The sequence below is a fragment of the Mirounga angustirostris genome, unplaced genomic scaffold (genome assembly GCF_029215605.1).
Source record: "Mirounga angustirostris isolate CCGP_5_RB_7025 unplaced genomic scaffold, mMirAng1.0.hap1 SCAF_7, whole genome shotgun sequence".
NCBI classification, from domain to species: Eukaryota; Metazoa; Chordata; class Mammalia; order Carnivora; family Phocidae; genus Mirounga; species Mirounga angustirostris.
The window spans coordinates 121302932-121424827 of record NW_026991715.1 but is presented as its reverse complement, the minus strand read 5'-3'; the positions used below and the strand labels follow the sequence as shown (position 1 = coordinate 121424827).

At 36.1% G+C, this 121896-nt stretch overlaps 2 protein-coding genes across 4 annotated transcripts; one reads left to right on the top strand and one right to left on the bottom strand.

The window, feature by feature from the left end:
* The first annotated feature begins 2139 nt into the window (after positions 1 to 2139).
* FBXO4 (F-box protein 4) lies at positions 2140 to 93337 on the top strand. Of its 3 annotated transcripts, XR_010413295.1 has the most exons (8): positions 2154 to 2474; positions 3703 to 3938; positions 6312 to 6532; positions 9984 to 10059; positions 10167 to 10342; positions 13677 to 13852; positions 14810 to 15002; positions 24417 to 25651. XR_010413295.1 is itself a non-coding variant. In XM_045904058.3 (7 exons), exons 1-7 carry the CDS (start codon positions 2286 to 2288, stop codon positions 93305 to 93307), a joined length of 1110 nt encoding a protein of 369 aa, XP_045760014.1. In that variant the 5' UTR covers positions 2140 to 2285; the 3' UTR covers positions 93308 to 93337. The 3 variants fall into 3 exon arrangements, 2 of the variants coding, with proteins under 2 accessions (XP_045760014.1, XP_045760006.1); XM_045904058.3 differs by lacking the exons at positions 13677 to 13852; positions 14810 to 15002; positions 24417 to 25651 and adding exons at positions 47704 to 47859; positions 93252 to 93337 and having other exon boundaries at positions 2140 to 2474; XM_045904050.3 differs by lacking the exon at positions 24417 to 25651 and having other exon boundaries at positions 2155 to 2474; positions 14810 to 15178.
* LOC123863971 (thymosin beta-4, Y-chromosomal-like) lies at positions 46752 to 46910 on the bottom strand. The gene has a single exon (XM_045904105.2). It carries the CDS (start codon positions 46884 to 46886, stop codon positions 46752 to 46754), a length of 135 nt encoding a protein of 44 aa, XP_045760061.1. The 5' UTR covers positions 46887 to 46910.
* Positions 93338 to 121896: the final 28559 nt, after the last annotated feature.

Here is a 121896-nt window from a genome sequence, read left to right as displayed (position 1 = left end):
GTGAGATGTGTATGTATATTATGTTAAATATAATTATGTATTTATATGCATACACACAACTTACATATATGTTCCCTGTAGCCTATCATGATCCTTATAGACAGTAATAGCTTTATGAAGCTTTATGAAGTTGCTGATCCTTTAGTCTTGAAGACTAAAAATGGGGGATTAATTTTTCAACAGGTGATTTGGGTTATCTGTGAGAGACTGTTTTGACTAAGAGAGTCAACTAAACTAAAGAGGGACTAAATGAGATAATAAAACTATGGACAGAGGTTGAGTGTGAAATTTAGAATTTCCATACTTAATATCTTCACAAAAAGAAAGGATAATTGCAGGTTCTGGATATTGTAAGCAACTACTGGTTGACAATGAGTTTAAACCAGATTATGTAGAGATCTATTATGTCCATTCTCAAGAATGGAATTTTAAAGCCACTGGATTATTTTGAATGTATTTTTCTTGTTGCATGGTATAACCAATAATGCTGTCTTGCTCTTTATTGAATAATCCTAGAGACTTAAAATTTTATAATCTTAGAATGAAATATTCCTTTAAGGAACAAAGCTCTAGTTTTTGAGCAGAGTATTCTTTGGATTATATTGAGGTAATCTATTTGAAAATGAATGACACATAGTACTAAATAAGTATTTGTGTCCGTCTTACCAGTAGAGACTATACCCAGTTCAAAATAATAGGTTACCTTTGTTGAAAAGAAAACTACAGGCCCCAAATGGAATCACTTATTTTAAGGGCCTCACTTCAACAAACCTAAGACTTCATACCTAACCTAACTGCAGTTTCAGCCCTCTCAGGAAAGTAACTTTTTTTTTTTTTTTAAAGTAGGCTCCATGCCCAGCATGGAGCCCAACCCCAAGACCTTGAGATCAAGACCTGAGCTGAAATCAAGTCCCAGGCTTAGTCAACCTACCCACCCAGGCACCCCAAGAAAGTACCCTTCAACATGGAATTCCTGGTTAGGCACAAGGAAATTTACTGATAGACCTCTCCCATTCCCCTTAGGAGGATGACTTTGTTTACAATAGTGTACTTTTTGCCAGTAATTTCCTTTTTCCCCATCCCTTTCTGCCTTTAAAGATTTAATTTTTTAAAAGAAATATCTACACCCAATGTGGGGCTGAACTTAAAACCCTGAGATCAAAAGTCTCATGCTCCACCAACTGAATCAGCCAAGTGCCCCCATTTTCTGCCTTTAGTTTCAATTTTTAAAAAAGATTTATTTATTTGGGGGAGGGTGTGCGGCAGGGGGAGAAGGAGAAAGAAACCCAAGCGGACTCTACTCTCACACTGATCCTGAGTTCAGGACCCTGTGATCACAACCTCCGCCCAAGGCAGGAATAGGAACCTTAACCCATTGCGCTACCCAGGTGACCCTCTACCTTTAAAAATCTTTCTTGTCCTGCAGCTCAATGGAGCTCCTTTTCATTTGCGAGACGGATGCTTCCAGATTTATGAATTGCTTAATAAAGCCAATTTGATCTTTTACATTACTCAATTTTTTGTTTTTAAATATCTTTTAATGTGGGCTATAGCATAGTTTCTTAAAGCCTTTCAAAATAAGGCTGGACAAAGTGAGTAAAATGGATAACTGTTCCGACAGATTAATAAACTAGCAGGATTTCAGCAGTACCATATCTGGTTTCTCCTCTTATTCTAGCCCTATTTTGCTGCCCTTTTATGGGATGCCTGCGTTCGGGAATTTTTAAATGTACCTAAAATTATAGAGAGAATATAGACTCCTGACCTTGGCATGAGGTCCTTCGTGATTGGGCCCCTGGCCACCTCCCTGGTCCATTTTTGCTAATTCCCAAGAAAACAAACAGTAAATCGGAGACTAAAAACAATCAAAAAACTGCACACCCAGCACAGCGGTGCTGAGAAAGGAAGCAACTGGCTATTAAGCCTAAGGTAGCGGAAGAGGGCCAGCTACCGAATAAGTAGGGGCCACCCGGGCCCAGACGAAGTGGAAATGGGTCCCAGACAGAACGACTTTGGAGACGTAACGAAATTTTATAAAGGGGCGAGAGATTTCACGTGAGCGGGTGAGGTTCGCGGGGTCGAGGCCTGAAGTGAACGGGGCAGTTTCTTGGCGGGAGCTTCAAGCTCGGTTGCAGACAACACACGTGATTGGGCCACCTCTCCGCTCCCTTCCCGGTCCCGAGGCTGTGCGCGGGGAGACGTGGAAGGAGAGAGGCGCGGGGCGGGAGGCGCAGAGCGGGGAGCGCGCGTGACGCTGCGGCGCGTCACGTGAGGCGCCGGCGGCCATGGCGGGAAGCGAGCCCCTCAGCCGAGGCAGCTCCCCTCAGGCGCACCACAGCGACTGGAGCCGGCTAGAGGCCGCCATCCTCAGCGGCTGGAGGAACTTCTGGCAGTCGGTGGGCAAAGAGAGGGCAGCGCCGAGGGCCTCTCAAGAGGAGGCGGAGGAGGAGGCTAGTACCCTGACGCGGCTGCCGGTGAGTGGCGGCCACCGGCTGCGGAGGACCGAGGGGCCGCGCTGGGAGGGGCACCCCGCACCGGCGGCCTCTGAGGGTCTCAGCGCGCCCAGTCTGTGTCTGCCGCAGTCCTGCGGCCATTCCGGGCAGTGTCGTCACCTGGGAACACAGCTGACCAGAAACGCCGAGGCGTTGACCTTTAGTGCTCGCAGACGGACCGAAAGTCGCAGCGAGACGCACCGTCAGGGGCGCCCTGGTAACCGGCCAGGTCACCCTCAGGTCTTCTACCCGCCCCAAAACAAGTTTTGGCCCTAGAACACCCCGAACGTCAGGTTAAGGAAATGAGACCGTTGCAGACTTTCTGGTTAGGCCGGGAAAGCCTTCAGCGACCGTGTGCTCAGCGCCTTTCATCTCAGGTTCGATGTACCAGGACACTGCGAGGAAATCATGGCTATTCTCTGAGTGCGTATTTCAAGTCACAAAACTCACACTTAACTGACAATGACTAAGAAGTGCCTCAAGTTACAACAGGCCACAAGAATTGTGCACATCATTTATTGTTAAACTTTTCAGGCAGATGGGAAAATGGGAGAGAGGAGAAATTCTTAGAAATTATACAGATTCTGTATCGCCGCTGGACTGTTGACACCTCCCTCTGACGTCCATCAGAAATTAAAAACTGCAGGCTTAGAATGTTCTTCCAAGGTTCTTCCTTTTGGAGAAGTTCTTTGAAATACAGATTTTATGGAGAAACTCAGATGGCAGATTTACTCTTTGATTAGAACTAATGACAAAATCAGAAATGATTTGATAAAGGTTTTATTTTGAAGACTAGATTGTTTCCTTAAGTGATTTGTTAAGATATATGTTGTGGCAAAATACATGAGGAGAAATTAAAGGACCTGGTTGTTTGGCTTGAAAAATACCAGAACAATGACTGGTCTTTCATGACTGTTTCAGTGTGTCAACAAATTAAATGTTCAGATATGTTTCTCTTCTGATGGCGGGAAAATAACTTAAGAATTATAGATTCAATTATTAAAAATACTGTTACATTGACCTTTGGTTATCTATAATAATTCTTTATTAATTTTGTAATTCCTCATGGTACAATTATTAAAAAGATGGACTGTCCAGTTGACCTTTGGATTCCTAGTATAATAAAATATTCGTTTGTAATTTATTATCAGAAAACAATTTTTAAGATAAGTTTTTCATCCCTTTTACCTATTTGTTGTTTCTATTTCAGATTGACGTACAGCTATATATTTTGTCATTTCTTTCACCTCATGATCTGTGTCAGTTGGGAAGTACAAGCCATTATTGGAATGAAACTGTACGAGATCCAATTTTGTGGAGATATTTTCTGCTGCGGGATCTTCCTTCTTGGTCTTCTGTTGACTGGAAGTCTCTTCCAGATCTAGAAATCTTAAAAAAACCTATATCTGAGGTTACTGATGGTGCATTTTTTGACTACATGGCAGTGTAAGTATCTAGTTTTATGAATTAAAAAGAAGATACTAAATTTGACTGTATTACAAGTCAATAGTTTGAATTAGTCTTGGCTCCGCCACTAATTCATTTCTTGGAATTTGGTTGTGTTTGTAAAAGCTGGGGATTAACTTAAATTCCTTCATACGACCCTTTCAGTTTTCACATTTTGTTATTTACTTGTGGTGCCTGACTCTAGAGTATGTGAATAATTGTAGATAGTTCATATGCCAAGAAGTAAAACATTTCTTAAAACTTTCATCATCTTTAGAACACTTGTCATTTTGTTAAATAGCGAATACTTTTCCATATCCCAAAAAGGAATGATCAGTGATCAGAGACCAGTTCTTTAGCAGGGAGGAAAACCATTTTCAAGGTTCTGGGAAATGAGATTTTGTTACCACCCAAAAGCATTGACACTTTTAAATATCATGTAGCTGAGAGAATTAATGTTGTTGAGCAACTGTAGTGTATTGGATTCTATGAGGGATGCTTTATGTATGTTTACTTATTTAGCCATCACTGAATAAGAAAGTATTATTCTTGTGTTCTAGATGTGGAATTGAGGTTCAGAATGGTTATGGATTTGCCTAAAGTCATATAGCTTATAAGGGACTGTTCAGATTGGAACCCTGTCATGCCACCTTAAAAATATATAATGCCATTGGATCTGGATATAACCTACTTTATTGAGGGCCCCAAATTTAAGGCATTGTAAATAAAATTTAAAAAATATTTACATTTTAGGTAAGAATTGTTTTACTCTGTTAGATTTAGTATCTAGATACAGGATTTTTTTTCATATTTTATTTGAGTTATTCAGATCTTTCCTTATTCTAATCTAAATGTCAAGTCTTGTGAGACTGCTTGATTAAAATGTGTGTGATATGTTATATATAATTTCAGTAAGTGCTGTTGTACTCTCACTTGCTGGTTGTTACTTCTACATTGTCCCACAAACAACCATAGCATCAAGTATATCATGCTGTGGAACCAACTTTTCCCCAGGAATAGAAGTAATCATAGTAACTACCATTTGTGATCATGTAAAGTATTTTTTTATTGAAGTATAATTAACATACAGTGTTCTATTAGTTTCAGATATACAGTATAATGATTGAACAATTCTATGCATTTCTCAATGCTAATCACGATAAGTGTAATCCCCTTTTATTTCACCCACTCCCCTACTAACCTCCCCTCTGCCAACCACCAGTTTTTTTTTTTGTCTTTTTTTTCTTTGTTCATTGTTTTGTTTCTTAAATCATATAAATTAATTTCGGATCCTTCAACCCTGGGTTAATTGTTACTGCTCAAATAATGCAGATGAAAAAACTTAAGTTAATACTATAAGTGGCTCATATAAACAAAGTGGCCAGATCTACCTAGCCTCAAAGTTGATTTTTTTTTTCTTCTTGAATTATAAGTTTCGTAAATAAAGATCATTGTCTTGTTAGGTTAGTAATTGTCTTAACCACCTTGATTTAGTCAAAGGGCTTTAGGTTTTATTTTGATTTGGGTACTGTGTTTTAACTTTTGATAACGTGTAGAATTGGTAATTTAGAAATTTATAGCTATTGAAAGAAACTGTGTTTTTTTTTTCCACATGATTCTTAGTTTGCTAGGTTATCTATAAGGAACATTAGAGCCTCCCTGTATGTTTAACACTTATTAAACTGTTACACTGGAGGCTGTTAATAGGAGTACTTAAGAAATTTGGTTATATTGGTGGCCTTACTAATTTCTATCCTTTTTTTTTTTTTTTTTTTTATCTCTAGAGACATTTATGCTAACTATCCATATAGGTTAGTGCAATCTTGACACTATTAACATTTTAGACCAAGTGTTTAGACCCAACTGTCCTGCGCACTGTAGGATGTTTAGCAGCATTCTTAACCTCTGTCCACTAGATGCCAGTAGCACACCACGCACTGACCCCCAGTCATAATGACAAAAATGTCTGCAGACATTGCCAAATAAATGCTCCCTTGGGATGGGGAGGCAAAAATCTCCCCAGACTGAGAATCACTGTGCTATGTAGTGAGTTTTTATGACTGAACCAAGTGTTAGACCAAGTGTTCCATGAGAAAATCTAAATGAAAGATTAGAAAGTATGTAACTACTTCCTGGGGAGGACTTCCTTAACATTTGGACCACTTCTACTCCCAGAGTGCCTTTGGTTTTTCATGTCATGGCATCCAGCGTACATATTATAATGTGTCTGTTCTCCACTTCCCTCCATGAGGATTGGAACTATTATTGTATCTCTTGTGTCTAGCAGGTTCTCAATAAACTATATATTGTTGAATGAATAACTGGCTACGTTTTTTTCTGTGTTAATTTTCTAATTGTGACAATTTTATACAGCTATAAAATGTGCTGTCCATATACAAGAAGATCCTTGAAATCTAGCCGTCCTATGTATGGAGCTGTCACATCATTTTTACACTCATTGATCATTCAGAATGAACCACGATTTGCTATGTTTGGACCAGGTTTGGAAGAACTGAATACATCTTTGGTGTTGAGCTTGATGTCTTCTGAGGAACTTTGCCCAACAGCTGGTTTGCCTCAGAGGCAGATTGATGGTAATTTTCATGTTAGTGTGTAGTATATAATAGTTAAAACACTTTGAGCTTGACACTAATGTTAAATCTTAAGAAATTAATTTTTAATTAACTCTTTGATGTAATGAAATAGAGTAATTTTGTGAATAGGTGCCCCTCCTCCCCAGGTCCCAATGGACTGAAAGAGTTGATTTACTTTTTATGAGAAGTGAGCTTCCTCTTATTTCCTCAAATTTGTGTAATCCAGAATATAAGATTATGTGCAAGTAAATTATACATTATCAAGATGTTTGTACAGTACTTACCATATTTTAAAAGAATGTTAACAGCAAAAACCATTCAGCATCTACTATGTGCAAAGTACTTTGATATATTTTGGAATTTTTAAAAAGAGCTAAATTAACACCTTCCTCCTCTTTCTATGAAAACAATAATCATGTAGTTAGTTGGCAAGCAGAAGATATAATAAGTAACAATATAATCTAGCTTATGCTTTGCTTATTCATTTATTGAGAGCACCTATTAGATGCTAGAGGTGTAGCTATTTAAAACAAACATCAAAAATTTTTGTCTGCCCTGAAGATACTTGGTCTTGGTAAGGACAAAGATAAATATATAGGTGATTAGAATATGGAGTAATTAGCTCCCGGATAGAAAGATAAGGATCAAAGAAGGCTCTTCGTTGAACATGATGCCTTATTTGAGTCATTAGGATGAGTTAAAATAGACCATTAAAAAAAGGGACAGAAGTATTGTGAGCAGTGAGAACTACATTTCTAAAAGCACAAAGCTCTGGATACATATGACACATTTGAAGTAGTTCTATGTGTCTAGAGTGGGGCTAGGTGAGAAGACACGTGTATGCCATGCTTAAGCATTTGGGAGCTGTTGAAAGATATTAAACAGAGGAATGAGATGATCAAGATTGCATTTGAGAAAGATCTGGCTCCTGAGTGGAAAATTGATTAGAAGAGGCTATAAAATATGGAGACCCGTTAAGAAACCACTGTAATATTGTGAAAACATGAAGGATAGTGTTGACTGAATATGTATGAGCATTATTTCTGATGTGGTTTTCATATTGGATGATAGTGCCATTCGCTAGGATAAGGAGGAGGAAGAGAAAGTTTTTTGAGGGATCTTTATAGGGAGGAGGACAGCTACTCTTTAGAATATGCTGACTTTGATAACTCTGGGAGATATAAGCAGAGATGCCTGCTGTAAGCAATCCACTTGAATGGAAGCTCCATTAGGGCAGGAGTCTTACCAGCTTTGTTCATAGCTGTGTTTGATGTCAGGCATGGAGTAGGCACTCAATATAGATTTGATGAATAAATGAACAAATGACTCAAGAGCAAGATCTGGGTTAGAAATCAAGATTTGGGAATCATATGGTGTCCACATGGACTTGGAAGTTTCTGAGGATGGAGAGGAATATTGTGAACCTTCCACATGAGGTGCTGAAATCTTCAGTGAATGTTTGGAGGAAGGGGTTATCAAAAGGAGATTCATAAATGATGAGGTTGAGGAAGGGGAGATGGTACTACATCTGAATGGTGTATCTCAAAGAGATGGAGTTTTGAAGAGGGTTGGTGAGTAACAGGACATGGCAGTGAGGAGTAAAGAGAACATTGACCCCACGTCTTTACCCTGAGATGTGAGAGAAGAAGCAGTTTTGTTACTTGAGGGTGTAGAGGAAGAGAAGTAGCCCCTAAGGGTAGGCCAGTTCAGGTAAGGCCATGAGGTGGAACACCTAAAGAAGAGGTTGGGGATATGGGGAAATTTGCTGATCATGAAATGTCAGTTTTATTCTCCAGACAGCAGCAGAAATGATTGTTTACAAATGCCAATCTAATTATGCATCAAACCCTGCAAGATCAGGGAAGAATGGGGGGATGGGTTGTTGGCAATGTGGTACAGAATAGTATAGAGATCGTACTGGGTTGAGGTTAGATGTGTTGAGAAGGTAATCTCTGGAAATTAAACCGATGAAAACAAAGATCAGAAATAACAGTAGAATTTGTTTCTATGATCTCTTTGGGGAGTTTGTGCACCAAATCTGGTGGCCAGGGAACTAGGGTCATGCTTGCAGTCCCAGCCACCAAGATTTCTGTATATGTGTTACCTGGAATGGTGACATAAGATGGCAAGACAGGTTAATTTAAACAACTGGATTGGTTATGATACAGGAATTAAAGATACGAAAAGTGGAGTTGTCCTAAAGTAGAGGTAAGATTATATTAAGTTGTTTTTGAAGAGCAATGGTTTTGAAGGAAAGAGAAATAATGCAATAGGCATTTTTAAGCCATCTCTCCAGTTGCTGTCAGAAGAATGGACAGTGGGGGTCAAAAATGGATGTAGGAGACTGGTTAGATGTGATTGCAAAAGTCCAGATGAGGGTATGATAATTTAGACTAAAAGGAGGGATTGAGGATGGAGAGAAGTGGACAGATCTAAAAGGGCATATATATATAGCAAAAAGAAGTGTAGCCATGAGAGAAAGAAGGATCTTTTCATGAGGCAAGAGGAGAATCAGCCTGAGTGTTAACACAGCCAAAGAAGGGAAGAGGTTAAGAAAGAAGGACAAGTAACAATATTGAATAATTCAGATAAAAGTAGTAAGAAGCTAGTATTTAGTACCTGTTATTTACCACTCTACTAGGAATTTTACATATGTAATCTCATTTAATGCTTACAACATCTCTAAGAAGTATGTATTATTTCTCTATATATTTTTAAAGATTTATTTATTTGAAAGCAAGAGAGAGCATGTAGAGGGAGGGGCATCGGAGGAGGGAGAGGGAGATAATCTCCAGCAGACTCCCCACCAAGTGTGGAGCCCAATGGGGGGCTCATTCTCACGACCCTGAGATCATGATCCGAGCTGATCAAGAATTGGACGCTTAACTGACTGAGCCACCAGGCACCCAGTATTATTTCTGTATTTTGATGTCAAAGCTGAGGCTCACAAAAAATGGCTATGTGGCAAATTCAAGATTATAACCTGTTTAATTTTCAAATTTCAGTATCTAAATATTTCTTCAATTTTCTACAGTGCCATTGGTGACTCCCCATCAATTTAAAAACATTTTCAGAGGGAGAAAAAGCCATTTCACTGAATGTATACATGGAGTATATGACTAATGAGAAACAAAAAAGTTGGAAAATGAGTCTTAGTCTTGATAAGTATTAGTTGCTGTTAATGATGCAGCTGCTAACATGATGATACAGAAAGGAATGCTATAAGCCTATTAGTTCATTCTTTGTCCATATTTTTATTACCATGTAAATGGAAATTGCATACAGCACCTTTTCTTCAACATAAACATTTCATTTTATTCCAAAGCTATATATAATTTGTCATGGACTTTTTGGTTGCTCTTTTTTTCTTGCACTGGATAATTTTTTTCAATGTGATCGTTTTCTATATTTATTAATGACTTGTTTTGATAACTGTAATTTTCTTCTCTAGGTATTGGATCTGGAGTCAGTTTTCAGTTGAGCAACCAACATAAATTCAACATCCTGATATTATATTCAACTACCAGGTAAGGCTGCCTACTTGGTGGCCTACCTGGGGCATCAGGACTTGGATACTTTGGGGGGGGTGGAGTCTGCTTAGTATTTATGTTTTATATTTACATTTTTCTTGTAGAAAGGAAAGAGATAGAGCAAGAGAAGAGCATACAAGTGCAGTTAACAAGATGTTCAGTGTACAGAATGAAGGAGATGATCAACAAGGAAGCCGGTATAGTGTAATTCCACAAATTCAGAAGGTGTGTGAAGTTGTTGATGGATTCATCTATGTTGCAAATGCTGAAGCTCATAAAAGTAAGCATTATTTTCTTTTTAAGAGAAGTTTTTTGCACAGCAAATAAAATACATTTTAGGCTTTACTGTGGCTTCTTAAGAACATGATGGTTAATTTAATAAATGTGATTCTATGACCATTACTGTTAATAGTGAGTTCTCAAACCTTGATGTGCATTAGGATCACCTGGGGAGCTTATTAAAAACAGCTGCCTGATTCCTATTCTGATGGCTTATAATTCATAGATTTGGGTTGTTTCTTGGGCATCTGTTTTTTTTTTTAGTAAGCACCTACAGAATTCTGATGCATATCAAAGTTTGATACTATAACTACATAGTATTTCTTTGTTGTATGCTTCTGCACTTATTATTGATGTTTTGTCTGCTTCTAGCTCTATTCAAATAATTTATGCAGATAACTGGAAAATTTTACCTTAGTTTTAATTACCCAGATAGTAGAGAGATGTGTGTGGTGGAGTGTTAATTAAGTAGATTAGTTAAGAACACTTTCTACATATTCTGAATAATTGCCCTTCACAATGCTATTTAGGCATAAAATCAGAATATTATTGGGCCACAAACCAGTATTGTAATTTTTTTCCCAAATCTTTTGTGAATAAGTTAGGGCTTATATTCATCTCACTCAGAACAAGGTAGCAACATTGCTGAAAGAAAGTTTGTGGTGCACTGAAGTTAACCAGAGCAACAAAAACTAAGTCCAGGTCAACTACTACTGACTAGTTGGAATCAACCCACTGCATTAGTGGTCTAATGGAAGAAGCATGCCCATTTCTGGGAATAGATTCTCTTACCTCATTCTCTATTGTTCTTTTACATAAAACATTTAACATTAAATTAAAAGTTATAAGACACAAAAAAGTCAAAATGAAATGACCCATTTCAGGAGATAAAGCAATCAGTGGAACCATACCCAGAGATGACTCAGATGTTGGCACTCTCAGAAAGGGACATTAAAATAACTATGATTAATATGTTAAAGGATCTAGTGGAAAAGATGCAAAATATGTGTGAACAGATAGGGATTTTCAACAGAGAGAAGAAAGCTGTGAAAAAGTATGGGAATGCTAAATATGAAAATATAGGAGGTGAACACTTTCCTTAGTGGATTTATCAGCAAAAGAAACCTTTGGTGAACCTGAAGATAAATTGAAATTATCCAGAGTAAAACACAGAAAAAAGAGGAGGAGTGAGGAACAGAGCATCCAAGAACTGGGGGAACCCATCAAGGGAAACAACTCAGGGGTCAGTGGACTTCTTCTTAAGGGGCCACATAGTAAATATTTTAGGTGTATAAGCTATATGATCTCTCACAGTTACTCAAGTCTGATGTTAGAGTGCAAAAGTAGCCATAGACAATTTATAAATGAATGGGCATGGATGTTTTTAAAAAATTATTTATAAAAATAGATCCATAGACCGTAGTATGCCAATACCTGGTCTAACTCGTGTGTAACTGGAGTCCCAAAACATGAAGAAAGAGAACAAGGAAAAAAATTTTTGAACAGATAATGACCAAAATTATTTCAAAATTACTGAAAGACAACACACCACATATTCAAGATGCTCAGAGAACTCCAAATAAATTTTAAAAAATAATAATACATAAAAATAAATATAGGTACATTATAGCCGAACTGATGAAAACCAAAGATAAAGAGATTATCTTGAAGACTGCAAAGCAGAAGGAAGAATACATATAGAGGGCCAAAGATAAGGACAGAATTCCTGAAAGAATTGCTGAAGGCAATGAAGGGAAATCTTTACAGTGTTGCAAAGTGGGGAAAATCTTGTATCCAAAGATACCTTTCAAAATGAAGGCAAAATAAAGACTTTTGGACAAAACCTGAGAAAGTTCATTATCAGCAGATTTGCATTACAAGAAATATTAAAGAAAGCTCTTCAGGCAGAAGAATATGATACCAGATAGAAAAATGGATCTTCATTAAAAAATTAAGAGCCCTGGGATGGAAGCAATGTAGTATATATAAGATTTTTTTCCTAATTTAAATTTTTTTATAATATGTAAAGGAAAAATGGTAAGAATGTATTGTGAGTATATGATTCTTTTAAGTAAGATATATGATACCAATACAGACAAATGGAACTACATTGTTATAAGGTTCTCCTATATGTGAAGTTGTGTAATACTATCTAGAGGTAGACTGTTATAAGTTGAAAATGTACATTGTAAATCCTTGAGTAACCACTAAAAAAGTGTGAGAGAGGTACAATTAAACAAGCCAGTAGTGAAGATAAAACGGAACCATTACAAATCTCAGTCCAAAGAAGGGGGATAAAGGAACAAAGAACAGATGGGACAAGTCAAAATCTAAGAGGTATATGATTAGATTTAAATGCACCCTGTTGATAATGACATTAAACATTTATTCATTTTCTGTCAATATAGAACAAATTTCCTTCAACCTAGTGGCTTAAAACACCTGTTAATTAGCTCATAGTTCTCTGTGTCAGAAGTCAGCACAGCATGACATCAGGTTAGATGGGTTGTGGCACTTTCTGGTGGCTCCTGGGAAGAATCTGCTTTCTAACACACTGAAGTTACTGGCTGAGTTCAGGTTTTGTTTTCTTGCCAACTGTCAGCTGGGAGCTGATGTCATCTTTTAGAAGGTATCTTCATTTCTTGCCTTGTGATTCCCTCTTCTCTTCAAATCCAGCAATGGAGAATCTTTCTCACCAGGAGAACCTCATCTCTTTAAGGGCCTACCTGATTAGGTCAGCCTCACTGAGGATAATCGCTCATTCTTGAAGTCAGCTGTGTCTTATAATGTAGCCTACTCATGAAAATGGTATCACTGATTCTAGATTCCTCCCACTCTCAGAGGGGAAGAGATTATACAAGGGTGTGAGTCATTGGGGGTCCTTTTAGAATCTTGACTACCTCACAATGTCAGTGATTTACACAGTCCAATGAAAGGCAGAGATTGTTAGTTTAAATAAAAGTGCTAGACCCAAGTCTGTGTTTAAATTGTTTAAACTAAGGTCTTTGAAAGAAAGGGTAGTGATAGCTACAAAATTTATGAGAGGAAAATATCTATATCAAAGTATTTTTTCCTTTAAAATATGGAGACATCTGAATGGTACTGTGACTTTTTTTCCTCTAATTTCACTGAAATTCCTATCCTTGAAGGTTACCTAATGTAATTTTGTGACAGATCAGTAAATGAACAGCTGTAAATGAACAGCAGTAGAGGCAGTTTGTTATGTTTGGATCCTGGTAATTTTTTTATTTCCTTGTTTTGTTTTTAAGTTTGTTTTATTATTTTTAAAATCTTTATAAGTAATGCAAATTAAGGGTTTTGACTACATTCTCTAGGACATGAATGGCAAGATGAATTTTCTCATATTATGGCAATGACAGATCCAGCTTTTGGATCTTCAGGAAGACCTATGCTGGTTTTATCTTGTATTTCTCAAGCAAATGTAAAAAGAATGCCCTGTTTTTATTTGGCTCATGAGCTGCGTCTAAATCATCTAAACCACCCATGGATGGTAAGGTCCTATCTTCTCTGGTGAGAAAAATCTTATTTTTCACTGTTCTCTATTTGATTTTATTCTTTCCTACTCATTCTCTTTAGTGAAATAGCATTCAAAAAATAGTTTTAATAGCTTAATCAGTGGGAGATACTTGATTGGTATCAGTAAGTTTCACCTGATCATTTGCTCACTACTTTCCTATCATAGATACAGTGAGATAGCAATTGGGGATTTTTTTTTTTTTTTTTAAATGCCAGTATCATGGTTTTTTTCAGCATTAAAATATTATGTTTTAAGGGTCATCAGAAATACAAATTTCATCTTATTGTTTCTTGCTTTCCAAATTTTATTTTAATCATGGAATCCTTTCTTCAAATGGAACCTTACATGAAAGCCCCTAAGTAAAATAAAGGAAAATAAAAATTGGAAATGCTTATGCTTAATAAGTTAGAGGATTTTCTTCCTTCCTCCCCATATACCTTCCATGGAGTTCTGAAGACTCTGTGGAACACAGTTGGAAAGCTACTGATAAAGGTGTACCTTCCTGAGTGGTGGGAGTTTTAGCTTGCCATTAGGAAGAGTGGCAGTCTTAAAAAATACATTTTTGCAACTGGATATCACGTTTATCAGCTGGCTAGCTGAATTACATTGAAAAATGTTTTAGTTTTCAAAGTGGATCCTTTAGAGGAATTTTTTTCTAATACATACAAGCAAGTCATAGAAATGGTAGTTCTTCCCATTCCCAAAACTAAGTTCCAAGATAAGTAATAAGCCTCATATTGGTAATAATTATAGACAGAAGATCATATTTTTTTTTCTAAGTTCTCTAGAAGACAAAACTTGAATGACTCACCCAAAGTTTACTGGGATTTTTAAAATCCTGTTCTTTTTTTAGTATCTAGAAAAATGTTTCTTTTAATCATAAGATTTTGGACTCAGTTTCTTACAGTGGTCTCTCTTATCTGCTCATAGGTCCAGGATACAGAGGCTGAAACTCTAACTGGTTTTTTGAATGGCATTCAGTGGATTCTTGAAGAAGTAGAATCTAAGCATGCAAGATGATCCTCCTTTTAGATCTGGGGAACTGAAACCACTTTAAACTTGTTACTAAGGTCATGATGTGGATATTTGCTCAGTCAGCCAATTTTGTCCTGCCTTTTTGCAGGTGGGCTTTATATTGGGACAGCTGTAACTGCTGTGTTTTTTACATAATTTTTACTTTTTACCTTAAATCAATTACAAGAAAAAAGTTTCAGTGCTAGCATTTAGCCCCTGAATGAGCCTTTTAAGACTTTTTTTTTGATAACTTTTATATTTTCTTTTTAAAAATATTAAATTCTGGAAAGGACAAGTTTGTACTTCCCTCATTCTTTGTGATTTCTAATTTCAGTTCAAAGGTTGCCCTGGTGGAGAACAGAAAATTTGCTAAGCTTTTATAGGTTCTTTTCAAGGGTCCTTAACTGGTTATCAAAAAGAAGTTTTTTTAATAAATATACTGCTTAAAGACTGGAATATTCATTGGAATTGCACTTATTGTTATGGCCATACAACTTCTGTTTTTTTGTTTTTTTTTTCCTGAAACAGTAGAAATTAACTTTATATCCTATTTAATACTAATTCAGTGAGGGCGCCTGGGTGGCTCAGTCGTTAAGCGTCTGCCTTCGGCTCAGGTCATGATCCCAGGGTCCTGGGACCGAGTCCCACATCGGGCTCCCTGCTCGGCAAGAAGCCTGCTTCTCCCTCTCCCACTCCCCCTGCTTGTGTTCCCTCTCTTGCTGTCTCTCTCTGTCAAATAAATAAATAAATAAAATCTTAAAAAAAAAAAAAAAAGAAATCCCTTATGGGTGGGCCCACACATTCTAAACCCATGTTGTTCAAGGGTCAACTGTATTTTATTCATCACAAACTTTTTTGTATAAACTTTTATTTTTAAAAGTATTGCCTAAAAATATTATTTAATCTCAATTACTGAGTTTTTTGGGCACCCATTTAAATTTTGCCCCTGGTGCACCTGGGTGGCTCAGTCCGTTAGGAGTCTGCCTTGGGGGCACCTGGGTGACTCAGTCGTTCAGCGTCTGCCTGCGGCTCAGGTCATGACCCCAGGGTCCTGGGATCAGCCCCGCGTCGGGCTCCCTGCTCGGCGGGAAGCCTGCTTCTCCCTCTCCCATTCCCCCTGCTTGTGTTACTGCTCTCGCTATCTCTCTCTCTGTCAAATAAATAAATAAAATCTTTAAAAAAAAAAAAATACTAATTCAGTGAAAATAACTTTCCTGGAACTTTTTGCTATTCCACATAACTGAAAGTTCATAAGATTCTAAAGCCAACTTCCCTATTCCAGACTCATAGAGAAAACATTCCATAAGACATGAGCATAAGACCTTCTCACAAATTGCAGAGGAACGGTTACAGCTTTCCTATGTCATTAGAACTGAGGACTTTTAACACTATAATAACAAGAGCACGGTATTTGGGTTAGGATTAGGGTTAGAGTTTTAAAAAAAAAAGCATAGTAGTGCCAAGATATGGCCCAGAATCCCTGAGTGGGTGCTGCTCCAAAAGGGGGGCTTCTACGTCTCGGGTACACTCATTCAGAACTTGGCTTCAGCAACCGGTAGTCGGGGGCAGGATGGGAAATGCGACATCTCCCTCCTGGGACGATATTTCCCTAATTTGGAGAGGTAGTATGGTTCTGCTTCCTTGGCTGCCCCAGTCTAGATTGGAATTTCCATCTTGCTGAGTTGAAGGAGGGATGGGAATGAGTGAGTCTTGGCTCCAATCCTAGACACTTCTGTTCTTACTGAGCTTTAGTAGATTTTTTTAAAAAATATTTCTTCATTTTCTATATGCTTTGGAATCATTTACAGATACTTGAAATGGCTGTTTGTTTTTTTTTTGTTTTTTAAAGATTTTTATTTATTTATTCATGAGAGACAGAGAGAAAGAGAGGCAGAGGGAGAAGCAGTCTCCCAAGGAGCAGAGAGCCCGATGCGGGACTCGATCCCAGGACCCTGGGATCATGACCTGAGCCGAAGGCAGACGCTCAACCATCTGAGCCACCCAGGCGCCCGAAATGGCTGTTTTTTAAAAAATTATTTTCTCCAGTTTCTCTAGGGAGCCATTCCACAGAACCCCTCATGCTATTATGCTGAAAATAGATCTCCCTATTTTCCTTTTAATATTTGTAGTACGTCACCATTCATTCCTGATACTGGTAATTTATGTCTTTTTTCTTCTTGACCAGTCTAGCTAAAGTTTTACTGATTTTATTATTATTCTTAAAAAAACCCCACATTTTTGTTTTACTGATTTATTCTATATTTCATTGATTTATGCTCTAATCTTTTCTGCTTTAAAATTTGTTTTGAGTTTTTATTCCATTTTCTTTTTTCTAGTTTTTTAAAGTAGAAATTTAGATCATTGATTCTATTGTTTTTAAAAAAAGTTATTTTAAGTAGGCTCCATGCCCAGTGTGGAGCCCAACACAGGCTTGAACTCACAACCCTGAGATCAAGACCTGAGCTGAGATCAAGAGTTAGGTGCTTAACTGATTGAGCCACCCAAGTGCCCCATTCCTTTTTTTAAAAATAAACATTTAAAGCTATTGATTGTCACCTGAGCCCTCTTTAGCTTCATGTAAACATTTTGAAATATTATGTATTTATTATTATGCAGTTAAAATATTTTCTAATCCCTTGAGATTAATTTTCAATCCATGGATTATTTAGTATTACTGTTTTAGTGTTGTTTAATCTGTTACCTACATATTTTACTGATTCAATGTCTCTTTTTATCAGAGAACACTTTAAAATTTCAATCTTTAAATTTGTTTAACCTTGCTTTCTGGCCCAGCTTATGGTCTATTCTGGTGAATATACCACATGCACTTGAAAAGAGTTTATATTCTGTAGTTGTTAGGTGGAATATTTTATAGCTATCTATTAGGTCAAAGTAATTGATAATGTTCAGATATTCTATATTGGCTATATTGATTTTTTTAAAGATTTTATTTTTAAATAATCTCTACAGCCAGCGTGGGGCTTGAACCCACAAACCCAAGATCAAGAGTCACTCTGACTGAGCCAGCCAAGTGCCCCATATTGATTTTTATATAGTTGCTTTACCAATTACCAATAGGCATTAAAATCTTTAACTATGTAGAATTGCCTATTTTTCCTTTTTACTGTCAACTTTTGCTTAATGTGTTTTGATGACGTTTTTAGGTACACATACATATATGACTTTTATTTTTCTGATGAATCAACCCTCTTATCATTATTAATAATGTCCTTCTTTTTGTTGATAATAATCGTTGTGAAATCCATTCTCTAATATTAATATAACCCCTTCAGCATTTAAAAGAATACGGATCTCGTGATACATCCATTCAACCTAAATCTGTCTTTATGTTTTAAGTGTATCTCTTGTAGATAGAATATAGCAAATTTTGCTTTTTTCTTTTTCCATTCTGGCAATACTTACATTTTAATCAGAATGTTTAGTTAATTTACATTTAATGTGATTATTGATATGATTGGCTTCAGATCTGCCATTTTATTATTTTTTTATCCCCTCTTCACTATTGTTTTTCTATTCTTTCTATTTTGGATATTTCAGTATTATTTAGAAATTTAAGTTTTTCTATTAGTTTTTTTTTTAGAGGTGGCTGTAGTGATTGCAACATATTTCCTTAGCTTTTGAAAGTTTTCTTATAGTTAACCTTGTACGAATTTCTATAACATGTACGAATGTTGTAACTGTGTGGGTTTCATTATTCTTCTCACCACTCTTTACTATAGCTGTTAAATGTGGTATATCACCATATGTTATAAACCTCAGAGGACAGTGTTACAGTTTTTGCTGAAACCATTCACATATATTACAAAGAAGTTAAAAGAAGAAACATTTTACAAAATAATAAAAGTGGTCTTTTATTTTTTCAAGATACATAAAATCCTGGGTTGACAATTTTATTCTTTTAGCCCTTTCAATATGTTCTTTTGTTTTCTTCTAGCCTCTGTAATTTCTGATAAGAAGTTACTCACTAATTACATTTTGATTCTTTTGTATATAATCGGTCTTTTTTTTTCTGCTTTCAAGTTTACTTTTTATCTTGGTTTTCAACCGTTTAACTACAGTGTGCCTTGGAAGGCCTTGTTTATAATTATCCAGCTTGGGAGTTACTAGTTTATTGAATATTCAAATTCATGTCATTTACCAGGTTTGTGAGATTTTGGGTCATTTCTTCAAATATATTTTCTTCCCCATTCTTTTCTTTCTTCCTCTTTGGGTCTATATTGTGTTAACAACACGTGTTACACCATTCGTTATTATTTAACCTGTCTCTGAGGCTTTCCATATATTTTTCTCTCTGTTCTTCAGTTTGGATAATTTCAATTGATCTTAAGATTTTCAAACTCTTCTTTTTATCTATATTTCGTTAAATCAGTCTTGTGAATTTTTATAATTTATTATTGTATTGGTTCTATAATTTCCTTTTGGTTCTTTTTTTTTTAATTATATTTTTCTTCTCAGATTTACTTTTTTTTTTCATTGAGGGGATACATTTCTGTACATCACTGAGAATGGTTGTAATAGCTGCTTTAATATCCTTGTCTGCTGAGACACCTGGGTGGCTCAGTCGGTTAAGCGTCTGCCTTCTGCTCAGGTCATGATCCCAGGGTCCTGGGATTGAGCCCCGCATAGGGTTCCCTGCTCAGCGGGGAGTCTGCTTCTCCCTCTGCAAACCCCCTCTCCCCCCGCCAGCTCATGCTTTCTCTCTCACCTGCTCTCTCAAATAAATAAGTACAATCTTTAAAAAAATTAAAATAAAATAAAATCCTTGTTTGCTAATTCCAAATCTGCAAGGGTTAGTTTAAGTTTTTTTTTTTTTTTAATTGAAGTAATGAATGTCATTTTCTTTCTTTTTTTTTTTTTTTTTTTGTATCTTGCAGAATTCTGTATTGTATTCTGAAAAATATGAATGTTGAGTTGTGGAGACTCTGGCTTCTGCTATTTTTCTCCAATGAGTGATATTTCTTTCTTTTGTTTAAACAATTAACATGGTTAGACATAAATTGCAAACTCTGTTCCTTGAGCAACAGTTCTACATTCAGTTTGTCTTTGTTATTTAAGTGAGCGCCTTGAGTTGGTTTTTCACACAAAGTTCAGCCAAAGGTATAGACAGAGAATTTAGTGATTCCCTTCCTGACTTTTTCTTTTCTGAAACTCCCTTTTTCCTCTCTAGTGGCTGCAGTTGTCATCAACAAAATCAAGACATTTTTTTGCTTTTCAGATCTGTTCTCTACCTTTTGTCAGAATTCCTGTTGGGGGCTCAACAATTTATTTTCACATTTGGAGTAGTTCTACTTTTTTCACATTTGGAGTTTGCAATCTAGTATAGCAATCATATTGTCATTGAAAACTTCAGTGGTCTTTTTCTTATCCCAGCAAAATCTCTCTTCTTGTGGCAGGTGTAATATTCCACACACAGATACCCAGACTAGGCAATTGGTCCTATAAAAGCAACAGCTCTTTGATCACCAAAAGAGCCTATTTATCCTTGGAATTTATTTATTTTTGAACCTACTGCTCTTTGATGGCCTAAAGTATAATTTTCATTTTATTCTGTGTTTTCTTGTTGCAGCAACAATCTTTTGTGACTTACACTCTATCTGAAAGCAAGCAAAATTCTTAGTGGTTTTTACATTGTCTTTTATACGCCTTATGATTTCCCAGATCAGTGTTCATTTGTCAAAAAATTTCTAGCATTTTATCTATACACAGTAGCTGAACTATATTGATCATTATTTTACACTGTGAAGAGTTCTTATGTCTCATTTTTCCCTTGATTTTCAGTATTATTTCATTTTTACTATATAGTGTGATGACTTTCTACTGTTCTTTTTTTCTCCTATTGGAATTATGTTTGCCTTCATATTCTTTGACCCTTGGAAGAAGTCCTAAGCAACTTTTCATAACATTTGAGGTCTGACCCTTGCTACAGTCTCAACAAATTAAATATCCTATATTTAAAATTTTCCAGTTGCTTATTCTTTCTACACATTTGTATAAGAACGTTAGAAGCAGCATAACTAAGTCATTAAGTGCAAGGATCCTAAAACCAGATTGGTCTGGGTTCACAACTTTATTACTGTGTGATCTTGGGCAAGTTTCTTATCTTCTATGTGACAGAGTTTCTCTAATTGTAAAATGAAGATAAATAATACCTCATAGAGTTCTTAAAAGGCTTAAGTAATAGGCTAATATTTTAAAACACTAAGGACAGTGAGTTGTACCAAAAAGTGCTCTAAAATAGTTTGTTCGATAAATTTTGATGTACAGAACAACACCATTATCAAAATGAGTTTTTCTTTTTAGTCTCATAAGAAAAACCTGGTGTAAAAAGCCCCATTTACTTAAGAAAGCATATAAAAGGCTAACAGTCGATAGATCTGGTGAAATAATTCAGGGGAACAATAGGCTCTTGATTTTTTCCTCAGAAATATAGAAATTTTAGTTAAAAATTTGGCAAAGCAATATTTACTTTTTCTGTTTGCCATGAATAGCACTATCAGTTTTACACCAGAGTACATTGACGGTCATTTTCTATTTTCTACCATGTAAAGTACAGTCTTAGCTTGTTTGTCAAATTGATATTATAACTAACAAAAGACTGTTCTTAAATTCTGAAAAACATGACAGTGCTTTCTAGATTTCCAGAAGGTGGTACTATTGCTACATACATACATAATTTCTTACCAAAAAAATAGCTATTTCAACTTAACTTTTACAATTTTGATTAGATTGGATTTTCAGTAGCATTTCCTAAAGTGTGTTTTGAAGTATAGTAATTTTCTTGATAAATGAATTAGCATAACATTAGTTCTTAGTGGGTTAAATAAAGTTAAGCAGGTTACACAGGACTATTTACTGTGAGGCATTTTTCATTTTACTCTTTTCACAGAATATAGGTAGATATAGATTAGTTACAAATATAGATACATTTATAGAACAAACTTAGAGAAAATGGCCTTATAGGAATTCAAACTCAATAAAATATGATTTAAAAATATTAGGACAATCCACAGAACGGAAGAAGATTTTTTACAGATGGTATATATGATAAGGGAGTTGTCTCTAGAATATATAAAGAACTATTTCAAATCAATAATGGAAGACAAAAGGCAGCAAGGGATTGTTAATTGATAGAATGAATGTATAAGGAAGGTGTGGTATATATACACAATGGAATATTAGCCATAAGAAAAAATGAAATCTTGTCATTTACAACAACATGGATAGACCTAGAAGGTATTATGCTAAGTGAAATAAGTTAGAGAAAGACAAATACCATATGATTTTACTTATAGGTGGAATCTAAAAAACCCCCACAGAAACCAATGGATAAACAATAACAAAAAAGAAACATGCATAGATATAGAGAACAAACTAGTGTTGCCAAAGGGAAGAGGGATGGAGAATAAGCAAAATAGGCTAAGGGGGTTAAGAGGTACAAACTTCCAGTTATAAGTCATGAGGATGAAAAGTACAGCATAGGGATATAGTCAATAATATTATAATGACTCTGTATGGTGACACATGGTAACTACATTTAGCATTTTGTAATGTATATAATCACTCTATTGTGCATCTGAAACTAATATGTCAATTATACTTCCGTTAATAAAAAATCAGCAACGTCTAAAGACGTTTCTTCAAAAAGGATACACAAATGGCCAATATGTACATGAAAAAATACTCAACATCATTAGCCATCAAAGAAATACAAATCAAAATCACAATGAGATACAATTTCACACCCACTTAAATGACTATGATAAAAAAGATAGATAATAAATGTTAAGGAGGTTGTGTAAAAATAGAAAAACACCTTGGTCAGAATGTAATTATTTTGGAAAATGATTTGGCAGTTTCTCAAAATGTTAAAGATAGTGTTACCGTATGACCCACTAATTCCAATCCTAGGTATATATCTAAGAGAAATGAAAACGTGCATACAAAACTTGTATATAAATGTTCATAGCAACATTATTCATAATAGCCCAAAAGTGAAAACAATCCAAAGGTCTATCAACTGATGAATGGATAAATAAAATTCTGTATATCCATACAATGGAATATTATTCAGCAATAAAAAGTGCTGACATGCTATAATAAGGATGAACCTTGAAAACATTTTAAGTGAAAGAAGCCACTCACAAAAGACCACATATTATATGACTCCATATTTATGAAATATTCAGAATAGACACAAAGTAGATTATTGGTTACCAATAGTGAGGGAGAGGGTGATGGAAGCATGGGGGTAGATGGCAATAAAATTTATTTCAAACATCTATCTAGACACTGGATTTTTTCTTGAATAGTTACACTGTATATTGCTGAATTTCATTAGCCAGTTCTGGGTCATGTGTGCTTTTTTTTTTCATGTGAAGACAATCTGTTACAAAGTCAAAAATCTAGGCTAATAATTTCCTAAATAAAATAGAAAGTATAGTAGCTAGCAATAAATTGCTTGATTCATTGTAACTGTATAGACCAGTATTACTTCAGCCTTATTTTTCTAGGTTATTATGAACATTATTATATTCAATAACCATTTAAATATTTTTTCTGTGAGCTTTGTGATCATCCATTTTGCCCATTTTCTATTGGATTTTTTCCCCTCAAATTTTAAAGGACTCTTCAGGTATCAGGGAGACTAGTCTTTATGATGCAAATGTTTTTTCCTCAGTTTATCACTTGTTTTCTGACTTTACTTGTTATATTTGCCAAGCAAAACTTTTTAAAATGTCTAATTTATCAACTTTTTTTGTTGCATCATAGTTAAAAATGCCTTACCCACCCACAGGTTAGAAAGGAATATATCCATATTTCTTCTTGTACTTGTGTGATTTCATTTTTTACATAAAAATCTGAGATCTATTTGGAGTTTATTCAGGTATATTGTGAAGTGTAAATCCAATTTTATCTTTTTTCCAAATTGATATAATTTTTTCATTATAATTTATAAAGTGTTCATATTTCCCCCAGTGTTTTGAAATACCATACTCTTTAAACACTAAATTTCTCTATGTAATTGAGTCTGGCCTTTCTGTTTTCTTTGGTCTGTTTCTCTGTATGCTCTAATGCCATACTATTAAACCTATTAAGGGGTTTTAATGTGTTCTAATATCTGATAGAGCATGGCTTCATCATTCCTCCTTTGAAAGGTTTTCCAAAATATTCTTTACTACTTATTGTTCAATATGACCTTTAATATTAGCTTTGTTAAGAAAACATTTTTATTGGGAATGCTATGTATATATACATATGCATATAAATACATATGTTACATATGTATGTAGTATCTTGGAGAGAAATTATGTTGTCAGGATATTGAGTTCTTTCCTAGAAAATGAATATGTTTCCATTGATTCAAGACAGGTGTGTTTTCAAGTTTTATATACATTTTGCACATTTGCACTTTCCTTATATCCTCTGGTTGATTATTTGTATATATGAAAGTTACCGATTTTGTGTATTAAATTTATATCCTTCTACTTTATGTTTGACTTAGTTTCTTATTAATAATCCCTTGGGAAAATTGGGCAGCTATATACAGAAGAATGAAACTTGACCTCTCTCTAACACCATACACAAAGATAAACTCAAAATGGATGAAAGACATCAACGTGAGACAGGAATCCATCAAAATCCTAGAGGAGAACATAGGCAGTAACCTCTTTGACATCAGCCGTGGCAACTTCTTTCAAGATACCTCTCCAAAGGCAAGTGAAACAAAAGCAAAAATGAACTTTTGGGACTTCATCAAGATAAAAAGCTTCTGCACAGCAAGGGAAACAGTCAACAAAACAAAGAGGCAACCCACAGAATGGAAAAAGATATTTGCAAATGGGACTACGGACAAAGGGCTGATATCCAAGCTCTATAAAGAACTTCTCAAACTCAACACCCAAAAAACAAATAAGTCAAAAAATGGGCAGAAGACATGAACAGACACTTTTCAAAAGAAGACATAAAAATGGCTAACAGATACTTAAAAAAATGTTAGCCATTTTTTGTCATTATCATTAGCCATCAGGGAAATTCACCAAATCAAAACCACACTGAGATACCACCTTACACCAGTTATAATGGCAAAAATTGACAAGGCAAGAAAAATTTGTTGGAAAGGTTGTGGAGAAAGAGGAACCTTCTTACACTGTTGGTGGGAATGCAAGTTGGTACAGCCACTTTGGAGAACAGTGTGGAGGTTCCTCAAAAAATTGAAAATAGAGCTACCCTATGACCCAGCAATTGCACAGATGTAGTGAAAAGAAGGGACATACGCACCCCAATGTTCATGGCAGCAATGTCCACAATAGCCAAACTGTGGAAAGAGCCGAGATGCCCTTCAACAGACACAGATGTAGTGAAAGGAAGGGCCCCAAAGACACAAGATGTGAACTGGGGTATTTACCTCAAAGACACAGATGTAGTGAAAAGAAGGGCCATATGCACCCAATGTTCATAGCAGCAATGTCTGCAATAGCAAAACTGTGGAAAGAACCGAGATGCCCTTCAACAGATGAATGGGTAAAGATGATGTGGTCCATACATACAATGGAATATTACTCAGCCATCAGAAAGGATGAATATCCAACTTTTACATCAACATGGATGGGACTGGAGGAGATTATGCTAAGTGAAATAAGTCAAGCAGAGAAAGTCAATTATCATACGGTTTCACTTATTTGTGGAACATAAGGAATAGCATGGAGGATTTTAGGAGAAGGAAGGGAAAATGAAGGGGGGGAAATCGGAGGGGGAGACAAACCTTGAGAGACTATGGACTCTGAGAAACAGACTGAAGGTTTTGGAGGGGTAGGGAGTGGAGGGATGGGTTAGCCCGGTGATGGGTATTAAGGAGGGCACGTATTGAATGGAGCACTGGGTACTATATGCAAACAATGAATCATGGAACACTACATCAAAAACTAATGATGTACTGTATGGTGACTAACATAACAATTAAAATTAAATAAAATAATTCCTTGGATTTTCCAGGTTTATAGTCATATGATCTGCAAATAGGGAGTTCTACTTTCTTCTTTTACAGTGCTTAATCTTCTATGATTTTGCTTTGCTAATACTGCCAATGTCAAAAAGTACTGAGACAATGGAACTCCTTCCTTGCCTTGTTCCTCATCCTGGTGGGAATGCCTCTTGTCAGAAGTTTCCCATTATGTAAGATATTAGCTTTAGGAGTGATGTTTAGTAATCATGTTAAGGACATATGCATTAAATAGTATTTTATTAAGTATTTTTTAAAAATGAGGGATAGTTGTCAAATTTTGTCAGAGGCCTTTTTAACTTCTATGGTGATAATATGATTCTTCTTAAATTATTAGTAGAGTAAAATATATTAAATTAATATTAAACCATCCTTATAATTTTGGAATAAATCTCTCTTGCTTCATACTGTATTATTTTCATATAGTGTTGATATTTTTTGCTAATATTTGTTTAGGATTATTTTTTGCATCAGTATTTAGAAATGAATTCGTAAGAATTTTAAAAATGTATGATATCTTTATTAAGTTGATGCATCAGTATTATACTTGCTTCATAAAAATAATTATAAGGTTTTTCTCCTTTTTTTGCATTCCCTGAAACAGTTTAGGTAGTATTGGGAACATGTGGTTTTGATACTTTGACAGAGTTATTCTATGAAGACATCTGATTCTGATTCCTTTATTACAGTATAGTTTTTAAAATAAGTTTCTCTACTTATTCCATGGAAATTGGTCTGTTTAATTTGCCTATCTCTATAGGATTCAGTTTTTCCTAAAATTATTTATTTCATCTAGGATTTTCTAGTTTATTTGCATAGATGTTTATAAACTACTGTCTTATGATTTTAAAATCCTGTTTCAAGATAAATTTCTCTTTATTATGTCTTACTTTTTATTTGTATGCTTTCTCCTTTTTCACCTCTTGATTAGTTAAGCTAGTACTTTGTATTATTGCTTATTTTTTAAGAACTAGTATTTTGATTTATTTAGCATTTTGTTTTTCTTTTTTATAACTCAATATCTGCTGTTATTATTGTTCTTTATTATACTTTAAATTTATTTTACTGTACTTTTTCTAACATTCTTTGTTGGGAATTTGATTATTTTTATATTTTCATTTTATTGATATAAGTGTTTAAGGCTATACATTTTCTTCTGACCACCACTTTTATTGTATTCCATAGATTCTTTGATTTTTATTTTTTTATTATCACGATTCTTTAGAAATTTAGAAATTTTGATTTTATTTCTTCATTTCCAAAGAATTGTTTAATAGCAAGTTTAAAATTTTTTTATTGAAGGGCCTTTCACTTAAGGGTCTTTGTTTTCTGTTTTTAATTAATTTCTAGTTATTGTTTTATAGTCAGAGAATGTGGCATTAATTTTACTTTATGAAACAACAGATTTTGGTAACCTCATAGATGGTCAGATTTACTGAATGCTTCATGTACACTTGAGAAAAAAGTATGTTCTTTTTTTGTATGTGTCAATAAGATCTACCTTATTGATTATATTATGTAGGTTATATATATATCTTTACTTAATGTTTTTTCTTTTTTTTTTTTAAGCAAGAGTGAAGTATTAAGCTTCCTTGTAGTTCTGTCTGTTTTTCTGTGTTTTCTGTAATTTATGCTTTGTTAAGGAAGTTACTGGATTATATGGTGAATATGTGTTCATAGCCATTACTTCTTCACTGTGAATTGGATCCTTTAGCATTATGAAATAACCTTTTGTCTAATTTGATATTTCCAAGCCATGGAATATCAAGATTTCTTATTCATTTGCATTTACCTTGTCTAGCTTTTCTGAATCATTTTGTTTTAAGTGGGTCTGTTTATTTAACAGTTGGGTTTTGCTACATGAGGCAATATGAAAATGTTTTTTAATAGGTGAGTTAAATTCGTTTTTATTTATTGATATAATTATATGTTTAATATTTACATATTTACTATGTATTATGTATTTGTTGCATTTCTTTTTCTATGTTGTTTATATATTTTTATGTTCCTTATCTTAATACCTTTAATATATACATACATACATAAAATAGTTATGTATTTATTTATAAATACTTAATAAAATAAATATTTATGTATTTTTAATGTATTTATATATTTATAAATATATTTATATGTTTGCTATAAATATTTATTATTACATATATACATATATAAAATATATATTTTACATGTTCTGTTTGTTTTTGTTCTTATAGTTATCTTTGTGCTAAAACCTTCATTAATGACCATTTCCTTATTTAGATTTTTTTCCCCCATCTTCTCTATTATCTTCTTGCTGATCTTTTTTACCTGTCTATTTTATTTACATTATTTTGTTGTTTTAATTTTTGCTTATGTCCCATATTATATTCTCAGTCTAATGTGTTGTTCCTTGGATGTCTTCCAGTTTTGTGTTTGTTTTGTTGATGATTTTTTCTTTATTTTCAGTTTTGTTCCTGAGTTAGTCAACTCTCATTTTACATCTTCTTGTTTTTATGTTAATTTTTATTTTGAACTTTTAAATATATTCTTTGAGTTTTTTCATATCACCAAATACTTGTTTAAGGATATTTAATTTAGATGGCATATTTTTCTGTGCTTTGTGGTTGTTTTTTGGGGAATAATTTTCATCATCTGAAATGTTTTGCTTTTCACTTTTTGGTTTTCTAATACAATACCTTTAGTATGGATGGTGTCTTCCTTTTTCTGTTAATTTTGGAATATCTTATATTTTCCTATGCCAGCAATAACAATTGTAAGGAGAAAAGGAAGTTCGGTGGCTTTTTAGATTTCTTAGTGCAAGAGTCCCCTCTTCTGTTGGTATGATGAAGTGCAGGTTCTTTAAGTAATGTCTACATTTTTTTGTGGGCAGAGGAGAGAGGATAATGGTGTCTTCTGATGTTTCTATATTCTTTTGTTTTTGTAAAATCTTTTATTTTCTACGACTTATTCCTTCTTTCCCCTTATCCCTCAAATCCATGGGGATTCAAAGCCATTCTTCCTTCCAAGTCTTTCTGCTCTTCCTGAGAAGGGGTACAACTCCCAATATGATTGCATCCACTTTCAAGGCCCTCCCTCTCACTTCCCCATAACCCGAACTCTGAACATCCAGATATCAGATTTATATACTATCAAAAGATAGCAGGACTCTATCTTTTGGAAGATGATTATATCTGCATTGCGCACCCCAAGTGCCACTTCCTGCTCTGTGGGAGATCCAGAGGTGGTTCTTCTGGTTTCTGAATGTTTATCTTAGTCACATGTAAATTTAAGTGTTATTCTGTTTTAGTCATGTTGTAGGCATGAGCTATTGGGCAGTTTTATTCATTGTCTCTGATCTGTATGGTATTCAGAATATATATGGAGATTCTAAATTTGGTGGCCCCATTATCCTGTGGAATTCCAAAGTCAGATTATGTTATTTTTGAACAAATATAATTATTAATGAGGTCTTCCATTTTTGAGCTACAGTTTCTTTCCTTATAATTTCTACATGTCAATCCTGGTTGTATCTTTTGAGACAACATAGAATAAAACAAATTTCTCTCTTATGTTCTAGCAAAAGCTGTTCCCCAGCCCATAAAATCTTTCCTCTGAAATAATCATCTATCAACCCTTCAACCAATACTCAGGTGTTGGAGTTTCAAGTCACCCTCCTGTCATCTGATCACTTTCTTTATCAAAGGTGCAAACTTCTCAGGTTCATAGTTTTCTGTAATATATTTACCAGCATAACTTGAGGACATTATTACCATAGGAAGAAGCTAACAATACCAATTCAAAAGTTCACTCTTAGAACAATTTACTTTTCTTTGTCCAAATACAATGACTTATGTAAAGAAATAAAGGAAAATTGAAAATGGGAACAAAACATGTTTTTATATTTTGCTTTTGACAGTGGACAATTATCAGTTGGCTTATTCACAAACACAGGAAGTATTTGTTCTGACTGGAAGAACATTTAATGTGTCTAAATATTTCTAACCAAATGTAGCAAATAAAATGTAGAATAGCCTGAGTGAATATGAATACTTATGAATCTTAATTAGGAGTCCAGTGCTGCAAAGTGAATGCTAATGAATTAAGAGAGCACTGCTTTGCTTGTTCTCATTTATGTGGCACTGACAGGGTTATGCCTTTTTTATGCAATGATGCAAGTAAATCCGGGGGTTGCTAAAATTTTTCAGTACAGAGCACAGTATTCTTAGAGGGTTCAGACAGAAAGATAGGAGAATGTGGCGAAATGGAGTGGGCCAGTGAAGTTCCTTACATGACTTTACCACCGCCACTTCCATGTGTTCTCATATCTTTATTGAAGAGCAAAGAAATAAAACTGAAGATTTGGGTACAGAAAGAAATATAAACTTAAGCCTAGAGGATAAAGTTTAAGCAAAAAAAAAAAAAAAAAGTCTACTACCCTACTAGTTTGGGACCGTAGGAGCAAAATCACTACTAAATATCAATAAATAACACTACTGCTTACTTCACAAATCAAGGTAATAATATAGAAAATACCTTATATTTGTGCATGATTTTCTAGTGTATCTACCACATTCCTCATATATCTCACTAAGTCTTTAGAGAAACTGAATACACACAAGGCAAGATTCATCACGATTAGGTGATTTGTCCATACACACTCAGATAGTGACAGAGCCAGTACTAACACTCATGTTTTTAATAGTCAATGGACCACGGCATATTGAGAAAGTGTAATGTATTTCATTGTTATCTTCAATACGCAAATACTTCTTAGACTTGTGGTTTTATACTTGTTGAACTAGCTTAATAAAAATTTATGTGCAATACATACATGCTTGCATATACAAGTGCTCACACATACATGTATGTGAATACATATGCAGATATCCATACCCACACACATGTGATGTTTTTCTTAACTACACAGCTTCCACTAAAATGTAAGCTCTAAAGGGTAAGGATTTTAGTTTCTTTTAACCATTGTCCTGTCTCCAACACCCAAAGGAGTCACTAGTACATGATGGGTGATCAATTAACATGTTTTAAATACAAGAATAATCCACTGGTATGTTAATAATTATAGCCATTTTGCAAATCATGTTTATGTATATTTGCTACATTATTTAAGAATAGTCTTTCTTAAATAAAACTAAAGCATGTAACCTGTGGGACAGGTTAGGCATACATAAATTAGGTAGTGCATATGCTGAACAAATATGGGAAGGGATAGAAGGAAGAGATAGGCACTTGACATTCATGAGGCATGAAATATTCAAGACAGTTATACACTTAAATTGGCAACCTATTGACATCCAATCTGGCCACAAGTGTCCTTTGCTGGGGCTGGTCAAGGGGTCAAGCTCCTGACCAGGAATATTTGCTCCTACAACTCTAATTGATCAAATGTGTGCAGGCTCTAGGTACCTGCCATCTGCTGAGTTGCCCTTCTCACCTTTAACTCCGGTCCTTATAACTGCATTGTAAGCAGAGAAGGCTGATGTAACAGAGAATAAGAGGGAAGAACAAGCCAGCAAGTGAGAGGGGAGGGAGGGGGAGAAAGAGAGGTTGGGAGAGGGAGATGAGGGGAGAGAGAGAAAAAAAGAGAACATACGAACATTGTGCAACACAGGATTCAGGCAGCATGGTACCTTTATCTTGCTTGAACCCTATTCTAGGTATATTAACCAACTTCATTTCTTTCCCCTTCCTTATTTTTTAAAAAATTTAATTTTAATTCCTATGTAGTTCTATTAGTTTTGGGTGTTATGATATAGTGATTCAACAGCTCCATATATTAATCACTGCTCATCAATTGTGCTCTTAATCCCCTTTACCTATTTGACCCATCCCTCCACCCATCTGCCTCTGGTAACCATCTGTTTGTTCTCTATAGTTAAGAGTCTGTTTTTTTGGTTTCTCTCTCTCTTTTTTCCCCCCTTTGTTCACCGTTCTGTTTCTTAAATTCCACGTATAAGTGAAATCATATGGTGTTTGTCTTTCTCTGACTGGCTTATTTTGCTTAGCATTATGCTCTCTAGTTCCATCCATATTGTTGCAGATGGCAGGATTCACTATTTTTTATGGTTTAATAATATTCTATTGTATATATGTATACAATATCTTTATCCATTCATCAACTGATGGACACTTGAACTGCTTCCATAGTTTGGCTATTGTAAGTAATGTTGCAATAAACATAGGGGTGCACATATCCTTTCAAATTAGTGTTTTTGTATTCTTTGGGTAAATACCCAGTAGTACAATTACTAGATCATAGGGTAGTTCTATTTTTAATTTTTTGAGGAACCTCCATACTATTTTCCACAGTGGCTGCAATGGTTTATTTTTGTTTATTTATTGTTTATTTTTGGGGTGTTGAGTTTGATAAGTTCTTTATATATTTTGGATACTAATCCTTTAACAGATATGTTCTTTGCAAATATCTTCTCCCATCTGTAGGTTGCCTTTTAGCTTTGTTGATTGTTTCCTTCACTGAGCAGAAGCTTTTTATTTTGATGAAGTGCCAATAGTTTATTTTTGCTTTTGTTTCCTTGCCTTAGCAGATATATCTAGAAAGTAGTTTCTATGACTGGTGTCAAAGAGGTTACTACTGCCTGTGTTCTCTTCTAGGATTTTTATGGTTTCAGGTTTCACAATTACATCTTTAATCCATTTTGAATTTATTTTTGTGTATGGTGTAAGAAAGTGGTCCAGTTTCATTTCTTTGAATGTTGCTGTCCAGTTTTCCCAGCACCATTTCTTGAAGAGACTCTTTTTTTCCATTGGATATTCTTTCCTGCTTTGTCAAAGATTAATTGACTTTATAGTTGTGGGTTCATTTCTGGGTTTTCTATTCTGTTCTATTGATCTATGTGTCTATTTTTGTACCAGTACCATACTGTTTTGATCACTACAGCTTTGAAATATAATTTGAAGTCTGGAATTGTGATGCCTCCAAGCCTTTCATTTTCAAGATTGCTTTGGGTATCTGCGTCTTTTGTGGTTCCATGCAAATTTTAGGACTATTTATTCTAGCTCTGTGAAAAATGCTGTTGGTAGTTTGATAGGGATTACTTTAAATGTGTCCCTTTTACAATTGCATCAGAAACAGTAAGATACTTAGGAATAAACCTAACCAAAGAGGTGAAAGACCTGTAGTCTGAAAACTTTAAAACACTCATTAAAGAAACTGAAGATGACACAAAGAATTGGAAAGACATTCCATGCTCATGGACTGGAAGAACAAATATTTTAAAATGCCAAAGCATCTAGTGTATTTTTAATTTCATTTATTGTGTTCTCCATTTCTCACTGGTTCTTTTTTATGTTTTCTTTTCTTTTTTTCTAAGTTTAAAAACAAAAATTTTTTTAATTTTTTATTAACATATAATGTATTATTTGTTTCAGGGGTACAGGTCTGTGATTCATCAGTCTTACACAATTCACAGCACTCACCATAGTACCTACCCTCTCCAGTGTCTATCACCCAGGCACCCCATCCCACCCCCTACCACTCTAGCAACCCTCAGTTTGTTTCCTGAGATTAAGAGTCTCTTATGGTTTGTCTCCCTCTCCGGTTTTGTCTTATTTCATTTTTCCCTCCCTTCTCCTATGATCCGCTGTCTTGTTTCTCAAAATCCTCATATCAGTGAGATCATATGATACTTATCTTTCTCTGATTGACTTATTTCACTTAGCAAAATATGCTCTAGTTCCATCCATGTCATTGCAAATGGCAAGATTTCCCCTTTTTGATGGCTGCATAATATTCCATTGTGTATATATACCACCTCTTCTTTATCCATAAATCTGTTGATGGACATCTACGCTGTTTCCATAGTTTGGCTATTGTGGACATTGCTGCTATAAACATTGGGGTGTATGTGCCCCTTTTGATCACTACATTTGTATCTTTGGGGTAAATACCTAGTAGTGCAATTGCTGGTTCATAGGGTAGCTCTATTTTCAACTTTTTGAGGAACCTCCATACTGTTTTCCAGAGGGCTGCACAAGCTTGCATTCCCACCAACAGTGTAGGAGGGTTCCCCTTTCTCTGCATCCTCGCCAACAACTGTCATTTCGTGACTTGTTAATTTTAGCCATTCTGACTGGTGTCAGGTGGTATCTCATTGAGGTTTTGATTTGTATTTCCCTGATGCCAAGTGATGTTAAGCACTTTTTCATGTGTCTGTTGGCTATTTGGTTTTGGTAGTTTGATAGGGATTACTTTAAATATGTTCATGTCTGTTCATGTCTTCTGCCCATTTCTTGACTGGATTATTTGTTCTTTGGGTGTTGAGTTTGATAAGTTCTTTATAGATTTTGGATACTAGCCCTTTATCTCATATGTTATTTGCAAATATCTTCTCCCATTCTGTCAGTTGTCTTTTGGTTTTGTTGACTGTTTCCTTTGCTGTGCAAAAGCTTTTTATCTTGATGAAGTCCCGATAGTTCATTTTTGCCCTTGCTTCCCTTGCCTTTGGTGATGTGTCTAGGAAGAAGTTGCTGCAGCTGAAGTCGAGGAGGTTGCTGCCTGTGTTCTCCTCTAGGATTTTGATGGATTCCTGTCTCACGTTTAGGTCTTTCATCCATTTTGAGTCTATTTTTGTGTATGGTATAAGGTAATGGTCCAGTTTCATTCTTCTGCATGTGGTTGTCCAATTTTCCCAACACCATTTGTTGAAGAGGCTGTCTTTTTTCCATTGGATATTCTTTTCTGCTTTGTCGAAGATTAGTTGACGATAGAGTTGAGGATCCATTTCTGGGCTGTCTATTCTGTTCCATTGATCTATGTGTCTGTTTTTGTGCCAGTACCATACTGTCTTGATGATTACAGCTTTGTAATAGAGCTTGAAGTCTGGCATTGTGATGACACCAGCTTTGCTTTTCTTTTTCAACATTCCTCTGGCTATTCGGGGTCTTTTCTGGTTCCATCCAAATTCTAGGATTATTTGTTCCATTTCTTTGAAAAAAGTTGATGGTATTTTCATAGGGATTGCATTAAATGTGTAGATTGCTCTAGGTAACATAGACATTTTCACAATATTTGTTCTTCCAATCCATGAGCATGGAACGTTTTTCCATTTATTTGTGTCTTCCTCAATTTCTTTTATGAGTATTCTATAGTTTTCTGAGTACAGATTCTTTGCCTCTTTGGTTAGATTTATTCCTAGGTACCTTATGGTTTTGGGTACAATTATAAATGGGATCAATTCCTTAATTTCTCTTTCTTCTGTCTTGTTGTTGGTGTATAGAAATGCAATGATTTCTGTGCATTGATTTTATATCCTGCCACTTCACTGAATTCCTGTATGAGTTCTAGCAGTTTTGGGATGGAGTCTTTTGGGTTTTCCACATAAAGTATCATATCATCTGCAAAGAGTGCAAGTTTGATGACTTCTTTGCTGATCCGGTTGGCTTTTATTTCTTTTTGTTGTCTGATTGCTGAGGCTAGGACTTCTAGTACTATGTTGAATAGCAGTGGTGATAGTGGACATCCCTGCCGTATTCCTGACCTTAGGGGAAAAGCTCTCAGGTTTTCCCCATTGCATATATTATTCACTGTGGGTTTTTCATAGATGGCTTTTATGATATTGAGGTATGTACCCTCTATCCCTACACTGTGAAGAGTTTTAATCAAGAAAGGATGCTATACTTTGTCAAATGCTTTTTCTGCATCTACTGAGAGGATCATGTGGTTCTTGTTCTTTCTTTTATTAATGTATTGTATCACATCGATTGATTTGTGGATGTTGAACCAACCTTGCAGCCCAGGAATAAATCCCACTTGGTCATGGTGAATAATCCTTTTAATGTACTGTTGGATCCTATTGGTGAGTATTTTGGTGAGAATTTTTGCATCCATGTTCATCAGGGATATTGGTCTGTAATTCTCCTTTTTGATGGGGTCTTTATCTGGTTTTAGGATCAAGGTAATGCTGACATCATAAAACGAGTTTGGAAGTTTTCCTTCCATTTCTATTTTTTGGAACAGTTTCAGAAGAATAAGTATTAATTCTTCTTTAAATGTTTGGTAGAATTCCCCTGGGAAGCCATCTGGCCCTGGGCTCTTCTTTGTTGGGAGATTTTTGTTTACTGCTTCAATTTCCTTGCTGGTTATGGATCTGTTCAGGTTTTCTATTTCTTCCTGGTTCAGTTTTGGTAGTTTATATGTCTCTAGGAATGCATCCATTTCTTCCAGATTGTCTAATTTGTTGTCATATAGTTGCTCATAATATGTTCTTATAAGTGTTTGTATTTCTTTGGTGTTGGTTGTGATCTCTCCTCTTTCATTCATGATTTTATTTATTTGGGTCCTTTCTCTTCTTTTTGATAAGTCTGGCCAGGGGGTTATCAATATTATTAATTCTTTCAAAGAGCCAGCTCCTAGTTTTGTTGATCTGTTCTACTGTTCTTTTGGTTTCTCTTTCATTGATTTCTGCTTTGATCTTTATTATTTCTCTTCCCCTGCTGAGTTTAGGCTTTATTTGTTGTTATTTCTCCAGCTCCTTTATGTGTAGGTTTAGGTTGTGTATTTGAGACCTTTCTTGTTTCTTAAGAAAGGCTTGTATTGCTATATACTTTCCTCTTAGGACCACCTTTGTTGTATCCCAAAGATTTTGAACAGTTGTATTTTATTTTCATGAATTTTTAAAATTCTTCTTTAATTTCTTGGTTGACCCATTCATTCTTTAGTAGGATGCTCTTTAGCCTCCTTGTATTTGAGTTCTTTCCAACTTTCATCTTGTGATTGAGTTGTAGTTTCAAAGCACTGTGGTCCGAAAATAGGCAGGGAATTATCCTAATCTTCTGATACTGGTTGAGACCTGATTTGTGACCCAGGACGTGATCTATTCTGGAGAATGTTCCATGTGCACTTGAGAAGACTGTGTATTCTGTTGCTTTGGGTTGGAAAGTTCTGAATATATCTGTGAAGTCCATCTGGTCCAGTGTGTCATTTAAAGCCTTTATTTCCTTTTTGATCTTTTGCTTATATGATCTGTCTATTTCAGCGAGGGGAGTGTTAAAGTCCCCTACTATTATTGTATTATTGTCAGTGTGTTTCTTTGATTTTGTTATTAATTGGCTTATATAACTGGCTGCTCCCATGTTAGGGGCATAAATATTTATAATTGTTAGATCTTCTTGTTGGATAGACCCTTTAAGTATGATGTAGTGTCCTTCCTCATCTCTTATTATAGTCTTTGGTTTAAAATCTAATTTGTCTGATAGAAGGATTGCCACCCCAGCTTTCTTTTGGTGTCCATTAGCATGGTAAATGGTTTTCCACCCCCTCACTTTAAATCAGGAGGTGTCTTTGGGTCTAAAATGAGTCTCTTGCAGACAGCATATCGATGGGTCTTGTTTTTTTATCCAATCTGATAGCCTGTGTCTTTTGATTGGGGCATTTAGCCCATTTTCATTCAGGATAACTATTGAAAGATACGAATTTAGTGCCATTGTATTGCCTGTAAGGTGACTGTTACTGTATATTGTCTCTGTTCCTTTCTGGTCTATATTACTTTTAGGCTCTTTCTTTGCTCAGAGGACCCCTTTCAATGTTTCTTGTAGGGCTGGTTTGGTGTTCGCAAATTCTTTTACTTTTTGTTTGTCCTGGAAATTTTTTATCCTTCTATTTTCAGTGACAGCCTACCTGGATATAGTATTCTTGGCTGCATATTTTTCTCATTTAGTGCTCTGAATATATCATGCCACTCCTTTCTGGCCTGCCAGGTCTCTGTGGATAGGTCTGTTGCCAATCTAATGTTTCTACCATTGTAGGTTACAGACTTCTTGTCCTGAGCTCCTTTCAGGATTTTCTCTTTGTCTCTGAGAATTGTGAGTTTTACTGTTAGATGTTGGGGTGTTGACCTATTTTTATTGATTTTGAGGAGTGTTCTCTGTGCCTCCTGGATTTTGATGCCTGTTTCCTTCCCCAAATTAGGGAAGTTCTCTGCTATAATTTGCTCCAATATACCTTCTGCTCCTCTCTCTCTTTTTTCTTCTTCTGGGATCCCAATTATTCTAATGTTGTTTCGCTTTATGGTATCAGTTATCTCTCGAATTCTCCCCTAGTGATCCAGTAGTTGTTTATCTCTCTTTTTCTCAATTTCTTTATTCTCCATTATTTGGTCTTCTATATCACTAATTCTGTCTTCTGCCTCATTTATCCAAGCAGTTAGAGCCTCCACTTTATATTACACCTCATTAATAGCCTTTTTGATTTCAACTTGGTTAGATTTTAGTTCTTTTATTTCTCCAGAAGGGATTCTCTAGTATCTTCTTTGCTTTTTTCAAGCCCAGCTAGTATCTTTGTAATCGTCATTCTGAACTCTAGTTCTGACATCTTACTAATGTCTGTATTGATTAGGTTCCTGGAAGTCAGTACTACCTCTTGTTCTTTTTTTTTTTTTTTTTTTTTGAGGTGAGTTTTTCTGTCTTGTCATTTTGTCCAGAGGAGAATAGATGAATGAGAGAACAAAATGCTAACAGGATAACAACGACCCCAGTAAAATATACACTAAACAAATCAGAAGACACCTTCCAGAAAGTGGTTGCTTTTCTGTTCACAGAGTTGCTGCTATTCGTTTCTTCGATCTCCTGTTAAGTTTGTTGGTGTTCTGGATGGTTTGATAACTATCTAGCTGAGTTCCTGGGACCAGATGAAATTTAGATTTCCTACTCCTCCACCATCTTGCTCTCACCCTTCCAAGATCTTGGCAGCTGGGAAGTGAAAGGCAGAGGGAGGGAGCATGGGGCAGGAGCGCTGCCTGGGCATGTGTCCACTGGGATGGCCGCCTGAGGGACCCACGAACCTCGTTTTTATGTTTTCTATCTCTTTGTTAAGTGTCTCACTGATGTCTCCACTTTTTTCTAAAGTCCAGTGAATGTCTTAATGATCATTACTTTAAGTTCTCTATCAGGCATATTACTCATATCTGTTTCGCTTAGCTCTCTTGCTGTCCTTTTCTCCTGTTCTTTCATTTAGGACACAGTCCTATGTCTTCTCATTTTGTCTAACACTCTGTCTCTGTGTGTTAGGGACGTCAGCTACATTTCCTGCTCTTAAAAGTAATTACCTTCTAAAGAAGAGTGCCTTGCATTGCAATTTCCTCTGTTCAGTATAACCTAGCACTTTAGCTAAAACTATATATGTTGCTTGCACCCAGCTGTTGTGTCCTGGCTGCTTTTTTTTTCAGCCCAGTGTCTTTAGAGGCTCTCTTTGCCTATTGTGGGTAGTGTCTGGTCCCCAACCCGGGTGGGGTGCACAATTTTAACAAGGTGCACCTTGGGCTTCCACAGGACCCACCACTGCCACCACCGCCACTGGGATGGAGGCTCTGGAAAACACGTGGGTCAGGAGAGGCGATGATGGCAAGGTTTGCAGCAGTCTTCTGCTGGGCAGTACACACAGAGGCTGGACTGAGGCAAGGGTTACTGGGGGGGGGGAGGGCAGGGCTTGGTGTAAGCCAGCTAGGTAGTGAATGTGGGTGCTGTGCTTGTTCCTGCAGGTGGCCATGTGTTTATGCTGGGGGGTGGAAAGGCAGATGGCACCTGCCAGCTTCTTTGTTCCTGGAGAAGTCCCTCCATGAACATTGCCTCTTTGGGACATGTTCTGAGATGCATTAGATAGCTTCTTTTGTGGTGTGCCCCCAGTATTTTGCAAACTGTTGCTTCTATGCTGTAACTCCACAGGGTGTTTGTTGTGCTGTCTAGGAGCAGGGACTCAGCTGCTTATCGCCCTCTAGGCTCTCCCAGAGCTGAGCCCTCTGATTTTTAAAATTTCAGTCTTTAAGTCACACTGGTTGTTAGAACTCACCAAATTCAGCCTCTCTAGTTTTGTAAGCCAAATGTTATGGGGATTCCTCTTCCTCTGTGGGCTCCTTGGTGTGATGTTTTGTTTCTTACCCTTTTCCACACCTGGAACTCCCTTCCCCCACCTTGTGAATAGCCACAGTTTCACTCCCCACCATGTGTCTGCCCTTCCTACTCTCTTCCATGTGGCCTCTTCCCAACCTTTGGTTGTGGAGTTTGTTATGCCAGTCTTCAGTCATTTTCTGTGTTATTTACACCGATGTGAGTATTATCTAGTTTTATCTGTGGGATGAGGTGAGCTTAGGGTCCTCTTACTCTGCCATCTTGGCCCCTTGATTTTGCTTCGCTAGACTCAAACATAGTTGAGAAACAAAAAAACTGCTTGACTTTAAAAAATATTTCAGGGAATATTTAAAATGTGCTGTTATTTTTCAAAAGTGGGAAATTTAAACATTTTTTGAGTAGTAAACACTTCATAAATGCTGTTAATATATTTTTATTATGAGAAATGGAAGCAATAGAAAAATATTCTATCATAAATGTCATGAAATCCCCTTTTTCTTTCTATTTCATTGGTGTGCAACATGTAATATAAGTTTCAAATTAAGATGTTTATTCATTGGAGCTTTAAAATCATTCTCCTCAAAGCAACAACCCCTGAACATAGCACAGAATCATATAATCATAATGCCTCATCCACATCTGGCCAATCCCTCTATTCTGAATTTTCAGTAAAATGATTTAGTTATTTGAACACCAGCTGGTAGCCTATCCTCTATACTGCAAGTAATAGAAAGATTTATAGGTTACTCGTGTTGCCTTTTTTCACTGTACTTAGGAAGACAGGATGTTACTTTACATTTTAATCACTTCGTAATCATTGATTGTGACAAATATGTTTGTCTGAATTGAAAGAGGAATGTCCAAAAGAGAGACGTCAGAGATTAATTTTAGTTAAAAGTACATTTCCAGCTGAAAGCTAAAATATAGACACTAACTTAGTATGAAATTGATAGATGTGTGTGTGTGTGTGTATGTGTTGCATATGTTTGTGTTTCTTCAGTTGTAGAGAAATTCTAGAGAAAGTAGGCAAGGCTACCTTACCTAGATGAAAGAGAGTTTGCAAATTTAACACAAGTTTGGTATATAAAAGGGCTTTTAGACATTTTATGCTATTCCCTCCCTCCCCAGAGTAGAAAGTAATCACAGGGAATGCAGGAACATCTGGTCCTAAAGGTAAGTCAGGTCAGAGAAGAATTTCAAAATGGAGAAGGAAGTAGGTAAACAGGGGTGACTATCATAGGGTCAATGTCTTTTCATATGCCTTTCTTTTTATGTGTGAGCCCCTACTTATGGGTAGTTTCACTCCCTCCACAGTTCATATTATATTCTAAATTTGACATCATACAGGATTGAAAAGGATTTTTACTTGATTGGGTCTCAAAGGAAAAGAATTTCAGTCATAAAATACAGAATACGTGGATTTAGAACATTTAAAAAAGCATGATACAAAGATTTCTGTTACTAGCCAAGATGGAGGGTAAATTTGGAGAGACAAGATTTACTTTCCTGTCTAAATAACAAAAAACTGAATGAAATATGTGAAAGAACAGTTTTCAAGACACTGAACATTAAGCAATGATGGGTAGTGATTCCCTTCACTATATAAACAAAGGAGATGAGATCTATTATTTCTCCAGCTTATTGGCTGCAGATTTCCCAGACCACAAGGGAGAGAGAACCTAGACAAAGCCTGTGGTTTCCCTGAGTTGAGAAGATAAAGCAGGGAAGTGGGAAGGCCAACCAAGCCAGAGTTCATAGGAAGAGTGTCACAGAGGAATGAGTTATGCAGAAAGAGGGAGAAAAATCACTGGAGATCGGCAGAGTCCTCTATGTGTTTTCAGCTCTGACTGATCAGTTTATGAGGGTGAAGAAACTACTTGAGGCTGGAGAAAGAACCACCAGAAAGGATTAGAGGGAATAAAACCCAGGACTTACAGAAGACATCAGCCAATGTGGGAAACCCATAATTCTGGAATCAGGGTAGAGTTCTCAGAAGTGCTTTTTGTCTCAGTAGTAGCAAAATCAACCCTAAACTAAATGCTGCTCTGGTTCCTTCTAACAACACTCATAAGCAAGACCTTACTGTTTCTAAGTAACTTAACAGCACTCCAGAATAAAGCTCAAGAATATTTACAGAAATGCAAAAATATACAGCATCCAACAAGATAAAATTCATAATGTCTAGCATCCAATAAAAAATTATCAGCATGCAAAGAAGCAAGGTATTATCCATATGAAGGTGAAAAATAATCTATTAAACCAACCCAGATTTGGCACAGAGGACAGAATTAGTAAACCAGGACAGTAAACAATTACTATAATTACACCCCCTATTTCAATAAGCTGGAATAAATATTGTGCATGTTAAGTAAAGACAAAAAAATTGTTAAAAAGCCTAAATTGGACTTCCAGGGATGAAATCTACAGCGTGTGAAATGAAAAATATAATAGGTGGGATTCATGATAGATTAGACATTGCAGAAGTGATTACTGAACTTGAAGACACAGCGATTGAAACTATGCAAATGAAACACAGAAAAATTACTGAAAAAGCCCCATAGAGCATTAGTGTTTAATACTTCTTGCAGTGCAGGTCTATGGGAGGTAAGATGAATCCTTTCAGTATTTGCCTACTTCCAAGTGTGTTTATTTTGACTTCATTTTTATTTTTTATTTACTCGACAGAAAGAGACACACAGAGAGAGGGAACACAAGCAGGGGGAGTGGGAGAGGGAGAAGCAGGCTTCCCGCTAAGCAAGGAGCCCGATGTGGGGCTTGATCCCAGGACCCTGGGATCATGACCTGAGCCGAAGGCAGATGCTTAACGACTGAGTCACCAAGGCGCCCCTTGACTTCATTTTTAAAGAACATTTTTCCTGGACATACAATTCTAGATTAACAGTTTTTCTTTTTTCTCTAAGAACTTTAAGATGCCATTCCATTGCTCACCCCCTTCATTTTTATTTCTATTAAGAGGTCAGCCATCACTCTCATCATTGTTCATTGTATGCAATATTTCCTTTCTTCCTCTGATTTTGGGGTTTATCTTCTTTAGATTTCAGCAGTATGATTATGATAAACCTAGGTGTGGTTTTCTTTGTATTTACTTTTCTTGGGTTTCTCTGAACTTCTCAGGTGCATATGCTGACATCCTCCATCAATTTTGGAAAATTGTCACTCATTACCTCTTCTGATATTACTTCTCTGCTTTTGTTGTTGTTTTGTTGTGGGACTCCAGATACACAAATGTTAGCCTATTTGATATTGTTTCACAGTTATTGGATGTTCTTATCACCCTTCTTTTAAAAATGTTTTCTCTTTGTGTTTTAAATTGGGTAATTTCAATTTCAATTTTCAATCCAAATTCACTGATTCATGCGGTATGGTAATGAGCCCATCTGCCTTCCACAGATCCTGGTTGTCTGCATCTCAGAAGGATGTGTCTCAGCATTCTTGCTTCTACCCCAGCCCAAATCAGTCACTGCATGTACTCACTGAAGACCCCAAGTACCTAAGGAGTTCAGTTCATTTCTCCTTTGCTGCCTCCAAACTGCAATAAACCCCTTACACTTCAGAGGAGAGTCCCTTTCAGCTTTCCTGCCCCTCTCCAAATATAGGTTATTACTGCCTCTTACTCAGTGTTGGGCCGGGAGAACTTATAGAACTTGTCCCAGTTCTCCTTTCCTGCCCTCAGTGTTCATGAGGTCCTATACACTGTACCTCGGAGGAGCAGATCTCTCTCAGCATTCCTGCCCCTCTTCCACTGAAGTTAGGTGCCTGCTGCCTTGTATCACTGTAAAGCCCTAGTGTTTGAAAGTTTCTCTTAATTCTTAGCCTAGCCCCAGTATTTCTCATGACCACTCTGTAGGCCCATGAGAAAATGTTGGTAGGTGGGCATGCTCTATGTCCTGAGGATTCTCAACCAACATGACAGCCCACACTTGGTCCACAAAAGTTTTTTTAGAAGTTCAGCAGTTTTCTTCTTAACTATTTCTCTGACAGCTTTCTCCTTCTCCACTGCTTCACCAAGGATGAAAGAAACTGTTGGGTCTCTTCACTGTAGAGAGGTTTGTAACTTTCTAGATTTTATTCATTAGATATTTTCCCCCCGTATTTAACTCTCTGATGAATTTTTAATAAACTATGATTTCATTGGTTATCTGGCTTGTTATTGTTAAGATAGGAATGGCATTCTTTTGTAATTTTCTACATTCCAAGCAGAAGCTGACACCTGGCATTTACATATACGTGATTATTTTCCCTTCATATATATATATATATATATATATATATATATATATATATATATATATATATAGTTTTGGCAAAAGTTATTGTTATTCCTCTTTCAGAATTTCTTAAAATCATTCATCATAGTCCTTTGAATATGCTCAGTGATAGAAAACCTTTATCTCTAAAAATCATAGCTGCTCTAAACTAAAAATGACATTAAAAATTAAGTTTGGGGGCGCCTGGGTGGCTCAGATGGTTAAGCGCCTGCCTTTGGCTCAGGTCATGATCCCAGGGTCCTGGGATCGAGTCCCACATCGGGCTCCCTGCTCCCTGGGAGCTTGCTTCTCCTTCTGCCTCTCTCTCTCTGTCTCTCATGAATAAATAAATAAAATCCTTAAAAAAAATTAAGTTTGTAAATAATGCTAATAATGAAATTTAGCAATGGTTTAGTAAAAACAATGTAATTATAAAATAATTAGACTGACTTTCTTATGTCTCTTTTAAAAACAACTTTGAAGACAGTTTTATACAAGTAGTTCAAAACTGGTTTTGAGTGATAACAGCATCATTGAAATATGAAAACTGTTTCTAATGATGGCTGCTTAATTATAGAATACTAATTTAAACCAAGAATTGAGGAACATGTAATTTTTAAATTCACTTTTATTGCTCATATATCTAGCCTTGAACCTGTTTTTAAAATTACTTTGAAATATTTCAAACTTTAGTTCTTCTTATACTCTGAATAATGCAATTCAATAGATAACATATAGCTTACAATTTTATGGTTTTCTTTTTAAATACAAAAATAGGTTAATTTTAGGTTTACTTGAAAACATATCAACACATTTTTAGTTTGTTTACAACTAATTTCAATGAAGTGTTTCAAGGGGAAGATAGATACACTTCATTCATGAAAACAAAAGTGGAAATGGGAATACCACAGGAAAGTACTCATTTATGGGATCAGATGTGGCCACAGTTCCCAGCAGAGGGCAGCACTCTACGGGAAATAACAGGTTGCTAGGGGAATGCTTCTGAACTTTTGCCTCAAGTGGCAGAGCCTTGTCAAACTGTTGAGAAACATTTATGGGATTTTATTTGTTGAATTGTAAACAGTTATGAAATTATGAAACACTTACTTTGAGGCTGAATATTCTAAGTGCTTATTTGATTTTTTTTCCTGTCACATACCAAAATTTAAGGACATGTAATAATAATGACTTGTAAATTTACTGACTTCTGTGTAAAATACAGTTTCTTTTAATTGTTGAAAATGACTTCTACAATGAATCATGAAACACTACATCAAAAACTAATGGTGTACTGTATGGTGACTAACATAACATAATAAAATTAAATTAAATTAAAAAAAGGAAAATGACTTCTTTTGAAGTTCATTGGCATCTTCATGTTATGAAAATTGCAGGATTTATTGCACAAAACCATGTTCACAGCATTTTTACATTTTATGATTTTATGAATGCCTATTATGTCCCCGGTAAGGTGTTCACTTTTTTCTTCTTCTACACTGTTTTTCTAAGATTTTTATTCTTATGCAAGATTTTTCATCTATTAGTTTCCAGTCCAAAAAATGTATTATTTTTGAGCATTTTAACTAATTAATTAATTAATTTGAGAGAGAGAGAGAACAAGCAGTGGGGAGTGGGAGCAGGAGAGGAAGAAGCAGGCTTCCTACTGAGCAGGGAGCCTGATGCGGGGCTCGATCCCAGGTCCCCAGGACCATGACCTGGGCCAAAGGCAGATGCTTAAAGACTGAGCCACCCAGGTGCCCCTATTTTTGAGCATTTTCTAATGTAAGCTCCTTTGCAAATGCTTTTGCTCCTGACTTATTTTAGTTATCTTTTTTTCTCCTGTAGTTCAATTATATATGTGTTGACATTTGCTCAGATACAGCAAGAAGAGGTCGGTGCCCTTCAACAGCATCCTGCAGTCATGTCTTCTACATTAATGCCTAACCTAACTTCTTCCTTTCATTTCTTTTCCTTTTTTATTATAAAATATACATTTATTTATAGACGGGTCTATAAAATATATTTGTACTGTTTAATGTACAATAACAAAATAAAACAAATGGTAGTGTAACCCAAGTCAAAAAATAGAACTTTGGCAGCTTCCAAGCACACCCACTTAGTTTTCGGCTTCCTCCCCAATTATAATCCTATCCCTCCACCCTGGAGGTATCTACTGTTCTGGCTTTGTGATAATCATACCTTTCTCTTTATGCTTATACAACCTATGTATACATCCTTAAACAATGGTCTGATTTTGCCTGTTTTGAATTTAATATGAATGGAATCATACTGTTGGAATTTTTTTTCTTATTTTAAACTTTTAATTTGCATATTAAAAATTGTGCATTCCAATAATTAAAATCTTTGAACAAAAAAATGGCACTCTGATTAAACTGCATTTTACAGTTTTCAGGACACCTTGGACCAACTTGGTTTTTACTCTAGATTTCACTGTCGAACCCCCCAGCTTCTTCCTTCACCAACATGCAAGTTCTTTTCCTTCCCTGCCAGCCAGCCAGGCAAATGGGAGGCAGGCTCGGCATTTATTGTTGGTAGTTCTGATTCTTTGATGAGAAAAGGGCAGCAGTCATTTAAACTTGATCCAACCTCTTTTCATCTTAAAAGTTAAACAGCTAAAAGAAGTAGAATAAGTAAAATAAGAAGGCAGTACTTGTGGAATGTACAGTGCATGTTGGTGGTGCACACATCGTTATGATTTGCCTGCTTGCTTCTCCTCTTCAGTCATTTCTTTTGAAGACAGTGGATTTTTCTCTTGCTTTTCTATCTTCTTTAATTTCAACTTATCAAATTTCTCAACCTCAGCCTTTTGGGGTTTGTCAGACATGATTGCAGAGGAAGCAGAGTGAGGTACTCCAGAGAGCGGACTCCAATCTGCACGGTGGCCGCCTCCAAGTGCCCTATTGGAATTATTTTTATCCTTCTTCTTTCGATCAATATTGTGTTTGCAATGCCATCCATACTATAGCATTTGGCTATATCATTTTCTCAGTGATATACTGTTTCATTGTATGAATATTTCACAACTCATTTATGCAACCATAAGTGGACATTCAGGTTGTTTGCAGTTTTTGGTTACTGTAAATAACTCCTGCAAATATTCTTACACACCTATGCTGGTGCATATGTTTACATGTTTTTAGGGTAGGTGCTGGCATACTTTATTATTTCTCCGGTGCAACACGTCTTGTGTTTTGATATTCAAACTTTAGAATATAGGTATCTTTGTAATACACTTGTCAGCTGATGTTTTGCATGAAAATGCAGTACTACAAATGCAGTACTACATTTTCAAGAAAACTCTGTGTGTGTGTTGGGGTTGTGTGTTGTGGGGGAAGTCTTGAATTATAGTTTAAGTAGAATTGTTAAGTGTTAATGTTTTGAAAGGTGCAGTCAGAATCAGCAAAGGGCATTGTGATGGTTAATTTTACATGTCAACTTGGCTGGAGGTGGATGCCCAGATATTTGGTTAAACATTATTTGTGCATCTGTGAGGATATTTCTGGATGACATTAACATTTGAATAGAGTGAATTAAACAGATTGTGCTCTACAATGTGGGTGAGCCTCATCTAACTCACTGCTGGTCTCAATAGGACAAAAGGCTGAGTAAAGGAGTATTTGCTTTTTCTGCCTATCTTCTAGGTGGAACATTGGTCTTCTCCTGTCTTCAGACTTGGGCTTGGACTAGAACTATACCATTGGCTTTCCTGGGTTGTCAGCATATTCCTGGGTCTGGACAGCAGATCTCAGGACTTCTCAGTCTCCATAATCATGTGAGCCAACTTCTTACAATGAATCGTAAGTCATACATATATCCAGTTGATTGTGTTTCTTTAGAGAACCCAGACTAATACAGCATGTTGCTGTATACAAAGCAATTGTTTGAAATGAGCATATTAATCATTTAATGAACATTTCAGTCATTTTACATCTTAACATGACAGCTTGTCACATATGTATAGGTGTTTACTGTGAATTAGTTATGTTTTAGGAAATTGGTTGAGGTTCTGAGTTGACATATAAAATGTTATGTTTTCTTATTTAAAATATTGATAAGTAGACTCTAAATTAGCATTTATTTTTTAAATGTCTAATTTATAAAAACAGATTTCTGATTTTAAGTGGAGAATACCTCAAGTGGGAAATGCTATACCTAAAATGGAAATGCTAGGTCAGAGATTATGTGTATCTTCAACTTGGCTAGATAATGCCAAATTGTATTCCAAAAATATGGTACAAATATTCCCACCAGGTGTCTGGGAATTCTCTTCCTTATATCCTCACAGAGAAGGTAACCAAATATCCCAATTTTTAAGGAAATGGACTGTTTTACAGAAAAATTCCAGTTATAAAAAGAAAGAAAATATATAGAAGAAAATACAGAATTAGGAAAGAATAATTTCACAGACCCGAATGATATTATAGATTAAGGGAAGGATTATTAATTGGTGTCAAAAATCATTAAGTAAGTGGTTAATGGGAAACTTGGTTAATTGCTAAAAGAAAATCTCTATTGTTATTTTTTAATAGCAAGGGGAAAACTTATCTGTTCAGTGGAGGGGAAAACAAAGTAACTTAGTATAAGAATCAATCAATTGTAGCATCACTATTGGTTGTTAATCAAATAATATGTGCCTTTTGATATAATGCCACATGAAGTTACACACCATCACCTATGAATTATTCTAGGCAACAATATTTAAATTGGATTTATTAAGGCTCTAATATGATGTGCAATTTACAAGAAATGTAGAATATAGACAAACAAGTTAAATGAGAGCATAGCAATGAAATTAGACAAATTCAGGGATATTCTGTGGGAGGTAAATGGGCTGGATTCTTTAAAAAGTTACTATTGTGAAAAAGACATTGTGGTTGATTATGAGAAATTAAGGGACATAGAAACCAGAGACAAATGATCCTACATTTGATATTTGAATGGACAAACCACCTGTGTGCAATATTTGGGGACTAAATGGGGAATTTTGAAAATACTCTCAATATCAGAGGAGATAAAATGTACTGAAAGAGAAAGTAGAAATCATTTACTTAAAAAAGTAGGCTGAGGAAAAATATGTACAATATGATTTTATACTGAGGTACTGAAGTGAAACTGCAAAGGGATGTGTGTGAGTGTGTGAGTGTGTGTGTGTGTGTGTGTGTAAAGACCTGGAGATATAAAATTAAGATAATTAGTAGTGGTGGTCTCTGGTGATGAAGGATTGATTTAATTCTGTTTTTCTAATTTTCTACAATGCACATATGCTGCTTTTGTAATAATAATTTTTAAAAGACACAATGTAGATAAGAGAGGGATAGTCCAAGATGATAGAGGAGTAGGAGACGTTAGTTAAGTCTGGTCTCAGGAATTCAACTAGATAGCTATCAGATCATTCTGAACACCTGCAAACTCAACCAGAGATCTAAGAAAAGAATAGTAGCAACTCTACAAATAGAAAAGCAACCACTTTCTGCAAGGTAGGTGGTGTGGAGAAGTGAATCTGAGGTAATATATGGGAAGAAACCATGGGAGGAGGGAGCCTCCGTAAGCTGGCTATCTGCAAGTGATATAGCAATGGAGCACAAACCAGAACTTTTAGAAGTCTGCTCCAGTGAGGGACATCCCTGCGCCTGAGCGGTGCCCAGGTGGTGAAGCAGGGTGGAATCCTAGATGGGACAGTGTGGTCTCAGGATCCTTGGGGCACAGGAAGACTGGGGGTGCCTGAGTGCGGCAGAGGTCCCAGGCATCAGAGTGGGGAAGCCAGCTGCAATCAGTGAGCCCAGGAGTGGGCTCTCAGCTTGGGGTTGCCATATACCGTGAACCATGGTAGGGTAGGTTGACCCTTCCCTAAGCAGGGGCCCAGGAAACTGCAGAACCATGGCCAGACCCCTCTTCCTCCCCTGGGGGGAACAGGGCCAGTGCATGCTGCAGGAGTTTGCAAGGTTTGGAGACACAAAACAGGGTCACGTGCCTGAGATAGAAATGCTCGGTCACAGGCTGGGTGAGCATGGAGTGTGGATGGAGACAGGAGTGATTGACTGCTTTTCCCCGAGAGTGCATTGAGGAGGAGTGGGGCCCCAAGCTTTCAGCTCTGGGGCTGGAGAGTGGGAGGCCACCATTTTCATTCTTATCCTCTAAAGTGGTGCAGAAAGCCTTCAGGGAACAAAAGCCACATATAGCAATCAGGAGCATCTTACTTAGCCTGGCCCCTGGCAAGAGCAATGCAGTTATGCCCAGGGCAAATACACTTGAGAATCAGTGCAACAGGCCCCTTCCGCAGATCAGCAAGAACATCCTGCTAAGACCAAGTTTACTGACCACAGAGAACTGCAAAACTCCAGTGCTATGTGAAAATAATATATAGAATTCATGGCTTTCTCCTCATGATTCTTCAGTTGTTCAATTTTAATTTTTTTCTCTTTCCTTTTTCAACCAATTTCTTATTTTATCTTTTTAAAAATCTTTTTTAATTTTCAATTTTACAGTTACATTCTATCCTTTCATTGTATTTAATTTTAGTTTTGTATATATATATATATATATATACACACACACACACACGTTTTTCTTTCTTTACAATTTTGGGATGCAATTTCTTCTAACAAACAAACCAAAATACACCCACAATCTAGTGTATGGCTCTGTTCTCTTCACCTGTCTGATCATATTCTCTCTCTCTCTTTTTTTTTTTAAAGATTTTATTTATTTATTTGAGAGAGAGAGAATGAGAGAGAACACATGAGAGGGGATAGGGTCAGAGGGCAAAGCAGACTCCCTGCCGAGCAGGGAGCCCGATGCGGGACTTGATCCAGGGACTCCAGGATCATGACCTGAGCCGAAGGCAGTCGCTTAACCAACTGAGCCACCCAGGCGCCCTTTCTTCTTCTTTTTTTAATTAAAGTCTTTAAATTTTCATCTTTACAGTTACATTCTATCCTTTCATTGTCTTTAATTTTATTTTTCTACATGTTTTTCTTTCTTTACAATTTTGAGATGTACTTTCTTCTAACAAACCTACCAGAATACTCAGGGTATAGTGTATTGCTCTGTTCTGTTCACCTGTCTAATTCCTTCTTATTTTCTTTTCGTCTTTTAATTTTCATTTTTCCAGTTACCTCCTATCCTTCCATTGTATTCAATTTTATTTTTGTACATATGTAAGTTTTTCTTCACATTTTTGGGATCTAGTTTCCTAATAAACAGACCAGAATACACACAGGATCCTGTGTATTGCTCTGTTCTGTTCACCTGTCTGATTATATTATATTATATATTTATTTATTGGTTTCAGGTCTCTTCTGATTTGATTTGTGTATATTTCTCTGGGGTCCTTGTTGCCATTTTAGTATTTTGTTCTCTTGTTCATCTATTCTTCTCTGGACAGAATGACAAGATGGAAAAACTCACCTCAAAAAAGAGAACAAGAGGCAGTACTGACTGCCAATGACCTAATCAGTATGGATATAAATAAGATGTCAGAACTAGAGTTCAGAATAAGAATTATAAGATACTAGCTGGGCTTGAAAAAAGCATAGAAGACACTAGAGAATCCCTTTCTGGAGAAATAAAAGAACTAACATCTAATCAAGTAGAATAAAAAAGCCTATTAATGAGCTGCAATAAATAGTGGAGGCTCTAACTGCTAGAATAAATTTAGAGATATAGAAGACAAAATGATGGAGAATAAAGAAGCTGAGAAAAAGAGAGAGAAACAACTACTGGATCACGAGGGGGAAAATTTGAGAGATAAGTGATACCATAAAGCAAAACAATATTGGAATAATTGGGATCCCAGAAGAAGAAGAAAGAGAGAGAGGGGCTGAAGGTATATTGGAGCAAATTATAACTGAGAACGTTCCTAATCTGGGGAAGGAAACAGGCATTCAAACTAGGCACAGAGAACCCCCTTCAAAATCAATAAAATAGGTCAACCCTCAAGTGAAACTTGCAAATCTCAGAGACAAGAGAAAATCCTGAAAGCAGCTTGGGACAAGCTGGGGTTATGGGACATAACCTATAAGGGTAGAAACATCAGACTGGCAGCAGACCTATCCACAAAGACCTGGCAGACCAGAAAGTACGGGTGTTATACATCCAGGTGCTAAGTGAGAAAAATATGCAGCCAAGAATACTTTATCCAGCAAGGATGTCATTTCAAAATAGAAGGAGAGATAAAAAGCTTCCAGGGCAAACAAACTAAAATATTTTGTTATCATTAAACCAGCTCTGCAAGAAATATTAAAGGGGATCCTTTAAGTAAAGAGAAAGCCCAAAAGTAACATAGACCAGAAAGGAACAGAGACAATAAACAGAAACAGTGACTTTACAGGTAATACAATGGTACTAAATTCATATCTTTCAATAGTTACCCTGAATGTAAATGGACTAAATGCCCCAATCAAAAGACACAGGCTATCAGATTGGATAAAAAAACAAGACCCATCAATATGCTGTCTGCAAGAGACTCATTTTAGACCCAAAGACACTTCCAGATTGAAAGTCAGGGGGTGGAGAACAATTTATCATGCTAATGGACCTCAAAAGAAAGCTAGAGTAGCAATCCTTATATCAGAAAAATTAGATTTTAAACCAAAGAGTGTAATAAAAGATGAGGAAGGACACTATATCATAAAGGGTCTATCCAACAAGATCTAACAACTGTAAATATTTATGCCCCTAACATGGGAGCAGCCAATTATGTAAACCAATTAATAACAAAATTAAAGAAACACAATAATAATACAGTAATCACAGGGGACTTTAACAGCCCACTCACTGCAATGGACAGATCTTCTAAGCAGAAGAAGGAAACCAGGGCTTTGAATGACACACTGGACCAGATGGACTTCACAGATATATTCAGAGCATTCCATCCTAAAGCAACAGAATACACATTCTTCTCAAGTGCACGTGGAACATTCTCCAGAGTAGATCACATCCTTGGTCACAAATCAGGTCTCAACAAGTACCAAAAGATTGGGATCATTCCCTGCATATTTTCAGACCACAGTGCTTTGAAACTGGAACTCAATCACAAGAGGAAATTTGGAAAGAACTCAAATACAAGGAGGCTAAAGAGCATCCTACTAAAGAATGAATGGGTCAACCAGGAAATTAAAGAAGAATTTAAAAATTGATGGAAACAAATGAAAATGAAAACACAACTGCTCAAAACCTTTGGGATGCAGCAAAGACAGTCCTAAGAGGGAAGTATAAAGCAATACAAGCAATACAAACCTTTCTCAAGAAACAAGAAAGGCCTCAAATACCTAATTTTACACCTAAAGGAGCTGGGAAAAGAAGAGCAAATAAAGCCTGAACCCAGCAGGAGAAGAGAAATAGTAAAGATTAGAACAGAAATCAATGAAATAGAAACAAACAAACAAACAAAAAACAGAACAGATCAATGAAACTAGGAGCTGGTTCTTTGACAGGATTAATAAGATTAATTATTAATTAATTCGATTAATAACTGGCCAGTCTCCCTGGTCAGACTTATCAAAAAGAAAAAAGAAAGGACCTAAATAAATAAAATCATGAATGAAAGAGGAGAGATCACAACCAACATCAAAGAGATATAATTATGAGAACATATTATGAGCAACTATATGCCAACAAATTAGGCAATCTGGAAGAAATGGATGCATCCCTAGGGAGGTATAAACTACCAAAAGTGAAACAGAAAGAAATACATCCCTAGGGATGTATAAACTACCAAAAGTGAAACAGGAAGAAAAAAACCTGAACAGACCCATAACCAGCAAGGAAATTGAAGCAGTAATCAAAAATCTCCCAACAAATAAAAGCTCAGATCCTGATGGCTTTCTAGGGGAATTCTACCAAACATTTAAAGAAGAATTAATACCTATTCATCTGAAGCTACTTCAAAAAAATATAAATGGAAGGAAAACTTCCCAACTCGTTCTATGAGGCTAGCATTACCTTGATCCCAAAACCAAAGACCCCACCAAAAAGGAGAATTATGGACCAATATCTCTGATGAACTGGATGCAAAAATTCTCACCAAGATACTACCCAATAAGATCCAAAAGTACATTAAAAAGATTATTCACCATAATCAAGTGGGATTTATTCCTGGGCTGCAAGCGTGGTTCAACATTCACAGATCAATCAGTGTAATACAGTACAACCATATGATCCTCTCAATAGATGCAGAAAAAGCATTTGACAAAGTACAGCATTCTTTCTTGATTAAAACTCTTCACAGTGTAGGGATAGAGGGAGCATACCTCAGTATCATAAAAGCCGTATATGAAAAGCCTGTGGCGAATATCATTCTCAGTGGGGAAAAACTGAGAGCTTTTCCCCTAAGGTCAGGAACATAGCAGGGATGTCCACTCTTACCACTGCTTTTCAACATAGTACTAGAAGTTCTAGCCTCAGCAAAAAGAAATAAAAGGCATCTGAATTGGCAAAGAAGTCAAACTCTCACTCTTCGCAGATGACATGATACTCTATGTGGAAAACCCAAAAGACTCCACCCTAAAATTGCTGGAACTCATACAGGAATTCAGCAAAGTGACAGGATATAAAATCAATGCACAGAAGTCAGTACCATTTCTATACACTAACAATGAGACAGAAGAAAGAGAAATTAAGGATTCAATCCCATTTACAATTGCACCCAAAACCATAAGATACCTAGGAATAAACCTAACCAAAGAGGCAAAGAATCTGTACTCAGAAAACTATAGAACACTCATGAAAGAAATTGAGGAAGACACAAAGAAATGGAAAAACATAATGGGCGGAGCATGGTTGCTAGGTTGGTTCCTGTGGAGCTAAGTGGGCTGGGAGAGGCCTGTGAGAGTATTGAGTGTGGGGGAAAAGATGGCGGAGGATTAGGGGACCCTATTCCAACCGGCCCCCAGAACTGAGCTGGATATCTACCAGACCACTCTGAACACCCACAAAATCAGCCTGAGATGTAAGAAGACAGATCTGGATCTCTACAAACAGAATATCGCAGGAGGTTGGTTTCGAGGTACGAAGTGGGGAGATGTGATTCCGCGGGCAGATATTGGAGGATAAACGGAAGGGGGAGGGAGCCGAGCAATGGGGATCCTACACCACCGGTGAGTGATAGCCTCCCGCGCTGGGGACGGGGCACAGACTCATAGACCAGTAACGGCAGGGAAAGGACTTTAGGGCAGCCCCCCGGATGGAAACCCGGAGCGGGGCTGCATGTGCAAACTGGGGACGGCTGGCAGTTTTAGAAGCACAAAGAGCAGAGATGGGCCCGACCTGGAGGTGAGGACTGCAAGCACTGCTGAGGGGCGTACAACCCAGAACACTGCAGTTTATAATAGCACAGACAGAAACAGAGATAGTGTGGCCTGGAGAGCTCACTGAAGAACAGATTTCGATCTCTCTGCTCTGAGGCAGAGGATTGGAAATGATCTCTTCTGCTCTGACTCTCAGAAGAGACGTGGAAAGCCTCCAGGGGAAGCTGCCAGAGAACAAAAGCCCCCAAAAAACATTTTTCGCTGAGCCCATCCCCCGCCACAGGGGGCAGGGCAACTCTGTCCAAACAGGTTTGCCTGACTATCAGTGCAGCAGGCCCCTCCCCCAGGAGACAGGCTGGGAGAACAAGAGGCCAGCAACCCTAAGGTCTCTAGAAAACAGGTGCATCTTGCTTGGGTTGTGGTCAATAATTCGGACTCTATATATTCCCTCAACCACCCCTCAACAGAATGACTAGGAGGAGGAACCCCCAAAATAGGAAGACTCAGATTATGACTTATGCCATAGATTTACAAATGGATTCAGATATAACCAAGATGTTGGAAATGGAATTCAGGCAATTGTTGAAGACAATAGCGAGAATGGAGAAATCAATTAATGGCAACATAGAGTCTCTAAGGGCAGAAATGAAAGCTGAATTAGCAGAACTTAAAAATGCTATCAATGAGATCCAATCTAATCTAGATAATCTAACAGCTAGGGTTAAGCAAGACAGAAGAACGAATTAGTGACCTGAAAGACCATTGAATAGATAAAAAGGGAAAAGAGGCCAGGGAAAAACAACTCAGAATCCATGAAAATAGAATCAGAGAAGTAAGTGACACCATGAAACGTTCCAATGTCAGAATTATTGGAATCCCTGAGGGGGTGGAGAGAGAGGACTAGAAGATATATTTGAGCAAATTGTAGTTGAGAACTTCCCTAATCTGGGGAATGAAACAAGCCTTCGTGTCCTAGAGGCAGAGAGGACCCCTCTCAAATCAAGGAAAACAGGCCAACACCCTGGCATGTAATAGTAAAACTCGCAAATCTTAGAACCAAGGAAACCATCTTAAGGGCAGTTAGGGGGAAGAGATTCCTTACGTACAGAGGGAGGAACATCAGAATAACATCAGACCTATCCACAGAGACCTGGCAAACCAGAAAGGCCTGGCAAGACATATTCAGGGTACTAAATGAGAAGAACATGCAGCCAAGAATACTTTATCTGGCAAGGCTTTCATTTAGAATGGATGGAGAGATGCAGAGCTTCCAAGACTGGCAGAAACTGAAAGAATATGTGACCACTAAGCCGGCCCTGCAAGAAATATTAAGGGGGTTTCTATAAAAACCCCAAGAGTGATACAGAAAAGAAATTTACAGGGACAATCTATAAAAACAAGGTCTTCACAGGGGTGCCTGGGTGGCTCAGTCGTTAAGCGTCTGCCTTCAGCTCAGGTCATGATCCCAGGGTCCTGGGATCGAGCCCCGCATCGGGCTCTCTGCTCAGCGGCAAGCCTACTTCTCCCTCTCCCACTCCCCCTGCTTGTGTTCCCTCTCTCGCTGTGTCTCTCTCTGTCAAGTAAATAAATAAAATCTTTAAAAAAAACAAAAAACAAAAAACAAGGTCTTCACAGGCAACATGATGACAATAAATTCCTATCTTTCAATAATCACTCTCAACATGAATGACCTAAATGCTTCCATAAAACGGCACAGGGTTGCAGATTGGATAAAAAGACAGGACCCATCCATGTGCTGTCTACAAGAGACTCATTTTGAACCTAAAGATACATCCAGACTGAAAGTGAAGGGATGTAGATCCATCTTCCATGCCAGCGGACCTCAAAGGAAAGCTGGGGTAGCAATTCTTATATCAGACAAATTAGATTTTAAACTAAAGTCTGTAATACAGACTTTATACAACCAGGGGCCCCCATATACAATTTGTATCAACTGTACCTGAATCAGTCTAAATAAAAAACAAAACAAGGAAACAAAACAAACAAAACAAAAACAAAACAAAACAAAACTTTGGGGCTTAGAGCAGACTTATTGGGGTGAAAGGATCTGGGAGGGTTAAAGAGCAGCTTTTGCATGTTTTGTTACCAAGAGAATATGACTCATATGATTGATATAGGTTAGCCAGAAAGTCTGTGTTTTAAAGATCTAAAAATAGCTGCCTTGGTGCTCACTCATAACCAGCTACTAACTCTCCCTGTGTGAGTCAAGTGATGATAATCAGCAATATATGAAACTGCTCAGCCTATGACATTCTCACTTGGCTTTGTAATTAAAAATGTGATTTATTCAGTAGACAACCCCCAGTTTCACTGCTGATTTAAATTATATATCAATAGCAAACTTAAAATTTCTTTATATTTTAAAAAATTATATTTCTTCTGTGAGTAATCAGTCCTTTGCTCATTTTTCTATTGGATTGCTAGTATTTTTCATAATAATTTATATTTTTGACAAAAATTAATTCCCTTTCTGTATTATTTATGCTAAACATTATTCTAATTTTCCTATTAATTCTGTTTTTGATATTTCATGTAGTCAAATTTATTGATTTTATAATTATGTATTTCCTTTAAAAAGCATAATACAGTATACAACATACTCTTGTATTGTCTATATAACATGAAATAACTTAAATCAATATGTAATCAATATTCTCAGTAGCTTGGTTTTTGCCTACTAAATTTGCTGGAACTGTATTACAGACTTCTAATACTACCATCAGTTTTTAAAATGTATTTTGGTTTTCATATTTGTTATTATAAGAGAACATTATCCATTACGGAAACATTCTTAATAATAGACATCATCTTGTTTTGAATTGAAATATTTATCAATATAGAATGATCCTTATATAATTTAAGTGTTTACCTGATTTTTCCTTTGTCCAATTTTATTGTCACCACCTTTCTTTGTATTGACTTTTTCTATATATCTTCATTCATCATTTTTCTTTTTAACTTACTTATGCCATTTTTCTAATTTTCTTTACTAAACTAATTTTATGGTGCTGAATTTAAGCTATTTAGATTTACTGTTGTAATAGATATGTCTGTTCTATTGTATTTTCTGATTCTTTTGTTAATTCTTTGACATTTCTCTTTTTCATGCCTTTTTAAATATGTCATATGTTTCTCCAGTATTTGTAATGGTAAATGACCTATTTTAAAATTTTACTAGTATTATATTTAAATTAAAAAAATTAGTTTGTATCTAATTGTCTGGCTCAATAACTAAATATCATTATTTGAGTCCCCATGACTTAAATCCCATAACTTAACTCTCTTTCCTTCTCTCTATCATTGTTAATGTAATTTATTATTTTCATAATATAGCCTAGCAGGAGAGAGATAATAAACAACAAACAATTAGAAAATATTGAGATTGCCATCCATTGTGATTCTCAGTTTTATCCATGGGGTTTGTAATAGATTCTAACAATAAGTTGTCCATCAATTTTGTCTTCAGTGTTGTCACGATATATTTTTGTGTTTTAATAAGCATTTTACTTGAGAAATGGAAGAAACAATTTGAAAATAAAAATCTGATAATGTTATTCAGACACAAAGAGGAACCTTTTAAATTAATTTTTATGCAGGCTAAATAAATCATCTCAACTTCTTTAAATTATCTTTTAGAGGTCAAAGAATAATATTAAATGTGGCAAGAATTTGGGGGGGTAGCTCAGGTAGGGTTGTGGTCATTTGTGGTGGTTGGACGGTGTTTGATCTTTCATTACAAGGACATCAGGGCTCACTCTCCTAAGGCTAACTTACTCTTGGCCTTTGGATCATCTTTTCTGAGGGAGATTTCATGGAGGCTTCCTGTAAGGGAGAAAAAATTAGCCCCATGTTTTTCTTCCTCTGTTTTTACTCTGCTATAGAGCAGAGGTTTCCATTCCTCTTTTGACCAGAGGGATATGAAAATAAGTGAAACCATATTCCTAGGTCGAAGTGCAAGTAGGACGATGACAAGTGGCACTTACTTTCACTTTTATCTTCAGATCTGCTAAATCTCAGTTCATGGTAGGAAAAATTAGCTCTGGGTGATTACACTCACTTTCTCTTTCCTAAAAGCCAGCTTTCTTCCCAAGCATGAAAACCTCAAGTGGTGATATGTTCCTGCCTGTGTTGTGATCCTAGGCTGTATGGAAGGATTTCTGTTCTTGAGATGTATTTTGCGTCTTTCCTCTGTACTATCGATATGTGGCTTCAGTCTGATTATCTCTTCAATAGATTTTCTATCTACCCTACTTTTCAATTCCTGTTACCATTATTTTTTGCCTAGATTAGGCAGCAAAATGCCCTTAACTGATTTCCCTGCATCCAGTTTCACTCTTTTTCAAACTTACACTGTTGTGATTTTTTTTTAATCATCAAATCAGAATATGACACTACCTTACTACATAATCTAAATGTCTCCCATCACCTTCAAGGAGACAGTTTAGCAAGATAGGTAATTCCCTTCACAATCTAATAGAACTCCAATTATTTATTTATTTATTGACTCATCCAACAGGGCCTAGAACATTATATTTGCTAAATGAATGTTTTCAGACAGTAGGAGTAAATCTTTATGGATGTTACCAATAATGATGATTGATGCAACATTGAAAGAAATAGTATAGGGAGAGAAATGCAAGCAAACCTAGTAATAGAAAAGCAGCAACATCAGAAACTATTCTTAAATTTATTTACTAGAATTTTTACAATTACTAAGCAATGATACATATTTAAAATAAAATTTAAAGAGTGACAAGAGAAAAATTTCAGGTTTGATGAATAGTGCAAGGATATAGTATTAATGTTATGGACTATGCAGATGAGAGGTTAAGAGTGCTTTTGAAGAAGTCAACCGGGGTTATAATTCTTTTCTGCTTACTAACCTGGGAGAGTTACCTGACTCCTTTGAGACTTAGCTTCTTTGGCTAAGTGGATAATACTTGTGTATTCTTCATAAGCTCATGGAGAGAACTTAATTGATTCAAGTAAAGAGATCAAATAGTAAGCTTTCAATAAAACTTAGCTATTACTGTTTTTGTTAGTATTAACTTATTTGTCCAAATGGGAAAACAGAGCCTTTTGCTAACTTGGTATAATAAGAGTTAGATGAAATAGGCCATCAGCTGCCCCCTAGTTTACAGGAAAAGTCCAACTGTTAAACTATAAATAAGAAAAGTAGGGGTGCCTGGGTGGCTCAGTCTGTTAAGGGTCTATTTTGGCTCAGGTCATGATCTCAGGGTCTGAGATCAAGCCCCACATCAGCTCCAAGCACAGTGGAGAGTCTGCTTGAGATTCTCTCCCTCTCCCTCTACTGCTCCTTTCTCTCTCTCTCTAAAAATAAATAAATCTTTTTTTAAAAAAAGAAATATGTTGCCACCTGATTCTTAGTTCAAAAGGTGAAACTCTTTTTGTTCCCTATATCCCACACAACTAAATTTCAAATATTCTATTTAAAATTTCTGATTCTTTTTCCTTTAAGAGTAAATTCTGCACAATTGATTCATAACATACATTTCAAACTCAGCAATCAGTTATGGTAGTTACAATTTTTGACACTGAACATTTTTGGAAATTCAGAAAACATTATATAAGGTGGGATGAGAGCAGTCCCTAATCTTTAAGATAGTTTAGAGAGGATTTTAGAGCATATTCATGTTGTTGAAAAGCCCTCATTTAATTTGAGATGATTTTCTTGTCCTATGTCTTGTCCTATATCTATTTCTCTTACCTCTTGGCTCCACTGTTTGGCATAACCCACCCAAAGCAAGTTTACTACATTTTTGACTAAGAGCAAAAAAAAAAAGGCTATTGACTATAAGAATGCTTGCATTTGGGGGGACGTGTGTGGAATGGAGGAGACGGGAAGGAAGATATAAAAACAAGGAAAGACTGAGTCATTTTCATGAAATCTACTTGAGTTACTTAAGGACAAATGTAGTCTCCTATTAATTTTCTTCCATTCTGAAACAAAATTGAGCTTTGATGAGCTTAGGTCCAGGGAACAAAATGTGATGTTACTATTTGTATTCATGTATTAAATTCGTGAGGTGCTGCAATGGAATGATCCCTTTCTCAGAATTGTGTTTGGGATATTTGTGTGAACCTTTTGAACTTTAGTCTTTTACTCAAGTGTTAACTCTAGGCAAGATAGTCCACAGAACCAAAATTATGATGTTATTATTAGCTCCCAGAGGCATAACACCATAAAAAGGCAAACATGTTCTAAGTACAAGGCAGAGGTCTGTGAATTCTTAAATACTTCTGTTGTTGGTTTTCTCATACAAGAAAATAATATAGCTTTGAGTAGAAAAAATAATAAAATTCTAATATTTATGTAAATTTTGATTTATTTCCTATTTTCATTGTTTTTTGCCTTAATATGAATGTTACTGTCTTCCTGCTTTTGATAGAGAACAAAATGTCCTCCAGTTTAAATCCATTTAGGTTTAATCCCTAGTTCAGTTTCATGCAGCTAAATGCTACATTCTCTCTAACTAGAAAAAAGAAACAACACATAGGGGTTTGTTTATGAAATACTGTAATCTAAGAATAAGCAGTGTTTTTATAGAAAAACCAGATCTTTATGATTGCCATCTAAATGGGAGGCAATTAGGCTTGTTTTTATTAGAGATTAGTACATCATGTTAGTTTAGAAAGCCTTTTTTTTAAAAAAAATAAAATGGAAATTATAAATATCAGCTCCATCACTGCTTAAACAAAGCAGCCATAACTGCTTTCAGCCTTATTTCTCAGTTCATAACACATCACAAATTCTTTGAATTATTAATGTTGACCTGACTTGGCCTGACCTGGAGAGTTGAATAATTATTTCAAAGGATTTTATCAAATATCTGTCTATGCATGCTTACATGTATTCAATTTATGTTGGAGGTCCTCAAATTTCTTAGTTCAGTTTAAGCACTGAAATCCTGTAGAAATGAAAAACTATACAGGGGTGTGGATGAGCTTGTGAGGGCTATTATTGTAGAGAAATGACCTTAAACCTCTCTGACATTTATACAAGCTTGAGTGCCATTTCATTATGTTTTTGCAGCATCTGTGGATTCAAAGCTATGGTATATGCTAAGGATATGTCATGTTCAAATAAATTAATGAAATATTTGCTTATGTGCAATTTTGCCCTCTCCATATAATAAAATAAATCACATTTCTCTCAGAGGGTTTTCATGAAACATCGTGTAGCTCCCTTTCACTTCTCCTGGGTCTGATAGAAGACCAGCTTCTTTCATAGGCCACATTGTGGGAAAACACTATGAGAAGGGGAGAAGGGAAATTAGGGAATTTATTTTGTGTTAGCTTATCCTATAGTACAGATAGTATAGTACTATTTCTGCATGTTCATTCACATCAAGTCCTTCAGGGTATGGGGAACAGGGGGCAGGCTAGAGGAAGAGACAATGACAGCAGATGTGCAGAAGGGACATAGGTCATGTGGAGTGACCCTTTCTCCTTTCTTTCTTCTCCATCTCATGTAATTACCACTTATCTTTCCCATTGCTCAGACCAAAAATCTTGGAGAAAACCTTGAATACTCTCTTTATCTCACCTCTACTACTGATTTTCTTAGAAATCAGTTGGCTCAGGGCGCCTGGGTGGCACAGTTAAACATTGATTCTTGGTTTCGGCTCAGGTCATTATCTCAGGGTCCTGGGATTGAGCCCTTCATCCAGCTCCGTGCTCAACATGGAGTCTGCTTGGGATTTTCTCTCCCGTGCTCACTTCAGCAACACATATACTAAAATTGGGATTCTCTCCATCCCCCACTGTCCCTCCTGCTTGTGCTGTCTCTCTCTCAAATAAATAAATAAAATCTTTAAAAAAAATCAGTTGGCTCTAGTTTTAAAATTTATTTATCTGACAGACAAAAAACAAAACAAAACAAAACAGAAGATCTGAACAACAAAATTAATGACTTAACTGAGCTATGTAGAACATTGAACCAACAATGACAGAATTTAACTTCCTTTTAATGCACATGAATGTTTAATAAAATTGACCATATGACAAATCATAAAGCAAGTTGAACAAATTTCAAAGGATTAAAACCTTTCAGTATATTCCACTACTATAGTGGAATTAAGTTAAATGATTTAAGAAAAAGAATTGAAGCTATTATGATACTAACATTAAGCATCATCCCAGTGAATGTAATGAACCTCATTCATGCTGAAGTTTTCAGTTTGCCTTAGCAGGGCTCCTTGTAACTTAATTAGTTATTATCATTGGCTATCCTTAATAAGAAATGCTGATGACAAAGTAGATTCAGATGTCAGCAGTCAAGAAATAGCTCAAGAGGCTGACTGATTTCTGTATAAATAAACACATTAGATATGATTAATATAATTAAACTTGGAGTGGTATTTTAAAGTCAAAATAACTATTAATTCATAACTTAGCTCAGAACTTAGCCATCTAAATTCCCTTAAGACCTTAGCAAGTTGCTGTAGAGACTAATGGAAAGATATTAGGTTGCTAAGTGATTACTGTAATTTTGATAATTTTCTTTAAAACTCTCTTTGCATATATTAAAATATATTTGCTTGGGGTCTTATTGCAACCTGATCCAATTAAACAATTTGAAGATCAGAGTGCACACCCAATTAAAACAAAAACAGGTGCTCTATGTGCCTTGTGTTATTTCTTTATTGTATTTGTTGGATTGCTGTAGTTAGAGATGCCTACTTAGTAATGATTTACTAATCCAAGAAGCATCTCTTCAAAATATTTCCCCATTGCTTCCTGTGTCAGCACCTGCTTATCATTCATCCTAGCTTAGACATTCCACCTTTGATTCAGATCTAAAATTACTATTAAAATGCTCATACCCAGGAAGCATATGTATTAGCTATGTGACTCCTTGGTCTTGCCAATCTAGGCTTTAGCATCAATTTCTCCAAAACCAGGGGAGAGGGAACATGGCAGGTACAAAATGTGACTGCCTGACATGTGCATACTGGCTCCAGAACGACCTAGTAGGTTACAGTAGTTATGTCTAAAGTAGGATTTAAATGTGGGTTAGCATCTTGATTCCTTCCTTTACTTGGTGCAAAAATACCATCATCATAGAAATGCACCAATAATTTTAAGATATTACTAAGTAGTTTTAAATATTACACAGTTAAGTGGCAGATTTCAATGATCCTCCCTTGATCTTACCACTTTTTCTATAATTACATTTTTTAGGTTGTGTATATCCTATATACCAAATCTAATAGTTAAAACCTTGGAGGGGGCACCTGGGTGGCTCAGTCGTTGAACGTCTGCCTTCGGCTCAGGTCATGATCTCAGGGTCCTGGGATCAAGCCCCGCATCGGGCTCCCTGCTCGGCGGGAAGCCTGCTTCTCCCTCTCCCGCTCCCCCTGCTTGTGTTCCCTCTCTTGTTGTGTCTCTCTCTCTGTCAAATAAATAAATAAATAAAAATCTTAAAAAAACAAAAACCAACCTTGGAATAAAACCTAAACTGCTTGGTTTAAGGTCATGATTTAGACATATCATTCATTAAATCACTCAAAAAATATTTCAGTGTGGTGGGCAATCAGACAGATGGTTGGTATATATAGAATAAATAATTTAAAAATCACTGCCTTATGAAACTTACAAGGTAGTACAGGGGATGGTATTCATCAAAGTCAAACAAATGTGAAAAAATAACAATGACAACTACTATGAAGAAGTCTTGGTGGTGAAGTTTTTCTGAGAAAATTGTGTTTGAGCTGAAAAGTAGGAGCAAATCAGGGAACCCCCTCAATATCTGACTAATTCTCCAGGAATAGTACCAGTTCCTTAATACTCTTACGATTACAGTTTTAGTTATCCTTATTTTGAAAAGGTATTGTAGATAGTTTTCTTTTTTTAATGATTATTCTGAGTTGAGAGATAACATCATTTTAATAATATTTTCATTGGACTATGGAAAGAGCAGCACAGGGGGAAAATAAAGAAAATGAATGAATGGTTATTCTTCATTTTCTTAGCTTTTGGACTAATTGATTTTGTTATTACACCAGGAAATTTCTTTAACCTTATGTGATAGGAGTAGGGATCAGCCTATCTCTGCTCCTCACTACCAAGGAACATATTTTATATCCCCACTGAATACCCTTCCCTTTTGGAGTCTACATTTATATTGCCTTTTCTCATCTTTATCATCATGAACTCTATCTCACCACATCTGCAGCACAAAATCCAAATTCTAGATAATTATATAGTTTGCTTAGAATGTAGCTCTCTGTTTCATCACCATCCTGGGTGAGTCAGCATACATGTTAATGTCCCTTCTGATATCTGACCCTTAAAGTTCCTCAGCCTCTACTAAACCACGGACTTTTAGCTCTACGTAAGTTTCCCTGAGTTTCACTATAACTCTTCTCCAGTATAAACTATAGACTTTGTAACTCTGACCACAACCTACTTACTGTCCACCAACTCCCTTATTCCTACAGAAGTGGCAGTTTAGTTACTATCCCTTTAAGTTCTCCTAATTACCTGATTCTCTTCTGTTAAAGCTTGAGTCTACTCTTAGCCTAGGATTAGGTTAATGATATCCTGCACAGACTTCCTAGTCTTTTCCCTGCTTGACAGTCTTCTGGGCTCTCCTTGCAAAAGCTTGGGTCTGATTAACTTCCCAAAATACATTTTTTTACTTGCCCTTCTGGGTTCCTGAATATTGGTTGAGAAATCACTAAACCATGCTGATTGGTCCTCTCGTGATTCCTGCTATTCAAACTCAAATGGGTTTTCATTGTTACTTGACAGTTCCCGTATTCATCCCCTTTGGATTCTGGTATATTTCTAGTTATTCTAAGTCTTTTTGCTCTCTCCTGAATTCCTTAACTTCAACACCAGCCCTGACTTCATACTCTTAGGAGGTGACTTTATTTCCAAATTTATAAAGTTTTTAAGAACATGCATTGTTGGTCTTCCTCAATTTAAAAAAATAGTCTATATACCTTCATTTTCCATATTCTCTTAGGAAGAAATATCCCTTCTCTTAAATAAAACACTGTTTTGTTTAGATTTTCTCTAGTTCTTTATGTACTGTTGGAACATAGTACACAGTTGGTTTATTTAAACTAATATTAGGTTTAGCAGTCAATCCTATCCCTATCTGTGAAATGAAAGTATAAATAGTCTTTGTTTATGTGGCGTTCATCAGTAATGATGGTTTATAAACTTTTAGTGGGTCTTCAAACTTAAGGGCTGAAGTCAAGGTTCTGCTTTTGCTATTAAGACTAATGATGAACCCAGTTTATCTTTTACTTTTACTTTCCATTGTTAAAAGGAAACTTGAAGAGAGCAGAAGAGGCAACAGAGTGTCTCCTACTTAATCCTGTGATCCTGAAGCAAACATTTTTCAGCCCTATTACTATGAAAGGGAAGCATTGGTAGGGCTATTTGGAGCCAGGCTTGGTCTCTGGGAAAACTCTCTTCTTGGTAAGATAGCCAATCAAAAAGTTTACATGAAGAAATTCATTACAGTGGCAGGTTGATTTATTGGGGAAATGTTTTCAGATTTGAACTGAAAGTATTTTAGGGTTGTTTTTTCTTTTTTCTTTGTTTTTAATTGACTGGGACTCTTTTTTTATTTATTTTTATTTATTTTAAAAGATTTTATTTGACAGAGAGAGACACAGCGAGAGAGGGAACACAAGCAGAGGGAGTGGGAGAGGAAGAAGCAGGCTTCCCACTGAGCAGGGAGCCCCATGTGGGGCTCAATCCCAGGATCCTGGGATCATGACCTGAGTCAAAGGCAGACGCTTAACAACTGAGCCACCCAGGTGCCCCTTGACTGGGACTCTTGAAGAGCCTTCATCAAATAAGTGGTTTCTAGAATGGAAAATTTCTCAAGGTACGGTCTTTTCAGCAAGTAGGGTTTCCTATTCTTTCTATTGCCAGATTTGAAGACTTCCATTTATATCATTCTACCAGCTACTAAATGTTTAGTATGTTGATTTTCAAAAAGCAAATGCATTCAACTCTGAATCATGTCTTGTGAACACAATAAAATTGAAAGAAGAAAATCATAATCACACTATCAGCACTATTTTATAACCTGTTTTTTAAATGTAAAAATACATTATGAAAAATTTTTAATGGATTTAGGTATTATTATTATTTTTAAGATTTTGTTTATTTATTTGAGAGAGAGAGAATACAAGCACGGGGAGGGGCAGAAGGAGAGAGAGAGAGAAAATCTCAAGCAGTCTCTCCACTGAGTGCGCAGCCCAAGTGGGGGCTTGATCCCAGGACTCTGGGATCATGACCTGAGCCGAAGGCAGATGCTTAACTGAATGAGCCACCCAGGTAGCCCTTAAGTATTATTTAATAGCATTATTTTTAAGGATGAATGACTGTTTGGTTGTATCCTATATTTTTAGTTTATTAGCTCACACATCAAAACAAGATAGTGGCAAACCCAACCGTGGCCTTAGATAAAGAACAAACTGCTGAAAAAGTAATCTGTGCCAATGACTCTAAACTGATATCATTTGTTTCTGTATCACCAGAAAGTGGTACAAAGCCTGGTATATAGTAGGCATGCAGTAAATCTTGAGTTTAATTTTTGCACACATTATTATTATTATTAAATATTGATTCTATTTTAAGTAAAAGAAACTCTCAGTGTTTATCAAGTCTCATTTTTTTGTTTGCTTTACTTACGGATGATTTATGAATAGAGTTTGATATTGCAGTTCATTACCATGGTAACAATCATAATCTCACAAACTCTAGACTTTTTAGATGACAATAAGTGGCAAAAGGGATGGATATATTTGTTTGAGTGTGACATTTTGATGGCTAGCAGTGATAGAAAAAGAAATAATATAATGATAGAAAAAGAAATAATGTAGGTATTTAGATAAAAATTTGTTATTTTGACTACTCTTGAGCCATGGGAGAGTTTTTGAATTTACTTACATCTTCTTTATCCATTCTTCTATTGATGGACATCTTGGCTCTTTCCATAGTTTGGCTATTGTGGACATTGCTGCTATAAACATCGGGGTGCACGTAGTCCTTTTGATCCCTACATTTGTATCTTTGGGGTAAATACCCAGTAGTGTAATTGCTAGGTCGTATGGTAGCTCTATTTTCAACTTTTTGAGGAACCTCCATACTGTTTTCCAGAGTGGCTGCACCAGCCTGCATTCCCACCAACAGTGTAGGAGGGTTCCCCTCTCTCCGCATCCCCGCCAACATCTGTCATTTCCTGACTTGTTAATTTTAGCCATTCTGACTGGTGTGGGGTGGCTGGGTGATAGACATTGGGGAGGGTATGTGCTATGGTGAGCACTGTGAATTGTGTAAGACTGTTGAATCACAGACCTGTACCTCTGAAACAAATAATACGTTATATATTAAAAAAAAAAAAAAGAAGAAGATAGTAGGAAGGGAGAAATGAAGGGGGGGAATCGGTGGGGGAGACGAACCACGAGAGACTATGGACTCTGAGAAACAAACTGAGGGTTCTAGAGGGGAGGGGGTGGGGGGATGGGTTAGCCTGGTGATGGATATTTAAGAGGGCACGTTCTGCATGGAGCACTGGGTGTTATACACAAACATTGAATCATGGAACACTACATCAGAAACTAATAATGTAATGTATGGTGATTAACATAACATAATAAAATAAAATAAAAAAATAGAAAAAAAGAACTAATGATGTACTATATGTTGGCTAATTGAAATTAATAAAAAAAAATAAACACTTCAAATGAAAACATTTTCCTTAATAATTGCCCAACTCAGATATTTATTCAAGGGTTTTTTCCCCTGATATGATTAATTTCCTTGGAAGGCAGAAACAGCTGTAGTCCTTTAGATATTGTTTACTTTTGTGTATGTGTGATGGGAGAATTGTGTATGTTAAATAACATTTTTTCTTGATACATATGTGTGTGTGTGTATGTGTAATATATATTGGATATATATATATATCCAGTATAGCCTTTGTGTGACCCCAATGAATGCACCTGGCACATAGTGTGTTCAATAAATCCTTGAAAAATAAATGGTTGAATGGGCTCAGATAATATGAGTTTATTCCCAGTTTCAGTGAACTCATGCCCTGATGCTTAATAGCAAACCTGCTATGTTGTTATCACCATCACCTTGTGTTTATATATTGCATTTTGCTTTCCAAAGCACATTTACATCTTATTTTTATATAGCATGATACATGTAAGATATGTATTTTAGGGTTTCAATTATGCATGTCATAATTGCCTATGCTTTTATAATATCCTGCTTAGAAACATTTCATAAGTTGTATTTAACTCATTTCATCTTAGAAGAATTTTATGAGATAAATTGAACAGGTAATATAGTTGTTCTTTCAAAGGAGAAAAAAAATAGCCACAACTTCAAGGAACTTAAATAATAATAGGATTAGAAATATTTTGGAGTTGAGACAAGGATAGACTTAATATTTCATTTTGTTTTGGGTCACAGGCCCATTCTGGTACCAACCTCTGTGGCCTGAATGAGGCGGTGCTTTAATTGGCCAGATTTGGCAAACTACATGGGCTTCAAACTACATGGGCTGAGGTGGCAAAAACAATAGCTGAGCATTTTGCCATCAATCTAGCTTTTACCACAATTGCTTGTGATTTGGCTTTCTATATTTCTACAAATACCTGCTTATGAAATGGTCAGTTGAAGGCTGTTTTATCACCTATTTCTTTACTCTAATGCCCCTACCAGTCTATACCCAGATCATATAAAACATTCTTATAGATTTGCAGCAGTCATGCTTGCTGAAGCCTTTTTGTTTTAATTAAAGAATTTTATTTTAATATCTTTGGCAAATTTAAATTTCACAATCAGTAAACTTATTGTTTTTAAGTAAGAGACAAAAGAAAAAACAAACAAAAAATATGTGTGAGAACAAATGGGTAATTTTTTAGAAGTGAATAGAGTAGAAATACAATGACAAGGATCTTTGAGAAGTAAAGAGAATTCCTTCTTTTTAAGAGAGCTAAAATTTTTATAAAAAGCTGAAAATTTGAAAATAATATGTGTAAAACTGAATCAAATAATCAACAAAAATAGCAAAAATTCTTGAATATATAAGACCATAAAAGTCACACATATATGTTTAAATATTATTAGGACCAGAAAAAAATTATTTGATTTTAGAAAATGGATCACTCATGTAAATTTAAATCTCCATCTGTCTCTGAAATTGTAGGCTGGTTTTTCAGACTCAAATAAGAAGAAATTAAAATGGAATAGAAATAACCATAAGTAGTCAAAAATCTTCATTCCAGTTCAGTATTTTTCTTCTGTTGAAGAAAAAAGAAAGGTTTCTAGGAGTTGGCTCTTGAGTTCCACAATTCTAAGTAGGGCTCTTGAATTTACAGTTGGAAGGGATGTTAACGACCATGTATTCCATCCTCTTCATCTTATAGATATGGACACTGAGGCACAGAGGCATTAATTTATCTAAGTGAGCATAGAGCTGGGTATTTTCAAAACTGGCTACCAAATTGCCAAAAGCAATTGATGAGAATTTGGTGCAAGGGGGGAGAAGGAAATGCTTCTGTCTCACTTCTTCTGCCCTAAATGTTGGACCACTTATGTCTCTTATCACTTCTAGAGAAAAGTGATTAAGGATAAAGAAAGAGGAAGGCACTGTAAGAAGAGACACAGCAGGAGAACATGAGGGATGCTATAGAGGGCCCATCTTCTGATGTAGTATAATAATGATGCTCTTTCCAAGGAAGTAGAACAGAGTCTTGCCTTATTTCTCCTGTTCAAGATTTAAATTATAAACTTTATTTGTCGCCTAAGTATACTTTATGATGGTGCTAGACAGCACCTAAGAGATATTTTGAGCTGCAGTCTCATATAATGCTTTCAACTTGACTTTTCTTGAAAGCTATAAATGCATTTCCAAACTATTTTCAGATTTTTGAAGGTGTTTAAAATGAAGATTTATACTTTTCCTTTCTCCACAAGTTACTGAATCACTGAACTGATTTTCTCTAACAACTAGAGAAGAAATCTGTCCTCTTGGTCTCAGCACTCCATCTGAACTTTTATTGAATATTGACTGTTTTTCAGAGAATAATGCTCTCAACTGTTGGAGAACTTTGCTTGAGGATATTTTTATTATTTCATTCTAAGGAAAAGTATTTCATCCCTGGTTATTCCAGCTGCAGAGGAATTGATCAAATATTCCCTCTGTGCTGTCATCTTTTCCTCATCAGTAGGGGGCACTTGTGGATTTAAACTGACTTTAACCCATTTTGTTCCAAAGAAACCAGATTGGCCAAATTGTTTCTAGTGTTAACCCTCCTCTTCTATCACCCAAAGGTGTTTTTGGATTCCTCATTAAAAAAAAAAAATCAATATATAAAAAATATAAATGAGACCTTCTGTTACCTATCAGTAAATTCTCAACCTCATAGCCTGGAACCCAAAACACTCTGTGATCTAAAATTTTCCTGGTGAAGGCCTGCTTCTCTATGCATATCAAGTGCTACATGTAACTATGTTCCAGATGTTTGGCACTTTTGTATTTTTGCATACCTTAGCCTGAAGCACCGCTCTGAGTTTTCATGAAATCAAGTTTATGAAATCAGATTTCAATTGCTACCCTTCTATCATTTTTCCATTGAGAAATACTGGCATTTGTATTAAATGTCTGGAAACAATTTCTAAAACTCAGAAGCTCTGAATGAAATTGCTAATCAGGAATTTATTTCCCATTATATTAAAGAAGAAAAATTGTAATGTGTTTTATATCATGCCAAAGCCCCCCAAGCAATTTTCTAAAATGTTGCTATAATATAAATAAATGCCTATGTATAAGCAAGAAATTATATTAGGGTATAAACACTTAAACCAAATAGCAGTTACTTTATATGAAATAACATGTGTAACATGCTACAATCTAAACAACTTTTCCATGTTTCTTCTTTATTATATTTCATATTAAAGTGTACATTATGGGGCGCCTGGGTGGCTCAGTTGGTTAAGCGACTGCCTTCGGCTCAGGTCATGATCCTGGAGTCCTGGGATCGAGTCCCGCATCGGGCTCCCGGCTCGGCAGGGAGCCTGCTTCTGCCTCTGACCCTCCCCCCTCTCATGTGCTCTCTCTCTCATTCTCTCTGTCTCAAATAAATAAAAAAAAATCTTAAAAAAAAAAAGTGTACATTATGTATTTAAAAACACTATAAGTTAAGATATATATGTACATATATATATTGTACATTATGGATAATTTAAGAGATTTTCACGGTATTTTTGACTACATTTTTTTTAACTACCTAGGAATTGACTTTAGATTCTAACATCTTGTGACCTATAAAGAGCTTCAACTGGTTTGTATTAAGATTACTTAAAAGTATTATCTAACCCCAAGATTATAAATTTGCAAACTCCTCAGGGGCAGAAATCTGTATTATTTTTTTTTATTTCTTAGATGCGGTATTCAATAGCTATTTACTAACTGAATATAATCCATGGATAAGTGTTATACCTGAGAGAAAATTTTTATATTGCAAACATTCATAGGTCAAGTGAGTCCCTAGTCACTTGCTTTATCTATCAAGCTTTCATAGGTGGGCAATGCAAATAATTTTAATGCAACATTCATTTTCACCTGGAGCTAGTGAAATGATTCTTAGGTGATCTAACTCACTAGGCATTAATACTTAAACATTATTTCAAAACTATATAGTATTTTATCTTTTTACACTTAAATAACAAGTCCCTGGTTGAATGGAATCAACTATTTCTAGAATTGGGTTGTAATAGAAGTCTACTCTATGGTAAGTATTTACACAGGAAGCAAGATCCACACAAGACAGTTTTCCATTTCTAGCCATTTACCTGTATTTGGTACCATGAAAAAGTTAATAATTTGGAGTTGCCATGGGGAAAGGAAAGAGCCAGAAGGAAAGGAAAAGTATGAATAATGGACTTGGGAAGAATCACACGGAGATGATTCTCGCTAGAGAACAATGAGACATTGTGGAATTACTGTTAAATTATTGCTAAGAGATTTAGAATTCCAAGAAGCTGGAATCTATTGGGTACTGTGTGAATAATAAGAAAGAAATTGGTCACATTTGGCTTAGGAGTAATTTCAGTTAATGATGCAACAAAGTTGATAGGTCATGGGAGTTCCATTATCTTGCATTCAGCTGACCTCTTTTAATGAAGAGCAAAGTATTGACATAGGCCTATCAAAGATGCATTACTGACCCTTGTTTGGAGATTTTAGGGTCTAGACATATCAGTTTGGTTTCTTTCTATTTTCCCTCTTGATCCCAGAGGAGTCAAGTCTGTAACTAGAGCTACAAGAGTATATTTGGGCAGATGGTTTGAAAATCTTTTCAGGCGATTTGTTTTGATAATGCAGTGTGGTCAGGGCTGGATCCCTTTCCAGACCTCTGGGCCCCAGTAATTTCTCTTGATTTCTTCCAACCCCCTGATGCTCCTAACTATGACCCCTACTTTGCTGTGTCCTGGGACTTTGTGCTTTATATCTATAGGTGTATCTAACTAAGAGTCTTTTAGGAATCAAGAGTATGGTCCTGATGACATTGCTTTGTTGTAGATGGGTCTCTTTTCGTCTTCCTGTCCAAAAGAGCCCTAGTATGGATTTCATTGTTTAAACATTAGTATTGTTACATTTTTTCTAAAAAATTCTCCACAGAATATCTACTCAAATTTCTAATGTGCGGTACTCAGACTTTTTGCTTTTAACATTTTAAGCTTTCTAATTATGTTATAATGCCTACAAAACTAAACTGATCTCTGTTCCAACATTCTTCCAGGTGGATGGGAGATCTTGAGCTTATTCCACCTATCATGTCCTAGGTCAGGTTTTCTTTCCTTCCCCTTCCTGTATCACTATTGGTTACTCAGAGCTCTACCCTTTCTTTCAGGGAGATACAAGGGTCCTAAGCTATTGAAAGGGAGATTATATAGGGCAGATAGGATGGGGGTTGAGCAAGTTTTGAAAGCACATAGGAATCATTCCTGCTGGAATCCCCTGCTGTCTATCATTAGTGAGAAGGGCAACTAAGGCAGTGCTTCAGAGCAGATGTTGTGCACTTAGTTCTCAGTACATGCAGACTAAAATGTCTCTGAGCACCAAAAACATGATACAGTCACTGATTCTGCTCCCAGTTGCTCCCTGGCTCTCTATGTCCCAGAGAATTGCCCAGGCAAATTGTTTAGTGTCTAAACTCCAATTCCAGTACTCGAGTCATTTCTTTTTTCTCTATCCTCCATCCTTTGGAATCTTTACCTAGTTTGGGAATTTGTGTATGTGTGCTGGGGAGGGGACTTGAGTCTTCTAAATATTTTCTGTCCCTCTTTTTTCTGTGGCTTTGGAACTTGAAAGCCAAGAATTTGTTACCTTTGTTCTCTGATTTTGAACTGCCAGGACTAGGGGTCCAGTGACTGAGTCATAGTGGACAGAATGGAGCTCAACAGTTAACACTTCAAAATGGTAACACCCTCCTCTTTATCTTCTGACTTTAAATAAAAGGGCTACTTGTGGAAACTGTTTAGCATGTAGACTCTGAATTCAGGATGCAGTACAGATGCTGCATATCACTGTCTTAGCTCTCACTGACTGTTATGTAATTGCTTGTTTATCAGTCTTTCTCCCACACCAGACTAAAAGTGGTGTTTTTTTTAAATTAAAATTAAAATTTTAAAATTGTGGCAAAATATACGTAACATTCATATTATAGGGCTACCATCACCTCCACCCTCCACAGAACTCTTCATCTTCCCAAACTGAAGCCCCAGATCCATTAAACAATAACTCCTCACTCCCAACTCCTTCCCCCTCCCATCCCCTGGCAACCACCATTCTTTCTATGTCTATGAATTTGACTACTCTTAGGTACTTCATATAAGTGGGGTCATGCAATATTTGTCCTTTCGTGCCTAGCTTATTTAATTTAGCATAATGCCTTTAAGGTTCATCCATTTTGTTGTATGTCAGAATTTCCTTCCTTTTTAAGGCTGGTTAATATTCCATTGTATATATATATATACCACATTTTGTTTATCCCTTATCTGCTGATGGACACTTGGGTTGCTTCTACCTTTTGGCTATTGTGAATAAGAACATAGGCATATAAATTTCTGTTCAAGTCCCTGTTTCAATTCACTTGGGTATATATCAAGAAGTAGAGTTCCTGGGCCATATGGTAAGTCATTTTTAATTATTTGAGGAACTGGCCATACTGTTTTCCACAGTGGCTGTACCATTATATATCTCTGCAGCAATACAAAAGGGTTCCAATTTTACTACACCCTTGCCAACACTTGTTACTTTTTTCTTAATTTTTGTAATAATAACCATTCTAATTGGCGTGACACAGTGCTTCTTGATGTCTGGAATAATATCTTCATCTTCATACTCCCATCTATTCTAGATGATTCTAGTTGATATTCATTATAATAAACTATATGATTCATGGATTTAGGTTAATTCTAAGGAAGAATTTCCTGATAAGCTGTGCTGGCACACTCTCACCTCTTAAGTTCCATTCCTAGGTAGGATGTATGCAACAAGGGAAGATTTTAAGAATTATTTGTTAATTAAAGAAATGATCATGTCAAATTTGTCAATGGTTTCTTTTACCTGTGGGTGGACCTTTGATTTGGGAAGAATCACTTGAATGTTTTCTTTTATGTATGTATTTTATGTGAATGTGAAACAATTAGCTACTTTTTGTTCTAGGAACAAATATCATCCTTTCTCAAATTACTTAATATGCCAAGCTTAAAATAAATTGAAGGAAATTCAGGAAGGTGAGTAAATTTACATAAGAGACAGGAGGACCTTGGGAGCAAAGATATGGAGACATTAGATTGCTTTTTCCTTGAAGTTCAACATTATTAGAACTCATGGATTTAGACACCCTAACCAAGAGCAAATGCCAGAATTGGACACCAGGTTTCCAAAGAGGTCTGGGCACAACTCCAGGGCCTATGTTGTCCTGGGAGAAGCCTGGAAACCCTGGCAGTATAGATGCCTCTTGAGAATAGGCATGTGGAGTGTGTGTGTGTGTGTGTGTGTGTGTGCATACTGAAAAAATTTATGTTACTAAAGAGCTGTAACATCCAGCTGATACCCAGACTGGATGCAGAGGCATACTCTGAGAAACATGTTTTTCCAGTAGGAGTGGAAAATCTTATCTTCATTGAGTTGGGACTCACATAGGTTCTGGGGCCCTAAATTTCGTGACAATGAATGCCCTAGTCAGTATGAATTTGGGCTGCCAGGACTGTGTTGGGTTTCTACTATTCTGCACTGGGGATCAGGCAAGCCTTAGGTCACCACTGAACTCCCAGCAGGGAACAAGGATTGTGACAGGTTGCTGTATTGCTTGTTCCCAGCAGCATCACCAGGTGCCAGAGCTGTCCATGAGGATAGAGGCAGCAGGGTACAAGGGAAAAGGAAGGACAAGGTCTCTAAATGTAGATAGGTTGTGTGTAACTCCTGGCTCCGGACTTCAGTGTCTTCATAAGCAAAATGGGCATGATGATAGCTCCTTCTCATAGGTTTGTTGTGAAGATTAAATATACAAATACCTGTGAAAGACTCATAATGGTGTTTATTATAAAGCAGCTCTCAGTAATGTTAGGTAGGAGAAGCAAAGAACAGAAACCCTATGGGTTGCCTAGTTTTCCAGTTTTTCTCCATAAGTATCTAGAATCACATGTGAGACTGAGTGGTTTATTATAGGATTCAAGATGGTGGGGGGAGAGAAGACTATGTAGACTTTTATTCAAATATTAAAAGGAGCATGAATGTCATTTTTTACCCTAATTTGGTGATGTTGAACATATTTATTTTCATGTTTCCATGTAGGTGTCCTTATCAGTTTATCTAAAGTACATCTCAAATTGTCTTGTTAGCTGATATTTCTACTGAGTGATAACCATTCTCAAACCACCCAGGCTAAAAAGTCGATCCTGCTTTGAATCCTTTTTTTCCCCCTTGGTGTCCACATCCAGTCATTCACCAAACACTCAATTTTTCCTTCATAATGATCCTTGAATCTGTCCTTTCCTCTCTATTCTCACCTTTATTTGTCCAACTAGTCCAGACAAATTGCCAATAAGCTGCACATACTCAAGTGCCACAGGACAGAAATAGATTTTATGAGCTTGTGTTGAATTGGGAGCAAACAGGGCTGTTTCCTGGCAAAACTTGAAGTAGGTAAAATTTAGCTTTGGCAACTTGCATTTGCCAGCTTTTCCCCAGAGATGAAAAAAGCTGACATGGCTTCTGGCCAGGGCTGCACATCAGCAAGGAAATTCTCTGTGAGTTCCATACTTGCTAATGACATTCCACTCAGCTGCAGAAAGAAGGTAAGAATCTGAGTTTGGTCTATAAGCTTTCCTACATGTAAGACCATTTGCTCCATGAAGATAGGGTATGTAACTGTCTTTTTACTCCTGTAGTCTAACCATATTATAGGATAACCAGATGGAATTACAAGAAAGACAAAAATATCAAGACTGTCAGTGTCTTTAGAAGGATAAAAATTTTACTTGGCTGAGGCAAGTGTGGTTTCAATCCTCAGGAAAAACATTTAGTGAAGAATGTTCTCCACATTACTCTCACTCTGCTTCTGTGTCCTCACTTCTTCATGCTCAGGCCTGTAACTTTTGATATATTCACTGTGATTTTTAAAATTCTGGAAAGACTCAAACTTATATCCCTCTCCAGCTTCTGATTCTACATATGTTGACATTTCCCTTATCTATGAATGTAACAGGTGAGAATGATATCCAGAAATTTGTCCTATAAAATATAATTATGAAATGTGAATATAAAATAATTTATAATGTTCAATATGCTTTTAAAAATTCCACCCTTTCACTCTACATATTCTGACATACATCTCTAATTGAGAACAATTTCTTTAAAGCAATAGGCATTTTAGATTAAGTATGTGTCCTCATGAACCAGATAGGTCTGAATTTAAATCTCAGCTCCACCATTCGCTAACTCTAGAGTTCCCTCAGCATGTTATCTAACCTCTCTGCATCTTAGTTTCCTCCCCTACTTTACTAAGTTTTTTAGTTTTTGTTTTTAAATAAATAACATATGTAAAATGCTTACCTCAATGGCTGACCCATAGAGAGCACCCAAAGAGAAAGTTCAATTTTTTAGCTAAAAGAGATCATAGGAATCAGTTCACCCAAGCCTGCTCTGTTTCAGATCAGGAACAGGAGGTTTGGGACTAGAATCTATGACCCCTTATAAGCTAGTTGGTATCCATTAGAGAGCATGAGTTTTGGAACCTGATGGATCTGACTTATTCTGGATTTTTCTAATTACTTCACAAACTTTATTTAACTTTTCTTATTCTTAATTTTTTTCATCCATAAGTCAGGGAATATCTGCCTGTGATATATATAAAACACTGAGACAATTCTTGGCACAATGTGAACATACAAATGTCTTTGTTTCCCCTAGTGGCATACAAAAGATGGGGTAGTAGTCATGATCAGCTCCAGGTACAGGCAATGGGCAGAGAGAGGGGAGCATTATCTGTAGAAAATTTAGAAATAGGAATAAAACTGACTAAAAATTGCCTTATTTTTATTATCACCATGCACAGTAACAATAAACAATGTCATAAAGTCAGTAATAAATTTCCTTTCTGAAAAAGTCTTTTGTTGGCCTAAGTTCTAAGTAATTGTTGAGAATACCGTTGAGATTAATTGTGTGTGTTTATGGAGGGGGCTTCAAACTGTCATATTTTTATCATTTTTCCTTTAAAATATTGTATTCTACATGGAAATTAATCCTGAGAAGAGTTGGCCTTTGGCACATACAGATCATGTTAGAGTTGTTCATTTGAGAGTGATTTTGTGGTGGAGTCACCTTTGCCTTTTTCTCTATACTCAAATCAACCCATGCCTTCAGGCTGGTGACAATTTATCAGATACACCCATATTTGTCTAAATCCAAGCTTAGTTTCCAAATGAATCTCTTTCATCTAAGCATGAATGTCGTAATATGGCACTCTCCTGATGTCAATTCTACTATAGTCAGAGGCTGAAAAGAAGATTCAGACCTCGAGTCTTTCTACTCTGGCAGGTGAATGGTATGAGGGAATTTGATTAATATGATATTGCCAGGGGAAAACGTATGCCATGGAAACATGAGCACTAAAGTGTGTTTTTGAAATAAGGAGAATGGAGAGTCTGATCTCATGAGATTGTGTTTTAAAGCAAGTGACTGCAAATATCTCAAGTGTGATAAACTATTTGGAATGTGGTGACCACCTAGTGTCTATATTAGAAACAGAGACTGATAAATAAAAATAAAAATTAAAAAAAAAAAGAGAGAGAAACAGAGGCTGAGACTTGCCCTCAAAGAGATGGCACAAAAGAAAGCCAAGCAAGTTAAAAGGGACTGCCTGGGATACACTCAATGAATCAAGAAAAACATTAAAAGTATGTTTGGATAGAAATACTAAGTCCTGTGAAGGGAGAACTGATATGAACTTGGATAAGCATAAGGGAAAAATAGAAAAAAAAAAAACAACTTTAATTAATTAAAAGAAAAATAGAACAGTGAGCAGGTAGTGTTTAACTATTAGCCATTCCCAATCCCTTCCCACTAAATCCCCCTTTTTATGCCCACATGCAGCTAGAGCCTGCAAAAGAGATAATCACTTTCTTAAAGTCTCTTGCAGCCAGAGGAAGCATATAACCCAGTTCTGAGCAATGAGATACAAAGAGAAATCTATTGGGAATTCTGCAGAAGATGATCCCTTCTGATAAAAAGAGAGAGATCTAGGAAGAAAGCTCTATTTCCCTCCATCTTTATCTTTTCTTCTGAGGATGCTGTTACAGAATTGCAGGATGCTTGAAACTTTAACAGTCATATTGCAACAGTGAGAAGAGACAGAGCTGTAGCACAAGGATAGCAGAGTAGAAAACTAAAAAGGCCTGGGTCCTTCTTGGCATAAACAAACCACAAACCAACCTTTCAATCACCTGTATAGGGACTTCTTTTTTATAATTTTAGATTAATAATTTTTAAATTTTCTTTTATTAGTGAAACAGAAACACTGTGTTCTTACTAATATATTAAACTGTTATTAATGCATAATATTTTAAGAAATAAAAATTGAGCATGCGGGCGCCTGGGTGGCTCAGTTGGTTAAGCGACTGCCTTCGGCTCAGGTCATGGTCCCGGAGTCCTGGGATCGAGTCCCACATCGGGCTCCCTGCTCGGCGGGGAGCCTGCTTCTCCCTCTGACCCTTTCCCCTCTCATGCTGTTTCTCTCTCTCTCTCAAATTAAAAAAAAAAAAAATTGAGCATGCAACTTTTTAAAAAGTTCTTTTTAAAACATTTTATGATACAAAATATTAATGATCTGGTTGTAAAGTCAGATTATTTTAGTATTTTGTTGTAATGGCTGTTATATTTGAAAAAAGATAACAAGGGAAGAAATGTATGTTTCATTCTAGTACTAAATCATGACACTCCTTTTTCAATTCTATCTACCAATGGTGCAAACTTTTTCTTTCTTTTTTTTTTTATCAGATCCTCTTTGTTGAAATAAAGGTCTTTATATTTCTGTAGTGGTAGTCAGGAAATCTGTTATATTTGCAGCCCAAAGCATTGAACTGCTAAAGAGAGTGATATGAAATTAAAGCAGAAAATTGATTAAGCAGCATTATTTAGACAGTATTTCAAATGATACTACTCATTTTCTCTACACTTCAGGCAATAGAAAGAACAAAAGAAAATGTGCCTTTTATTTCTAGTTCACATTGGGAGACAGGAAGAAAGTGATTTAGGATCTTCCCATTCACCAAGTAAAGAACCAGTTTATTCTGATTTATTTATATCCACTAGAAACTAAGAGTAGCTATGCCATATATGTCTGAGGGAAATTGAAGCAATTGCCTGAGAAGAACACTGTTTGTCATCATCGCTTCCATCTGACATGGGGCCTCACATTATGCAATTCTTAAAACTATGCAAATGGCTTCAGGGCAGGCACTGGATACTAGAAATCAGGCATGGAAAAATAAAAATACAAATAAGTACAAAAGTAGTGATAAAATATTAAGAAATTAAACTCAACAGTGCATTAAGGGAATAACATGAAAGCATAGAAATAAAGTATTAGTAAATCTCTAGATGCAATTACTTGAACAGTTAAAAGGAGGAAAATTATCTCAAAGGATCTCCAAATTGTCTATTATTTCCAGTTTCTGTCCTAAAGAAATTTACCAAGCAAAAGGAGTACAGAATTCTATATTTTTAGTGTTTTCCCAAACATTTACAGTCATCTTGCCAACTTCAAAATCAATAGATTTTTATTAAGAAAATGTTCCTTTATTAAGTTTTTCCAAGGCAAGGAATTCATTTTTCATTAGTGTTTTGTAATGTTGATCAAATTGCACAATTACAATAACAAAAACAAAGAGATGAACCATATTTCATAACAATGCAACTTCATCTTTGTAAATATAAAACTCAACTGGTAGGAAAATGCTGTTGTTAGCGCTACCAAAGGGTAGCTTCCTAGCTGTAAATATTCAGCTTTTTGTTAATCAGTTTGGTGAACAGAGAGAATAGAAAGCTTTGGTTAATCTGGTTAATTTACATTTGTGCTAATACTAAAGCCATTAACTACACTTGGCTATTAAGTGCTCGAAATGAGATTAGTGTAACAGAACTGAATTTCTTACTTAACTAAATATAAATTAAAGTTAAATTTAAAAACTAATACTCAGTTCATGGAAAACTTTTAAGTATATTTAGAGCAATTTGGTTATGTAAATCTATTTACAACTATATATTTGTGAAATTTAAATATAAATCAAATATCTAACAAAATTTAGCATTTGAACTCAGATGTACTGCAAGTGTAAAATAGGTACTAGATTTTGAAGACTTAGTATGATAAAAAGAATGTAAAATATCTCATTGATAATTTATCTTGGTTACATGCTGAAATTATATTTCAGGCATAGTGGATTAAATTAAATATATGTTGAAAATTAATTTTATCTTTTTCCTTTTCCTCTTTATGGTTACTAGAAAATTTAAAGTTACATATTTAGATTACATTATATTTTATTGGACAGCAGTGGTCCAGAAGTTTTACTGGGTAAGTTTCTATTATATCTATTAAAATATATAATGCACCTATCTTTTGATAAAGAAATGTATCCTACAGAAACACTTACATAGGTACCTTTACAAATACAACATACTGGGTGTTCATTTTACTGATGTGACAGCAACTGCTAGGAAACATTTTCAATGATCTTCCAATAGCGGTAAAAAACTTGTTTCAAACATACATATGGAATGCTAAACATTGATTAAAGAAAATATAATATATATATACCCAGAGAGATAGAAAGATAGCCATATACTCCAAAAAAAAAAAAAAAAGATAATGGAACTATAAATATATATATATATATATATATATATAAATCCCACTTCTACTGAATAATTAAAACCCTATTAAAAAGTATGTGTACTTTCACTATTTTCTATAGTCTTCTATATTTTTTGCAGTTTTCAAAAAGCATGTATTATAATTTAAAAATAAGGCTAGTGACATGGGACAATGTTTCTACATGTTGATCTATGTAATTCTGTTCTAGAATGAAAATAACTATAAAAATAATTTTCTAAACTGCTGATTTGTAGAATCAACCCATAGGCAAAATATGGATGACTTAATTTTAGGTATAGAAAAGATTATGAATAAGTTAAATCCTGCCAATGTAAAAGTCATGGAATTTGGAGATAGTGGGAGAATGCAGCATTGCTGATTTCTTCATCTCAGATAATAGAAAGTCAATATAGTGCCTAAAAAGTTGTGATTTAAAAACTATTTACGTCCAAAAGTTTACTACTACAAGGAATTAAATGTAATATCACAAAATTATTTGAGGATTGATAAGCTAAATTTTCACCCTTCATAACAAAGAGTGAAAAGAAATTGTCAATAAAGTAAGTTATTGAGATTTATTTAACATTCGTTCAGCTTTTATTTGTTGACTGGGATAAATATATAATAAGCTAGTAAAATTAGTAAACAAACTAATTCTGATCCAGATAAATGTTATAAAGTATAAGATAAATGTTACCAAGTAAATAAAGGGGGTAACATGATAGAAAGCAACCAATGTGGCTGTTGTATCACTAAGGATTATGTTTATCTGTGATGACTAGAAAACTTAATTAACAGTGGCTTAAACAATAAAGAAGTTATTTGTCTCATGAAATATGAAGTGTGGTTTTTCAGTTCATGATTGATATGGTGCCAGGATCTGATGCCATTAAGGAACAAGTTTCTTCCTTTCTTCCTGTTTTGTCATTCTTAGCACGAATTTGCTGCACAGCTAACTTTCTGTCTGCATTCCAGGGAAAAAGGATGAAATAGAAGAGACAACAGACTGGTTTAAACTAATGTCTCATTGGCCAGGACTGTGTGGTGTGGCCTCCCCTAGCTACAAGGGGGCTGAGAAATGAAGTCTTTATCTTTCCAATACCTGCATGAGAAAGCAAGAGGAACGGAGGTTGGATGGGTTCAGCAAGGATTGCTTCTTTAAACTAAGACCTCAAGGATGAGAAGGAAGCCACACAAAAACCAGAAGAGTAGCATTCCAGGAAAATCCCTGTTGGTGCCTCAAAGACAGAATAGAGGCCAGTGCAACTGAAGCATAGGATGCAAATAGGAGTTCTAAAAGATGAGGTTAGAGAGACAGGCAATAATCAGATCATGCAGGGACCTGTAGGTCACAATTAGGCATTTTGATTTTATTCTTAGTAGAAGGGCTTTAAAAGGAAGAGTAATAGAATCTGACTTCACAATTTAAAGACTTATCTGGCTGCTATACAATTTACCCTTGAACAACATGGGTTTGAACTATTGTGAGTCCATTTATATGAGATTTTTTTCAATAGATATAGTACTGTATTTTCGCTTCCTTGTGATTTTCTTTTTTTTTAAATTTCTTAAATTTCTTATTTATTAGAGAGAGAGAGAGACAGCGAGAGAGGGAACACAAGCAGGGGGAGTGGGAGAGGGAGAAGCAGGCTTCCTGCTGAGCAAGGAGCTGGATGTGGGGCTTGATCCCAGGACCCTGGGATCATGACCTGAGCCGAAGGCAGATGCTTAACGACTGAGCCACCAAGGTGCCCCATTCCTTGTGATTTTCTTAATAACATTTTCTTTTCTCTACATTACTTCATTTTAAGAATATAGTACATAATATATATAACATACAAAATATGTGTTAGTTTTATAATTTATATTATTGGTAAGGCTTCTGGTCAATAGTGGTCTATTAGTAAGTAAGTTTTGGGGGAGTCAAAAGTTATATGAGGAAGAAAAAAGTTTTATGTAGATTTTGGACTGGGGGGGGGAAATTGGTGCCCCTAATGCCTGCATTGTTCAAGGGTGAACTATATAGGAATTGGATTGAAATGGGGCAAGGGTTGAAACAAGGAGACCAGTTAATACCTGGTTTAACAATTCAGTTAGGAAACAATGGTGGCTTGGAGTAAGAGGAGCAGGGATGTTGTATACAAATGGAAAGATTCAAGATGTATTTTGGTCAGAGAGCATTTTTATGACTTGCTTATTGATTAAATAGGGAGGTAGGAGGAAAAAGAAAAAATCAGGGATGACTCCTAGGTTTTCAATATGAGCACTCAAGTAGATCATGGTGCCATTTACAGAAATGGGAAAGACTATGATATGACTTAGTTTGGGTTAAGAAGTAGAGTGGAATCTACAATTCTATTTTAGAAGGGTGAAGTGTTTGTAGGGCTTATTACGCATGCAAGGGGGCAGCTGGTCTATGAGACCAGAGCTCAGTCAAGAAGTCATTATTAGAGTTAAAAATTTTGGAGTCATTAACATAAAGGCAGTTTTCCAAGCCATGGATTAAGCATATCATTTAGAATTGTGGTGATAACCACCAGAAGATCAAAAGCAGAATTAGTTAAAAGTTATTTTTCTCCAGGGAAAGTGATTGGGGTTTGTGGGATTGGATGGGAAACTTTAACTTTAAATTTGGTACTCTGCAATTTTTTAAAGTGTGTATTTTAATCATATACTTAATATCATATATCTATCTATCATCTATCTACATACATATCTCAAAAGAAACAGAATGTGAACAAGTAGAAAAAGAATAAAACAGGATGCAAAAACCAGTTAAAACTGTATGCTTTGGTATATCCATTTTACACTTTTAAAATACTGATCTAATTATTCATGATGATGGTGGGAGCCAGTTATTTCATAAGGACAAACTAGAATATTTGGCTTTAAGAAAAGCTAAAGAAAACTCATGGGTATTTTAGTGTTCAGTACCCTACAATTAGCAATTTGGTTTCTTTCAGGGTCTGGGTTAATTTTGGAAACACTTTGGCTACATCTTTCTGAACAAAGAATTTTTGTTTAGTTTTTAGATGATCTTAGTGACACAAAGTGTTAAATGAATTCCTTGGGACCCAAGGTCCACTCTGTTCTTCAGACTATTTCAATTCATTCTTCTGACATGCCCTTCCTTTACTTTCTTAGGGTGACTCCTGAACCCACTGAAACTTTTAAGTAAATAGATGTAGCCTTTCGGAAAAAAGAAAATGGAGATCTGAATTCCACAAATATGGAATTAGCTGATTTTATTATTGAACAAAGCTGATACCCTGAATGCATGCTGGTAGCCAACATGTGACTATAAAGCTGTAGTGTATTTTCAGCTCTATTATATGGAAGTAAAGCTATAATTGTTATATATCATCCTACTTTCAGTAGTAGTCAGCAGATATTCAATTTGCATCAATAGTTACATTGAACTAACTTGATATCCTATATTTCATAACTCTTTAGCAAGTTTACTGTGACATTGTTTTTATCATATTTCTTTATCAGATTTATTCTCACATCCTGTTTATCATAATTCTTCCTCAGAACCTTCTACAGTTGGCCCTGACAGCATGTCTTACACGTATGATTAGTCACATGCTTCAGCGTTTCTCAGTGAAGTTAGATTGTTCTGTTTACCTACACAAAAGAAGAGCATGGGGGGGTGTTAGGGAAGGAGACGTTAGGGAATAAAACCACACAGTCTTCTAACATTCTCCAGAATGATTTAGGTCATACGTATAGGATAGCTAAAATGTGAGAGGTATGGGAATGTGTGGATGAGAGAGGAGAGAGAAGCTCAGATTAATTGAATATTCTAGTTTTAGGTTTCTCTATATGAAGACCATAAGCAAGTGAGAAAGACTCGGAATTTTGCAAGTAGTAATTAACAAATACTGGATTTTTTAAAAAATGAAGTATAAATGTTAATTTCTCTGATGATATTCAAGTAACTGCCAGTATTAATTACAAATACAATAAAATTCAGTCTTCTTATCTGTACATTTAATGCCCTCTATTATCTGAATTTGAATAATCTCCCCAGCTTTATCCTCCTATAATAGTGATTAGGGTAAGAGGACAGAATGCACCCACCTTCTAGGACCATGTAGCAAGGTCACTAAAGGAACTTTTCAGACTCCAGACATCATCCTAGAAATTGTTGAACCAGGATTGAGTTTCATAGTTCATAGGTAGTGTATGTGGTATATAGGTATAGTATACACCTCAAATGTTTTGAACTGAAAAACCCAAGGAAAAGGTTGATATTAATTACTATAGGGGAATCTGTCAGTTTGTTTTTGTTTTGTTTTGTTTTGTTTTTGCCTGTTTAGCATCTCTGTTACCTTTGGGGAATACCCTCCTCCAATTCCTGTACACCTCTTCCCTACGATAATCAGGTGGGCACAGGTGGGCACATGATTAAGGCTGAAGAAATTATAATACCTTTCTGTTTCCTTTAGCTACTGTAGTACTTCCAGTACTATGTTGAATAAAAATGGTGAGAGTGGACATCCTTGTTTTGTTTCTGATCTTGAGGAAAAAGCTGTTTTTTCCCATTGAGTATAATGTTAGCTGTGGGTTTATGATGTTAAGTATTTAACATAGTACTTTATTTTGTTAAGGTATGTTCTCTCTAAACCTTCTTTGTTGAGAGTTTTTATCATGAATGGATGTTGTATTTTGTCAAATACATTTTCTGCATCTATTGAAATGATCATATGGTTTTCATCCTTCCTCTTGTTGATGTGATGTATCATGTTGATTGATTTGCAAATATTGAACCACCCTTACATCTGAAAAATAAATCCCAGTTGATCGTGGTGAATGATTTTTTTAATGTACTGTTGGGTTTGATTTGCTAGTATTTTGTTGAGGATTTTTGCACCTCTTCATCAGAGATTGTGGCCTATAGTTCTTTTTTTGTGGTGTCTTTATCTGGTTTTAGTATCAGGTTAATGCTAGCCTCATAGAATGAATTTGTAAGCTTTTCTTCCATTTCTATTTTTTAGAATAGTTTGAGAAGAATAGGTTTTAACTCTTCTTTAAATGTCTGGAAGGATTCACCTGTGAAGCCATTTGGTCCTGGACTTTTATTTGTTGGCAGCTTTTGATTACTGATTTAATTTCATTGCAGGTACTCAGTCTGTTCAAGTTGCCTATTTCTTCCTGCTTCAGTTTTGGGGAGGTTATATGTTTCTAGGAATTTATCCATTTTTTCCAGATTGCCTAATTTGTTGGCATATGGTTTTTCATAATATTCTCTTATAATCCTTTGTATTTCTGTGGTGTCAATTGTTATTTCTCTGCTTTCATTTGTGATTTTGTTTGAGTCCTCTCTTTCTCTCTCTTTCTCTCTCTCGGAGTCTGGATAGAGGTTTATCAATTTTGTTGATATTTTCAAAGAACCAGCTCCTGGTTTCATTGATCTATTTTTTTTCAGTTTTTATTTCATTTATTTCTGTTCTTATCTTTATTATTTCCTTCCTTCTACTGGTTTCATGTTTTGTTTGTTCTTCTTTTTCTAGCCATTTAGATGTAAGACTAGGTTGTTTATTTGAGATTTTCTTGCTTCTTGAGGTAGGCCCATATTGTTATAAACTTCCCTCTTAGAACAGCTTTTGCTGCATCCCAAAGATTTTGGACCATTGTGTTTTCATTTTCATTCATCTCCATATATATTTTTTATTTCCTCTTTGATTTCCTGGTTGACCCATTCATTGTTTAGTAGCATTTATTTATCCTCTATGTATTTGTGTTCTTTCCAGATTTTTTTTTTTTTTTTTGTGGTTGATTTCTATCTTCATAGCATTGTGTCAGAGAAGATGCATGGTATTAGTTTAATCTTTTTGAATGTGTTGAGACTTGTTTTGTGGCCTAATATGTAATCTATTCAGGAGAATGTTCCATGTGCACTTCAAAAGATTGTGCTGTTTTCAGATGGAATATTCTGAATGTATCCAGATCCATCTGGCCCAATGTGTCATTCAAAGCCTCTGTTTCCTTGTTGCTTTTGTTTGGGCAGTTGTCTGACCTTGTATGTGGGATGTTAAAGTCCTCTATTATTATTGTATTACTATTGATTACTTTCTTTATGTTTGTTATTAGATGCTTTATGTATCTGGGTACTCCCATGTTGAGTGCATAAATATTTATAATTGTTATATCTTCTTGTTGGATTGTTCCCTTTATGATTATGTAGTGTCCTTCTTTGTCTCTTGTTACAGTCTTTGTATTAAAGTCTCTTTTGTCTGATACCATTATTGCTACTACAGCTTTCTTTTCACTTCCTTTGCATGAGAAATGCTTTTCCATTCCTTCACTTCCAATCTGCGTGTGTTTTTAGGTCTGATATGAGTCTCTTGCAGGCAGCATATAGATGAGTCTTGTTTTTTTATCCATTCCATCACCTTGTGTCATTTGATTAGCATTAGTCTATTTAAATTCAAAGTAATTATTTTTTTAATATTCCAAGTAATTATTGATAAGTATATACTTATTGCCATTTTGTTACTTGTTTTGTGGGTGTTTTTGTAGTTCTTCTCTGTTCCTTTCTTCTCTTGCGCTCTTCTCTCATGGTTTGCTAGCTTTTATTAGTAATATATTTGGATTCCTTTCTTTTTATTTTTTGCATATCTATTACCAGTTTTTGATTTGTGATTGCCATTAGGTTTATACATAACATCTTATGCATATAACAGTCTATATTAAGTTGATGGTCACTGAAGTTTGAACCTATTCTTTTTTTTTTTAATATTTTATTTATTTATTTGTTTGTCAGAGAGAGAGGAGAGAGCACAAGCAGGGGGAGCGGCAGGCAGAGGAAGAAGCAGGCTCCCCACTGAGCAAGAAGCCTGGTGCGGGACTCAATCCCAGGGTCCTGGGATCATGACCTGAGCCAATGGCAGGCGCTTAACCAGCTGAGCCACCCGTGTCCCAAGTTTGAACCAATTCTAAAAAGCACTAAATTTCTGCTCCTCTCCTCCCCACATTTTAGGTATATGTCATACTTCACATCATTTTATTTTGTAAATCCCTTGACTGCTTTTTATAGATATAATTAACTTCACTGCTTTTGTGCTTCCTACTTTTCATACTCCTGTATATGGTCTTTCCTTTCTGCTCAAAGGATCTCCCTTAACATTTCTTGTAAGGCTGGTTTAGTGGTGATGAATTCCTCTAACTTTTGTTTGTCTGGAGAACTCTTTATCTCTCTTTCCATTCTGAATGATAGTCTTAGTGGATAGAATACTCTGGCTGCAGGGTTTTTTTCCTTTCAGCAATTTAAATATATCATGCCACTTTCTTCTGGCCTACCAAGTTTCTATTGAAAAATCAGTTGAGAGCCTTATGGGGTTTTCTTGTATGTAACTCTTTTCTTTTCTCTTGCTGCTTTTAAAATCCTCTATCCCTCCTTTTTGCCACTTTAATTACCATATGTCTTGGTGTGGAACTCCTTAGGTTGATTTTGTTGGGGGCTTTCTGTGTCTCCTGGATCTGGCTTTCTTTCCTTTCCCAGATTTGGGAAGTTTTCAGCTATTATTTTTTTTCAAATAAATTTTCTGCTTCCTTTTCTCTCTCTTTTCCTTCTGGGATCTTTATAATGCAAATGTTATTATGCTTGATGGTATTCCTGAGTTCCCTTAATCTATTTTCATTTTTTATTCTTTTTTCTTTCTCCTGTTCAGCTTTATTGCTTTCCATTACTCTGTCCTCCAGGTTGACCCTTTATTCTCCTTCTTCTAGTCTACTATTTATTACCTCTAGTGTATTTTAAATTTCATTTATTGTTTTCTTCATCTCTGATTGGTTCTTTTTAATATTTTCTATCTCTTTGTTGAGGGTCTCCTGAGGTCTTTCACTCTTTTCTCAGGTTCAGTGAGCTTTATGACCATTACTTTAAATTTTCTATCAGACATACTACTTATCTCCATTTCATTTAGCTCTCACTGTGATTTTGTCCCATTCTTTCATTTGTGACTTATTTCTCTGTCTTTTCATTTTGTCTAACTCTCTTTGTCTGTTTCTACGTGTTAGGAAAGTCAGCTACATCTCCTGCTCTTGAAAGTAGTGGCCTTATGAAGAAGAGGTCCTGTAGTGCCCTGAAGTACAGTGTCCCCTGCTCACCAGAACCTGGTGTTTCAGGATGTCTCCTATGTGTGTTTTGTGTTCTTTATTGTTGTGGTTGAGCTGCATTGGCCTTCAGTCCAGTATCTGCAGTATCTCTTTTTGCCTGTCGTGGGCAGAGTTTGGTCCCTGTGTTGTTAGTGGACCAGTTAGAGAATGCCTTGGGTCAACCCTCATCCCAGTCGAGTTAGACCAGGTGTTTGCCTGTGCTTCAGTAGCACTGAATTGGTGCTCTCCCTGTGTTGCTCCTGAGAAGCTTTCATTGGTGTGAGAGGCCTCTAGTCAGACCGGATGTCTGCCCATAGCCCACTGCTGGGGTCACAGTCAAGTTGATGTGTGTGGTTTCTTTCCCTCTCCCTGGGGCAAGAGTCACTTTGGGGTGGTGCTGGTCCCTGTTGAAGCTGTTTGTAAACAACAGCACTTTGTAATGCCTGCTATAATTGTGTTGGATGGAGCAGGTCCACAAGAGAACATGGCGATAAGGTGCACAATGCTAGCAAGGTCTGAACAAGTCTACTGTTGAAAATACTTTATTTTCATTTTGCTTATATTTTGAGAAGGTATGTAGGGGCAAAAGATAAGAGCAAAGTTTTATCTACAGGAGAGATGGCATATTAGAATATGAAATTAGTCTATGTTACTAAAAAAAGAAAGTAATGTTTTGATAAGGGGTCAGTAAACTATGCTTGCCCATTACCTGTTTTAATAAATACAATTTTATTAGAACACAGTATAAAGACAATATATCCTGCAAAGGCAAAATATTTACTATGTAACCCTTTAAAGAAAAGTGATTTGCTGACTCATATTTTAGGTAAGTGTGCTTATTTCTTAACTAAAATATGGAGAAAACCAACCACAATTAATTGTTGGAAAATGAACTGAAGTTTAAATATTCACCAACAGCCTTTGAGGAGCCTCTGTTTGCATCTAGCCCTGACATAAGGCACTTAAGTTATCATACAGCAAAAGGGATCTGGGAGGGGTTAAATGGCCTTCTTTGGTGGGGAAGGTTGGAGTGTCTACAGGACGGGAGTGAGATACTAGACTAGAGAGCACAAACAAGGGATTAGAAAGGTTAATGAGAAGACAGGTATGAGCAAGAAAACATGATACAGGCTGGTCAGCTACTTCTATTGCAAGTACAGTTACATTTTTTTTCTTTCCATAATTCCTTTTGAGAATTACCTAAACCGTGAGTAAATAATTTCTTCTTTCCAATGTGGTCTGATATGTCTTGGGTATGGACAATATTTGGGAGGAAGAAGGTCTAGAGAAAGGCTAGTCTCACTCTTCAGCCATCAGGGGTTTCTGCAGGCTATGAAGAAGCAACCATGCTGGGTTCTGCAGTTGCAAGGATCTGAATCCTGCTGAATTGAAAGAGTTCTGAACTTGAAGAGAACCCCAAGTCTTAGATGACAACTTACTTAGCTTTGGGCAACTCATTCTTGATAGCTTTGTGAGATCCTGAGCAGAGGACCACCTAAGTCATGCCTGGATGATGGACATTGTTTTAAGCTACTAAATTTGTGATAGTTTGTTATGCAACAATAGAAAACAAATACACCTTCTTTAGGTAAAATGTACTCCACCTACATTCTCTGCCCCTTTCCCTGCTTTTTTTTCCCCATCTGCATTTTATAGTCTAAATTATTTATAGTCTAAATTATTGTGTGTGTTCATTGTCAGTTTCTCCCACTGTGGTATAAGTGCAGGTTTGATCTCACTTGTTTACTCCCCCCAGTGTTTAGAAGAGAACCTGGAACATAATAAATAATATGTATTTGTTCAATGAATGAAGTAAGATGCTCTTCTCATTTCTTTGTTCTCTCTGTCACTCAGCTGACTTTCATATTTCCAAGTTTCCCAAAGCAGAACTTTTATCTCTTCAATGTCTATCTTAAGGGGGACTTACCTCTCAGCAAAGGAGAAAAATATGGCAGCTTCACAAAAAAGGATAAAGGTTCACAAAGAATCTCCCTTCCCAAAGGACTAGAAATAAGAATGAGATTGTCATGGTAATTACCATCTGTAGCACAGAATGATTATTAAAGAAAAAAAAGAATCAGAGTGAATAAACTCTAAAGTTTCAATTTTTATGCTTTTCTCAGAATGAACAAAAGATATAAAATCTTTTCACACATCCACATCCACACACATTACATACACACACATACGATCATCGATCTAGAAATATCTAGAGTTTGTAGATTGAGATATAACTTCTAAGGCCTACAGAATAAATCTGAACTATCTTACCTAGAACTTTGTTTTTTCCTAATCATGAGTGAACACTGATGTCTCCAGCCTGAATAAGGCCACTGCAGTAAAGAGTATTCTTATTTGGTTCCTCAGCCTGGGACAAGCCTTGTACTGAGACTCAGGACTATGAACACAAACTGTTAGATTGAACCACTGGATCTAACTGGGACCTGTCTGAACTTGTGGGAGAAAAAGAAGCAAACTGGTAAGCAGTCCTCTCCTGCCCTTCTCAGGGCTGGGCATCAGTGAGATTTGCTAACTCTCTGTGGTGTTTCTCATTTTTCTGACTCTGCAATATAGAAAAGATTGTGGACAAATTAGAGACAGCAGGTGAGTTTTTTAGGAATCAAGTTGCCAGGAACAAGAGGCTTTTGTTTCCATATGAAAGCATAGGTTTGAAAAAGAATATTGTAACATTTCAGCATGTTACTTCCTTATGTTCTCAAGTCCTTCCAGTGGAGGAACCAGATTGGAGATTTATGGACATGACCATCTTGTGCACAGTGTCCAAACTGCCCTCGACAAGTGTAGGTTATTATTTTTTTTTAACTAACTAGTCAAGTCCAAGGACAAAAAATTTAGTTAGCACTTGAATAAAATAGATGTGAGTGATGTATGTTTCCCCCTTTTTGAGAAAGTTCAAAGATGGGAAGAAGCCATTAATGGAAGTGAACTGTGACATTTATAGATGACATAAGTGTGATTACACTGTGAAGTCTACCTCTCTTTATTACTCCTTTAGGCTCCTATTGCACTTCTGGTATCTGTTAGTTCCCACAGCATATACATTAGAAATGGGCCATGTGGAATTCATGATACCTACACAAAAGCATTTCGCAAATATGAAACCCCACCTCTAAATTTCCTGCAAATCAGTTGATCACCTATAAGCCTTCCATCCATCCTTGCTTTCCTTTTTTGCATTTACTGTCAACTTGCACTGAAGGTGGACCAGCTATTTATTTCTGGACATGGGCATGTGGCTAGGAGTTGTACTTGGTGGTAGTAGGGCTTATAGCACAATCTCTGAATATGAGCCTAACCCTTGTTCTTCCCAAGTAAACAAAGACTGGCTGATCCCAACTTGGGGTGGAAACTGGCCTTCCTAATCTTCAAAGGTTTACATCTTGTCTTATGTCCAATGCTAAACTCAGTTTGGAAAAATGTAGTTTCTCCAATCAGTATTTTTTCATTATTCTTTTTTTTAAAGACTTATTTATTTATTTGAGAAAGAGAGAGAGACAGGGAGAATGAGCAGAGGGAGGGGGAGACAAGAGGACTCCCTGCTGAGTGGAGATCCTGGCGTGGGGCTTGATCCCAGGACCCTAAGATCATAATCTGAGCTGAAATCAAGAGTCGGACCCTTAACTGACTGAGCCACCCAGGTGCCCCCCTTATTCTTTTATATAAAAACAAATAACATCCTTTCAGGTCATTCCAACTATGAAAATATGAGAGGAATGATTCCACTGTATATTGTGAATAGAAAAATTATGCTTAGGTGATTTCTTTACCAAGAAAATGACATTAAAAATTATAATTAAAAACTTTGTGTAGAGGGGACTGTTTTAGATTTCCTAAGAAAAGATGTAAAAGAAACTATTTCTTTCAAGCAACTAAAAATATATTTGTTGATAAAACACATTTTAAAAGGTCAATTTCCATTTTATTACTTATTGCTACATAATTATTTTTATTGTAATGTATATGGAGAGACTACTGTGTGCTTAGCTTTATCATGATTACAAAGATAGTTTTCATGTAACTTTTGCTGTTTAAGAAAATATTTAAAAACCTTGTCAGATCTTTTGAAGTGTTGAATTCTATGTTTCTCTTTTGTAGATACAATCTGAATGTTTTATTGTTTCCTAAAACAAAGTTATCAGGAAATTTTAAAATTCATTTTGCATCAAATTTGGTAAATGATTAGAAAGTTTGTAATAGAAAAATAAAAGCTAAATATCATTAATTATCATTTTCACAATATTTGTAACTCAGGTATAAAATCAATTTAGTGAGTTGATGATACTTTTAAAAAATATGCTCGACTAGACTAGAATAATATTGACGATATGGGAGTACCTTTGCATGTAGCAAAATAGTAAGGTTGATTACTGATTTGTGAAACTTTTGTTTTAATTGTATGTGTGTGTGTAAGATGTATTTCTTAAATCTGTAAGTTATTACATTCCATAAATTTAAAATGTTGATAGTGGTAATATAATTGATGTAAACAGTGGACAAGTTCTTATACAATGAGTTAAGAACATCAAAGGTTGGGGTAAAGAGTGTGGGTTTTTACTTAGCTTTACTTACCATGGTAAAGGTATCTTAATTTCCTAACCTGTAAAGTGGGATAATCATAGTACTTACATCACAGGATTGTTGTCAGATTTACATGAGCAAGTACATACACAGGGCTCAGTATAATATGCCTGACACAAAGCAAACCAATAGTACATTATATATTAATTAATTGAATTTAAATAAAAATAAAATAAATAAAATACAATGTTTAACATTAGAAAAAAAGAAACCAGCTGTTATTACCATCAAACTTTTAGTTTGCAAATACTAAATCTAATGAGAAGAACGGGAAAGATAATCCTTTTGTTTCAGGAAACCGATGACAGAAAAGAAAGACTTGTGACAGGCCTGTGCGTTGTGTGGTGTGTGTGCGTTGGTGGACCAGGATGGTAATGATAGAAATTTTATAATTATTTTCAGATAAATATTGATAAATGTAGTCCAATAGATAGTGCTTTACAAAGACTTTAAACTGTAAACAACCACTAACTTCTATGTCATCCAATGTCATTCAAATAATTTCATGCACAAAATGTGAAATTAATTGCTTATGCTTTTAACAATTTTAATACATGAAGAAATAAAAGCTTTCCTTTAGATATCCTAAGAGGCATATCTGGAAAATAACATGAAAATGGATTTTATGTGTGAGCATTTCAGTAACTGATCAGAGGTATTTAAGATATATGATGTGTGGACCTAAGATGGTGGGAAGTGTAGGGAGATAAGAAAAGAATAAAAACGGGGTACCATGTTAGGTACAGTTACAATCTCTGCTGATGAACTCTTGCCTTGGCTTAAGGTTTCTAGATAGTAGGCCTGACTATCAGATAAATTCAGTATTGCCAGTAAATGAGAAACATAGTAAAGCAATTGGAAAGTGAATATTTTTGGACTTGCTGTCCATATCCACTGCTTGATGACTGAACTTGTTTAAGGTGACAAAGTAATCCAGGGTTGTATTAATCTTATATTCCATAGGGCCATACAGGCAATGCTGTCCTCAGCCTAGAGCCACCTGGGGTCTTATGCTTTAGAAGACCTACTGTGACCCTGCTTTGTCTGGGTTCCTTAATACAATTGAGGGTTCCATGGGGTCAAGGGGATATGCCTAGCAGGAACCTTTACAAACCTTTCCTCTATTCCTCAGAATCACCACCATCAAAAACTGGCGCACAAGGGAGAACAAACAAAAGAACCCTCATGTTGTCTAGTAAGGAACATTTTAGTACTGGAGTGATCAGTTCTTTAGATTTTATGAAATGACAAGAAAGCTTTGACTACTCAGAAATAATTTTATCTAATAAATACCTAATTCAATATGGATCAAGAATGATGTTGGAACTTGTGATCTTCCTAGTCCTGGCTGAGGAGGGGATGAGATAGCAACCCAGAAATGCTCATAAACATGCTAACAAGAAATGGGATCCAAGTTGAAGTTTCATTTATGTTAAAAAGTACCTTAGATCCAGCATGTTGTGTGATGTTCTTATCTGACAAAATGGTCAATTCTGCTGTGCCTTAATTCACAGGGTCTATACCTGTCAAACTCTGAATTGGAAAATCTTAGCATCCTTGATTATAAAATCTAAATGACTGCATTTTCTCTAAGAACTTATTAGGATATACCTTCCAGCAAATAATCCTTTATTCTTGTATGATAACAGTATGTATTATAATACACACACACACACACACAGTGACCTTCTTTTTCAAGGTTTTTTATGTGTTTACTCAACAATATAATTAAGTCTGGGCAAGTTGGGGCATATTTTTGCTGATCTCAGTTAACATCCAGTTGATATTTTCTGAATTTCCTGCACAATAGTAATAAGAACAAAATACAGAAATAGTAATGTGAGGAACAAAAATTCTAGGAGGGCTCCTCACTCCTTATTCTGCTTTTCATAGTTTCCTGAATAGAAACCAAGGGGCAGCAAGATAGCACTGGGCACTTGACAAGGGAAGGAAAGGAAGGAGAAGGGAAGAGAAGTAGCTAGATGAAAGAATGAAGTATGCAGATAGTAAAAGATGGTATGGTGTGGAGGGGCAATGAGTTAGATTTTTAAATATAAGTTTGTATCTGGTTACCCTATATGCTAGGAATTCAGGGATGTGTCTATTTACTGCCATCCAGTTCAATAAATAATTACTGAGAAACTACTGTGTGCTAGGTACTGTTCTATGTGTTTCAGATACACCATGAACCAAAGAGAAAAAGATGGTACCCTCAGTGGTCTTCTATCTCAACAGGAGGATGCAAAATAAATAAGGAAATCAAATAGTAGGTTAAAATGCTATGAGCAAAACAAGTAGAGCAGGGTAAGGAGGATCAGGGTGTCTATGGTCACAGAGAAGATAAGGTTGCAGTGTTAAATAAGGCAGTCAGGGCAGGATTCATTAAGATAGTAATGTCCAAGCAAAGATTGTAGGGGGTAAGGAGGTTAAGAGTTTAGCCAAGCAGCAATCTGGTTTGTATATGTGTGTGTGTGTGCATGCATACACATGTGCATCGTGTGTGTGTGTGTGTGTGTGTGTGTCTGTGGAGGTGGGGAGCCTTCCAGCAAAGTGAACAGCTAGATCAAAGGTCTCTGTAGGGAAAGAATAGGAGTTGAGTTTTGGACATGCTGACTTTGGCATGCTATTTAACATCCAAGTGGAAATGTTGAGGCAACTGTTGGATATATGAGTCTGGAGTTTGGGAATAAGGTCTGGACTTGAGATAAGAATTTGGGAGCATTAGAATAGAGAGAAAGTGGATTAAACCTCAAACCTGAATGAAATCACCGAGTGTAGCTAAAGAAGAAGACTGAGAATATCTTGAGATACAAAATTAAGAGGTTGGGGAGACCTTGGAAAACAAAGGAGTTTGAGGAGAGTTTCACTGAGGAAGGAGGAGAGGCACAATTACTTTCTTTTCTCCATTGCCAAAATTGGCTAATGTTGATATCTCAAACAGTGTTTGCTCTATCTAATAAAAGCTATCTCCTCCCCAAAAGGAGGCAGTAGAGACTATAGGACTCTGCCCCCACTGCCAAAAAAAAAAATCTTGCTCTCAAAAAATGTACCAAAGAGAAGACACGTTTTAAACACCCTTAGAAATTTAAAAACTTTTTTTTTATTATAATGCTAGGGATATGATAATCAGAGCTTTAGATCTGAAAAATCCACTTTATTATTTTTAAGGCAGTAATCCATTTTCTAATACTTTTAGTAATAGAGTTCTGGCAGCTGATTTTTTTGAATTCTCAGATTCCTATGAAAAAAGGCGTTTGTCATCCAATGACTGTGTTAAATTAGCTAGAAGTGAAGGCTGACCACTTCTTTGATGCTTGATAGAAATGTGCACATAAAATTAGTAGTAACTCAATTTCATCTATTGGTAAAAGTGGCTAATAATTTGTGTTTATATGCCTTTTAAGTGTAAAGAACAGAGGTGTGTATAAATGCAAATTTTATTGCAATAAGGATCAAAAGCTTATTAAATTAATTATGGATAGAGGCATTTGGTTCACTGCTAATAAGAGCTATTTCAAATGATTAGCATTAACTAGATAATTGAAATTATCTTAATTTACCATTGTCCAAAAGAGAAAATATGTTTTTCCTGATTTATTTGCTCAAACTTTAGAGAGCCCACAGATTGGATCTATTAAACACTTTTTTTTATATAGAACAATTTCTATGCATATTTTTAGAAATCTACAGAAATATCTTAAGGTACTGCCAGCTGATCCTTTTATCCTAATTAGACCAAATAAACATATCTGCTGTTTGCTGTGAAGCAACTCATGATCTAGTGTGCCTAGAAGGTCGAGTGTAATTTAAAGTTGGTTTGGAAGAAAGATGAACATAGACCAGAGAAGCTGATTTCATTAGACACAGTAATATGTTTTGAGAAATTTAACTTAGGACACAGTGATTCTATGTATAAATGTCATGGGAACTCATAAAATTGTTTGTAATAAGCAATATCTAGAGGAGAATTAAGAATAAACTATAAAAAGATATTCTTCATTTGATTTTCAAGCTAGAAAAATATTTGACTTCACAGTCAACATAGTCAAACAGTTGTGAATGACTGAAGAGTTGCTGAGAGATCCCTGATGATGCTAGTTAATGATATTCTTGGTTGACTAGGATAGTTCTTCATGTTTGTTAACATTTGAGAAGTAATATTCATAGCCAAAAGTACTGGTAAATTTTTTCAAGGTGTTTGTTGGCTTGCACTATAGATGGCTTTACTTAGGTTGCTAGTTCCCTTGATATTTGTCAAAATATAAAGACAGCAATGTCATAGATAATTGTCCTATGTTTCCATGTTCAATTGCTATTGATGTGTTTACTTTGATTTTTCATTCATACTTTTCAGTAAAATAAGTAAAATAGGGATGGTTTTAATTTTGGACTCTGTCTAAACCAGCTTAAGGGCAAAAAATCTTCCTCTGTCTTTATCTACACATAGAAGCAGGGCCAGATCTGGGTGAGGTGAATGGGACCCTTGCTCTGGTATAAGACTTAGGTGGGCTGGGCCAGAGAATGAAAGCTCTTTCTTCTATGGAGTATGAATGTTACTTTATAGGTGAGGACTTAGCTAGGATATCTGAAGCAAAGGAGTGATGTGATCAGATCTTCCTTTCAGAACTGCCCCTTCTCCAAAACCTTTTGAAATGATAAATAAATAACAGTAGGAGAGAATAGCAGTAATGATATGGCATGAATGTAATGTTGATGGATTTCTAATAGATAGAGCACAGATGAGACCAATTAAAGGAGTCACCAAAGACTCCTAAACTTCTTAAGAAGGTAGTGAAGTGTTGCATCCTTTGCAGGAAATGAGGAAATGCTGGCTGGCCCTCTTAAGACCTCCTTACTCTAATCCCTTTGGAGGGGTTAGAGTTATTAGTGACAGTGATGAGCAGTGGGCAAAATAGGGCCATTTGCCTAGGGGCCCCTAACATCATTTGAAGATGAACTCAAACAAGAGATTACTTCAAAATAAAAACAAGTCACCTATGTCATGATAGGAAAAGACTGATGTTGAGCACTGAAACCATTTAAATAAACAAAGTGTAAACAACTGTTTTATGTTTACAAAATGAAACAAGCAATTTTTGAAATTGATGATACACTTAAAAATCATCCCAGATTATAATAAAAACATTCCAGATTATAAACAAAAAGCAAAACACACCAAAGAGAGGATAGGGGTGTTAAGGAAGGTACAAATTTATAAATTATTTTGTCTTGTCACTGAAAAAGCAAATAATGGCTGTTTCATTCTTGACATTGATAATTAGAGACTAATGGTTCGATTGTAAGATTTACAAGTAAAAGAGCATGTATCCCTTCCAAGTTACTAGACCTAAAAGATATCAAAGAATAAATGAACCATATAGCACAAGACTAAAACAAATTAAAAATGGCCAGGAGGTAAAGCATAAAATGACATCTTTTATGATACATGTAAATGGTAACGCCCAATGAGATAGGATGTAGAAGAGTCAGTGATTAGCAAATTCCACTTCAGGCTTGCCCCAAACCTCAAATATAATGTCAGGTGTAATGTCACAACTTCCTTTAAGTTTATCTGTGGGCTCTCACTCTTTATGAAGGTAATTTGAAGGATGCTTTGAAAAATAATTTCCCTCTCATGATTCAGTTTCTGAAGCCCCAAATTCAGCAAAGAGAATGTACTCCCTCTTTTCTTTAGGTTAGACATTCTATCCAGAAAGCTATTAGACATTTTTCAATTTCATCTTAAATCAGTCATCCAACTTTTTTGTTTCTTTGTTTGTTTTCTTCCAAATGTATTTTAGTGTTTTTATCCAGTTACCAACTACCAATGCCTCAGCTGAGGCAGTTTATCAGATTGTTTCTTAAGATTAGGTGAGAGTAAGATAGTATCCTGGCATGGCCCAGGTAAGTGTTGACAGCTGAAGTATTTGTAGCAATGATTTCCTTGTTGAAGTTTTCACTAGTATAAAGTAAGAAAATAAGAAAAATATAGTGAATTTCTAGAACAGTTTAATATACTCATTTGTTTCTGATGTAGTGGATTCTTACTGGGTTTTCGTGTTAAGATTCCTTTGTTTTAGGAAATGACTCTTTATTGGATAGCAGTTTTTTAAGTGTCCATACTTGGCAAAATAGACTATTACTATTATTAACCCTATGCTAGTTCATCTTTTTTTCTTTTAATATTTTGTTGTTAATTGATATCAGAGAGATTGCATTAATTCATTTACTTATGCACTGAAAAACTTTTGAGATGCTGTATCAAGGACTGGTCTAGGTGCTGGGAACACAGCAGGGAATAACAAAAATGTTTGTTCACGTGAAATGCTGATGAGGGTGGAGTCAAGTTATAAGCCAATTAATATATAATATATCGAGTGGACATATGTGTGAAGAAATAAGTGAAGCAGAGTAAGGAGACAGTGAGTGGTGGGGTACTTCATTTGATAAGGTATATTTGAGCAGGTAACTTAATGAAGTGAGGAATCATTCCAGTAAGTGGGGGTTTTCTGCTTGGCATATTCAAAGCGTGTGAGGAGGTCTTTTGGGCTGGACAACTGTGAACTAGGAAGAGGTGAATGAGATGAGATCTAAGGAACAGCTTGGATCTCTTAGCAGAATAGCTTGCATGTAATTCAATAAGATTTTTTCTCTCTGTATCCCATACCTATACTTGTTTACCAAAGAGGACATATATTGATAGAAAACCCAAATTATAAGAACTTTGAACAGTCAAGGAAAGAGGCAGTAGGGTGACTGTGCTAATTAGGTCATATTAGGTTATATGACAGACATTTTCCGTGAAAGAGTTAAATCTATAGTGCCAAAGTTTTAACAAAAACATATGTAAAACACATGATGAGATAAAAATAAACAACTAGGGGCGCCTAGGTGGCTCAGTCGTTAAGCATCTGCCTTTGGCTCAGGTCATGATCCCAGGGTCCTGGCATCGAGCCCCGCATCGGGCTCCCTGCTCGGCGGGAAGCCTGCTTCTCCCTCTCCCACTCCCCCTGCTTGTGTTCCCTCTCTTGCTGTCTCTCTGTCAAATAAATAAATAAAATCTTTAAAAAAAGAATAAACAACTAAACAATTATTTGTGGCAAGACATGTTGAAGTTGGCAATATTTTGAATTTTTCCCAATTCTTTTTGAGTGTATCAGTTTGAATAAAATGCTTAGAGGTATGAGTAAAAGATACAATGAATAGTCATTTTATAGTCTTGATAAGTCCATTTGGGTATACTTTCTAGAAGTTGAAGAAGTACATTGCTTTTATGACTGTAACAAATTCCTTTGCAGTTCAGGCCAGTTCTTCTCTTTTACCAATACTGAAGCAGCACATATTGAGGGTCAGATGATAGATCACTGAAAGTAATTTTTGATAATGGATCAATGTGATGGTTTACCAATACAATTAGTATGTGATTTTTACCATATAACATGGAAGGAGTCAAAGAATTAAGTGATACTGGTATACTTCCATTTTCATCTATATAATTTCTCAGCAATTACATCTATAAAAAATGAAGAGTGGGAATGGAATGTTTGTTAAACCCTGTCTCATCCTAGAAATATGTAGCAAACCAATTGCTAAAAGCAACTATACCTACTAACTTATATTTCCAATAAAATTTTACTTTTCTGTGTCAGGTAATTATCAATATTTATACTATTTATATCATATTGATTAATTATTTACTATTATTTGAAATAATTAAGTCTAGAAGAAATATCTTAATACAGCTTTATGGTCTTATAAATTAAAAAAAAACGTATTTAAATTTATATACAGATTTTTGTGCCAGGAAAGTAAGATAGGTTGATTAAAAAAAATAATTTCAAATATAAAAATAGATTGGATTAGGGTAAAATTCTGTAGGGGAAGTGGAAAGGAAATACAAGTTTTGAGCAGAAAAGGAAGCAATATGAAATTTCTGATTTATAAAGAAGAGCTAATTCAATATTTAATTAAAATGGACAGTAATGTTTATTCCTTTTGGATATAAGATTTAACAGTTTTATTTACATGTCAATATTTAAATAGACCAGAAGTTATATTGTTTGCAATACAGGTTATGATAAAAAATTATGATTAATTTAAAAATATGCAAAGAGGTACACAGTTCTTTCTAGTAGTATAGGAGTAAAAAAAAATTGGAGGTTATTGTCCTGATATTTCTTGGTACAGCCTTTATATGTAAACACTTTCCAATTCTCCCCTGCCTTCATTGCAGTAAAAGAGCTGAAATAAAATCAGATCCCAAGGAAGCTTTAGCAGTTCTAATAAAACCAAAAAGAATTTCCACTTCTTATCATTGACAGAGAAATCAAACAAGCTATGTGATCTGAAACTCTGGCATTCTTTAAGTTGAAGTAAAATGTTCTTAGGCTAATACCAAATAATATTTGATTTCCTATTTTTTTAGAAAAAACATGAAAATCAATAGACTTATTCTATTTTTAATTTTTCCTTCTTAAAATTTTATTAGAATCTCTGGTGATAGCATTTCTTGTCTATTAGTGATCTTTAGCTATTGAATTATTGAACTCAGTATTATTTATTATAGTGTATAATGATATATAAATATTTTTATTTATTATATATTATAGCATATGATATATAAAGACATTATTTATTATTATTGAATTAAAAGTAGCAAGTGAATATAGAAAAAGTTAAAAACAGTTTATCATACTTGATTTGATAATTCATTTTTCTTTTCAAAAGTTGTGTGCTAATAATTGTGACTTTATATTATGTATGTATGTGTATTTTTTTTTTTTACCTTTTTTTGGGCTAAGAAAGTAGTTTCTTATTTGTGTAAAGGAATTAAATATCAAATTTCAAAATGTGGTAAAAAGATTATGGTATTCTGAAAAGGTCTCCCTGATGTCTCTAGCCATCTGAACAAATTTGAGAACCATTAAGATGGATCATTGTAAGTAAATTATTAAACTATCAGCTAGTTTTATTCAGAGTGTCAAAATGATTAGAGTTTTGTCTATATGCACTATACATTTAATATAAAACAATATACATTTCCTTATAAAATTATTATATAATAAACAGAATTTCTCCAGGAGGACTTAATCTCCAAATGTAACCCTTATTTTCTTAAATAATTACAAAGACCACTCAAAATGAAATTCTGGATTTTGAAAGCCTCATTAAGTAGTATGTAGAATAAAAGCCTATAATAATGAAGAATTTTTAAACATTTTCACTCCCTAGTAAAAACCAGAACCATATTACTTTATGTCCCCCTGGCATGTGCTTTTTAGTTCTGCCTATGGATCAATAATTTTGTTTAAAACTTCATGTCTATTGACAGGGATTCCTGACAAGCTGGCTTTTTGCATTAGCCTGTTCCAGGAAACACCTCTTTTTCTATTATATTAGAGTATCTTTAGAGTTGACTAAATGTATCAGTTGCATATACCTATTATTGAAGATGAGGATGATTTGAAATCACCTAAGAAAAGGCTTGCTTATGGAATTTATGGAAACATCCCAAATGTTTCAGTTTTCACTTTCTCATGAATTCTGGGTGAAGAGTTTTCTTACTTGGATTACAGATGCAGTTTTTTTTTTTTTTGAACAATGTGCTAGATAAAAGGTGTACTCAAGGAAGCACATATGTAATCAGCAGTGGGTATTATATAAGACTGATGAATCACTGAACTCTACCTCTGAAAATAATAATACACTATATGTTAAGTAATTGAATTTAAAAAAAAGAAATAAAATGTGTGTGTGAGAGTGTATGAGCAAAAAAAGAGAGAGAGAGAGATGGACTTACATGAATCTTTCATTTCTCCCAGCTTCCATTAATGCCTATGTTCTATGTATATGAGAAGTATTATTTCAGGTATAACACACATTTAACAACACAATCTTAAGAGTACAGTTCAATCAACTTTTCTGTATGTACATTCAGAGAAAGAACCTTGCTAGCCCCTTGAATGTACTCCTCCCAGTCAGTATTATACCCCGATGTAATCACCTTTCTGTGTTCTATCACCATTGATTATGTGCACTTGTTCCTGAACTTTAAGTTATCATGCAGTATGTCATCGTTGTGTCTGTTTTCTTTTGCCCCACATAATGGCTGTTCACAGAGTATAGTTTTCATCTCTTTAACGGCAAACTTGAGGCTAATAAATTAACAGGAGAGATTTTTTGGCTTGGTTTGGTCTGGTTTTTGTTTTTTCCTAACTGAAAAGAAGATAATCCCCTTGACAAGATCCTGGTAATCTGTCAAGGCATACCTCCCAAATGAGTTAGTTTTAGGGTGTAGTAGTTTGTGCTGACTCCTCAGCTTCTGAGCACAAAGTAGGATGGCACTGCTTGCCACCTTGTGGTTGGGTAGGGCCACTGACTATTTTTGGAAAATGTGTGTCATGTCCAGAAATGACACATATCACTTTTGAGCTGGAGTATTTAGTTGCTGCTGCCTGACCCTGGGATGCTCGTTAGCCTAGGTCTTCAGTGAGGATGGTGCAGAGCAAAGCCACCAGCTGGTGGACATTCATGTGAGAAAGAAATAAACCTTTGTTGTTTTACGCTGCTGGACTTGGTAATTCTTTGTTACCAAAGCATAATGGTCTCTGCCAAGCAATTCCAAGGGTGAAAAGGAAAATTGGGTAGGAACTTGGCTTATATTTCCAGCTGATTAAAGTTTCAGACATGGTATTGGGACTTACAGACAACTCATAAAGGGGTCTACGTCTCTTCTGTTGCTTTTCGTATGATTCCAAAACAGATGTGTCTCCAGCAACCACTTTATTCAAAGTTCAGTGACTTTCTTGAACTGGTTCTTCCTCAGCACAGCTCTCTGATACCCTCCTCTTACTTGCCGTAAGAAATCATCCCCCAAGATGAGAGGTTGAGATGACAGTTTGGGGAACATTTGCTGGTAGACTGATTCACAATCTTTAAATTCCCACAATGAATGTTCTTACTTTTCTCCAGTATGACATAGCCAGGATAATGTATGTATGTATGTAAACATACTCTAGCTGTGTGGCACTGATGTGTTTCAAGGGATCACATGCTGCAGAGTTTTGAGTCTTATTATGATGGGAGTAATTGCTTCTGCCTTTCCACCAATTTAATAATTATTTTATTTGTTCACTAGACATTTATTGAATGTGTTCCATGTGCCAGGAACTGAACCAGGAACTGTGATTTCAATGATGAATAAATTACAGACTATGTCCTAAAAGACCTCGCTTTCTGGCAAGGAAGATCAGAAGATGATAAAAGGACAGTGAAATGTGATAAGAGCTATAAAGGCTACTTGCTGAGGAAGTGATTAACTCTTATTGTTAACTGTGGTGGTGTGGAGTTCAGGAACAGCTTCATAGAATTGGTGTTTTTTTATTTTTATTTTTTTATTTTTTATTTTTTATTTTTTAAAGATTTTGTATTTCTTTATTTGACAGAGAGAGACACAGCAAGAGAGGGAACACAAGCAGGGGGAGTGGGAGAGGGAGAAGCAGGCTTCCCGCCGAGCAGAGAGCCCAACGCCGGGCTCGATCCCAGGACCCCGAGATCATGACCTGAGCCGAAGGCAGACGCCTAACGATTGAGCCATTCAGGCACACCGTACTGGTGGTTTTTTAACTAAATCTTGAAGTTATAGGCAGTTTTTTTTTTTTAAGAAAACAAGCATAAACAAGCATTAAGTTTGATACATGCATCAATATTGACAATATAACACAATTCAATTTCTCAAAATTTTTAAATTCTCAAAAATTAGTAAGATATATAGACTACTTTTCAAGGAAAACATTCTTAAGAACCTCTAGTTTTGGCTTACTTACTTTTATTGTAATGATGCTAAAATATATATTAACAATTTAGAATAAACTACTTATGTTATAGCCTTTTACTGCTTTAAAATCAAAATAAATTTATAGTATATCACACTTTCTTAAAAAGTTTCAAAAAATTCTAGACAAATTTGGGGGGTTCTATGTGAGTTCATTAAGATGCAGGAAATAATTATATTTCATATTCTGGTTAAGTTTGGAATTATTTTTACTAAAAGCATTTATCAAAATACCCACATTTTCAAAGGAAACTCTAAAACTAATAATATTCAAATTAACTTGATATGACAAACAGTGTTTTAATTAATTGCTAAGGTTGACCTTATGGTATGAAAATGTGCTTGGATAGTCTCTTTTTTACTTGTTAATTTGATTCCTTAAGTTTTGCTTATGATGGACCATTTTCTAGGTCATTGTCATTAATGCTATTGAATTTTTTCTTTTAAATAGTAAGCTGTTTTTAAACTACTCTTACATTATTTTAATGATAATCATTTCAGTGGTTGTGCTTGAAATTATAATACTGAAAAAGGTTTAAATCTATTAACAAAATATTCTTCATATTCTTACTACTACATTTATTGCTAATAATGGTTTGCAAGTTGGTAGCTATAGATACAGAATGAGTGACATATATCTATTCTCTCTCTCTATATATATGTATATATGGATTGCTTACCAAAATGTCAGTTTTGAGTAGAGCTGCTCATGCTACAGTGTGTCCTCTCATCACTCAATTCTCCTTCACTGAATTCTATTTATCTCTATTTGAAATAGTCTGAAAACATTGTTTTCACATTTGTCATTTCATTTGCTAAATATCATTAACACATGAAGGTTGCCTCTGTTTTTTAACCCCACTAACCCAAGATATTTAAGATAACACATTATTCTGTTGCATTTGTTAATTCATCATGGTAAATCAGAGTCTAAACTTATTAAATAGTAAGCAAAACTCTTGCTCAATGAAAATGTCTCCCAGTTGTAAATTATCATTGCAAAGGAGAAGGATAGCTTTTATATCTGGAAACATATTTCAATATGAGAACAAGGTCAGATACGGAGTGTTTATTGTCATTTTCACATTAAGACAATGTCTACTATTGAAAGACTTCTTGGGGCTAAAATTCCAATCATGTAAATTCGGTATTTGGTCACACTGGTAGCTTTGTCCTTTTGTCCTTCATTGCTAAGCAACCAAAGAAAGTGGTTAGGTAAACTTAAGAGTGTGGTATAAATCTGCTTGACTTTGTTTTATTTTAATTATGCCTAGAAAATTACATATGTGAACTAAACAATTATGGCTAGAACTTAATTAGCACCTCACATATGCCAGAAACTTTCCATGCACTGTTTTATTTAACCCTCACTTTACTTATGGGGGCCAAGTCCCAGACCAACGATTTACTCGATATTTTATGTTCAAAAGTTATTTGACGAGGCTTGGGAACCCTGCCTGACCGATGTAGAGGATGCTATTGTTCCACCAGGTCACCTCTCAGGACTGTGGCACTCATTTCCCCAGCCACTGGGGCCATGGGCTAAAGACATCCCACTGCTGACGCCCTCTCGGGCTTGCTAAATGGAGCTGCCTTGCCAAACTTACAGCCCTTTCCTGGGAGCAGCCTTTATCTAATATTCATTAAAGCAGATTTGGGGCAATTCTGAAAATCATCCTAGCTCGAGAGCTTTCCAAACAATCCAATGCGACCTTTATTCTAACTGTATCACAGTTCCACTTTTCTTAAACCAGTGTTTCTCAGCTGAGAGTGATTTTGCACACCACCACCACCCACTGCCCCCAGTGGACATTTGACAAAGTCTAGAGATACTTTAGAGAGGGGGGCAAAGATGGTGGAGGAGTAGGGGACCCTATTTCAACTGGTCCCTGGAATTGAGCTGGATATCTACCAGACCACTCTGACCACCCACGAAACCAGCCTGAGATATACAAAGATCTGGATCTCTACAAGCAGAATATCGCAGGCAATTGGTTTTGAGGTATGGAGTGGGGAGCCGTGATTCCACGGGCAGATACTGGAGGATAAACGGCAGTGGGAGGGAGCCTGGCCATGGGGATCCTACACCGCCAGTGAGCGACAGCCTTGCTCGCTGGGGACGGAGCACAGACTCCCAGACCGGTAGCAGCAGGGAAAGGACTTTGGGGCAGCCCCCCCCCCTCCCTGGGGCGGAAACCCAGAGCGGTGGGGTCGCGTGCACAAACTGGGAGCAGCTGGCGGTTTTAGAAGCACAAAGGACAGAGACGTTCCCCGCCCTGGAGGCAGGACTGGGAACACTGTGGAGGGGTGCACAACCCAGGCCGCTGCAGTTTATAGCATCACAGAAAGAAACGGAGACAGTGTGGCCTGGAGAGCTCACTGGAGAACAGACTGAGGACTCTCTGCTCTGAGGCAGAGGGTTGGAACCAGTCTCTTCTGCTCTGACTCGCGGAAGAGACGCGGAAAGCCGCCTGGGAAAGGCGCCAGAGAACAAAAGCCCCCAAAACTGATTCCCACTGAGCACATCCCCCACCACAGGGGCGCAGGGCAACTCCGCCCAAACAGGGTTGCCTGAGTAACAGCGAGGCAGGCCCCTCCCCCAGAAGACAGGCTGGGAAAACAAGAGGCCGGCAACCCTAAGGTCCCAAGAAAACAGGTGCATCTTGCTTGGGTTCTGGTCAATAATTTGGACTCTATACATTCCCTCAAACACCCATCAACAGAATAACTAGGAGGAGGAGCCCCCAAAATAGAAAAGACTCAGAGATTATGACTTACGCTGCAGATTTACAAATGGATGCAGATATAACCAAGATGTCGGAGATGGAATTCAGGCTAGCAATTATGAAGACAATGGCTAGAATGGAGAAATCAATGAATGGCCACATAGAGTCTCTAAGGGCAGAAATAAAAGGTGATTTGGCAGAACTTAAAAATGCTATCAATGAGATCCAATCCAATCTAGATAATCTAACAGCTAGGGTAACTGAGGCAGAAGAGCGAATAAGCGACCTGGAAGACAATATAATAGATAAAAAAGGAAAAGAGGAGGCCAGGGAAAAACTCAGAATCCATGAAAATAGAATCAGAGAAATAAGTGACACAATGAAACGTTCCAATGTCAGAATAATTGGAATTCCGGAGGGAGTGGAGAGAGAGAGAGGACTAGAAGATGTATTTGAACAAATCGTAGCTGAGAACTTCCCTAATCTGGGGAATGAAACAAACATTTGAGTCCTAGAGGCAGAGAGGACCCCTCCTAAGATCAAGGAAAACAGGCCAACACCCTGGCATGTAATAGTAAAACTTGCAAATCTTAGAACCAAGGAAACCATCTTAAGGGCAGTTAGGGGGAAGAGATTCCTTATGTACAGAGGGAGGAACATCAGAATAACGTCAGACTTATCCACAGAGACCTGGCAAGCCAGAAAGGCCTGGCAAGACATATTGAGGGTACTAAATGAGAAGAACATGCAGGCAAGAATACTTTATCCGGCAAGGCTTTCATTTAGAATGGATGGAGAGATGCAGAGTTTCCACGACTGGCAGAAACTGAAAGAATATGTGACCACTAAGCCGGCCCTGCAAGAAATATTAAGGGGGGTTCTATAAAAGGAGAAAGACCCCAAGAGTGATCTACAACAGAAATTTACAGGGACAATCTATAAAAACAACATCTTCACAGGCAACATGATGACAGTTAATTCATATCTTTCAAAAATCATTCTCAACGTGAATGGCCTAAACGCTCCCATAGAACGGCACAGGGTTGCAGACTGGATAAAAAGACAGGACCCATCCATATGCTGTCTACAAGAGACTCATTTTGAACCTAAAGATACATCCAGACTGAAAGTAAAGGGATGGAGATCCATCTTCCATGCCAGCGGACCTCAAAAGAAAGCTGGGGTAGCAATTCTTCTATCAGACAAATTAGATTTTAAACTAAAGTCTGTAATAAGAGACACAGAAGGACACTATATCATTCTTAAAGGGTCTATCCAACAAGAAGATCTAACAATTGTAAATATCTACGCCCCCAACATGGGAGCAGCCATCTACATAAGCCAACTGTTAACCAAAATAAAGAGTCATACTGATAACAATACGTTAATTGAAGGAGACCTCAATACTCCACTCTCAGCAATAGACAGATCATCTAAGCAGAAAATCAACAAGGAAACAAGAGCTTTGAATGATACATTGGACCAGATGGACCTCATAGATATTTACAGAACATTCCACCCTAAAACAACAGAATACTCATTCTTCTCGAGCGCACATGGAACTTTCTCTAGAATAGACCATATACTGGGTCACAAATCAGGTCTCAACCGATACCAAAAGATTGAGATTATTCCCTGCATATTCTCAGACCACAATGCTCTAAAACTGGAACTCAATCACCCGAAAAAATTTGGCAGAAATTCAAACACTTGGAAGCTAAAGACCACCCTGCTCAAGAATGTTTGGGTCAACCAGGAAATCAAAGAAGAACTTAAACAATTCATGAAAACCAATGAGAACGAAAACAGATCTGTCCAAAACCTATGGGATACTGCAAAGGTGGTCCTAAGGGGGAAATACATAGCCATCCAAGCCTCACTCAAAAAAATAGAAAAATCCCGAATTCACCAACTAACTCTACACCTTAAAGAACTAGAGAAAAAGCAACAAATTGATGCCTAAGCCACACATTAGAAGAGAAATAATTAAAATTAGAGCAGAAATCAATGAATTAGAAACCAGAAACACAGTAGATCAGATCAACGAAACTAGAAGTTGGTTCTTTGAAAGAATTAATAAGATCAATAAACCACTGGCCAGGCTTATCCAGAAGAAAAGAGAAAGGACCCAAATTAATAAAATTATGAATGAAAGGGGAGAGATCACCACTAACACCAAGGAAATAGAAACAATTATTAGAAATTATTATCAACAACTATATGCCAATAAATTGAGCAATCTGGATGAAATGGAGGCCTTCCTGGAAACCTATAAGCTGCCAAGACTGAAACAGGAAGAAATTGACAACCTGAATAGGCCAATAACCAGTAACGAGATTGAAGCAGTGATCAAAAACGTCCCAAAAAACAAGAGTCCAGGGCCTGATGGATTCCCTGGGGAATTCTACCAAACATTCAAAGAAGAAATAATACCTATTCTACTGAAGCTGTTTCAAAAAATAGAAACAGAAGGAAAACTTCCAAACTCATTCTATGAGGCCAGCATTACCTTAATCCCCAAACCAGGCAAAGACCCCCTCAAAAAGGAGAATTTCAGATCGATATCCGTGATGAATGTGGATTCCAAATCCTCAACAAAATCCTAGCTAATAGGACCCAACAATACATTAAAAGGATCATCCACCACGACCAAGTGGGATTTATCCAGGGGATGCAAGGGTGGTTCAACATTCGAAAATCAATCAATGTGATAGAACACATTAATAAGAGGAGGGAGAAGAACCATCTGGTCCTCTCAATTGATGCAGAAAAAGCACTTGACAAAATACAACATCCTTTCCTGATTAAAACTCTTCAGAGTACAGGGATAGAGGGAACATTCCTCAAGTTCATAAAATCCATCTATGAAAAACCCACAGCGAATATCATCCTCAATGGGGAAAAGCTGAGAGCCTTTCCCTTAAGATCAAGAACACGTCAGGGATGCCCACTCTCACCACTGTTGTTCAACATAGTACTAGAAGTCCTAGCAACAGCAATCAGACAACAAAAAGAAATAAAAGGTATTCAAATTGGCAAAGAAGAAGTTAAACTCTCTCTTTTTGCAGACGACATGATACTTTATGTGGAAAACCCAAAAGACTCCACCCCCAAATTACTAGAACTCATATAGCAATTCAGTAATGTGGCAGGATACAAAATCAATGCACAGAAATCAGTTGCTTTCTTATACACTAACAAAGCAACTGTAGAAAGAGAAATTAGAGAAACAATTCCATTTACAATAGCACCAAAAACCATAGGATACCTCAGAATAAACCTAACCAAAGAGGTAAAGGATCTATACTCTAGGAACTACAAAACGCTCATGAAAGAAATTGAAGAAGATACAAAAAAAATGGAAAAATATTCCATGCTCATGGATCGGAAGAATAAACATTGTTAAAATGTCTATGCTACCCAGAGCAATCTATACCTTCAATGCCATCCCGATCAAAATTCCAATGACATTTTTCAAAGTGCTGGAACAAACAATCCTAAAATTTGTATGGAATCAGAAAAGACCCCGAATCACCAAAGACATGTTGAAAAAGAAAAACAAAGCTGGGGGCATCACATTGCCCGATTTCAAGCTATATTACAAAGCAGTGATCACCAAGACAGCAGAGTACTGGCACAAAAACAGACATAGAGACCAATGGAACAGAATAGAGAACCCAGTTATGGACCCTCAACTCTATGGTCAAATAATCTTTGACAAAGCAGGAAAAAACATGCAATGGAAAAAAGACAGTCTCTTCAATAAATGGTGCTGGGAAAATTGGACAGCCACATGCAGAAGAATGAAACTCAACCATTCTCTAACACCATTCCCAAAGATAAACTCAAAGTGGATGAAAGACCTCAATGTGAGACAGGAATCCATCCAAATCCTAGAGGAGAACATAGGCAGTAACCTCTTTGACATCGCCCACAGCAACTTCTTTCAAGATACATCTCCAAAAGCTAGTGAAACAAAAGCAAAAATGACCTTTTGGGACTTCATCAAGATAAAAAGCTTCTGCACAGCAAAGGAAACAGTGAACAAAACAAAGAGGCAACCCACAGAATGGGAGAAGATATTTGCAAATGACAGTACAGATAAAGGGCTGGTATCCAAGATCTATAAAGAACTTCTCAAACTCAACACCCAGAAAACAAATAATCAAGTCAAAAAGTGGGCAGAAGATATGAAAAGACACTTCTCTGAAGAAGACATACAAATGGCTAACAGACACATGAAAAAATGTTCATCATCATTAGCTATCAGGGAAATCCAAATCAAAACCACACTGAGATACCACCTTACACCCGTTAGAATGGCAAAAATGGACAGGGAAAGAAACAACAGATGTTGGAGAGGTTGTGGAGAAAGGGGAACCCTCTTACCCTGTTGGTGGGAATGCAAGTTGGTACAGCCACTTTGGAAAACAGTGTGGAGGTTCCTCAAAAATTTAAAAATAGAGCTACCCTATGACCCAGCAATTGCACTCCTGGGTATTTACCCCAAAGACACAGATGTAGTGAAAAGAAGGGCCATATGCACCCCAGTGTTCATAGCAGCAATGTCCGCAATAGCCAAACTGTGGAAAGAGCTGAGATGCCCTTCAACAGATGAATGGATAAAGAAGATGTGGTCCATATATACAATGGAATATTACTCAGCCATCAGAAAAGATGAATACCCAACTTTTACATCAACATGGATGGGACTGGAGAAGATTATGCTAAGTGAAGTAAGTCAAGCAGAGAAAGTCAATTATCATATGGCTTCACTTATTTGTGGAATATAAGGAATAGCATGGAGGACATTAGGAGAAGGAAGGGAAAAATGGGGGGCGGGGATTGGAGGGAGAGATGAACCATGAGAGACTATGGACTCTGAGAAACAAACAGGGTTTTAGAGGGGAGGGGTTAGGGGAGATTGGTTAGCCTGGTGATGAGTATTAAGGAGGGCACGTACTGCATGGAGCACTGGGTGTTATATGAAAACAATGGATCGTGGATCACCACATCAAAAACCAATGATGTATTGTATGGTGACTAACATAACATAATAAAAAAATAAAAGTAAAAATATTAAAGTGAAAAAAAATAGAGGACAAATGGGGAGAAAAGATTCTTCATTGTCAATGAAACTAGCAACTAAAATAACTCCTTAGGTTTAAATGGTTGAAGAATGTATGCCAAAACCCAGGAGGGAGGACAATGATTGCAGATAATATCTTTTTCAGATCTTTCAGCACATACAAGGGGAAATGAGTTATTTGGCTCTGAAGAGCCTAACTACCAATCCCCTACTTGGAATGGCAGAGTCTGAGGCTGTGCATGGGCTGTATGAGAAGCCATGAGCCAATTTCCATATTGTAGAGTAACACAAATGACAGGACAGAGAAATTCTGCAAACAACTCAACTTTAAAAGAAGCAGGATGCCAATGGGTTAACAAAGAGGAAAGATAGTGGTAGCAATCAACCTGACCACAGTCAGTTGAAGAGAAATAAATAACTTAAATCACTTCAACTACCCTCCTCCTTCAAAGAAATAAAAACAAAATTCTGTGACATATAGTTCACAGTAAACCACCCTGCTCACCCTGAAGTGGAGAGTGTGTGTACGTTTATACCACATTGATTGCTGAGGACACAATCGATGTCCTTATTGGTGTAGGCACGGAGTGGTGACATGTCCCAGGGCAGAGTATACAGCAAAACTGAGGAGAGTGTTCTGAGGCGGTATATCTGAATTTAAGCTGCTTGTATCCTATCTCACTCTCCCTTTATTCCTAACACTATTTTTCAGGTGTTGACTAACCAAGAAAGAATAACTCCCATTAAAAAATAAGTAATAAGTATCCTAAAATTAGGATATGAAAGCAACAATGTAAATAAGGCAAATGGCCAAATATTTTTTCTTTATGAAGTTTTCTTTTATTTTTTTTTATTATTTTATTTATTTATTCGACAGAAAGAGAGAGAGCACAAGCAGGGAGAGTGGCATGCAGAGGGAGAAGGAGAAGTAGGCTCTCCGCTGAGAAAGGAGCCTGACACGAGGCTTGATCTCAGGACCCTGAGATCATGATCTGAACCAAAGGCAGATGCTTAACCAGCTGAGCCACCCAGGTGCCCTGAGGTTTTCTTTTTTATTCGGGAAGGAAAATCTTTCCCAAGAACTCATGTCTACTCTTACTGGCCAGAGAAGGGTCACATATCAACCTCAACATGTAAGGGAAGCTGAGAAGTCAAATACTTTATCTCAAAGCTCCATTCTAATGGAAGGTAAGGGAGAAGGGGGTTAGAACAAGGATATGTTTGCCATATAAATCCAAATAAGATGCGGCTGGGATCAAATTCCAGCTCTGCTATTTACTAGCTTTGTGACGTTGGATAAGTTACTTAACTTCTCTGTAATTCAGTTTTTCCTTCTTTAAAATAAGGATGATGATATTAATAGTACCTACTTCAGAGGGTTATTGTCAAGATTAAATGAATTATTGCATAGAAAGCAGTGAAAATAACACTTGGTATATTCTGTTAGGTGTTATTGTTATCTGCACTCTAAGGAACTCTGGCACTAAAATATTGTAATTCCAAAAATAATTGTTTGATAATAAAAGATAGGATTTATGAGAAGTACAAATAATTTAGCTTTTCAGTTATATCATCTGCTTAAAAATCTTAAAATATTCACTTCTCATAGAAGTGAACCAGTGCCAGTAAATACTTTCATTGGCTTAAAAGTGTTTTTATTAGAGAAGAAATATGACTTGTATAGTTGGATGAACTCTTGAGCAAGGCGACTAGTGAACATTGAATGATTATAAGGATTTAACTTCACTCGAAAAACATCTGGAAAGAATCTCTTAAGGGTGTTGTTCTACCTTATTTTCCTTCAATTTTATAAACTATATTTAAGTTTTCCTAAGCAAGCAGCAATGTGTCCTGAGGGGAATTGTCACAGCTCCCTTCCCATAAGCCAAAGTTAACTCACCCTGAAGTGCAAATTTATGAAGACTCTCTTTGTCCCATGACCTAAAACCAAGGTTTATCCTAAAGAAAGAAGTCAGCTAATAAACAGAAAGACAAGTTCATTCTGGATGAGAACTTACTAATGACTGAAATGAAGGCTTATATCTGAGTTAAAAATGTATCTTTCAAAGTGTATATGGTTCACTGAGAGAAGTTAATTCATAAATAAAAATACAGTAATTAGGTTCTTAAGAGAAAAGAGGAATATTGGTAGCAATGCTTGAGAGGGAGAGATTACATGCTATAGGATGATCAGAAAAGGTCCTAAGGAGATGGCATTTGAGCTTATTGTTAGTGGAAAAGCTGGCTTTGGGCTGGAAGCATTGGGAAGAAAGGTATTATGGCAGAGGGAAAGAAGGAACAGGCACAGGGGAAGGAAACTGTAGGGTAGATACTGACTAGACACTGGGAACAGATGGCGTCATCAGCAAGCCATGAACAGTCTCTCAGGGAGATTATCTTTCAGTAGGTAATAAGTAAGAAATAAGTAAGAAAATAAGTAAGAAGACAGCTAAAAACATAAACCGAATGAGGGATGTAAAGCAAATAAAGTAGGATGATGGAAAAGATGGTGACCAGGGACAGTTTCAAGCTGGGACAGAAGTGGAAGTGGCTGTATTATATAGGGTTGTTAACGCATCAGACTTTCTGAGGAGGTGACATGAGAAAAGACATGCAAGAATTGAAACCTGAGGATGTGGTCTTCTCAGTAAGTGGAACAGCAAGGAAACCACACTTACACTTAAAGGGAACAAACAGCAAGTGTAAAAGCCTTGACATGAGAAAAGTAGGGATGCCTGTGTTGCTGGAACAAGTGAATGAGAAGCATGGCAGAAGATGAGGTTCGAGAAGGAGGCAAGATCCAGATCACCCAGGGCCAAATAAGCCTAAGCAGGAGTTTGGATTTCATTCTAAATGTAACAGGAAACTGCTGAAGAATTTTAAAAGGAAAGCAATATGATCTGATTTGCATTAGTAATAGTAAAAATAGTAAATATCACCTTGCCTTCCTGTAGAACAGACAGCAAGGGGGTGAGAATGATAGCAGGGAGGCTACTGGAGGAAAGGGCCACATTGGTCTAGGGCAATATCCACCATAGATACTGACCAGACACAAGGATCAAAACGTGGTGGGATTCCTGCTGTGTCAGGTGTTAACCGTTTAGTTCCTATATCAAGGGGAGTCATAGGGTGTGTCAGAGGAAAACTCAGAGTGGCTGGCAGGGGCACCTGGCAGGCTCAGTGCAATGGCTAAGAGTCTATGTACCAGCTGGCCAGAATTACTTTATTTTATTTTAATATTTTAAAGACCAGTGCAACTGGACATGTGCATTCTATCTGTCTCAGCCCTGATTATGAAGATGGTAAGAAGTGTTCAGAATTTATTTTGAGGATAGGAACTATAAATAATAGGCTTGCTGATGAATGTTATAAGTAGGACCTATGCCTTATAAAAGTAAATGTGATAAGACTTTGTGCTTAACATTTGTTATAAATTCTTCTAAAATATATTGCTTAACTTTATAGTCCAGTAAAGAAAATAATTTTTAAAAATAGTTTTTTGGGGTTTTTTTGCTGATGTGAATGTTTATGGTTTGGGGATTATTTTCGTTGGATAATCATGTAGGGGCAGAGATATGAGATACTGGGATAGACAGCAAATGACTTCAGTATAAAAACTAAAACATTATTTTTAACTAAGTATTGGTTATTGACTCAGTTTCTTCTGATCAATCTTTTTTCTTTAAGTCAAATGTAGGAAGGAATTTTGTTTACTGAAGATACTAAAGCTAACTATTTTCTGATTAAAAGATAGAATGTGAACTCCTGGGTCTAAAGAACTTTAAAAATGGTAGTCTTCCTATATTTCATAACTTTAAATGAAACAACATTTCTTTAGGATTCCATTTCTCTTCTTTGATTTAACGTGCTTTTTCACATTGAAAACCACATAGCACTGAGTGTATACCAGACCTTGGCAATGAGTTAGAGGATATAAATCAATCTGTAAGTAAAACTGAAAAGCTTCAGAGTTTTATAAAGAAGCTATTTTCTGAGCTGGGCTAAGAATTTGAAAGGCACTTTTAAATAAACTTTCCCCATTCAAACTTTTTCCCCCATTTTAATTTTAACACTTTATTCATTGATTTCCTTGGCAATATTAGATCATAAGAGCAGGATAACAAGTCATGATAAGTAATTCCATCTCAAATTAGTCACAAAATTCCCCTTGCTTCAGAGGCTGAGAGAACTCTAACGAGTAGAATCAGATTTTGTTCACCACGTGGTTATTATTTAAGAGAAGTCGTATTGCCAGCCTTATTGCTGTCAGTTAACTTAGAAGTCAGTGTCCACATGATTTTGAAAATGTGAAACCTGGTTGACAGTTGCCAAGAAAAATTTTGAAAGCCTCTCGTGTATTGTTTTGGGGCACCTGGGTGGCATAGTCTGTTCAGCGTCCGACTCTTGGTTTGGGCTCAGGTGGTGATCTCAGGTTTGTGAGATTGAGCCCTGCCTTGGGCCCTGCACTCAATGTGGAGTCTGCTTCAGACTCTCAGCTGCCCCTCCAGCTCATGCTCTCTCTCTCAAATAAATAAATCTTTAAAAAAATAGTTGTGTCTCGTTTTACATAATGGATATGTACCTGAAATGTTTCAAATTAATCAAATCTAAGTAATATTCAGAATAAGAAAGGGAGTATACTGTTCAAATACAAATGCTGATCAATCCTTCTGAAGCAAACAGAGAATCTCTAGTTATTCTGATTTCATGTAAATCGAGGTTTGGCTTGGAGTGGAAGTATATCTCTTATAAATGGTAAAAATCCCCAGGGATAGTTCATGAAAGACTATGACATTGTGGTGTTTGAATAGTCAAAGTGGAAAGCAATTAAATAAATCATTTAATATTATAAAGACAAAAATAATTGGGGTTTGTGACTTGATTCAGATTTTTAAAAATTGATTTCAGGGCAGACAGAGACCAAGAGTCTACTGTTTTTATTTTATTTTATCTTGTATTGCTAAAAAGTAAATTCTTTACCAGTGCCATGGGATGACAACAAAGATCACTGTGTTAATATCCTGGGTTCAGAGAAGAACATCATTGATGATTCCATTATAAGTTTCAGTTTCCTTACCTCAACTGTGGAAAGAAGGTAGAGGACATACACTGCTGGATTCTATTAAATTCTCTATTCTAAATCTTACACATTCACTGGTGGTCTAAGTAATACATCCAAAAATGTGCACACAGATTATATTTTATTTGGAGTGCAGTAACTATTTATTTAGCATTACTATGTTTTAGGATGGTAGAGTCATTCATTCATTCTCAAATATGAATTAAGAAAAAACTTTGTGGGGTGCCTGGGTGGCTCAGTCGTTAAGCATCTGCCTTAGCCTCAGGTCATGATCCCAGGGTCCTGGGATCAAGCCCCAAATCAGGCTCCCTGCTCAGCGAGAGGCCTACTTCTCCCTCTCCCACTCCCCCTGCTTGTGTTCCCTCTCTCGCTGTGTCTCTCTCTGTCAAATAAATAAATAAAATCTTTAAAAAAAAAAAAAAGAAAAAATTTTGTATAAGTCATTGTTTTACAAGGCAATTCTGTATGTGAACAGGTCACATTCTCTTAAAAAAGTATGAATTAATGGGGAAGGCATGAAATCTTGCTGTTTGCAATGACATGGATGGAGCTAGAGTATATTATGCTAAGTGAAATAAGTCAGTCAGAGAAAGACAAATACCATAAGATTTCATTCATATGTGGAATTTAAGAAACAAAACAGATGAACATATGGCCAGGGGGAAAAGAGAGAGAGGGAAACAAACCATAAGAGACTTTTTTTTTTAAGATTTTATTTATTTATTTGAGGGAAAGAGAGAGCACATGCGCAGGGGGCGGAGAGACAGAGGGAGAAGGAGAAGCAGGCTCCCACTGAGCAGGGAGCCTGATGTGGGGCTCGATTCCAGGACCTGGTTTCATGTCCTGAGCAGAAGGCAGACGCTTAACCATCTGAGCCACCCAGGCGCCCTCTAGTCTTGCTTTAATGTAGACTCTTAAGGATAGAGAACCAACTGAGAGTTGATGGAGAGAGGTGGGTGGGGGGATGGGCTAGATGGGTGATGGGGATTAAGGTGGGCAATTGTTATGATGAGCACTGGGTGTTGTATGTAAGTGATGAACCACTGAATTCTACTCCTGAAACCAATATTGCACTGTATGTTAGCTAACTAGAATTTAAACAAAAATTTGAAGAAGAAAAAATGGGGAAGGCAGACAAGTAAACTGGAAATTACAAAACAGCATTAGGACTTTGATAGAGAAAATCCAAGGCAATGAGAATATCTATACTAGTTGTAGGTAGGGGTGAGGTTGCAGACTATGTCACAGTAAGCTTCCTAAAGAAAGTGACAGTTAAGTTATAACCTAAAACGTGAGTAGGAAGTAGCCCATTAATGAAAATTTGAGGAGCTAAAAGCCATATGATTTTGGTAATTCAAAATTATGTAGGTAAAAATGAATATTTCACATTCAGAGAGTTATAATTTTAGTGTGAATGGAACATGGTGGGAAGAGAAGTGAGATGGATTTTGGAGATTATATAATAAAGAACGATTCTGTATAGCTAATGCTTTGTGTGGATTTTATTCTGAGAGCACTGGGGAGCCATATAAGTTTTTTTTGTTTTGTTTTGTTTTATTACGTTATGTTAATCATCATACATTACATCATTAGTTTTTGATGTAGTGTACCATGATTCATTGTTTGCGTATAACACACAGTGCTCCATTCAATACATGCCCTCTTTAATACCCATCACCAGGCTA

What these genes read in the sequence shown, in the direction of transcription:
- FBXO4 (XM_045904050.3), top strand. Translation starts at nt 2,286, where the DNA reads ATGGCGGGAAGCGAGCCCCTCAGCCGAGGCAGCTCCCCTCAGGCGCAC. An exon ending in AAATGCTGAAGCTCATAAAA is followed by an intron (nt 10,343 to 13,676) that starts GTAAGCATTATT and finishes TACATTCTCTAG; the next exon opens with GACATGAATGGCAAGATGAA. An exon ending in ATCTAAACCACCCATGGATG is followed by an intron (nt 13,853 to 14,809) that starts GTAAGGTCCTAT and finishes ATCTGCTCATAG; the next exon opens with GTCCAGGATACAGAGGCTGA.
- LOC123863971 (XM_045904105.2), bottom strand. Translation starts at nt 46,886, where the DNA reads ATGTCTGACAAACCCCAAAAGGCTGAGGTTGAGAAATTTGATAAGTTG.